The 144179-nt window shown below is 41.1% G+C and overlaps 2 protein-coding genes across 4 annotated transcripts; one reads left to right on the top strand and one right to left on the bottom strand.

Annotated features, from left to right (window-relative positions):
• Positions 1 to 30067: 30067 nt before the first annotated feature.
• Positions 30068 to 95954, top strand: WASF3 (WASP family member 3). Of its 3 annotated transcripts, none has more exons than XM_082057203.1 (11): positions 30068 to 30141; positions 49847 to 49939; positions 50649 to 50718; positions 68716 to 68858; positions 76100 to 76234; positions 79848 to 80001; positions 81439 to 81556; positions 89398 to 89564; positions 90420 to 90683; positions 92287 to 92654; positions 93374 to 95954. In XM_082057203.1, the coding sequence occupies exons 4-11, from the start codon at positions 68726 to 68728 to the stop codon at positions 93529 to 93531; spliced, it is 1497 nt and encodes a 498-aa protein (XP_081913329.1). In that variant the 5' UTR covers positions 30068 to 30141; positions 49847 to 49939; positions 50649 to 50718; positions 68716 to 68725; the 3' UTR covers positions 93532 to 95954. The 3 variants fall into 3 exon arrangements, with proteins under 3 accessions (XP_081913329.1, XP_081913331.1, XP_081913330.1); XM_082057205.1 differs by lacking the exon at positions 89398 to 89564 and adding an exon at positions 87374 to 87549; XM_082057204.1 differs by lacking the exon at positions 50649 to 50718.
• Positions 95955 to 128653: 32699 nt separating this feature from the next.
• On the bottom strand, positions 128654 to 129673 carry GPR12 (G protein-coupled receptor 12; the record flags this gene model as incomplete). The annotated part of the gene is made up of 1 exon (XM_082051907.1): positions 128654 to 129673. Exon 1 carries the CDS (start codon positions 129656 to 129658, stop codon positions 128654 to 128656), a length of 1005 nt encoding a protein of 334 aa, XP_081908033.1. The 5' UTR covers positions 129659 to 129673.
• Between the last annotated feature and the right edge of the window lie 14506 nt (positions 129674 to 144179).

Here is a 144179-nt window from a genome sequence, read left to right as displayed (position 1 = left end):
TATGTGGCAAGTGGCCTTTTGTCTGTGGGACACAAGTTGCGTTAAACACTGGTGTTTCACGGAGCAGGACTGGAAGCCTGGAGAATTCCTCACAAATGAGGATCGGCATGTACAGACACCCATCTCCTGTTTTCTGCCCTGGTTTCATAGTGATTAATGTGTCTCTGGGTCCAGGGATTTCATCTAGAGAGTGGCACGGCTGGTGCAGGAGGACTGACCGTGTGCTATTTCCCCTGGCAGCACTAGAGGGGAGGTACCTGAGCAGTTTGGAAGCAAATTTCTCCCAATCTGTTCCCCGTGTCCATGGGAAACCAGGAGCTAGGGTGTTTTTCCTAGCCCATACATTCATGCAGTTACAACAGAACTGCAGCTTTCACTTTTGCAAAAATGGAAATATTAAGGGAAAGCTTATAAATAGATGACCTTCCATATATTGAGATATCATTTAAAATTCATTAGCTTTATTGCTGATTTGTTGAGCAGGAGCTTTCACATTGTACGGATGTAACCCAAAAAAATGAACAGCATCAGAGCACTCGGCCACTCTTCAGGTTGGGATTGCGAAGGGATGAGTACAGCCAAAAGATAAACCCATCTTCAGCTGTGTTCAGTTCTTCCTCTTCACTGCTGCTGTGCATCAAGGTGATTTAATCTGGGAGCAAAATCTGCAGGCGAGGACTGGGCATGGGAGCAGCCCGTGAAGTCTGGCTCCAGCCAGCTGGGTAACTCCCAGGTCCATCTAAAAAGGATGGGCACCTGGCCATTAGTTTATTTATTTAGGTGAGTTTATTTATTTATTTATTTAGTTTATTTTATTAGCTGAGCTGCAGGTGGTGTGGAGGAGCAGAAGGAGCTCTGTGGAGGGGCAGAACCACTGCCACAAGCTGTGATGGGGATGTGCCTTGTGTGTGTGAGGCCCCAGCACCCATGTGCTTCTCAGGCTGCTGCTGAGCGCTGCTCTCCCACTGCCTTTTTGGATGCTGTGGGTACTAACGGGACACAAATAGTCTAGCTTAAAAGTGATCACTCAAGTGCTTGTGAGGTTTATGGAAGTCATGGAGTTTGAAGAGGAAACAAGGGTCATTTAAATTAATGTAGCCAGTTTTGCTGGGAATTCTTTTCAGTCTAGGTTGGCTTTTCTCTCTGAATATTTATAATGAAGTGAGTTCTCCCCAGTTGTCCTGAGCTCTGCGAACAATACAGTCACCTGAACACTGATAAGCTCTTTTAAGACTGATGCACAGATACAGCAGAAATTGCTCCATGAAGGTTTCCCATTTATCAGATTGATGATGAAATCCAGGATCAGCCTCTGTGCAAGACTGGTCTGGGACTGCCACGCTGGAGGGTCTGGCCATGCACCATCAGAGCATGTCAGCAGCCCTGTCTTTTGGGCAGGGGGCCCTGGGCAGGACCCTTGTCCATGCCATCTTCCCTCCTGCCTGGGAGGAGAGCTGCTTCTCTGGCCAGCTGGGAGCTGCAGTGCTTCCCAGTCGGCAGCTGCATCTCCAGGTGGTGACATGGGCATGGCCCAGCAGGCCAGCGCTGACCTGGCCTTCCGTACGCTTCCTGCAGCTCTAAGGATTGTTTTGGCAAGTTTGGTTGACAATTTCTTCCCTGAGCAAACATCAGACGGAGATCTACAAGCTCTATTCTGGTGATCACAAGGGGGGTCGAGCTGGGCTACAAGCTAGGACGGCGACACATCAGCCTGCCCAGCTCTTGCCTTCCCCGCTCCCCTTGCTGTAAGAGCAAGCTCTACCAGACACAGCACCTCTGCCGAGAAGAGGTGTATGGAATTTGTAAGAGTGTAAACAAAGTCGTGCAGGTGATGCCTCCAGCCTTAGCACTGAGTCCTGCCAGGTTAGTTCTCACCTGTCTGATGGGCAAAGAGACCTGTGTTGCTCTCACCCCCAACATCCTTCTCCCGGAGGAGGGACCACATGGTCCAGCACAGCCACAGCCAACACAGCATCAGAGCAAAGGAATATTTGGGAATTTGGCATGTAAAGGACCATATGAGAGCCCTGCCTCACTGGTTCCAGTCCTCAGCAGTCACAGGTGATCAGCTTCTCCAATTTCACTCCTAAACTGAACAACCTTGTCATCACCTTCCTGCCCTCATTTTCCTCCCCTAGCAGTTATACGCTCTTCTAATTTCCAGCCCATCCCCATTTTAGGCCCCCTCATCCTTGCAATTGTTTCTTTGTCGTGTTTTCTGCCTGCCCCCTGCCCGCTCCTGCAGGCAGGCAGCTGCCACCTCTTTGCTCAGCATTTCCAAGCACCCGTTGAGCAGCAAATTGCTGGAGAGCTGGGAGAGGAGCACCCAAGTGTAGTACGGGATCGCACCATAAGAGGGAGATGATTCCCTGTGGATTTTCTGGGGGACCTGTAGCCCTGTCCTCAGCAGTGGGTGCCAATGGAAAAGATGGGCCATGGTGGGTGCAGAGGTCTGGCAGAGAAAAGAAAGGGACATCTCAGGATCCCTCATCTCAGGAATGTGATGTCTTTTCCATGGCTTTATCCCAGGAGGTTGTCTGTGGGTCTAAGAAAGGCTGTTACATCAAAAGGAGAATTTAAGGTGTTGCGGTGTGTTGCAGTAAAAAAGGGGCTGCAATCACTTCCAACCAAACTGTTTTAAATATCATTCTCTGTAAAGCCAGTTTATAATAGCCCCACAGAAGAAAAAATTAATTCTGTTACAAAAACAGCCTTCCTCCTCCAAGGGAAGGAACATTTTTCTCAAGGTCTGAAATGCATACTTACACCTTTTGAACCATGTTTCTTGAACTTCAACAACAGAAGGGGAAAAACAGACCAACCAAAATATATGTACCATTGTGGCTATCTTGCATTATCACCCTAGCTGTCTCAAACAATGGCACCATGCTCCTTGGTGTTCGTTTCTGGAAGAGACTGGAATTAAAGGACAAGGTGTGAGACATTTTGAAAAGTCTTCATTAAGTGCTGAGCTATTTCCAACCTCCTCCTATTCCCCTCACACCTTTTTTTTTTTTTTTTATTCTCTCCAAGTCTTGTCGCAGGAGGTTAAGGAGCAGAATTACATCAACTGCCTTTTTATTCCAGTCCACATCAATCTCCAGAGCTGCAGGCATTGTTTTTGCCAAGACTGTTTGAGTCTGAACTTGGCCAAGTTCAGAAGATTCTGCAACAGCCTGAGAACAGATTGATGTTTCCAACATGGGGCAGCCACCTCTGCTGCCCTTATGCCCTGGTGCTTGTAGTAAATTCTTACAGTCACAACAAAGCTTGCTTGAGCTTGCTGTTGCCTGCTGGGCTCATTGCACTGTACGTGGCCACTCACGCCGTGAGGGAGAGGACAGAGGGAAGGAGAGCAGTCCGCTATGAGAGGCTACAGTGGAAACACTTCAGCATCTCTGCTGGGCAAGGGCTTGGGGATGCCAGGCCTTTGTGGGGAGGGAGAAGGGTATGAGGACTCAAGAGATGCTAGAGAAAGTCAATGGGCAGGTACCAAGCAAGAAAGTCTCTTGCCAGGGTAAAGCCTGTAGGCTGGTCTCCAGCGAGAGGGATGGGAGCAGAGAAGCACTCAAGAGTGGGACTGAGTGGAGAAAGTGGAGCAGGTCTCTGGTAAGTTTGGTCTCCCCCATGTTCCATGCTGCAGTGTGGACATTGGTGCACCATGGCAGGTAGCAACCTTGCTCAGGGTGGTGAAGACAAACTCAGAGATGACTTCCAGGGGCTTCACACGACCCTGCAGCTCCTACATGATGTAATGGAAGTGGCAGCAGGCCAGAGACAGCAGAACGTCACCCACAGCACTTCACAACTCATCTGTTACACCTTAAAAAAGAACAAAGAAGGAAAGCAGCAAACGAGGCTGACTGGGGCAGCAGAACAGATGGAAATAGCCAGCAGAGTGTGATCTCAGCTTTCTCTTTCCCTGATGTAAGAGTGAGACAAGTCTAATCTCTCCTGAGAACAAATCAAAAAAGGAAAGGCCTGGACGTGTCCTCCCTTCGTGGCCAGGAAGTCCGAGCTGTGAGCACTTGTTCTCTAGAGCTAAAAGACATCATCATGAAGGCAGCTCCATTTTTAGCATCTTGCTAGAGAAAGCGGCTGTGTGAGCAGCCTACTGGAAAGTTTCTCAAAAGGTAGCACCACTTGTTTCTCTAGCAAACACCTGCTTAGGTCAGGACTCCTTTCTGTTAGACACTTTACAAAAGCACAACTGCTTTTCCAAAGAGCTGGTGGTTCCTCTAGGTAAGACAAGGTGACAGAAGGAAAAATCCCTACATTGCAAACAGCGTTTCCAGACTTCCGCAGAGGCTCTCCAGTGCAGCTGCAGCCAGGGCACTGGTTTCCCTTGCCTCCTCCAGGGAGCTGCTGGGGCAGATCGTAAGTCCTGCCCCTCCCAGATTATCTCAGGAACCCGTGATGAAGTGGTCCCAAGTGGTTGCAATGAATTTCCTTCCTTTCTGGCAGGAAAAACTAACGACTGCCCCCTTATTAGACAGTAGAGACTTATGCAGAAGAAGGACACAAGACATCAGGATTTATGGGTCCCACAGCTCACACAATTCCTTGATTTAGGTGACTAGAAAAATCTTCTCGGCACTCCATGACCTGGCTGCATCACATTACAAATGTTTAGTTCATACTGACTTCACACTTGTATTCTATTTCTGTGACCAGCTGAGAAAATCCACTTTTTTATTTTAATTCAGCAAAACTTTCATCATGATGCAATGGAATAAGCACTTGTATCAGATGGCATGTGTTTTCTTCTTGTATTTCTTTCTAGCATCGCTTCTGAAAAAACAAAAACAAAAAACCCACACACAAAAATAAGAAAAAACAAAACCAAACCACCCTAAGCTTTGTCGTGTTAAGTCTTGTATGAATATCAAATAAGAGTTGCTCCCTGTGCTGAGGAGCTTGCACACAAGGCATGACACCGCACAGATGTGTCGATGGGACCCACTGAAGAGCCAGGAGGATGCAGGCCATGGCAGGGGCTGTCTCGAGCTGACAGCAGTGCCCTGTTTCTCTCTCAGAAACAGATCATTTTCCAAGGCACATGGCCAAGATGGAATTTGCTGGTCCAAACACCAGAGAGGACAGGCCCAGAGCAGCACGCTGCAGTGAGAGGCGGCAGAGCCCACTTCGGTCAGGCACTGCTTTGTCTTTCTGCAGAAGGTTGAATCATTTTGATGAAGGAAATGAGGGTGACTGACCCCTTGGTGCAGGCAGACAGAGCACTCATGTAGACACCCAGCACCATCTCCCCCTGGCAAAGAGGGAGAAGGACCTCCCCAATGGATAAATAAAAACCAAAACAAAACAACACCAAAATTCAACATCTGTTGCCTTTTGACATTGAACTTCTTATTAGTTGTAGATTAATTTCCAGTGATATTTTGAGCTCAAAGAAATTAATTTTCTTTTCATGAAAATATTTTCATTTTAACTTCCAGAGGAATATCCATTGAAACTACCTCTTTTCCAACAAAAAATAGGCTGGGGTGACAAATTTCTACCCAGAAATAAAATGGAAAGAGAAGTCAATACTTCCTCACCAAGCTGTAGTGTTCAAATCGAATTGTCCTTCCCAGGGGTGCCCTTGGCCCAGTTAAGGACTGATGGGAGCTGCTCAATAGTCTATCAGCTGGACTGGGGCTCTGGTGACCCTGGCTTTCATCTCATCTCCGTGATGTCAGTTCTGCACTTGCCCAAGAGCCATGGGGTGCACAGGGGCTTAAATTCATCCTCAGCTCACCCACCACTGCCACCCTGGTCCAGGTTCCCCTATTTTGTCACGGCTAAGCTTAATCCAGCAGACTTCAGAGCTGTTGCCCAGGAAGAACAAAGTGTGCCTTCTTCTGGGAGTGAAGCAGCTGCTTTGCAACTTGACAATTGTTTGATTGCCTGAAGCTCCCCCTAAAATAGGAAGGAGGATGCCGGCAGGACTATTTAGTCTGTTCTCATTATTCATGGAAAGCTCCACAGACCTGATGAGGAGAATAATTTCTAAAGCTCACTTGTGATCCAAACCAAAACAATAGTGGAGACACGTCCTTTGCAACTGCCAAACATCCAACTTAGCTAAGCTAATGTCTTCTTTAAGTGGAATAAAATTGTCATCAAGAGCTGGTGACTGCCCTAACTACAAAGTGACAGCGGGCATTGTGCTACTAGGCAGATCCTTGCAGGAGAAGACCCAGGTGCCACAGTCCTCCACTCTCCTGCATGCACCAGCACACGCTGTGTCCCTGCACACACCGGGGCTCAGCTGTGGCTCCACCTCATCCTTTTGTGCACCCACAGCCTTCACACAGCACTCACCGGAGCTGTGTGTCTGCAGGGGTGCAAGATCAGAGCCAAACACACTCTTTAACCCTCTGAAGACTCCATGCTGTGCCTGTGCAAGGCCACCAGAGTCCTTCCAAATGAGCTGAGCTCTCCAGGATGGTTTTCCTTGCCTCCATTCTCCTCATTTCCCATGGGAGAGGACATTCTGCTCAATTAAGCTGTTTGAGCCATTCGCAGCCCCAAACTGTGGCTGTGATCTGGACAATAGCCAGGTCCTTATCTCCTGTGGACAGTGTCTGCTTCTCTTGTTTTTGTCTCTTTGGAGACAGTCAGAATTCAAATTGCTGTATGTCCCCAGGCAAACATCAAGAGATGCTGTTCACCACCTCTGATGGCCATGTAGCCCAATAAGCAGAGCAGCCCAATGCTGAGGAGCAGGTCACAGGCTTTGTAGCAACTGAACAATGAGGAGCCATAATCTGCCTGGAGCTTGTGTTCGCTTGTTAAGCTGTAGCAGCAGTTGTCTAACAACCAAGTGACTGTTGCCATCATTGGCTGGCCTTTAGCTTCGCTTTGTGCAAATGTGTGTAACATGCAGTGTTGTCCAACGTGTCCTGTATTTCCACCACTAACAGACAGGAACATCAAGTTGTTACTCTGGTGCAGAGTGAATTCCCTATGACCCTGTTTTGGCACACAGCTGTGTCACTCTATGCATGTGCAGGGTGTTTGTCTCCATAGCAAACACAATGCCAAATTAGTCCCTAAAAGAGAGTTCAGGTCACTGACAGAAAAGTTTTCATTTAAATGGGTTTGTAGACAAACTAAGAAGACTCTCAAATTAAGAAGACTCTCTGGAATTCATTAATTAACAGCATTGTGTCATGTATAAGACTGCAGCAGATAGGTACTGTCCAAGTTCCTCAGCATTTCAGCCTCAGAGCACTGCATTTTTGCTTTGGTTAAGAAAAAGCCATCTTTCTAGGGCTGCTGTCTGTTAATCAGGCTCCTGCTACTGCACAAAACCGGGTGATATAATTATGCAAGCCTTTTGTTTGAAAGTTTATGTAACTAGCAAGTCAGAGGTTTTTTTCAGCGTGTTTGAATTGTATCGCTTCAAGTGGTCAAGGGAGGAAACTTGAGATAATAGAGCAAAAATCAAATCAGTGTCAGCTGCCTTCAAGTGCATCCAGGGGTTACAGTAGCTTGAGCATGATTTGGGAACTGAGGAATTTCTCAGTAGCCTGAAACTGATGTAATAAAAGAGGCAGAGATACGAGAGGGAGCTTATGAATTGAAACAATAGGTGCTGCAGTGGCTGCTGATAATATCTTTGCAGAATTAGGACTTCATTCTTCTTGGTACTCAAAGCTGTTTTTTTGCTGGAGAAGCTATTCTGTGTATTTATTCACTTAAGGTGACGGCTGAAGAACCTATTCTGTGGTTTCATTCACTTAATGTTATAGCCTTGCTGATGGACTGGGCCTTCTGGTACCCCTCCAGCTGCATCAAGGAGTACAACACACTACATAGCACATGTAGCCTCCTTCTTTATCTAACATAGGGTTAAACAAGCGAGTGCTTTTAAATCATGGATGCAGTGTTCAAACTAAGAGCTGGGAGGGAATTCAACAGCCGTTAGCCAGCCTATGAAAACCAAAGCTGAAAATCTTACCCAGGCACTAAGGGCCTGCAGTTCTCTGAGTGGCATGTTCTCCAAGGGAATTATATACGTCTACCAGGGAGGTGTCTGTCAGGAAATTTAGTGTCCTTTAAAACCAGCCATTTCAAAACACAATTATTCCTCTTTATTGACTGTGCAGAAGCTGAGGCACAGTCGGATGGTGCTGCAGGAATCACTGTAATGTTGTGCCCCCTTTCTGCCTCCTCTCCACGGCCCTGTCCTCCCTGAGGATGGTTGTCTCCATCCTTTTCTCCTGCAGGCTCCAGTGCTTCCCTGCCCTCCTAGAACCCATTAACCCCACTGGGTCAGCAGGAAAACATTCCCTGCTTGCTTTGCCTGCAAAGACTGACTTTAGAGCCTGGAAAACAGGAGGAGCCAAGGCCTGGATGTCTGACCCATTTCATACCATCGTTGTCAGCCAAAGTGACCTAGAGATTTCACCCTGAGGTGTTAGCCAAAGCTGATGCATGTTTATTCAACTGGGTTAATTCTCCTCCCTAGTGAAGCTTTCTCGCCACAGTCCATTGATATTATTTGGGCTGCTACATGCTATCAGAGGAAAACAAGACCTTCAGAATCTCTGCTGTGCTGATTGTGACATTTGCCAGAGGGAGAAGGACAGAAATAAGGCAATATTTAAACGGGCATCTGAGCTGCAAGTATGCAGCAAACGGTACGAGCTTCACAAATTTTTTTCTGTGATCAATTACAGGAAAAGTATGTAACAGCAGTGTGTTACGTTGTGTTGTCCAGAGACCAGAGGAAAGATGGTCTGTAGATATTTAAGGTGGTTCTCATTTCCAGTCTGCCTCCTAAATACTCTCCTCAGCATTTTCCTTTTTACCCTTGACCGTAGTCCTATTAAACCAGCTCCATGCTGGGGAAGAGGTCTCTGCTTCTGGACAGCAGAGGATGACATCCTGATGGTGGGATGATGCCTTCAGCCCTTTCTTCTGAGAGCAGAGACATGTCTAGGTAAAAGAACCTAAGCAAACAGACACATTGTGCAGCAGGGCTGAGATTAAAACTGTATTTATGTTTTGCTGGCAATTTAGTTTGCAATCTTCTAACAGAAACCTGACCTTATCTCTTGATGGGTAAATGGGGCTTTGTCTTACCAGCAGTGTCTGTGTTTACTCTTGAGGTGGCCTCAGCCCAGCCTGACAATGTGAAGGCGTGGTGCTAATCTGCAGGTATCACAAACACTCCACAAAGAGAGGAGAGATGTGAGGGAACCTTCACCCTGTGTGTCCCTAAAGACTCATAAAATATATGGAAAAGGCTCTCCTTAGTGCTGGTGCCTCTTAATGACGAGTTCTGGTGGAGACCTGCCCTCAGCAAGCAGAAGCAACATCTTCCCCAGCCTCTCTTCTTTAGGGACTGGTAGCTGAAATATCTCCCCTGTTAACAGCAAACCTGAAGTATCCCTCCATCTACTCACATCATGCCAGGTTCTCAGTCATGCTCCCGCAAGCCAGCAGCCCTGTGAAGCGAGGTCTTCCAAAAACTCTCCCGCAGGCAGCCTGATCTCAGAAATGTGCACGGTGCCATTCTGGGGGTCAGTCCTGGGGCTTTAATCTGCATTCACACAGAAGTCCCATCTTGCTGGTCACAGTCACGCCAGCGTGAAAGACAGTAATTAATTATTCTGCAACCAGTGTTTAGAGCGTTGTTCATCCAGGTTCCATGATGTCTGGGGTTTCCTGCTGCTACGGAGCTCCTTACTAACTGCGGAAAGCTGGGCAACAGCTAGAACCAAAGGGAGTGGAGCCTCTCTCTTATGAGGAAAGGCTGAGGGAACTGGATCACTTTAGCTTGGAGAAGAGGAGACTGAGGGGTGACCTCATTAATGTTTACAGATATATAAAGGGTGAGTGTCACAAGGATGGAGCCAGGCTCTTCTCAGTGACAACCTCTATATTTAACGTCATTAGGGTCACATTAGCTTTACAAAACCTTACCACAATTGTTCTTGAAAAATCAATCCAAATTCACAATTGCCATATCAACTTGACTGCCCAGTCTAAGTTAATTCCACTTGAAGAAATTATCATATCACAAGCCTTTATTGCCCATTGTTCAAGTAAATAAAGCTAAATAAATAATTCGTATTCCTGTTTCTGTTTTACTGACTGAAACAGAGTTTGCCATGGTGGCCTCCCAGGACCCCTGTTCCTTTTGAGAGATACATATATATATAACCAGAGTTAGCAAAACTTTTATCATCTGCTGAACAGAGGCCATGTTTAAGAGTGCAACCCGTTAGCTACCTGTTTGGGTCAGTTCTTCATGAAGCATGGTTCCTTCTTTCTCATCATACTACGGTGAGAAGAAAGACATGGGATGTAAGGCTATGGAGTTTGGGCCATAGTATAAAGTGGGTTTATAAATCCAGAGGGTAAAATAATATTTTAGGGTAAAACAGAGACTCTTCATAAAGGAAGCAGTGTATTTCCACAGCGCAAGACATTTTTGGGGTACCAAATATTATTTCTCTAGAGGAAAGGTGTATCCCAGTTGGGGAAAAGAAACAAGCATACTGGAGCAGGTAAGAGGAAAAGTTTAACCATTTAAATATAACACTCCAGAGGACACATTGGGTACTGATACAATCCAGAACTACAGGAATAATCTGGGAGCCAAGCACGGTATCCTGGATCCTGAGCAATTGCACGTGGTCTGGGAACACCCGCTCTGCAGCAGAGCTGAGTGCTCCCCGTCCTCAGGAGCCCCTTGGGGACACTAAGTCGTGTTTCTGGAAGGAGTCATTGATGGGAAAACTCAACAAGACTAATATTGCACATCCAAATAAATAAAAGTCAAACCAAACCTCTGGATTTCACAAATCTGAATCCTATGTGGATTTGTCCAGTATCATAATTAGAAGCAGACCTCAGCCTTTAGCCTAAAGAAACAGCAAATCCGTCTGCTTTGAATCCTACTTGTGTGATTCTGCGCAGTGGTTCTCTGTGCACACCCCCATCCCTCCTTAGAGGTAAGAGAAGATGCATATCTTGCCTGGGAAAGCAGTAAAATGCAGATCTTTAGCAGAGAAAGGTACATGTCGCCAGTCCATTCAGGGCTGACACACATTATACACTCTGAGCTGAGCCTCAGGCTGCTTTGGGTAAAGCCCATCCATTTAGTCCAAATCACCTTCAGACAGTTTTACCAGGAAAAAGATCAGAGATCTGGAACAGAAAAGTGCATTCTGAAACAATAAATTGCAGGTCTCTGATTTGCTGGCTAAAGCTATTTATATTGTTACTTGAAAGATAGCATACAACAGGTTTGAGTCATTGCTGAACAACCAAATTATAAAATTACTAATCCAAGAGCTAATTACACTGAGGGTTTATGATGTCGAATTGTATTAGACACGTGGGGTTTATTTGTTGCCTGATACAAACAAGAATGATTTTTTCTGGCACTACCCACTCATACCTTGTACTAACCACCACTAGGGACTTAAAAAAATAGCTGCAGTAATAAAATTTTAAATATTCTTACTGTAATCTCTTGCTTGAGGGGCTAATGCTGCTAAACACAGAAGGCTTTGTAAAGCCTTGTGTGTAATGAAGGATGAGCTACAAGAACAGAATTGAAGGAACAATACCATTATCACAAATTGCAAACTCCTTCAGAGTGATGTTTGGCAGTAAATTACAGGCTGTCTGTGGCTTCCTTTCTGCAGCTGTGAGATGTTTACTATCCGAACATGCAACCTTAAATTAGAGGCCAAAGAGAAAGTTGGGCAATGCAGAGAAAATGCATGCATATCACAAGGGCATACACTGCCCAGGGCTGCTCTCCTGTCCCCAACAACTGTCCCTTCTTCCCTCCAACTCCTCTTTAATTAATTTTAATTAATTTATTCTGCAAATGGTATTTTTTTTACATATTCATAGTTACACTTTCTTTCAAAAGCAACCTAAAAATCTATAGAGCAGCCAGACTGGGCCTCCTCTTCTCCAGGGGGTACCACATCTCTCAGAGAGTTATTCTTCCATTTCATTTACCAATATCCTCTCCCATGTGTCTGTAGCCTCTGGTTTTGGTTGTTTTTTTTTTTCCTTCCTGGACTTTCAGAGGCACTGGAGCTCCTGATATTGAGTGAGACTTGCAGGTGGCAGCTTTGGAAATTCAGTGGATTATCTCAATGATTATAGAAGGAAATGCTGGCATTTTGTCTCCTAAACTGAACTAGTCCATCAGAGATATGGAAATTCTTGAGCAAGTGTTGAAAGTGCTGAAATAACCAGAGGAAAAGCAACTCCAAACAGTCAGTAGTAGAGAGAAGAGTATTCCAAGGAGTGTGGGGTAGTTTCAGCAAGGCTTTACTTCCATTGAGATGCTCAAATCCCTTTGAAACTCCAGGTCACTGGGCTCATTTCTTGGTGATGCTGCACCTGCTTTAAATTGGTCTCCTCAGGCAAAATGACCATAAAACCAGCATAGTTAAGAGCTGACTCTGTGTCTGTGGGCAGGAATTCATATTAATGGATCCTACATGTCCAATATCAGCTGTGGCTTTCTTCTCTCTGCGATGCTTGGCTGAAGACGGTCTCAACAGAGTGCTACAGCCCCTTCAGCACAGTGCAGAAACAAAGATGCTGGGGATGATCTTGTGTTTTTCAAGACCTCATTCTATCATACTCAGAAAAGCAGGGAGAGCACATTAAAACACATAGTGTAGAGCTGCTAGGAGTTGGTGGGAATTACCTGCATGCACTGCAGAGTTATGTGAAAGAGTAATGTTTCTTACAGGAATTAGAAATCCTTTATACCAGGGCGGTTATGTAGGGCCTCAATGAAGCTTCTGCTCCGGCTGAGTGGCTGTAATGGATGCTCTGTGATTGCTGAGCGACTCATTCCAGCTCTTACTCACATTACTCTGGGATAATGGTGAGAATGTTAGTGCCTTCAGATGTCTGGTGTGCGTAGCTGTTAAAAGAGAGAAATCAGCAATTGCCTCAGTCCCCAAAGCATTGGGGATTTATTGAATGTGTTAAGCTCAAAATCGTGTTATGGACAAAAAGGAAACACTTCATATGTAGAGGTAAGAATCTGTTGTTGGCATAATTGAAGTCTAAATGATCTAATCAAAGAATTCTTATTAACCCAGATCTAATTTTTATAGGAAAAGAAAGAAAAAAGAAAAAAAAAAACAACAAACCAAAGAATACGACTATAGGAAAAGTTTCAAGAATAACAACACAACTAAAATCGTTATATCCAGCCCTAGGGTCTGGTTCTTTTTCCAGTGTTTTGCAACCCCTTCCACTGCCCTTCTGGGTGCTCAGATTGATGGCTTCAGACCGGGGGGTGTCAGGGGCATCAGCACTCCTGAATCCCTTGCCAGGCTGATGGTTTCTCCTCCTCCCCGAAGGAGCCAGTTGGGATAATTTCTATAAATTTGCTGATTTGGTTCACACCTTGATTTGTTACCCTGCATTGCAAACAAATTTACATATGTGGTACCTTCTACTTATGTTAGATACTTGTTCTTTGCTCTGTTTGCTACCCTGGAACATGCTTTGTCCAGCTCTCAGATCTTAATTTATTTAATTGACCACTGATGAGTTGTTTACAGCCCTGGGCTCTGCCGTGCCAGCCTCTGCCCTTTCTCTTATCACCCCACCCCTGCACGCCGTGTCCTGTGTCCCGACGTTCAAGGCCTCTGCTATCATGCCCAGTCTGCCTCCTCCCCAGCACCCCGCTGTGTGAGGCATGAAAGTTTTGTTCCGCATGGAAGAGTTATTTGTTCCTACTGTCAATGCAAACATTCTGGTCATAGCATGCAAAAATAAGCAAAAAGAAAGCAAATCAAGCATAACCGCTGGTCATTAGAAAAAAATGCAAATACAGCTAACCAGGCTTAAAACAAAGCTCTAGGAAGGTTCAGACAAAAAAAAAAGCCTGATGAACCTCAGTCCCAAGACCTTGCAAACTCAGCACCACATGTAATGGCCTGTTGCGAGCAGCAGCAGCGCTGTAGTTACAGGGCTACAGGGCTATGGTTGCTGGTACTTGAAATATTTAAGCCTCTCAGGAAAGCTTAGTGCTGGTGTCTCATTCTTCATCCTCAACTTCATCATGCTTTGTGACAAATAGGCAAGGTCTTAACTCCTCAGCACGTGGACGCTCGCTTTCTGCCACGATCTGCGGCCTCCAACCTTACTGGAAAGGTGATTTTTCCTTTAGTAATATCAGGCTCGCTTCCTTGGCTCTTCCCCTTGCCACCCAGCTGGGCTCCACACCGCCGCTCACCCGTGTCTCCTTGCTGAGATCAGCCTCTGCTCCCTGTTTTGGCCCTGGATTCCCCAGATGTGTGCTGTGATGACTGCAGATATTACCATGAGCATGAGGAGCAGCTAAAGTTACTGGGTTTGTTCAGCCTGGAGGAGACTCAGGGGAGACCTCATGAGGCTACAGCTTCCTCACAAGGGGAGGAGGAGGGGCAGGTGCTGATCTCTTCTCTCTGGTGACCAATGACAGAACGCGAGGGAATGGCAGAAAGATGTGCCAGGGGAGGTTTAGGTCGGACATTAGGAAAAGGTTCTTCCCCCAGAGGGTGGTGGAGCACTGGAACAGGCTCCCCAGGGAGGTGTCACAGCCCCAAGCCTGACAGTGTTCAAGAAGAGACTGGACAACACCCTCAGACACATGGTGTGAACTGTGGGGTTGTCATGTGCAGGGACAGGAGTTGGACTTGATGATCCTTGTGGGTCCCTTCCAACTCAGGACATTCTTTGAAATTCAGTTACATGACATTCTGTGTGAACTGCATCCACAGCCATCTGAAATCCAGGCTCCTTGTAGGGGCAAGCAAATAAAAGAGCTCACATCACATGTGGAGTTAAGCCACCCCCCTCAGTCCTTGCAGATCTATGGGATGGTGACTGTGTTGGGGGCTACAACTTTAGAGTATAAAGGCCCTTGTAGATTTTGGCTATGAAAAGCCAGAGAAGAAAATAAAAATGGGTCTTGAACTACTTTGACAACATCACTCTCACACTGTGTTGGCCTCTCCAGCAAGAGCTGGCCATCAGGACCAGTCAGGTGCACAAACAGCTGTATCCCACATAGATACAGATAATAACAGCCAGCTAACAATAACATATTAATAAAGGAGAATCTTGTGGTTAGACAGTGAAGATAAAAATTTGTTAGTGATATATAAGAAATAAGAAGTAGACTAATCATTCAAGTGCTGAAGGTGTAGAAAAAACAAGGAAAAAAAACAGTTTTTTTACTAACAAAAAGGACTTAAGGAACACAAATGAGAAAAGGTTATTATTCTCAGTGCTTGGATGCAGGAGTGAGGACAGCACCACTGGAGGTCTCAAAGTGGAATACAAGCTCCCAGGAGGTCTAGACACCAGCAGAACAGTTAATAAAGAAGTAAAGGTCTCTAGGACAGTCTCAGAGATCCCAGGTCAGACTAGCGCTTCTGCAACATGTACAGAAATGGCAACAAAAGAGCTTAGAAAAATTCTGATCCAAATACAGCATTCAAAAAATCGTGGGATCTTCAGCACATGCTGAGAACAGACATGGAGGTGAAAAAAGGCTTCTGGGAAACTCTGGGAGGTTGTGTTAGAGCTCGGAGTGTCACCTTTTATTTAAGTTACTTGTGGAAACCTGTCTCAGTAAAACCCAACACTCAGAGGGGTTGGCTGAAACACAAATGTTTCCTCTTCTCAGCTGGTCATGCAATTCTTGATGACAGAATAGGTTAAGCTTTGCAAGAGTTGTGTTGGCAGAGCAGAAATTGCCAAACTCTGTGGGATCGCTCCAGGTGTCAGAAGATGTCAGTCAGCCAAGCTGCACCCGAGAACTGAACTTTCTCCCTAATACTTTGTGCTGGGAATGTTGGAAATATTTTTGGGCACAGCTGGGTAAGCACACCTTGTGCTTCTGGCCACGGTGACCTGTGGCGCAGCCAGGTCACATCTGCGGGGAGGGAAGGGAAGCTCTATTCAGCCCTTTCTGAAGGATGCTGGCAGTGAGAGGGGACTTGGGCAGCGGGGAGTGAGACACTCGGCTGGAGACAAAAATAAGTATTGAAAGGGAAGGCAATTATGAAGCTAAACTGGTAGGAGTCATCTGGGCCTGTGTTGTGCTGTCTTGGAAAACTTTCAAAGCCTTTTTAAGCAACTGGCATGAAGCTTTCTGCTGGCTATAAAAATGCCTTTTGAGAATCATCTCCCATTTGTGCTTTTACAATTCATGCTTTTAATAGGAACACTATACCCGTTGAAAATGCAGGCTTGCTTGACAGCCTGAGAGAATGGAGTTCAGACCAGGCAGCATCAGTAGGTACTTCGGCATTATTCCTGCCTTACGTGAGTTAACCTTGCCTTGAAGAGAACTGTCTTGGGGTGAAAATGCAGGTCCGTTCGTAAGGCTTTGCCTTTGCCTTGCTGCTGACTAGGTATGGAATGAATCTTGGTTGTCACAGTGGCTCTGGTCCTGAAGTCTGTTCAGAAGGAGCTGCCCACGGCCAATAAGTGAAATTCACACTGATGCAGTAAGGTGCGGTCCTGACTGGGTTGAAGCCAGCAGCCGTGATCACAAGGCGAGAAGCATTCTCACTGGGAAAGCGCTTGTGTGTATGGTACAGTACACTTCACACAAGTTTCTGCTCCACACAGCGTGTAAATGAGAGCTCCTCTGAATAAAGAGGGATTTCAGTGCATAGCTCAGTACTTCTGAAAATGGAGTTCTAGCTGTGGAAGACTAAAGGCTTCACCCTCTATTTCTTTCTGGATGCTCTGCACTGCTTTGAATTGGGAAAGTTGTCTTCATGAGTCACCACTAGAACTATCTACATCTCGGAGCTGAGGAACGAAGTCACGTGCCAGCACACTCCAGGCTGGCACTGCAGCATGACCACGGGGATCCCCCACATTGCAGCAGTCCCAGGTTGTCAATCTGACTCCTGAAACAGCTGAAAATACCTCAGAGTAGGCCTGAGGCTGCTCTGCTCAACTTCAGTGATCTTTTTAGCTCCTTCTGTACTCAACAGAGAAAGAGTAGAACAGTAAGTTAGACCCCTGCTCTGGCTCAGTTACAGGAGATGCTGCTGTTTCTCCATTCACAATAGCAGGACAACGAATCTGGTGAGGTTTCTGGAGCACAAGTCTGATGAGGAGCAGCTGAGCGAACTGGGGCTGTTCAGCCTGGAGAAAAGGAGGCTGAGGGGAGACCTTATCGCTGTCTACAACTACCTGAAAGGAGGTTGTAGCATGGAGGGTGTTGGTCTCTTCTCCCAAGTAACAAGTGATAGGACAAGAGGAAATGGCCCCAAGTTGCTCCAGGGGAGGTTTAGATTGGATATTAGGCAAAATTCATTCACAGAAAGGGTTGTCAGGCTTTGGAACAGGCTACCCAGGGAAGTGGTAGAGTCACTATCCCTGGAAGTGTTTAAAAGACGCATAGATGAGGTTCTTAGGGACATGGTTTAGAGGTGGACTTGACAGTGTTAGGTTAATGGCTCGACTCGATGATCTTAAAGGTCTTTCCTAAACAAAACGATCTATAATTCTATGACTCTAATCAGACACGCTAACTAAACAAGTTGCCTCAAATGGTGGTGTGAACATCTCTCCTGTGCTCCCAGATGTGCTCTTGTGCCAAGCCCAGCTTGAATAATCTGGACCTCTGTATTCCATTAGTAGTCCTTTAAGCTCTTCAATCATCTCTTTTGAATATAATGTATTTTTTATATTGCAAACATGAGTGTGTAATTCAATGCATATGTTTTGAGAGTGGGGAGTCTATAAGAATGCCAAGCAAATCAATAAAGGCTTGGCACATCATTATTAATTTTTGGGATGCAATGAGGCATTTATGTATGCCCTTCAGTAGGGAGAACGAGGGAAGGAAGGAAGGAAGGAAGGAAGGAAGGAAGGAAGGAAGGAAGGAAGGAAGGAAGGAAGGAAGGAAGGAAGGAAGGAAGGAAGGAAGGAAGGAAGGAAGGAAGGAGAAAGAGAGAGAAGGAAAGAAGGAAAGAAATAAAAAAAAGAAAGAAGAGAAAGAAGAGAAAGAAGAGAAAGAAGAGAAAGAAGAGAAAGAAGAGAAAGAAGAGAAAGAAGAGAAAGAAGAGAAAGAAAGAAAGAAAGAAAGAAAGAAAGAAAGAAAGAAAGAAAGAAAGAAAGAAAGAAAGAAAGAAAGAAAGAAAGAAAGAAAGAAAGAAAGAAAGAAAGAAAAAAAGAAAGAAAGAAAGAAAGAAAGAAAGAAAGAAAGAAAGAAAGAAAGAAAGAAAGAAAGGAGAAAAAAAGGTTATATATGTGTAGTAAAATTTGATTCAAGGAGAGTTTGCATCTGAATTGCATGAAGTCTATTAAAATGTTCGTTTTCCTTAGACTAATAGGATTATGCCATTCCCAAACTGATTGTTTCCAAGCAACGATGCAGATCCTAGTATGTGTTTGCTTATCTCTTTAGTTTCCTGCGAAACCAGAGAAGCTTCCAAAGATAACTGCAAAACTGATGATATCAGGTGTTACACATAATTTCAATACATTGTTTTGAAAAGATGGTCCATTTATCCTCTCTTTGGAAGCTGATTTAAAGAGTGCATTGGGGCTTACGTAAGACAACCGACAAGTGTTGTTTTTTTTTTTTTTAATAAAGGAAATGACCTGCACTACCACCAGCACGGCATACTCCAATATGTCATTTTCATTTGGACACAAACACTTTACTGTGGTCAGGGGGGATTGCTCTCTCTGAGCAAAAAATCCTGAGTGATAGCTATGAATAGCAGCGCAAACCTTCAGAAACTGCGGTTCAGCAAGGCTTTTCAAATGTCCTCAAGTGTGGCTGTCTAAAGGGTCACATCTTCCCTGCTTTACTAACTGAAAACTCCCTTCATGTATTATAGAGGAATGCACAGCTATATAGCCCTGTATACTAAATAATAAATAGCCAGCTGCAAATGACTTTGCTATTTTATATTCAGGACTGTCCAAATTGTGTGAGGTTTTGAAAGGTGTATTAAGAGGAGATTAGAGTATTTTCTCTCTTGCCTGGCTGCTTTTGGATGTGATGACACCATGGGATAAATATGATTTAGGAGCCAGCGTTTGCTATTTTGGCATTCAAAAAGGTTGCCTAAAGAGCTCTGTTAAGAGCTCTGCTAAACATCATTAATGCATTTTCCTCAGAGTAAGAAAACTGTGCATTTATACATAATTTAATATGAACTGCTTTATAGAGTTCTCTGATGGCTACATAAAGAATAAAGTGCAGCTCTGTGCACATCTGAATTTCCTTAGAAGGCAATTGATCACCTCAGAAGATAAATACATCAGCTATTTAGTGGTGTAAAGTAACAAAGCACAAAGTTTAGGACTGGAATTGAAAAATACTATTATTGGTAGAAATTTTAGAAGGAATTTATTGTGGCAGAATGTAAACACCCAACTGGATGGAGTGCTGTCGTTTATATTTGTGCTTGTGTAAAATGCTTTGAGATGATTAATAACTGGCTCAATCCTTTATACTCACAACAACACTTCTCGCACAATGGCACTGTAACGATCTGTCACTCTGGCTATTGTGTTATTGGAAATATAAGATCCCCTGCATTAGGCAAGCATGGAGTCTTGGGGCCAGTGAGTGGGCAGATGCAGTTCCTTTATATTTGCATTGCAGCACTACCAGGGATCTAGTAAGGGCTCAGAGCCCTGGTGGGCTATACACTGATCAGTACTTGAAATGAAGGATGACTTTCCCTTTCAGAGTTTACAGTTTAATTATGCGATGGGAATCAATAGATAGAGAGGGAGGGATTCATCGTAAGAGTTGTTGCACTTCATATAATAAACACCATCCAGAGTGCATCATCTGTCTGCATCTCTTACAAGACCACTATTTGATGGAAAGCGAAATTGTCCTGTGTACAAGTTGAAGACAGGGAATTCATTCTCATTTGTTCTTCAGCAGCACCCAGAGATCCACTGAGAGTGTCCTGGTCAGAGTTTGATTGCCCAGTGAGTTGCAGTCAAGGTAAGTAAAATGTAAGAGACATACTCCTGAAGCCATCGTGTAGAACATGTTGGTATCCCCCTTAGTTTGGCTCCCTGGCTTTTTGAGGGAAGCGCGGCAGTGGGGAAAAAGCAGTGAAGCTTGGACATATTCTGTTCCTTGGCTGGTTTAGTGACTAAAGAGAAAAAGTGAGAAATGGTGCACACAAGTGAGGACAGGGTGAAGAAGAAGGAAGCAGAGGTTGATGTAAGGAGAGTGAGGCTAAGATGAAGAATTTGGAGGGGTTTGTGAGAAGCCTATGAGCAGAGATGGAGTTTGTCCTAAGGGAAATCAGCTGTGTAATGACACCCAGTGTCTGGTAATCTTTGGAGACTCTTTCTCGCACTTGTTCAAGCGAGCCCCGCTGCCTCGGTCCTGAGGCTGGCACTTCCCATGCTGAACAATGGGACTTGCCATTTACAAGCAAAATTAAATGGTTTCTGAGAGAAGTGATATTGTGTTCAGTATTTCCACCAAGACAGTGAAAGAAACTAATATTTGTCAGATAAGGGAACAATTTTACTGCAAAAAAATAGATTATTTAGTTATTCATTTATTTCACAAAATAACCACAGTCAAATTTGACCTCTCTGGCACTGGAAAGAGAAACCAATGATATTGAAAGAAGCACTTGGATTTACACCAGTGTCACTGAGAAAAATTTGATTGATGTTCGCCCCTGCAGAAAGACTGTAGTATTGAGTAACTGAATGGTTAGAACAGCCCAGAAGCTGTTTTATTTTGTTCATGACTTTGGCCAATGCTTGCTTGCCTGGCTGGGCGCACACTGCTCTATTACTCTTCCTTATTTTTGTGCTTTGCTTGTGTTGAGGTCTCCTGTCTCCTTTGCAATACAGCCAGGCTCCACAATATGCCGCATTAAAAAAAAAAAAAAAAAAAAAGGAAAGCAAAGGAACAGAAAGAAAACTCACAACCAATTTCACATTGCCCTTTTCAAAGGCCATGACAAGTTGTGGAGAATGAAGCGGAGCCTGGCTATAAAACGCAGGCAGTAAATACCGACACGTGTCGCCAAGCCTGTTGTCTCTCCCGGCCGGCTGCCAGGCGGGCCTGCGCCAGCGGGGCTGGGAGCGGGCGGCCGGGCCCGGAGGGCCCTGCAGGGCAGGGGAGGCGGCTCCGAGGGGTCGCAGCCTCCGAGGGGCCGCGGTTCTGGCCGCCCGTCCCTCCCTCCCTCCCCGCCCCCGGCTGCCGGGGCCGCTGTGCCGGGCGGAGGGCGGAGGGCGCGGGGCGCGGGCGGCGGGGCGCGCCCTGTCCATGGTGCTGAGCGGAGCCGCCCCGCGCCCGGGCCGGGCCGGGCCGGCAGCTGGGGAAGCCTTTTCCTTCAGGTTCCGCAGGCCTTTACCTTGGATTACTGCTGCGTTCGCTGAGCAACAGATGTTTGCCAGCCTGGATTTTCCTCTTTTAGCCACCCTAAGAAGGCAGGGAGATTAATTAAAGCCAGAGTTCCTATAGGTGAAGGGCTCTCCATGCGTTCGGGGGTCTCTCTCACTTTTCCTGTCTGCATCTTCATCAGTTGTTTGCACAGAAGAGAGGATTAGACCAACACTGCAAATGGCTTCTGTTTCAATTTGTTTATGTGTTTACTTTTAATTTTTAGGATAACTGCGGAAATAATGAGAAACAGCAGGGAATGGGAAACTGATTGAGATGGATCGTTTCGTGTATTTGGCCTGTGGTGACCTTTGGGGAAAGTGGGTATTTAATTTTTACTGATGTTGTAAAAGCACAGACAAAGTCCTGACCTTTCTGATCCGAGGTGACCACTATGAGCATCCCACTGAGAATTAATTACAATTGCCTGGAGCAGCTCCAAGAAGCATTTATTAGAGTGCTGTAAATGTGGCAAAAGCGATCAGTGTGCCTCAGAGAAGCCATTCCATGTGCCTGCTGTGATATCTAAGAGAAGCTCAGACTTGTCGGCTTGTTGTTTTGTTTTGCTGTTCATTAACAAGACTGAAATAGGAGAGACAGCATTAGAACTCCAGGGCAAGCATTTCCCATCATTCTGCTCTCTACACAGATACTTCTGTATTAGATTAAGGCACAATAGATAGAACTCGGCAGCACAAGAATCAAACGTCTCCCTAAGAGACAGGACACGCTGCAATGCTCTGACTGTAGAAAGCACAATACAGCATCTTCTTCTAGTAGCCTCCTAGAAATGTAAAGTGGAAGTGAACAGAAAGCTCCACACAAGAAATCTGTACAAGGAAGTATTTAACATTTGAGGTATGCTATGACGCCATTGTACTTCAGCACCCAGCACAAAGCTGGGGCAATCAGTCACATGAGAGCTTGCAGTCCTTTTCCCCAGAGACCAGTATAAAAATGGAAAACGAGTTGTGTGTACAAAGTTTAGGCAGAAATATTTGATATAAGATATGATGATCTTGTCAGGTACCGTGCCAAAAGGACTGGAATTGAATAAGGAGGTTTAAATAAAAATTGTAAAACAATCTAAATTTGTTTTGGAGAAGGATTTAATTAGGAATGATGATGAAAAAGACAGAAACGTGGATTAACCTAAAATGGAAAGGGCAGCCAAGTTACAGCAGATGGCTTTTTCTTGTTCTTTAAGTGCCTTATAATGAGGAAAATATGCTATGTAATGACAGTTTTTTCTAAACTGACTTTTTTTTTTTTTTTCTTGCAGAGAGGTGGAGGAGGTTTCCCCTGAGGCATTGGCTGAAAAAGGAGAATCAAAAAGACATAGCTGCAGACAATCTGTATTGAACTGTTTTTGTTCCCGAGTTCCGGAGCTCAGTTTGATGTATGGTAGGAAAGACAGCCACCTCCGATTCCAGCTAAAACTGAATGAGCAAATAGCCTCTATTTCTCCCTTCTGCCTTGCCTCCCTGAGCACCTACATCGCATATGGGCTCTGTCGCTCTCTTTCTCTCATAGAATCTTCCAATCACCCTTTCTGTGGGTTAACTGAGATGTTTTTATTCTGACAGGTTTTTGTTCTGTTTCCCTGAGGTTGCTTTTCTTTCTCTCCTGTACCAATAAGAATTCCTCATCTAACACTGTTATCCAAACCACAGATTTTCCTACAACTGACAAGCTGCTGTTAAGATTTATTTAAAACATCCCCCCCATTTTGATTCCTTTTTACTCCAAATGAGGCTGAGGGGGGCACGGAGCAAAGGAAAACAGAAGAGACAGCCTATTCTATATGACATATGCTTGATTTCCCAGCTAGGCTTAATTACTGTTGGGACTCTGCACTCCTGTTCCTTTTGACACATGGAGCTTTCAGAGTGCAGCGCAATGCCTCTTGCCTCTTCCAGTTTGCGTGCACACTGATAAGATTTGCTTGTGCATTGGGGCACTTGTGTATGAATTGTAGATGAGAATGGAGACTGTAGGCATCCATGCAGCTTTCAGACAGAGTTAAGACCCCCACAAAATGATATTTTTCATGCTCTTTCAATATAAGGTTTCATCCTGCAAATAAAGGAGTGAACTGACCCAGAAAGTAGAGGTGGAATTATTCAAACCCCACGTAGCTCAGTCAAAAGGACCCACGATAACGCAAGGGCAAGGGAGCTTTGCAGTCAGCTGGACTGAACTCATGACTGATATCTGAAGAGACTCATCTTTCATGCTTTGTGGGTACACAAGTGTAATTGGAGACAACGGGAGGCTTAGGATATAATGTGCAAGATGGAAACCTAACACAGCGATTGCTCTTCAACTTTGTACAATGGAATGTGTATTGTGTTCTGAGGAAGAGCATGATTTGCCTTGCTTTCCAATGTAAAATAGCTAAATTGTATTAGCTTCAGCCAAAAAGAAGAATAAAAGCTAGAGAATTCACAGGCTGAAGCTCTCTTGTTAAGTACAATTAAAGAATATGCTTCACAAAAGAAATCCAATCAAGATAGCACTTCTAAACTTCATTACAATGAAAGATTTTAGTTTTTAAGATTGAAAGTGTGTCTATGAAAATTAGTCTTTCTCTCCCCACATTTTCAAGCTTCACATTTTAAACTATATCAGTTGGATCTCAGTTTTAGATAATTTCAGTAACATTCTAGACTACTGTGGAAGTCTGTCCTACCAGAAGATGCAGTAATAAGTTGCTGAAATTATCTTGATAATTAAACAGTTTAGCTTTGTATTTATTTGCTGAAAAATCCCCCAATGACATATTAATTATGCATAAAGCATTGCCTTGTAAAAAAGTTGGTTGGTTTTCAAATACCCATCTCATTTCTATTTATTTTTAGAAAGCTAGTCTTTCACACTGACAGCATTTCAACTATTTTAAGACTTTGATGAGGATCTAACCTTTGCTCTGATTATTTTTCAAAATTTATATCTAGTGGCTTTTTTGATCAAGCCACAATCACTATTACTTCTGAAGCAGGAAATAAATTTGCTTTTAATTTTGGTCTTCATTCAGCTCTATCTTATTCAGGGCATCTTCTTTCACTGGAGAGCTGCTCAAAAGAGGAGCTCAGTCTATAGTGGCTGGAGCTGCCGAAGAAGGAAATTTTTGGAGGGATTATGGTGGAAGAATATATTTAGAGCAATACAGTTGTTTGGGGGGGTAGGATGGGCATTGAAGCCCCTTGAAGACAGACAAAGTCTCTCTCTCACACTGGGTATCCCTGGACAGTCTTTACAGTGATAATATCATACTCTTGACAAAGTCTAGGCAAAATTTTGTAATATCATCCAACTCATTGCTCAGCTTCAGGCTGTTATTTTCAATGAATGCCATACTGCCAGATACCTTACTGAGGGATACTGGGGAAGCATAGGGAAGTGATAATTTGAAGCATTAGAGAGGGAAGGGGGCCTTCCAATTTGTGTAAAAGTAATGTTGACCTTCACTCATGTGAGCAAATGCTCAGATACAACTTACTTACCAATGCTCAAAAATCTAAGGACCTGATATGAGTGAAAATCCAGCTTTTGCCTGCCTGGTGTCCAAAATGCCTGGCTTTCACCGACAATTCTGAAATACCATTTCGCATCTCTTGTGCAAACATAAATGTTTTATACTAGATACAGGATATAAGTAATCAACTTTAGTATAAACATGAATTTAGAGGAAATGTTTAACCTCATGTCCCTTGAAAATGTTGGTATAGACAGATTTATTTTCTTACATTGTTATGTGATGTGCCTGAATTACACTCTTGTATGAAGTTGGAGAAGACTGTTTGAAAAGCAGTAATCAGAGAATAGTTGTCAAAGTTTCATTGCTACAAAGGAAAATTATTGGCTGAGATCCTCCAGGAATGTGTCCTGAGTTTGGTAATGTTTCGTATTTATTTCAGTGACACGGATGATGAAGTAGAAGGTATGGTTAGCACATTTGCGGATGTCACGAACCTGGTGGAGTAGCAATCAAAACGATGCTGACACACGGGACAGCTGGTCAAAAATCCCAGGATGAACTTCAAAAAGGAGAATGCAAAGTCTGCACTTAATCTGGAAAAATCAAGTACATTAACACAGAATGGGAAACAGCTGACTAGGCAGAAGTTTTGCTGAAAAAGACTTTGAGGTTACAGTGACTCAGAAGTGGAATATGTGTCAACAATGTCATACTATTACAGTAAAAGCAAACATGTGGCTTTGTTATTGAGTGCTGTGTGTCTAGTTCTGTGCAGTGAAACTTCAGCAAATGTGAAGGCAATCCAAAAGAAAGAAAGGAAAATGACCAGAGAATTAGAAAACATGTCCTCTGAGGCAAGAATGGAAGAGCTAGGGGTTTAATTTATTGAATGAATGACTGGAGAGACATGAGAAGCTTTCAAATAATCACAGGTTGTCATCAGGCCTTCATGTCCATTGTGGATAGCACGAGGAAATAATGTATTAGACACTAGTAAAAACTTTCTGACAATAAACACCAGGCAAGAATGCAAGAGAAAATGACAGAATTCTCTGTTTTAGATTAAATACCTTAAAATAATCAAACATACATCAATCCATATTTGTATATCTCCCATTTATCCAGCCTTGGCACAGGACAGTGGATTAAGGGATCTCTCTTTATTTAATTTTGCCGTGAACTTTTCTATTTGCAGTTAATTTACATATTTTTTTAAGATTTATCTCCATAAAAATCTGTCTCACCTCACCCAAATGATATGATATTCATGCATTTAACTATCTTCTGGTGCTCTCCTACTTTTATCTCCTTAATGTGGTCATAATACAAGGCACGGAAGTTTAGGAAAGGACTGCTAGGTCTGTAAAAAGCATGTGTCTATAGTGAATCCAAACAGGAGAAATAAAATTTAGCTTATCCTTAGTTGATGGAACAGTGCTACAGCACATTTGGAAACATTTTACACAGTCCACTTTGTAGAACCCCAACTATTCTCGTGAGCTGACCCCCTCTTCTTTCAGGTTAGAAATTCGCCCCACGGTTCTTGTTTCTGAGCTTCATCCCATTAGTCCTAGCTGCCCCGTGAATTGTTCTGCTGCTAAATCAACAGTCTATTACTAATTACAGCTTTCTGTAATATGATTTTTTAATCTCCCCAGGAGCTTGGAATCATGTCTTTCATGTGTTTATTTTTAAAACAGGAGCTTGTTCAACTGATGATGCCATAAAACCATTAAGAGACACGGACTGCAGATCACCAGTCCCTGCTTTGTAGGACATCCTGCTACACCGCCCAGCCAAAGTGTCAGAGCCTGCAAAGAAAAATGGGTGCTTTGCACAGCAAATAGTTCTTATGACTTACAGTTAATGGACCTTACTATTAATTGGCAGAATTACAACTCTTGGTGACTTGATGAAAGTAGCTGTCTTGAAAAGTTATTAGGCTTCCTTTTGTTCTTGTTTGCCCGCATTTTTTTCTCAAGATTGATTACACAGTGCCTCTTTGAACTCGTATTGCATGTTTCCTTTGAGGATCTACTTGCATCTTGGTTTCATATACTTTGCTAGTCTGTCAGTATTCCAGTGATCCAGGGATATTAAAAATAAAACAACAACAAAAAGCAAAACAGTTATAGTCTCAGGAAGATATTTCTGAAAAATATTAATAGTATGGAAATACAAATAATATTGAAAATAAGAAGAATATGAGAAATACACACTCAGACTTATCAAGGCTAATACTTTTGTGTTAATGGAAAATAAACTCCATTAACAGAGACATAGTAATTCATAAAGCATCTTACGCTGTGCATTGCATATATCTGCTAGCTGTCCTAAATCAATTACCTCCACCAAGACATGGTTCCCCTTTCTCTGGGGTGCGGCTGTGGCTGGAGGGAAAGCAATTTATTTCAAAAGCTGATTCAGCAAGACACTCTTCAGGGGCCCATCAATGTCCCATTAATAATGAGAGATGCTGTAATGATTACTGGTGAAGATGTAAATCATTTGTGTTACACTATTTATTTTAACATTATTCAGCAATTTTGTGTTTCCTGAAAGACAAAAAGATTTCCAGCTCATGAAATATGCTCTTCAGCAGGAAGCAACAAGCAGTATAACAGACTTTTAAAATACTGTTTCTCCTTATGCTGTACCTTTTTCGTGAAATCAGCTATTCAAGAAAAGGAGGTCCTTATAAATTTGACCTAAGTAGGTGATTTTATAAGCAGATATTAAAAAAATGTCATGCTCATTTCCAGTAACTCACCTTGGCTTCAGTCTCCAATAACCCTCCCTTTTCATTATTTTCATATATTCAATTCATTTTCATGATTCTGTCTTCAAGTGAAATTAATAGAAGAAAGATCAATCCTGGACATCTCATGGTGTGTCAGTCCAAACCTGAATCTACTGCCTTAAGAGGATTTTTCTGAAGCATGATTTCACTTAAAAATAATAATAGATAGGACAAAAGCTCATTGAATTATTCCCTGCTGATAATTTAACCTTTTTTTTTTTTTTTTTTGTCTCTTACTGAAAACTCAGTACAGCTTAAACGAAAACTCTTTGGCAGATTTGCCTTATTTGCAAATTCTAAGGCAAGGTCAAAACAGCAGTAATAAAGCTCTGCCTGAGTTCCTCTTCTACAAGATGTAGATATTATTAAAAATAGCATTAAAAACGTCATGAATGCAGAGGAGAAAAATGAAAGCTGAGAAGGAATCCAAGTGCCCGGAACGCAGCTGGAATGAAATAAATGTTCATTAATACCTTGCATCACACAGACTACTTACTTGTATTGATGGACCAGAAAAAAATGACTGGTAGTGCCTGGTCTGTTTGAAATTGATATTTTTCAAAACTCAAGATGTCATTTTCAGAATGAAAAAGCATCACTGAATGAGCATGAATTAAGGCATGTTTTAACAATACCAGGTTATTTTCCTGTTTTATTTTAGAGAGTTTAATCTTTCTTGCTGCATACATATTTTAGGGAAAATACTCTTCTTTTGAATAGAATGACTTTTTCTCAAAAACTGGAGTCTATTTTCCTCTTAGGATTTTTGTCCTAGTGAGCCCTCATGCTGAGGAAAAAGACTGCTGCTTCCTTCTTTTAGGGTTATACTACTTAAAGACTTCTTTTCTGTTTGCTTTGTTAGTGATCATAAAACTGTCACCATCTGCACTTCAAAGCGTAGGGAAGCCGCACGGCTGGCTTGCTGCTGTTTGCCGTGTAACCTTGAGTGATTACAGCAATCGTTCTCAGCTGCTGCTTCTTACCATGACCGACATTGATATCTTAAGTACAAATATTTTTTCTCAAACTACAGGCAATACTATGTAGTAATTTTTTTTTTTGAGGAGGTGCTTGTGAGCCCACACCTTTGCTTTATCTCCCTGGAAATGTGAAGTGTGGGTAACTGAGGCCAGTGGTACAACTGGGTTTGAGTTCAGTGAACTTTCATTTGCTGAAGATGATTGACTCGAGATGGCGTTCAATAACCTCTGCTCTCGGCTGTGATTATTTATTGAAGTGCCCTGGGCCATTGAAGTTCATTTGGCGATTGTTCTATCCCCTCACCCCCCCTAAAATCTCATTCACATGATAAAGTCCTGCTTATTTTTTCCTAAAGGCTTTGCAGTGAGCAACAAAAGCCTCGGTTCCAGGGATAACCACAAAGGATGAATCTGAAGCAGGAAAGGGCACATTGCTGGGGCTGGGTCAGCAGCTGCAGCCCTCACAAGGCACAGGCCCTGCGGCCACGCCAGAACCCCCGAACCCCGTCAGGGTGTGGGTGCGTGCCTGTGTGGACGGGAATCTCTTGGGGGCTCGATGACCTGAAGTTGGGCTCAGTGGGAACTGGGTCTTGAGCACCGGCGATGCTGTGGCTGCTGGGAATGAGGACACAGGGGTCTGGCAGACGGAAAAGTGGCCACGCCAGTGGGCAGATGAGAGCACAGGCCCCATGAGCAACGAGGAAAAAGGGGGAGGCCCAGGATGGCCGCGATGGCGGTGAGGGACCGGGCACGGGTGGCCCGAAGCCAGGGGCTGGGTGGGGAAGGGGCGGCCAGAGAGGTGCGGGGAAGGGAGAGGTGTGGCCGGGACACAGCAGCCCGCACCCCGCCCTGCGTGCGGGGGAGGCGCAGCCCCGAGGGAAAGGGGACCCTGCTCGGTGCGGGCACCGGGGTCAGGCGGAGCGGGGCGAGAACGGCCCCGCGGCGGGGCTGGGAGCGGGGCCGGGGCCGGGGTCGGCGTGGCGCTGGGGCCGGGATAAGAGGCGGCTGCTCCTGAGGGGCACGTAGATCTTGGGGACTGCCAGCCCCACAGCGGGAGCCTCAGGGCAGCCTCCACCTCCCGGACCCTTCTATGGCCACATCGCGGCGGGAGCGCGGCGGGGAGGGAGAAGAACGAACAGCCGCGCTGGTCAGCGAGAAACACCCCCCTCCCCTGCGCCCGGCCTCTTGCGAACCCCAGGTAGTGCCCACTGATTGACAACCCTCCCCGTCCTCCTGGCATTGTCATTGGGTGTTTTTCACGCCGATCAGCAATGTGTGTGGTGAAGCACTGGCTCTCATTGGCGGGCCTTTCCCCGCCCCTCCTGGCACGAAGAAAAAGGGAGGCGAGGGGGCGGGGCTAGAGGCTGAAGGGGCGGGGCGGCGGCGGGGGCGCGGAGGCTTAGCCCGCGAAGGCGGTCGGCGGCGGCTGGAGCGGTCGAGCGGCGGCGGTGCGGGATGGGACGGCGCGCGGTGCCAGGTGGGTGCGGGGCAGCGAGGGGTCGGCGGCGACGACGCTCAGGGGGTCCGTTCTCTCCCCTGAGAGCCGGGCGGCCGCCGGGAGGGGCGCTGAGGGGGACCAGCCGCTTTTTAGCGGTCTCTCGCCGCCTACTCGCGGGGATAATCTCCCTGTGGGAGCCCCCTCAGCACGGCCGCGGCGCCTTTCTCCCCACAGCCGCGCTGAGGGCAGCGGAGGGTCACTCGGGGCTTCTCCGGATCGGGCTGCGCTGCCCGTCCCGGGGTCCTCCCGCCTCAGCCGGGAAGGGGACGCTTTGTTTCGAGCCCTTCTGCCGGCCTCGGCCCCTCGCCGGTCCCCAGAGCCGCAGGGCGCGTTCCCCGTCCCCCTTTCGGTCTCGGGTTGCGGAGCTCCCGTGGTGTGGGGTCGGGAAACAGGCCCTGGAACTTGCGGTTCCCGCAGCGACCGCGCCGACCGGGTGCGGGGAACACGGTGCCTAGCCCCGAGAACCGCACGTTCGGAGGCCTCTGCCCCACTCGTGTTTCCCCACGAGTGACCTCGCACCTGCACCGCGGCGTGACACCGGCAAGTCTCTTCTGATGCCCAGCGGTCTTTAAGTACTTAAACATAATCGTCTTTGGCTTTGAAGGGTGCTGTGAGTACTTGACAGCTCAGGAACTTTTAAACTTCCCCCCCCTTTTTTTTTTTTCTACTCGTGGTTTTTGCAGATTAATTGTTTTTTTCTCCACATATTTCTGAAGTGAATGTGTTGCCGAGAAGAAGCGGGGAATCTGAGTGAGTGTAGGCATCTGGAGACAGGGATTTACTGCAACTGCGGCATGTCTAACACTATCTGAAAAGCAGTTAAGAAATACTTATTCTTTTTCGTCTTGTTTCTCATACAGTTCAGTGATCCCTGCAGGTAACTTAACAAGTGAAGGACTGATAATTTTAGGCTGAGCAACAGTCTGTGAAGTGGGGCCAGTACTTGAGTGACAGGTTATTGGATGCAGTTGTGAGATTCCTTGATAGAAAATACTTCAAAGCACAAATGGTTTAGTTTGTACCCTTTTTGTGTAGGAATAGGAAAAAGCTGTCTAGCTGTGGTTCTTTGTGCTGCTTTTGTGAACTACAGGGAATGAGGGGTAAGTATTCCTATTGGAAAAAGATGGGGGCAAATTATTAAAGCAGTCAGGAACTTCAAGAGACTTGAAATCTGAGAGTGAAAAAGGAGGTTGTTTTGCCTTGTGTATCGTACAAGACTGGCCTCTTTTTTTTTTTTTTTTCTTTCAAAGCTTTAATTAGGGAATAAAAAAGTATTCATTTATATGAGACAGACTGTTGTTTTGAAATTGCCCGGTACAGTATTTTCGTAGTAGCTAATAGCGTGTGCTTGAGGAAGGGAATGAAGTCATTGAATAAGGCTGCAGTTCTTACCTCCAGCACACTCTCCCAAGCTACAGCCATCTGTGGCTCAGATGCTAAGTTGTGTGGTCTTTAATATAGGGAGGGTGATATGATATGGAATAATTATGTAGACTAATACCCAAGTTAGAAACCTGTTAAAATTACAATGCTTGCAAACTTAAAAGATTCAAGAGTAAATCCCATATTCGAGCTGTGGAACTGCGCTTTGTTGAGTGTTGAGTTACAGCTTACTTTTGCCTTCAAGTTCTCATCAGAAGAAGATGCACTAAGATGCAAGGGCAGTTATCTACCTGCACTGAAATAAAGGCCCTGGGTCATTCTTACTCAGAAGGAAGGTGGCTTTCAGTAAGTCCTGTAAGAAGGATGTCTTATCTGCAGCTCTTCAGTTGAGACCAGGACCAGACCATGTTCCCCTTGAGCACTGTGGAAGCTCCATTTATTTCCAGCTGAATTTTGGGGATGAGTTGTGCAAAGCAAACTTTTCTTATTGTTTGCTGGAGGATTAGTTTTGTGTTTGTGTTGCTAATGGCAGTGTGAACACCAACGTTGTGTTGTGCTGAAATAATATATAATTGAACTTTTGTCTTTTCTATGGCTATTTTCTTCAAATAAAGAAAAAAACCCACCCAGATACTGAACTAGTCTTGATTATACACGATGTTACTGAAATTGTACCATCTTTCCTAATCTTCCTGTTTGTCCATGGAAGTAATAAAATATGACTTTATATGTCAGAAATAGGATTGTTTGTGCTTTAAATAAAGGGTCTTTCATAGCGGGGTAAGTTATTGAGGCTTTATCTTTGATTTATATGGTACAACACACATGATGTTTCGTAGTTAATAGCAGCATAGATCTGCTTTATTTTTCAGTATATGCTTTGTCTGCACAACATGTTGCAAAGGGTTACAATTTTAGGAGTAGTAATATAAACTTCTTGGAGACCAGCTGCTCCTTGGTGTGACTCCTTTAGGTCAGGTTTATTTACTTTATTCTTCAGTGAGAAGCTACGTGCCATATATCTCTCTGAAACAAGAATAATAGTGTCTGCAGGCAATAGTCCTCTATGGAAGAAAGAGGAAGAAAAGCCATATAGTGACAGATGAGAGGAATATTATTTTGAAGTTTCTTATATGCAGTGATTAGCAGGAGCAGATTTCTAAAAACCAAACCAAACTAGAGCAGATACTTTGAAGAATTCCAGAAGAGCTGATGGTAGCTGAATGTTTGAATGACTGCGTCAATGTCACCTGGACAGTGAATTAGCTTTCATGCCTTTGCATGTCTTCCCTTTTTGATTAAACTTCCTGCATGAACAGTTACATCTTGGTGTAATTTGTAGTAATTGGAGTGGGAAAGAGCCTTGAGAGAACTTCATGGTGGACTCGTGATGTAAAAAGATAAATATATGCAGTTAAGTCTTCGTTCTTTCGAGCCCTCCCATAGCATGGTCTTCCAGTGCTCTCTTGCCTGCTTTTAGTGAGGAATGAGCAAGAAATGTTGTTGCAGTTATAATAATTGCAGCCCGCTCTTGCGAGTCTGTCTTTAGTTGGTGTGTACTTGATATGGTCTTGTAACTATGCTTGAATCTGATATGGGTTGTATAATACAGCACTTTTTGGCCTTTTAAATTAAAATATGATGTAGTGTTCCTCATTCATGTGGGACTCAATTAAAGTTTTTGGACTTCTTGTGGTTGTTACTGTGACTTCTTTTTATTTTGTGTTTGCTTGCATGGGATATTGAGCTACAGGTTGTGCCTTGGGTGAATTGCACTGCTAGCATCAGTTACTAACCAGGCTATGTGTGTTCTGTGTGTTGTGATACTAAGTTTTGTGAACGACCTCAATAGCAGAAAGATATTAATTTACAGTACTGATGGGGACAAGTTGTTCTTATCAGGCTAATTTCTTAGTTCTCTAATCTTAAAGCTGTTTGGTATATGAAGATCATTAATAGGATCAGATTATAAATGCAGGTCTTCCAGTGTTATATAGAACTGTACGTTGCCTTCAGAAGCTTCCTTGTACGAGGAATTCTGTGGGTCACAGATTGTAACTGCTTATTCTCTTAAAAGAGCAGGTAAAAAGGTAGAGGGTGAGTATTAACTTCTCCATATGGAAGACTCACATACCGAATACCTGTAATGTAAGAACAACAGTGACTCTACTAAGAATCAAATGGAGGAATCTTGAGCCTTAGCTCTGTAGCAGAACTGCTACTTGTGTTCCTGAGAACTTAGCCTGCCTTTAGGTATAATAATGAAATAACCTGAAGTTCCAACAGATTTATTTGTTCAACTTTAACCTGTGAGTGCTCTCCTTCACACCTACCGTCCTTTAGATCTAACTGTTCAGAAGCCAACCTGTTGTAAAAGCTGATGCACTAGGCTGTTTTCTTAACTGGAAAAGCACTGTTGTTTTTCACCCCTCTTTTGAAAACTTGGATAACTGAAATACTTCCAGCTGCTGATAGATGCAATTTATTTTTCATCTGCCAAAAGGGGAAACAAAACATTGGGGAAAAAAATCAAGACATTTGTGTGTAGAAACATCTGGAGATCAAAATGAAAGTCTTTGTGCTCATTTAGGCTGTGAACTAGGAGCTTAGCTTGTTTGATTCCTTTATTTTTGGCAGGTGAGATAGCTGGAGAATTTTTGTTGAATGCTTGTTAATATTGTAAGCATTTGTTGGATTTGCTTGTTTGTGATGTTTTTTAATTAAACAAATCCAGATTTATTGGTGTTAGGGATTTCTAGGAGTTCTGAATTTCAACACATTGCAAATGAGTTTTTTCACATACTGAAATGTTCTGCCATTAAACTAATGATGTTTTCTGGGTCTAGAATTGATCACTGGATGTGTTTGGGATTTTTTTTTGTGGTGGATCTCTCTGTTTAGCTTTTCAAGATTCTTGGAGTTCCTTCCCTGTTAGTTACAAATATCGTCTCTGTATTCTTAGAGTGATTGGTAGCCAAATACAGTGATAAGGGACGTTTGTTTCTATTAAGCATAAAACATCTTTATGCCCAATTTATTTACTATTATATTTTTAATACTCATTATACTCATGCCACGTGGGAAGGCATGCTTCAACTCAGAGTTAATAATACTTTGTATTTTAAAAATACATCTTATAAGGAAAAAAATTGAGCATTATTCAGCTTGAACTTGATTGATGTTTGTGTTTTTTAAATCCAGATGTCAGTCTAAGCCAAAAACAATACAGGAAAATATTTCCCTGTTATTTGTGTACTTTCAAAGGGATTATACCTAATGTGTATGTTTTCTTCTAAACATTAATAACTGCAAACCTCCTTGCAGGAGTGTTTTGGTAAGAAGGACTGGGAAGAACTGACACACACTATTGAGTGCTGAGTTAGGGAATTGGCTAAGCATTAGTGAACATAACATAACTAAAACACGTGGCTTGGACATGGCTGGCATGCAGATATTTTTGCTTTAGTTTTTGAATTAATCTTGCATTCTGTAGATACTTAGGTTTTATAATAGTCTTCCGAATATAATGCAACTTTAAACTGCTGGTGACATAGATAAAGTATGTATAGATATCAGTGGTAATTTGAATCTGTTTGGAGTTCATATTTTACAGTCATCATAATTGATATAAATAGCAGTAGCCTATGCTAAGATAGTCGTAACTTCCATTAATCTGTCAAAACCAGAATTTTAGGTTGACTTAAATGTATTTTTCTTCAGGACAAGAAAAAAATGAGACTTTTAAATGTTGTGCACAGAATTACAGCCTGGCTTGTTTTCTCTCTAGTTCCATAAATCAAAACTTTATTTCACTGTTGCTTTGGCATGAGCTTTTATTGTGCATCCCTGTTGTGGAAATCTGCCCAATACAGAAACTATAGAATAGTTTATTGCGGTAAGACTCTATCAAGCATTGTTTGTTTACACAGCAGTATGTACAGATAAGTTTACATTGATGAAAAATACACATCACCATTAAGATTAAGTGAAACAAACTTTTTGGAGGCTTATGCAGAGGTTATATTTCCTCCTGTGCTGGTGTAAAAGCATAGTTAAGGTTTATTTGGCTGTTCCAACTCTGCATTAATGTGTTTTGGGGCAGGTTTTTGGTATCTGAATAGGCACTTGCACTAGAATAGATACATATGGTGATTCTCAAGTCCTCTGTCAGCCTTGTGTTTGCTGGTAGATTATGAAGGCAGAAGTCATTGGAATAAAATATACCAACAGTTTTGGGCTCCAGAGCATAAGGATACCAGAATATTAGAGTGTGTCCAAAGGAGAGGAACAAAGATGAGGGCATGACTCAGGAGGAGCAGCTGAAGGTACTGGGGTTGTTCAGCTTGGAGGAGACTGAGGGTGACCTCATCGCTGTCTGCAGCTCTCATGAGAGCGAAACAGAGGTGCTGGTCTTGCCTCCCTGGTGTCTGTTGATGAGGCACGAGGGAACAACTTAAAGCTGCATCAGGGTAGTTCAGATTGGATACAAGGAAAAAGCTCCTCACTGAGAGGGTGGTCAAGCCGTGGAACAAGCTTCCCAGGGAAGTGGTTGTGGCCCCAAGCCAGTCAGAGTTCAAGAAGTGTTTAGACAATGCTCTTGGGTATCTGATTTAACTTTTAGATTGCCCTGTGTGGAGTCAGGAGTTGGACTGCATGATCCTCATGGGTATAATTTAGTAGTATTTGAGAGTCCCTAGAGGACCTGAGTTTCACCGGCTGTTGAAAAGATAGCGCGTGCAAAAATATTTCCTTTTATTGTTGTTATATTCATAGAAAGTGAAAGTGAACAAAGCACCTCATCAGTGAAGACTGAGGAGCATGAATAATTGCATTAAAATGCTTAATTCAAGTCTAGCTGCTGGCACGAAGAGAACATGATGTTAAGGTTGTATATAAAGGACAATAAGTTGCGAGTTACTGGAGATCTGCTGTATTTATAGGTGGAGAACATTATATAAAGTGTATATAAAAAGAGTTCCCTGGACTGGTTAACCAGTTATCTGCCTATCACTTGCTGCAGAGCATGATACCATTGACAGGGCTGTTAAAAGGGCCTGGGGTTCAGATTGAATTTGAGGATGAATTTATTCCAGTGCTGATGGCTGTAATGGCCACCTGAGTGTGAGTATTCCCTTATTTGAGGGTTTATAGTGAATGTGTGCAGTCATAGCTGATATATGCAGCTGTTGCCCACTCTTCCCTTTCCAGTGGCTTTTTCTTGCAGCCCAGCACTGCTGTTCTTGTTGCAATGCCTGCCTTTGAAGGTTGGAAAGGGCTAAACTGTCTCTTCTGTTTTTTTACTTCTTTAAGGTAAGGACAGTAGGGTTTGGGTTGCTGTTGTGTATGTGAGCAGAGAGGCCTGTTAGAGCAAGTCAGCAGTGTATAACCTTTGGATTCATAACTGACTTAATAAAATAAGGTTGATAAAGGTGTGAAGTCTCTCTTTGCATTCCTGTGACTTGGAAGATTAAATGGCATTGAGGCACATACTTGCCTCATAGCTGGAGACTTTAATTCTTCAGCTAATGGATCCCAGGTTTCTTGTGCATCTTCATAGTAGCAACTGTTTTGCTTGTAATGAGTAATACTTGGACAGCTTGTGTATGTAATGGGTGACAGGCATAATATATCAAAACATGTTAACAGTATTCCAGCAAATGTTGGAATTGATTTCTTGGTTTGTTTTGAAATCCTGTAGTAGGAAAGGTCAGTGTTCCATGATGCCGAGGAAAACCATTCATGTGCTGTGTGCTTGATTGTGTCCTAACAGAGCAATGGGCAGCTGTGGGGAGCAGTGTGCTACAAGAGAAGGCCTGGGAAGCTTTTTGAAACTTCAGACAGCCTTTCGACACACTTCTTTGAGAAGTTCTTCTGCCTCATTACATGTGGATGAAAAATGAAGAGTTTGAACTTCTGAATTAGAAAGGAGACTTTAGTGAAAATGTGGCTTTTTAGTTCTTCTACAGCAGAGTTTGCTGCTAAGTTTTGTATGGAATGTTGAAATTCTCTGGAACTTGTATCAGCATGGGTTTATTGTAGAGTTATTTCCTGGGAAAGTACTGTTTTTAAAGCTTGGCCACTGTTACTTTGAGTGCTTAAACAGCTGCAAACATGGAGGAGATAACACATCGCTTCAAATGAAGCCTATGCTTGGTTATTTTATGCTGAATTTGAAGACTTATACATGTATTGCTGGGGTTTTTTTGCACATGGCTGAATGTTGAAGTTCCTTCTAACCTCTGTGCCAGCTCTGGAGTGGGGCTGCAGTTAACTCTGTTGTATTTAAATATGATGTCTTGGTACAGTTATAAAAGTGGTTTGGTTACAGTTTTAGGTTATTGAACTGTGTAGTAGGAAAAGGATATTTGCCAGCCTACACCAGATAAACAGATGTGCAAACCACGTGCTATCCACCCTTCTTTTTGTAGAAAGAACCAGGAACTATCATCTCAGCAGCTTCTTTTTTTTTTTTTTTTTTTCTAGATGGAGGGGATCCTCTCTCATTCAGCTCAGTCAGCTTGCTTCTCTTGAAGCTCTCCATTCTTCAAATCTTACAGGTCTTATACATCTTTGCTGTAGCAATCACTTTATTTACAGCAAATAAAGAGTTATAGAGCTTGTGCATGGCCAGCATGGAATACCCGAATGTTGGAGGTACAAATGCCTTCAGGAGGTGTGTCTGAAAATGCACTTAGGTGTATAGTCTTTCAGCCCTCAAATGAAATGTAACTCTTATAACGTTTACTTCTGTCATCAAACATTGCTCATACTCTTGTAGATTATCTTGAAATTTCAAGCATCCTTTGATTCAGGGTGGGTGATTCTACCCAAGCACATAGATAAGGTTAGGAACAACACTTAGTTATACCTCAGGCTAATAATGCTGCAAAGACTTAATATCTAGTTGCTGAATTTCTTTGCTGGATTTGCACTGCTAATGTCAGGAAAAGTGTCCATGTTGACGGACTAATGAGCTATTGGGTTTTTAACCGTAAGGCTATTCATTAGCCTGAAACAGCTGCATCTGAAATAATCTAAGATCATTTGGTTTCTGACCTTATTTTTCTAAAATATTTGTTATTCTACTGGAGAAGGTATCTGTTTTGCAATAATATTATTCTGGTTGACATACTAACAATTCTGAGGGCCTCCAAGCTTGCATGGAGCTGCAGCTTGATGTTGTGTGGGAGATTATATTCTTGGTCACTTGGCTGTCTGAAGTGGCGTCTGACTAGTTGGCTTGATGTTGAAGCAGGTTTAGCAGCAGTCAGGAATTTCTGTATCTTGGAGGGTGGTGACAAAGTTCTGTTCAACGGGAGTTATAACTCTGCGAAAACTGCTGGGAATCAGTGAATACAGTTCCACAAATGGGGAAAATTCCAGAACTTCTGTTGTTTCGGTTGCTTCAAGTTGATGAGTATTTTACGTCACTTAGTAAATTGGTCCAGTTACTAATTCTGTGCGTTATTAATTGATGTCTAGTAAAATGAATGAAGACAAATATTGGAGCAGATTTAACCTTGTCTTAAAATTGTGGCTTTTTGACATGCACAGAAATAATAAGTAGTCTTATGCAGTATGTAGTCCAATCTGCCTGTTTCTGTTACTATCTCTTAATCTGAGACTATTGAAAAAGCAGTGGAATAACCACTTTTAGCAGGCAGGTTTTATTTTTTGCCTGTGACAACAGCAGCTGAAGCCCCAAGTCCATTTCCTCCTCTCCCTGTCCTACTTTTTAAGATGAAGCTGTTGATGTTCTCTGTTCTGTGCTACTTCCCCATTTGGATTTTCTGTTCCGCTTCCTCCTGCTGCAAACTCCCTCCTGTGCATTTCTTCTGAAGTCTTCTACTTCACTTTCAAACTATCCTTTATATCCTAGTATTCTCCGTAAGAAAGAAATGCATAGTGATGAAATTCTTTGTGTCATTTCTGGTAAAAGCCACAGATGGCTTTTTTTTTTTTTTTTAAAAAAAAAAAGTGAAATGCTTGGAGATGTGGAAAAAAAACAACCCCAAACAAACACCCACCCCAAACTCCAGCAAACCACAACAAAAACCCTCTCCACTGCTGCATTCATCTCCAAAGAAACTTCAGATGGAAGGAAGTAGATGCAAGACATTAAATGTAAACCCTTGCCAAATGTAAACCCTTCTTCCCTCAACTAAGTGAACTGCCTGCTATCAGATTTCTTTAAACCACAGAATGTTATTTTTGGCAGGAACATCAGAAGGAGTATTCTTTCTTTTTAACAGTTGTTGTTTGGAAAACAAGCATATGTCTGGCATCATCATGGATCTCTAAAAGAGGAAGAAGTGATTTTTCTTTTCAAAACATTTAGTAAAACTGTATTTTCAGCAGAATCAAATGTCAAATGGTTTTGTAAGCTTAATGGTGTCTCCTTAGAGTTGGTTGTCGAGGTTGAAACAACAAGCACCATTAGCCCTTAAGCTGCTAAATGCTAGTCATAGCTTGGCAAGAGTTTTCCTCAACCAAGTTGCTGGGCTCCAGAGAAGAACAGGCAGCCTGTAATTTTTTTTAAGTTTTTCAAAGCTAAACTTAAATGTTGGTGTTCAGATATAAATAAATAAGGCTTCATTTTATGCCTATGGTAACTGTGATGTTAACTGTAAGACCCATGGCTGTAAATCTGTAACTTGAGTATCCCCACTCTTGTTCATGTTGGTAGAATTATGGTTGTTAGTGCCTTTGAATATGAAGCATTAGAAAATACACTGGAGTTTGTGAACCTAAGGGATGACAGTCTAAACAGTGAAGAGCTTTGATTTGCTGGTCAAAGATAACTTTCTTTCTGCCTCATTACAGAACAATAAATACAGCATAGAACAGTCCCAGATACCCAAAGAAGTTTGTCCAGGTTCATTTAATTATAGGGATAGCAAAAGAATGGAGAGAAATCGCATTCTGTAGCGCTCACTGGAAAACATTAGGGAGATGTAACTGTGAGGGTAGGAAGTGTGTGGGTTGAATCCAGAGGTGTAAAACCAGTGAATTTGATTGAGGGTTATTGAAAGTTACTATATTCTCTTTAAGATTATCCACCTTATATTTTAGAACTAAAATATATGGAGGAAACTTTGAAACAAAAGCTTGTCTGAAATACAAAGCTTGAAGGACAAGTGTGCTTTTGTCAGAAGTATATTTTTGAGTGTTTTTCAATTCACTTTGAACAAAATACTGAATAAATGTAACTTTAGAAAAGATAAGACTGTAGAAATAATTTAATTTCACTGTGGAGTAGTTAATTTGCATGATATTGCTAGGGTTCTAGAAAATATGCCTTCTGTGCCCCCCCCCCCCCTTTTTTCTGCAGGTGTATAATGAAGTGTTGATCCTCTTTGCTGGTTGAGAGCATGCAGGACTTGCTGATTTAAATAAGATTCTGATTGGGTGTTAAAAGAATAAACTGGACCAAAGCGGGAAGCTTGAGTAACATTTTTTTCTTTAGGCTTGAAACAACTTTTGGTTATTCTGAATAGAAAAGAATGTGATCTGTGGAACAGCTGGCCTTTTAATATGTAATACTCGCAGGTATCCTGTCCTCCCCTTCCTGCTCAAACAAAGAATGTTAGTTAACTGTTTTGTGTAAGATTGGGATTTACAGCAGTTGTACCCAGGAACAGATACTGCTATTCTAACAGCTTTGGAGAAAGCAAAGTTATCTTCCTCACTGATGAGTAGTCTCTGCCAGGTAGCTTCCTGGTAGTCAAGAGGAAACTTTATAAATCACTCAACTAATCTAATAATAGTTTTCACCTACTCTTTATTTATTTTTAATACCTTTTGTTCCTAATGCAGAGATAAATTGCTTTAGAATTGCTTGTGCTTTGGGATGAAAGTTATTTATTGTTGATAGCCATTAAGTCAGTGTTCCCCTGTCCTGCAGAAAGAGATGTCAAAGAATGTTAAGTTGCAAAGGGATGTGAAATCTGAAAACATGCCTCTCATGTATTCTCCTCTACTTTTGTGTGAATTTTGGATAATCACTTTTATTTTGCTTCTCATTTCTTCAGAACTGCATCTGGTACAAGATCTAATGTTAAATTTTTTTCTCATGTCTGTTTACTATTTAATAAAAAGGTAGAATGTAGTAGAGAAATATTTATCAGCCAGATTGTAACTGTACAAGAACTGGGAAAGTTTAGTCATACTTTAGGCGTAGTTAGCTGTATCTTAGTTTACTGGGCTTGATTAAAAAAAAAAAGTGCCATAATCCCTCTAGAGGGAATGGAGCATTGCGCCAAGGAGGAGAAATCTTGTATTTGTGGGAATAGGGGTTGTGTGTATTCGCATTGCCATTGCAGTGTCACTCTGTGTAAAGGTCTGGTTTGGGTTCCAGTTTCCCAAGAATAAATCCTAACTCTCCTTTGGGCAAGTTTATCTTTCAAAGAGCAAGAAGCGGGTAGGGGAAAAGAGAGTTCTGCTGATAGCCAAAATCCCATTGACCTGTTGTCCAAAATTTTATGTGATATTGTACTTTTTTTTATTAAAAGCAGAAAAAGGCTGACCTGAAGTGATCAAATACAGGGAGTCTGACGGGGAAGAAGGTGTTGTGAGATTTATTCCATGTAACTGTACAATTCCAGCTATCTTTTTTGCATCTGACATGATGTAAAGCTCTGTTTAATTCTTGAAAACAATCTACATTATTTGTAGTTTTTAGAATGTTCAACAGAGGAAGGCAAAAGGAGCAGGACCTGCAGATGTAGTTGAAATGGATATTTTTCAAAATATCTTCATGGTAAGATACTGCATTTGTGGCAGCTGACTGCTTTCCACCTCCTCCCTGTTGGAAAATAAGAAACATGGCTGTGAAAATTATATTGGAGTTGTCTGAAGAAGAGAATTTATTAAAATATTTAGTGTGAACAGGTGAATCTGATCCCTTGAGTTAGTATCAACTGCTTGCTGTTGTCTCATGGTAAAGCAGTAGGATAACCTGGACAGGTTATGCAATTAGGATAATGAAGTTCATACTTTTATCTTCATTACCTGTATTAAACAGCATGAAGCAGAAGGAGTTTTAAAATTCCCTTTTATGAAAACAGACTTTAATTAAAACCAGAAAAATCTCATGGTAACAGGCATGATGGCTTTAAGCCACTGCAGCTTTCTTTTTTGAAAGAAAAAGTGGACTTTATTTCAAATACTTCTGGATTTCTGTGATTTGTTTGATCTTCCTAAACTGCTAAGCTCCTCTGCATTGAACAAGATTTGAGGTCACAGATCCATGCAAAACTGTTTTAGTTTAACTGGCTTATAAGCAAAAATGTTAATAACAAAAAAGACCCAAAAGAAATAAGCAAAACTGCCTGTCTCATCTGGCCCTTTAAAAACAGGAGTGGGGGGGGGGGAACCCCTTGAGAAATCAGGATAAACTTGAACCATGTAGTTAATACTAGAGTATGCTAATCTCTTTCAAGAATAGCTCTTGAGCTAGGGTGTAAAATGGAATAATTAAATACATAAGTTTCACCTGTTAAAAATGCTTTAATTTCTCTCCCTCCCTTCTCACCCTGTTTATTTCTTTATGTAGTAATGTCCTTAACTGAACCTCATAGATCAACTGTAAGGAGTCACTAACCATTTAATTCCTTTGAGTTCTAATTTTATAAATGATAGCTCTTTAATGTTTAATCTGTGTGATACCTATGTCTGTCTAAAAGCAATTTAAATGCTTTTTGAGACTTTCAAGCTGGGGAAAAAAACCCATGCTTTTCACAAATATCTTCCAGTCTGTGTCCTACTGAACCTTCATAAAGGTTTTGTATATATAGAGACATATGCATCTATAGCTATAGCTAGAGATAGATTTATAGATATGAAAGGCTTTATAAATAGTGAAAACTAAACAGCCATACATGTATACCTAACCATGTACATGTGAGAGAGAACTGTTTATAAGACCAAAATATTTCAGCTGGAAGGGGCCTGTAATGATCATCTAATGCAACTGCCTGACCACATCAGGACTGACCAAAATTTAAAGCATATTATTAAGGGAATTGTCCAAATGCCTCTTAAACACTGACAAGCTTGGGGGATTGACCACCTCTCTAGGTAGCCTGTTCCAGTGTTTGACCACCCTCTTGCTTAATAAATGCTTCCTAATGTCCCATCTAAACTCTCCTGGTGCAGCCTTGAACCATTCCCATGTGTCCTGTCACTGGGTGGCAGAGAGAAGAGCTCAGCACCTCCCTCTCCTTCTCCTCTCAGGACACTGTAGAGAGCAATGAGGTGGCTCCTCAGCCTCCTGTTCTCCAGACTAGACAAGCCCAAAGTCCTCAGCTGTTCCGCACAGGGTATTCCTTCCAGCCCTGTCACCAGCTTTGTTGTCCTCCTCTGGATGCACTGAAGGACCTTCACAGCCTTCTTGAATTGTGGAACTGCACCCAGTGCTCAAGGCGAGGCCGCACCAACACTGAATACAGCAGGGCAATCACCTCTTTTGATGTCTGCTCATGCTGGGTTTGATGCACCCCAGGATGGGGTTTGCCCTCGGCTGCCAGGGCACACGCTGCTGACTCCTGTTGAGCTGCTGTTGACCAGCACCCCAGGTCCCCTCCTGCAGGGCTGCTCTCCAGCCACTTCTCTACCAATTTATACTTGTGCCCGGTGTTACTTTGTCCTAGGTGCAGAATCCAGCATTTTGACTTGTTAAATTTCATCCCATTAATCATTGCCCAATGCTCCAATCTGTCTAGATCCTGCTGCAAGGCCTCCTGTCCCTCAAAAGAGTCAACAGCACCTCTCACTTTGGTATCATCACCAAACTTACTAATGGTGCATTCAACTCCTGCATCCAGATCCTTGATAAATGTATTGAGCAGACTGGCCCTAAAATTGAACCCTGAGGAACACCCAGATGTAGATCCATTCACTACAATCTTTTGAGCTGTGCCCTTCTGCCAGTTCTTCACCCAGCACACCGTGAACCTGCTCATCCCACAACCAGACAACTTGTCCAGAAGGATGCTGTGAGGGACAATAACAAAAGCTTTACTAAAATCCAGAGAAAGGACATCTACCACCATCCTCTTGTCCACTGAGCAGGTGACCTTACCATAGAAGGATATAAAGTTAGTTAAACAGGACTTTCTCTTTGTGAACCCATGTTGACTGTGCCCGATAATTGCATTATTCTCAGAGTCCGTTTCAGTAGTACGCAGTAAATCTTCTCCATGTTTTTTCAGGAACTGAGGTTAGATTAACAGGTCTGTAGTCCTCTGGGTCTTCTCTCTCACCCTTTTTGTAGATTGGAATAACCTTGCCCTGCTTCCAGTTAGCAGGGACCTCCCAGACTCCCAAGACCTTTGGTAGATAGTAGAGAGGGGTCTCACCATAACATCCACTAGCTCCTTCAGAACTCTTGTGGTCCTCTGACTCAGGGAACTGAGCAGCTCAAGGTCTATCGGTATTACTAAAGACTGAAGGAAAAAAAAAACCACGTTGAATGCCTCAGCTTTTTCTTCCTCCCTATTGGTCAGGTGGCCATCTTCAACAAATATTGGTCCAATGTTTTCTTGAGGCTCCATTGCTACTATTGTACTTTAAAACGCCTTTTAAGGAATCACAGAGCAGTTTGCAAAGGAAACAAGCTTCATATCTGTGATGGGTTTTCAAATAAAGGATCTGGCTTCTGAAGACAATGTAATTACAGGCAAGGTGAGGTTTCCATGAGCCCAGGTCTATACCAGAAAGCATCCTTCTGTCTGCTAGGGTGAAGGATGTGCCGTCTGGTCTCCAAGCATTGAATCTGAGTGCTCTTCTGTTTTTCCATTTTGCTCTCACATACATTCTATAGGGGAATTAGCCATGGAGTGATGCAAGTGGTTACATTCAGCTAGCTCCAGATGAAAAAATGTCTTGCCCTGGGATGGGGTGTGGTAGGGAGAGCAGCTGCTTTCCTGATCCAGCCCGTGACCATCTGCATAATTATGATTCCATGGGGTTGAAGCTGGCTGTCAGCTATGGCAGTGCTGGGTAAGAGACCGTTAAGTACGACCTTGTTGCCTCCTTCCCTGTTGCACTTCTTTATAGATGTGATATTTTTCCCTTTAAAAAAAAATAGCATCATGTGTTTGTTGTGTGTTTTTTTTGTTTTAGGCATTCTGAAGCCCACTAAATTTCATTTATCAATCTTAGTAATTAGGTTCTCATTTTAGTGGTATTAGGCGTACATGTGATATTTTTGACTAACAGTTTTTCAGTGGGCTTTTGTCTTGTGTTGCTTCATGTTTCCCTTACATATTTCTCTCTACTGTTATGAAACAGTAGGACACAAGCTGCATGACCCTCTGCTACTTATGGAGAAGTTTGAGCGAAAGAAAATCTTAGGTTTTGTTCAAGCCGGGGTGAAGTCCACTATTTGCTTTGGATGTTGACTGTTAGCTGTCTGGCAATGTTTTTGTGTTGCTCATGTTACCATATCCACTTTTTTTAGTGAAGCATTTAACTTGAAAGCCTGTACCTCTGTCTTTTCCATCTAGCCTTAGACTAATCTCTTTAACAAGCCCACAGGCTTGCTTTCTGTCTGGGGTACTTATTTATACAAAGCATCTGTCTAGATGTTTGTGCTTTGTAGTACTATCTACTAACTGCACGAAATGAGGTTGAATGCTCCAGAAAGTAGAATTTAAGATACCTCTTTATTTCAAGCAGCATGTTCTGAAATGTCATCAAGTGTCAAACTATGCTATATAATGTGTGGGTGAGCAACAACTGAAATGGCAGCGGCTGCAGTCTGCTCAGGAAGGTACATTTGAAGTGTTGTTACTCAAGTGGGTCTCCACTTTGCAAAGCTAGCAGCATTCCTTTAAGCAGAGCACTTAGGGGACATCTCTGGGTGCTGGGAGTGAAGCGAGGAGGAAGCTCTTTGCCTTTCTGTAAAGACTTATTCACCCAACTTCTGGAGAAGAGTGCTGGGCTATACTGGGAGAAGGGGCAGGCTTATAGTACCCAATACTTGTACTGTGAGATTAGGATTGTTATCTGTGAAGATCTGAGGATGGTAAATGCTGCCAGCAAGCATTTTCAGGTGTTTGAAAATATTTCAGTATTGACATCCTGTTTAAATTCGTTCCTTCTCAGAGATATTAGGTTTCTTTGTCAGTGGTTGGAGAATCTTTCCTTTTGAGATTGAAGATGAGCAAGTGAAAGAAAGAGCTAATTTCCTGTCTGTTGTGGTTGGTACAAGTAATTTGTGGTATAGCCTTATCTTTACATTGGGCTTCATTTGCAGTAAAGAAGCAGTGCTGACCATTGAGAAAGAAAATGTTGTCCTGGGCAAGCCTCTTACTGTTGATGTACTGAAGAGGTGAGATATGTGGGCGCTGATGGATGCTAGTATGCTGCTTATCAGCCAGGAATGTCTGACAAAACAGCGCTGTTACTGACTGGCTCGCAGGCTTGACAGACTGTGTTTTGTAGATTGCAAAATCTCTGAAGATCAAGTGTTTCACCTCAGATAAATTCCACAAGATGTTTAGGATTTTGGCAGCCTCCAGTTTAGATAGATCTCCTCTGGCCAACATTAAAGGACTGCTACAGTCAGTCACGCAGTGAATATTTCTACCGTAATCCAATGAGTGAAAGAGGGATAAGAGAGATACCAGGTGCTCCACAACAGGTTGGCTATTTTTACTTTGTTATCTCCCTGTGCTTTAAAGAGAAACTGCAAGTGCTTGAACTTGTTTGGAAGGAATTGGTGGCAGAGGACACACTGGGGGCTGTGACCAAGTCTGACCATCAAAGTGGTTTTTGGAAAGCTACAGAATAGGAAATTGTCCCTCAAGGGCTTGGCAGAGGGCAGATTGCTCTCTACGTTCCAAGGACAGTGTGTGTCCTAACTAAGTCTGTGTTTCTGGATGTCTGTGGAGGCTCAGAGTTTGGGCTAGATAACAGTTTAATCTAAAGTTAAAGACTGCTTGGAAAACATGAGCTGCTGTGTTGTTCTTTATGCTGCTTCTCTTATGTGCCCAAGTTGAAGGCTGGGATCTGGATCAAGCCTAATTTAAACTTTCTGGTTGTCTTCATCAATCTCGTGAAAGCTGCTTAGGATGGGCCACCCAGAGGCCCCTTGGCTCTGTGTAATTGATTGTGTGGCTCTTGCAGAAAAGTCGCCCATCCTACTGTGGAAGTACTTGAGACCAAGTGGGACCTACCCACTAATTCATGTGTGGTTCTGCTCTTTGAAGGCTCCAGAAACTGTCTGGGTTTTCCAAATGTCTGCTGTAGTGTTGGTTTCCAAATATTTTAGCTTTGTGCTTTTAAGATGGAATACATGAAGGAAGCTAACAAGCCAAATCAGTATTGAAGATTTTAACTGCTTCCTTTTTTGTGTGTGCACACTGACAAAACAATTACGTTGTAATTCAAACTACAGTAGTAAGCTTTGGATCTCCATATATGAAACCATGTTTTAAAACCCCTACCCAGAAAGCAGACTTCAGAATAAAATCCTTTATTCACCATTTTGATGATGACCTGCCATTTGGATACTTTTAATCCTCAATCTGTATAAAAGTTATGTCGTGCATGAAATCCTTTATGGTGTGTATTGTGGTTTTATTTTTTTTTTTCCTGTGGATTTCTGAAGTAATCCTCTGTGTGCCATATAGCTTGTTCTCCAAATTGCTTGCATGCAATCTCCTCATTTCTAGGAGTCTTGTTTAGAAAGTTATAAAGCATTGATTTTAAATAAAATTCAGGTGGAGATACACTTCTAACCAAAAGTCAGCATTATGCATTCTGTATCTCTAAAATCTTGTCCTGTTGAAACTGTTCATACTTTCTGTAATTTACTCAGTGAACATAAGTCAAATGGGGCATTTGGTAGAGGAGTCAGTGATGTACTTGAAAATTAGTAAGAATTGGAATTTCTTTGCTCTTGGAAGATTTTACAGGAAAGAATCTGTTCGAAAGGGAGTGTGTATATTCAGTTATGCCAGTAGACAGATATTGCTGGACAGATAATGGTGAACTGAAATATATTTGCCTTTCTGTATCTCATGTCGCATGCATCTACAATTTTTTTTTTTGGTCATAACTGTGCATCTTAAATGTAGAACATGTCGTGTGAGTGTCTAGTGTTTATTCTCTGGTTTATCCTTGGTCTTCTAAAAGATATTTTACTTTTTTAAAAAAATCAGAAAATGCTGATTTTTAAAAAGATAGAAAATTGCTTGACACTGACCATGTCTTAATATCTTTATTTACCCATGTAATGGTTTATACTAACCCCTGGAATATATGTCAGGATAGTTGATTTCATTGCATTGTGCAAACTATGTAGGAGTCTCATCCTCATGGTTCACACAATGATTCTCACAGCTTATTCAATGCCTGCATAGGCTGCACACATTGCTGGCCTGAGTGGAGAGTTTTTCCACCGTAGGATGGGATGCAGTGATCCTGTGTATGTAGTGCGGCACCACGGACACTGTGGTGATCACAGAGTTACAGAATGGTTGGCGTTGGAAGTGACCTCTGGAGATCATCTAGTCAAACCCACTTGCTAAAGCACGTTCACCAGAGCAGATCGCACAGGAATGTGTCCAGGCGGGTTTTGAATGTCTCCAGAGAAGGAGACTCCACAACCTCTCTGGGCAGCCTGTTCCAGTGCTGGCACCCTCAAAGTGAAGAAGTTTCTCATCATATGTAGACTGTTATATTGTTCTGTTATGATCAAATGATCTAGGTTAGAGATCATGTTTGTACAGTTCTTGCAGAAAGGCCAGCTATGTCTTAACCACAAAAAATGTATTTTATAAAAATTTAGTGTATGGCTAAATGTTCATCTGTAAGTCAGAATATTCTCTTGATGCTAGGATCTGTAATATTTCCGTGGAAACATCTTGATACTTTTTTCAAGAGATTTTCATTGCTATTTTAATGTGTTTGTTTTATTTTAGCGGGTTTGTGTTTAGTAGTATTTAATTTACTGTGCAGTGTCCCAGAAGGACTCAAACCTGGTGTTTTATTATGCTTTACTGTAGGCCATTATCTTAGATATCTTTCATCCCCACAGTTTTTATGTGGGTAAGAGTTACCCCCTCTGCAGATATTTGCAGTTAAAAAGCTATTTTTTTTTACCTTGAAAAAAAAATCTAAGTTGTAACATGAAGTAATGTTTAGCTCAAAACAGTTGAAAGTATGTCTAGATTCTGCTTATGCATGTTTTAGTAAGCTTTTTTAACCGATCGCAGAACCTGATTTTTTTAATGTGTATCTTTTAATTATTCTGTTACTGAAAAGCTAAGTTGAAATTTGTCTTTGGTTGCAGGTAAAGCCACCTGAGTGTGCCAGCAAGTTACAGAACAGCTGTCTTCTCAAACGTATAAACAGAAAGGATATTCGCTACTCCCTTTTTTAAATGGTAAGCTGTTCAAGGAAGCTCTTCCTGAACATACCTTGTGATTTACTTTGTATTTGTGTGAATTTAGTACGAATAGTTTTGAAAACTCTGGTAAGTCCTTAAACTGAAGACCAATGATGGTGAGTGAAACTGTCTGGAAGGTTTTGAGTTAGCACTGGGAAGAAGGTTTATGTTGTTGTGATGTTAAAGATAGGCTGTATTAGGCCCTGAAACAAATGTGAAAAGCACTGTTAGCCCAGGAGACTAGTATAATTTAAACACTAATCTTATTGTGTAAAAACCAAATTTACTTTATTCATGGATGTTCATGAGATATTGGATTTATACATTTGCATCTGTTAATTACTTTTACCATGTATAATCTGTACTTTGCTTATGTCTTAGAGATTTAAACTAAATCTGCTGAGGTTAAATGTTTGACCAATTCAAAGTGCAAAGGATAATAAAATATTTATATTTATTGATATTAAACTAGCTTTGTGGGGGAGAATCCCCCTGCTCCCCAATTTGTCTCAGCTGTGACATGAACACCCCACTTTTAGATAAGGATTATCCGTTGTGTTGGTGAAGTATGAAAACTGTGGTGTACTTCACTATGTGACTTAAGATGTGGGACACACTGGGCAGTGTTAATGAAGGACACTGCAAAAGTAAACAATTTTGTTAGAATCTAAGTGCAGGTTTGTTTGTTTTTTTTTTTTTTTTTTAGGGGACTACAGCTTGTCTGCTTCTGCAGTGGGAAAGAGAAACCTTTTGAGCAGGAAGAAGCTGGAGAGCAGGTTTGTTCTTCCTTCTGAGAGGATGAGGATGTTAAAGTAGTATTAGGTACTCATATGAGAAATGTCTCTCTTCCTGCATTGCACACCACAGTGCTGCCTTTGGCAGAAACTATAGCCAGCCTTGCTTCACGGTCTCTGAAATAAGGAAAGTGTGCAGTGGGGCTTCAGGATGCTGTTAACTTTGTCTGTGTCCTAAAGCTGACCCTAGCTATAACCCTGGCTATCATCCTTTGGCACACTTTGTCCCCTCTACTGAAATTCACATATGCTTATTTTAATTTTGAGTTCTGATTATATGTGTGATGATATTCAGTGTGCTTATCAGCATATATTTTGTGGAAGAAATTGCACTCTAAATTAGGAAAAAACTCAAAGAAAGGAGTTCTGGAAAACTCCACTGTGTATGCGTGCATTCTCAGTGTCAAGTAAGAAACTATTGCAAGGGATGAAGGGATGAGGAAGTAATATAATGCGCACAGAAATGTGGAAGGTATGGCAACGACCTTGGAAGGAGAAGGATGAAAGAAACCTCATTCTTTCCCCCTTCTGCCCCTCCTGCTGTTCCTGTTAAAAGGCAAAGGGACTTGATTGCAATATACTGAAATTTTTTGGAAAAAAGATAACTGGCTGTAAATTTCAAAGGTGAAAGAAGCTTGTGAAGGAAAGTAAACAGTCTGCAAGAAATTTGGTAGACCAAATGGACATATCAAAGACTGAAAATATGCTTCACTACTAGATTATTGGACTAGCATATTGCTTAATGAATGAAATTTATTCTTTTTAATAGATATTATATTTAGTGTTCTTAGGTGTTCAGTCATCACACTGGTGTGCACATACATGAGCGTGTGTGCAAAGGTGTTTTCAGTAGCTAATCCATACCTGTGGTGACTGCAGCAGCTGACTTTAAAACCCCTGATCTCTCTAGTGTGTGGCTCTCAGAAAAAGGTGGAAGTGATGCAGGCATACAGTAGTTATGTGGCTAACAAGGTAAACAGAATTGGCAATGCATATGTGAGATGTCATGTAATACAGTCCTTGTGATGACAGATGCCTCTGCAAGCCTGAGGAATAAATAGATAAGAAATGTTTACTTTCTTCTATTCAATAAGATTTTTGTTGGCCTTCTCAGCTGGCTGGGATTTCTATGTGATTTTTGAGAAGTGTGGCAGAAGAGGGTGAGAGAAAATTGCAACAGTGCTGAGCTCTCTAGTGTCATAGGCCTGTATTGCTACCACTAGGATGGACTAGGACTAGAGGGCATGATTTAGGAGGAGCAGCTGAAGATACTGGTGTTATTCAGCTTGGAGGAGACTGAGGATGACCTCATCGCTGCCTGCGACTTCCTTATCACGGGGAGCGGAAAGGGAGCTGCTGATCTTGTCTCTCTGGTGTCTGGTGACAGGACATGAGGGAATGGCTTGAAGTTGCATCAGAACTTCAGATTGGATATGAGGAAAAAGCTCCTCACTGAGAGGGTGGTCAAGCCCTGGAACAAGCTTCCCAGGGAAGTGGTTGTGGCCCCAAGCCAGTCAGAGTTCAAGAAGTGTTTAGACAATGCTCTTGGGTATCTGATTTAACTTTTAGATTGCCCTGTGTGGAGTCAGGAGTTGAACTGCATGATCCTCATGAGGTCTCTTCAACTCAGGATATTCCATGATTCTATGATGAGATTTAAATCCTCCTCCTAGGATAATATTGACACCATTTCTTGTAGAAAGAAGTTATTGATCTGTCAGGTCTAGTTACCACATTTTAGGTAATAATTTGTGCTTAGCTTGCTACTCACCTTTACAACTAATTGTACTAACTGGTCTTTTGGAATGTTTCAGTATAAAATGGGAGGTTAGAATAAGTCACTGTTTCTTGTGTTTGTTTTGTTTTTCATTCTTTGTACTAAAGCAGTTTGAGTGCTATCACTATCACTTACGTAGTCTCAGCCATAAGGGTAATAATTCCATAAACTGCTTTGTCTTCTTTCCTCTGGATTATGTTTCTGCACACATCCAATCCAATTCCAGCCCTGAAAACAGCTCAGCCAGGAGCAGCAGCTATACAACAGAAATGTTGAAACAGGGAGTGAGGAAAATAATCCATTTAATTAAATCAAGGAGTGGCTGGCTTACAGCTGTCTTAAAAAACTGTAAGTGGAGTGGATCCCAAGGTGATAACTGGGTTTTGCTTCTGAGAAGAAAACATACCTCATCTTGTGGTTGAAGCATTTGTTGTTAAGTTTTGGTGTGATCTAGGTCCAATTTCTGATCCTTCGATGGGCCTCGTGTGCTGCCCAGCATCATCAAGTAGCTTTGTGCCTCTCAACTGTATAATTGCAATGCTGCTTCTTGCCTTTCTCAAATTTGGAGGCTAAATTTAACGTCTAGGTGTACAGATATTCTAATAATGCAGGTATTGTGCAACCTTCCTGTAATAGGCTTTCTGATACTGTTTTGCAGTTGCTAGATTTAGGCAGTCCATTCCCTCTTCAGTGGGCTTTAGTTGGCTGTATTGCCAGGAATTTGGTATAAGGTTGGCTGCCAGCTAGTGGGAAAGATGAGGTCCTTCCCCAAGTGTGGGGGAACCTGAGTGTATTATAGGGCAAGAGAAGATAGGTGGACCTCTGACTTTTGTGCATAGAGTGTCTTTACACCCTCCTTTCTCAGGGGGCCCTAATTCATAAATATTAGATGGAGCTACAATCAGAAAATACTATCTCAGGTTTTCAGCCTTAAGATGATTGCTTTTCTTCAAGCAGTGTTTGCCTCTTTTTCTCCACCCTGTTGTCATAAAACTAAAACAAAATAAAACTGTTGATTTTGAACCTCTATAAGCTGCTGATGGTGTTCAGCATCTGATGGGCTATGAGACTGGGTGAGAGCTTGTTTGGAACAAATACTCCTGCTTCCCTACCAAAAAAAACATAAATAAGATGGATGCATCAGCACCAACTATTCTGGTCTGCAGGTCTCTCTGCTCCTATTGTACCACACAACTTGCTAATGTAGTCTTTAACCTTAGTTACTGTTTTCCTAATTCCTTTTGAAGTCTTTGAACATCCCCAGAGGTCTGCAAGTGGAAAACCACTGATGGATGGTGCTGCTTTCTTGTGGGTTCCATGTATTTTGTTCAGTACTACTTTTATTATACTATGTAATACTATTATACTATATTTTTCCTCCCAACTCACCCACACTTGGCATTCACCCACACTTGGCATTGACTAAAAGAGGAGAATTGCAGAGATAGTTGTAAGTCAGTATGATACTTCCAAATGTTCAGTGCTAGATCCCGAAATTTCATGGACTCTAAAAAAGCTGCATTTACATTTTGAAGGCATATATACATATATGTCTTGAAGAAAGACAGAAAGACGTGTGTTAGCAAGAGGTTCTGCAAACGATATTTAAATGAGCTGATTTGAAATGCTGTGAGAAAGCAGACTTAAAAAATATTTAGTATTGTCATTGGTAACCTCTTCATCCCCAGTAATCCAAGCTAAGATTCAATGATTTTAGGTGGGAAAAAAGTTGCTTAAGCCTCTTATTAGTGATTGATTATACACGGTAAGAATGCTTTCTCCCCTCCCCCCCCACCTCTTCCCCCTTGAAGCTGGTTTCTGGAGCACTTCTACCCAGCCAGCTCCATGGAGATCTGTTGATGCAATGCCAGATTTCACGGAACACAGCTTTTCAACCTTCAAGTGTTGAAAGGGGATTTTTAGAGAAGAGTAACTGCTGTATTTAGTCTGAGGCTCACTATGGTTTTATAGTAGCTTATTTGTCTCATAATGGGAGTTACTGTATGGTATAACAAGGAAATCTCTTTAGTGTTGCAAATAAGGTTTTGTAAGCCAACATCACTGTATCAAAACATGTTACTTTTACTAATGCCTGACAGTCATTTTAGGCTTTATTTAAAAAACAAACAAAAACCCAGCAATCCTCCCAAAACAAACAAAAACCCTACCCCAAAACAGCAACAAAAATGAAAAAAAAACCCCAAAACTACAACAACAAAAACACAACCAAAAAACCCCCAAACCCAAGAAAGACAACACACAAAAAACCCCAACCCAAAACAAAACGTAGCAAAACCCCCGCCAAACCAAATGAAAAATCTGAAACAAGGATTATGCATTGAGTTATTAGGAAGTTAATGGTAGGTAGAACTTCGCTATCTGAATTTGAGATGCTAGTAAAAGGGGAAGACTTCTCACGAGAGGCAGAAACACCAAGGGAAAGTAATGTTTTGTATTTGGGGAGATGTAGCTGCTTTCAGTCTTGATGTGCTTCATATATTAATGTTAGATATAGTAAGTGTATTCAGCGTATTCATCTTTTTTGTTTGTTTGTTTGTTTTAACTGCAGTTTTATTTCTCTTAGTATTCTGTTCCTGCTGAAAGGTGTAGATGGAGATCTGCCCATGCACCTTAATTTTAAAAAATGTCATCAGTATCAGTATGGCCAGGAAAAGGAGTGTGATCTATCCTTGTTTCTGCTGGGCCCTGTGTTTCTTGCTTGTGATTCAGTTGCAGGGCTATAATATGGAGCTCCTGTACTTGTGATAACTGGATGTTCTGCAGTGCCATCTGTAACTATTACTACTTTATTTTATGAACTGAGAAATTATGAATTGCTAATTTCTTGTGCATCATACATGAGTGGATTCTGTGATTAACTTGAAGATGGTAACCATGTGGAAGAGAGGGAGGAAGGTTACCTGCTAGAGAGAAATTGCAACATTAGTCTTCAGGCTACCAAACTCTGACAGTGGGAAAGACATGAAAAGCATCCCCACTCTGGGAAAACCTCTAATCAGAGCTCAGCCCTGCTGGAGCTCCAGAGTGAAATAACCACAACACACAAAGCTGCAGAATTCCTGGCTGTGTTAATGCTGGCCCTTAGTGAGGCCATTTGTGCCTTGTGGTGTGGTTTTTGGGTGGTAAGGTTTGGTCTGGTTGTGGAATTTTTGTGTTGGTTTTTTTTTTTTTTTTGGCTACTGGCTTGAATGTTGTACTGTATCACTCGTAGTCTCTTTCGTGATTTATGCACCAGTCCATGATCACCTGGCACTTTGTGATATGGTGTAGTGCGGTAGCCACCAGAAGACGGACTTCATAGGAACAGATGGCGTGCTTGGCTCAGGATGAAAGTGGTTGGGAATTTTTATGTTGATTCACTTCGACTCAGCTGTTGGATTCAAACACAACATATTTTCTTCAGTTTTTCCTTAAGATGCTCCTAAAATAAATCTGTTTTTTCCTTACGTAGGCTGGCATCCACTTCCAGGTTTCTGATATACAGGGCAAGTGAAGTGTTGGTTGTAGCTTCATAATCAGAACAATTAGGGAAATCCTGAGTTTCCTGCTGAAACTCCATAGCAGGGCTGGGAATCTCCACCTTGAGGGATTTCAGGGATGTTGATTTGTTTTGTATTAATTTAAATCTTCATGGGCTGTCTGTGTGTTTCCTGAAACATGCCAGGAAATCATTGCTGCTGTCTCCAAGAACCTTATTGTTCAGGTGGATGCTGAAGTTGCTTGGCTGCAAGGTATTAAGGGTCATGGTAGCCTGATAAAGCATAATTTCAGTTGTTTCTCAGCAGGAAAGTCTCTCCTGCCTGGTAGGAATGGGAGTGGAGGAGGCACATTAGGAGTAGAGGCAGACAAAGATTAATGCTGAATTGTCATGGTACAAAGTGTTTTTTCTTTTGCAGTTTGACCTATGTTATTGCTCTCTTCAATCATCGCAGAGTGTCATAGGTGTAAAAAAATGTGTATATTTGTGTGTATGTGTATATAACAAATATATACATATGCAAACTGTGTACTCGTGTATATATGCATATATGATTTTTATAGGTTTTTTGGTGTGGAAAAGAACTATAAGAAAACACTTCCCTATGACATTTTAGATTTTTGAATTAACTGAACTATAAGAACTTAACACTTCCCTGTGACATTTCATATTTTAGATCAACTGCTGTGGGGAAAAAAAGAGTTTAAGAACAACTTTTTTTCTTCTGAAAAATGCTGTTCTGAAAGGATTTTAATGGTAAATAGTAGTTAAAGGAAGCAGGGAGCACTGTGTATTGCTATAAAATGGATGTTGTTGCACATGAACTGGATCCTCCATCCCTTTTTGTACTTTTTCCTCCAGCTGGTGTTCTGAGAAGCGAATTATGGAGTTTACTCCTGGTTTAGCTGGAGGTCATTTGAGGACCCGAGCAGCAGGTTCTCCTGGCAGGCGGCTCCTGAGGCCTCCCCAGGCAGCCGCTGTCGCACGGGCTGAGTCTGTGACCCAGACGGTTATTTCTAGCACTTCAAATCCAGTAAGGCTCTGTTAAATGGGATCAGTGCGAGCCAGCGAGGCCTCACTGTAACTTATGTTTTCTTTAAATAATCAAGGCATTTGCTGCTGCTAACACTTAGTGTTTGTAAAGGAGGAAGGCTGGAACAAATGTGCTGGAAATGGTCTCCAAGAGCATTATTGTAGCTTAAATGTTAAGAAAAAGCTTGACTATGGTTGCAGACTTGTAATATTCTGTTGCAAATTGTTCCAGCATTAAATTGTCTTTAGTGTAACACGTCACATGGTAATGGTTCTTTTATTACAGTATTATTCCATTTTTGTATATGTAGATAAAACGTGACTTTTCATAACTCTGAACTATTAGAAGAATGTGTATTAGATATCACAAATGGATTTAAGGTAAGCACTCTAAGGCCATCATTTAAGAGACCACACTAAAAGAATCGCACTTGAAATAGTCTCTCAGTAGTTTATAGTAAATTGGGAAATGAGAAGCCACTCTGTACTTTCTTTAATTGTCAGATGGATGAAGAAGGAATTTGTGTTTGTAATGATGCTTTTTGGACTGTAGTCCAAAAAGAGCCTGGAATAGGCAGGTGGTGATCAAGAAAGAAATAGGTGGGAAATGTCCTGGTGCAGTTGGTTAAGTAATACTGTTTATTAAGTAGCTGTTCTCTTGCTTTTGCCTTTTTTTAATTTCATTGCCCTCTGGTATTATTATGCTGGAAAAATTAAGAGTTACTAAATAGGTGGGAATCACTAGTCTTGAAGTGCACAGCAAGATGTTTGAACCATGATTTATGGTAAGGCTAGATTAATCTGTTTCACAGGGGTACATTTGCTTGTTCAAAGAGTGGCCTGTAGACATTTCTCAGAAACCTGAGCTGCAGAGTTTGGCTATGGAGGGTTAGAACTGCATGGCTCTGCTTACACAACCAACTCTGTGCTCAAATCTGGTAAGATCCAAGCTTAAAGACACCTGGAAACATTTTGACTTGCTAGTGGAGGACTGTTCTGAGCTAATTAGCTTGGTGTTATAACCATCTCTCTGCTGCTTCGCGATTTTGTTCCTCCTGACCTTATCCAGTTTATAATCCTCGCTCAGTGTTACCATTTAGGTCCTAAAGGCTAAAACAAAATTAGATTCTATAAGATGCCACTTTTTCAATTAGTGTTGCAGTACTTCTAAATTTTTATACACGTAAGCATTGGTTATTCAAAGTAGAAAGAGCTGAATAATTCAGCAGCTATATGGTTCGCTCATGTCAGGATGATACAAAAGGGGAGATGATCAATCTAAGTCTTTTTCCTGTGCTGTGGGACAAAGCGCTGCTTCTTCCTTTGAACTCCCTGCCGAGTTCCTTCTCCCTGTTCTGGATGAGTGCTTCTTTTCAAGAGATGGTATTTTTAAAAGGTAAATCTTATTTGAGGGGTAGACTGTATACTGTACTAAGATACGAATCTTTCTTTCTACTCTGCTTAAAAACCAAAAAGCTACCACTATTTCTGTACATGCACAAGTCAAATATTTTTGAGGTGCTGTGCAAAACAGTTCCAATAGAATTAAAACAAGCTTCAACAAATTGTGTAGTGTCTATCTTTTCAGTAAACTTTCAGTAAACAAGCAAAGCTAAAGGGAAACAAATGGTGGCTCAGTTCAGTTCTGTTTGCTTGAATAGGAGAAGGTATGATAATAAATTCTGGGAGTATAATGCAGCTTTTGAGAAAGGTCATACGAAAGAAAAATGTGTTCTGAATGCAGCTTAAGTACTTCCTTATTGAAACAAGTCCATTCTTAAGATAGCAAAAACCGAACAAATGCTCTTATGTGGCTTGAAAATACATTTTTCCTTTCTCCTCTACACATATAACACGCTACATTTGGTGTTAGCCTAGTAGTATTAGGTTGAAACAGTAGAATTAATAGTGTCAGTAAGGTTTTTGTTGTTTTATTATAATGTATAAACGCGGTGGAGCAGATGTTCAGAACAGTGTGGAATATTCCTTCTTCCCCGTCCCACCATCCCTTTCACACCGCGCCATCTGGAAGGGCCGGGGAGCTGGATGAGCAGCCATCGCGCTAAGAACAAGATTAACGTGTCGGCATCTTTTGTTGATACTTTAAACTGGTCACTGTTCATTCAGCAGAAAGCAACAATGCGAGTTGTCATTGCGTGTGTGGTTACATTATCCCCACGGATATGGAAAGAAGACAGAAAAGACAATGATTTATGTAGAACAGTTCATTTAATGGTGGCCAGTGTGGACTTGGACCCCTACAGGCATAAATCGACTTTTATTTTTCCTGTTTAGCATGCTATGTTGATGTGACTAGCCACCTTTTACCCTTAAACACAGTGTTGGGTAATATTGTTGTGTTAAATCAGATTTAAATTTACACATTTGGATAAAATCTTCTGTATATGTTTTTCAGCCCATTTTAAACCTTTTTATTTTTTAGCCCTTATTATTATTATTTTTTTTTTTTTAACAGCAACAAGTATACCACATGTGAATATCTTCCAGTTTAAAGAGTTGGATTTCTTTAGTACCCTTTAGCCTTATTTCTTTTGAAAGTGTGATTAGTGTTTTTGTTTAGTGAACAGAGCTCTGGCTAGAGAAAGGACAGCTTACCCAGAAACGAGGGACTCCAGTCAAGTGTGAAGGTGTCCTGGATCATCTGTATTCTGGTACAGGATGCGCAGAAACGGGTGGGTGGATCCGATGCTGGCAGAGTGGTTGGATTCAGTACAGTGAGCTATTGTATTGTGCAATCTGTGAACCTGTATTAGATTTCCGGTAGGTAAATCTGTTCTCAAATAGATACCTTAGTAACAATAAGTGTGTTAGTGCAGGAGAAATCTTATTTAAAGGCTTAGCAAATGGCTTCAGTGGGGCCACAGTGCTTTTCTTCTATTATTTTGTGTTTCTTTCAATGAAAAGAATTTTAAGGAATGGGAATCTGACATTAGATTCAAGAAGGCTATTTGAGAATGAGATCCCTGAAACTACTATTACCGTAGTGCAGGCAGCTAGTCTAAGTGAGAAGCTGAATTAGAATAAAGTAACAGAACCAAACAAAGATCTTGGCTTTCAGAGGGAAGATAAGCATAAAAAAAAAGAGAGAGATTAAAACTAGCTGAGAGATATTCACAGATGTTCAGGGGAAGGTATATGCTGTGAAGAAACAGTGTGATGAAATTAAGTAAATATTAGTGTTTTTTTTCAAGTACTTGAATATGAAAAATATAGTATGTCTATGTTTTCCTGTGTTTTTATAAAACAGGAAGGAGCGATTAAAAAAAAAAATCCAAGCTAATTTACTGGCAAAGTTTTTTGCATATTGGGCAGTGTGACAAAATGCTCTGAGTATAAATTGCAAAATCCATTAATTTGGATTATGAGAACTTAATACAGGGAAATATAATATTCCTATAGATATGCTCTGTATTCCATGGATATGTTTTAGTTGAGCCTGAAAATATCTGTAGTTAGATACCCAGAAATGGAGATAAAACAATGCAGTAGCTTCAGGCTACAGATTGTACACTTGCTTCGTTAGCAGAGAGCAAGAAGTATCCATGTTTCTTCCTTTAACAATGGTGAAACCATTTAATTGGATGACATGTAAATGATCCTGTATTTTGGAGCAGAAGATGAAACATTATAATGATCTGGCTGTACTTCATAATAAGATTTTTATTTTCTTAAAAACTGCAGGGGAAAATATTGTGATGGAGAAAAGTTAGTGCTGGGATTGTAGTTTTGGAGTATTTAATTTCTATTGGGAAGAAAAAAATGAAAGCAAAAACTTAGAGGTCCCTCAGTCGTGTTCATTGTAGCACATTTACCAGGTGGTGAACTTAGACACAATGCTTAAGTGGAAAGCGATGAGACCTTTGGCACTGTTACAGCATCGCGGATGCACAAATACTTTCTTGAACCACAGTAATGCAAACAGGTAACGCAAAGATGGAGTTACAGAACAAAGGCAAAAAAAAAAAAAAAATCATCTAGCAAGCTTTAGAGAAAATAAGACAAATTTCTAACATGTCTCCACAGTTGTTGATAGTATTTTAAAATATTTTCTCTATTACAGTCTAGACTTCCATGGAAAGAATGGCTACTTAATTTCAGGTTAAATTGTTCTCAGGACTTGTTTTCCCCCGTGTTAGTGAATGTCATCTTGTGTATGCTTGTTTATAGTTAATGTTAGTGTGAAATTCTGATAAATAAATTCAGTGTAATTGTAAATGTAAATGATCAGTGCTGTGGAGAACAGTTCATTTTTTTCTCTCCCAACCTTTTAATTAGAGGAGATTTTTGAATTAATATGTTCACCTTTCCATGGTCCTGTAAACTTTTTGTGTTGCAGGACCACAGTGTTAGCAGAGGTAACCACCAACTCATAATTTTTGTTCTACTTCTTATGGAGTTTCTGGAGATGCGGAGGGTTGTCTAGGGAAACTCAAGTACATAAAATGTATTTGGGCTGTAAATAAACAAAACCAAACACCATCCCCTCCCCTGTTGTCCTTTCTCTTGTCATTGATTCATGTCTTGATTTCCTTCATAATATTACTGGACCATAAAATCTGCCCTGAAGAACTCAGCATAGACAAAACCCCAGCCAAATAATAATAAAAATAAAAACCAACCAAACAAAAAAAGCAGTCCTTTTGAAGGTGAAACTTCAAAAATAGCTCATTGCAACAGACATTAGAGTAAGAGCTGTATTAAAGAAACAAAATTGCTTTAGGGATTTCTGTGCCCGTTTCATCATCACTAATACTTATTGGTGTGACGTGAGAGGAAGATCAGAAATGGTGATCTGGTGCTAAAAAGAAGAAACCTGTTTTCATTCCTACCCTGTCTGTCGTGGCTTTCATGTGGGTCTGGCAGTCAGGAGGAAAATCTGTGGAAATTACTTTGGTAGAGTTGACTATATCCTAAACTTTAGCTATTCTTTTGAGCTGAGCTTTTTCTAGGCATTTCACTTTACATGTATTGTCTTGTTGAAAGATGTGGTTTGCAGATAAAGAAAATTATTATAGATTTTTAGTTATCGTTAAGGAACGGAATTCTATTAGACTTTGTGCATACTTCTAACAAAAGGCTGCCCTTACTTCAGCAAACTTATTATCAACATCAAGAGAGTTGCGTTAAAAATCTGGGGAAATATGTAACAACTGTGTATTAACTAATAAATACCTTGTTTGTCCCTCAGATTGGGATAGCTCTGATAAGAGTACTTAGAAAGTATAATTGTGATGTTTAGTAGAGGTTTATTTTGTTTTGGTATTTATTCTGTAGTTATGTGGCTGAAAGGAATTGCATACTTGATAGAACTAGAATAACTAGAAGACAGTATTGAAAAGAAGTCTTGTTAGATGCTCTTTTATAAATATAAAATAATTCTGGGGCATTGGAGCAGTGTAATACAGTAACTGCTGGCTGAGTATTGTATATTCTTTTGCAGTATGCAAAATGTTGATTCAAACTCTGGTTAAAATTAAGCCAGTTTAAAAACAAACTAACTTTGAAAAGTATACCTAAATGGCAAACAAATCATGAACTTAAAATAATGTTTTCCAGATGATATGCTAGTTGCAGTTTGTTTGTTTTTAACTTGTCATTACTGATAGAGAGGTAAATGACGTTCACAATGATAAATAGGAAAGCTTCACAAACATTGGGTTCCCAGTCACTTAGGACAAAGAAAAGACAGAAAGGGATGTGCACAAAAGGCACCTGTATTCCATTCCTTTCCTTCTCTGCAGGTAAGAGGATAGTGCTGTCTGCCATCCACGGAGTCCTTTCTTTGTGTCTGGTAGTGAAGGATGAGTGGCCTTTGGAGGACCAGGGAAGTCTGTGATGTCTTCTATCCTCCCTTCTCTTCCGATTTAGTACATACATACATTTTGAAGTTGGGGCAGTTGCAGGCTACCTAGAGATACAACCTCAAATAGAAAAATGGACAATGTCGCCACATTGTGTGCTATTCAGAAGTGGAAATTCAGCTGTTCAATTGAGTGTTAGGGCATTATGTACTGAAAACTTAACTGTATGCAAAGACTTTAAATATTGAAATGCCCTAGGCAGAGAGACAGCGTGATCAGGAGGCAGGGTAACCTTGTCGCAGAAAATTGGCAATATTTCTCTGGTTTTGGCCAGGTGAATTTCAGGTCTAGATTCAGACATTGAAATAGAGGTGGTTGTATACACAGTTTACACATGAGGTATTTGAGCTTACCATATCATTCTTAGGTCTGTCTATCAATAAGTGAAGTGATTTACTAGCTTGCTGGGCTCTCAAGAGGGACACAGACATTGAGCTCATGTACATGTAGTCATACAAATTCAGGTGCTTAATTTTGAATGGAATCCCATCTGGTACATCACTTACGACAAGCTGTATATTCAATCCATCTCTTGTTTTTCTTCTCCATAGAAGGAGAATTATGGTAGTTGCCTCTTTTTATAGAAGTCTGTGAGATTTGTCAATGAAAAGCTCTAAAGCTCTCTGAAAATAATAGGATATATTCAGGGAGAATTTAGGATGTATGTGTGGAAAGCTCTTTTTCATGGTAAAAATCTTGCACTTTGTTTTATTTTACTAGAGGATATAAGAAGAAACCTCTTAAGAGTTTAAAAATAAGCATTGAACAATGTCTTTGAGAAAATGTAATAAGCATTGACAAGTAAGAGAGGCTGTATTGGCATTCATTTTGTGGTATCAGTGAATATATAAAGAACTTCAATATTGTAAGAACCATGAAATTCAGCTACATATTTTTAGCGCTGGTGTAATTACAGTGCCTTTTTGGGGATGTGAAAGGGCAAAAGGCAGGTTTGGGGAACAGCTGTTGCTTTGAGGTTTTGCCAGTTGCTCAAATACTTGAAAACTCAGCTTGCCACTTATAATAGCCATGTTCTGATGTTGTTTGGAAAGATTGTACATTGTGTTTGTCATCTTTCATGTTTGTTACTGTACATCTGCTTTCTACTTGTTTTTTTTTTTTTTCCTTAAATCTGGCTTGCCAAGGCAATGTCCAACTTCTTACATGCAGTTGAACGGCTGTTATCCAGAGGAAGGTGCTCTGAGCTGACCTGGAGCAAAACTGCCACAACCGCAGGAAAAGTGTGAAAAGAAAAGCAGAAATGCTCCTGCTGTCGGTTTCTGTGCCCCACTTACCTCTACAGTGATAACTGCTAGATAAGTGCCTTCTAATTTTAAAACGTAAGGTGGTCATGCAAGTTGTTATGAGAGCAAAAAAAAGAAGAAAAAGGGCAGCAAAAGCACAGAGAGAGCACACCTAATGTGAATTTTTAATGGACTGATCTAAGCTAATTTACGCTTCTGATGTCCTGTCCCTTCAGAATATGTGTGGAAATCGAGTTAAGGGTACTGTTGTTGATGCCTGTTGGGTTTGGAGAGCAGGGTCTGTGCTCTGGTCAGAGCTCAGTCCAGCCAGGGGTTGTGTCTGGTCTGTGTCCAGCGCATGTGTAGATTCAATAAGATGTTGAGCCACATCTCACCCTCTTCATTTTCTGTGTCTCCCTTTGATGCCTACTTCCATTTTTCTGGTCTGATACTAATGTTTTGTGCATTTCTGGTGCAGTCAGTTATACACAGGCAGTGTAGCATTGTTCTGGATCCTTCATCTCCTGTCAGATGCAGCTGGTGTTTTCGAGCCAGCTGTGCCAGGCGTAGGTGGCTCCATGCAGGGAGCGGGGTTGGACCTACTTGTCCTAGTTGTGTGTCTATGGCTGTATTGCTTACTGAACTGGGGTGAAATGTAGAATCATAGAGTCATTTCTGTTGGAAGAGACCCTCAGGATCATTGAGTCCAACCATAACCTAACCTAACTCTAGCACTAAACCATGTCCCTAAGAACCTCGTCTACACACCTTTTAAACACTTCCAGGGATGGCTATTGCACCACTTCCCTGGGCAGCCTGTTCCAATGCCTGACAACTCTTTCTGTGAAGAAATTTTTCCTCATATCCAGTCTAAACCTCCCCTGGCACAACTTGAGGCCATTTCCTCTTGCCTATCACTTGTTACTTGGGAGAAGAGACCAACACCCTCCATGCTACAACCTCCTTTCAGGTAGTTGTAGACAGCGATAAGGTCTCCCCTCAGCCTCCTTTTCTCCAGGCTGAACAGCCCCAGTTCCCTCAGCTGCTCCTCATCAGACTTGTGCTCCAGGCCCCTCACCAGCTTTGTCTCCTCCTCTGCACTCTCTCTAGTGTTTCAACATCCTCCTTATGATGAGGGACCCAAAACTGAACACGGGATTCAAGGTGGTGCCCCACCAGTGCGGAGTGGAGTGGAATATATGTGAGAAGATGATCAACTATGATTGGTCCCAATATTCTGAACTGATGCAACTTTTGAAAATAGTAACAACTTATTTGCCTTATGTTTTCCGTTTATTTGGGAATAGGAGCAATAAGTAGTTGTTACTCAATTTTACAACACAGAGGTTAAATATGGTTTACCAAATGCTGATGCATTTAACACAGTGGCAGAATATCACAATTAATATCTTGTCAGGTAATAAGCTGGGACTGAAGCGTGGAAGATGACAGTGGAAGGCAGTGGAATGGCCATGGCAAACTATTTTTCTGCAGCTGGTAACACACTAACCCCCAGCCTGGCTGAGCCTGATGAAGTCATTGTAATTCAGAGGCTTATTTTGTCTTGCTTTCTTGTTTAACCTCCTGCTACATTTATTTTGAAAAGATTTTAGCCTCACTTCTCATGAATTTTCTTTATGAAAGGTTCAGTTTGTCTAACTGTTGAGTTGTGTGTGGTGAAGAAAAGGGTGGTAGTGCTTCAGTGGCAAGGATACATAGTAAGAGCTTTTTTAGTTACTAATGGGCTAGTAGCTGAATAGTCTGTAAGTGTTTGATTCAGATAGTTGAAGGTTTTAAATTATAATAAACCTATAATTGCAGTTGCAGGCCTTTTATTTCGCTGATCAGGAACAGTTAATGCATTGCTTAATCTGTTGCATATTTATTCATCAGTGTTCAGTTTACCTTTTGAAATTAAACTTCACAGCGTAATGATGTGGATAAATAATTTAAACAATGCATTAAAAAATTAAACTTGTTTTTTCCCCCTCACCCTCAGTGCTGCTGTGTGTTTTAGCCTGCTCGCTAAAGAAATGGGATGTCTTGGGTCGGTCTGTCTCTCCCCTGCTAGCTCTTGAGTACATTGGACCATTTCATGAAGAATTGATGAGAAGATGAAAAACTCAAACTGCAGTTGTGTGTTTTCTTCAAATTAGCTTTTATAGGCAAGGAAGAACATGATGTGGAGAAGGGACTTAAATTAGTGCTCCTGGTGAAAGGCATTTTGCTAACTCTCGATGTGGTAGGTGTTTGAAGGGGTAGCGGGCAGTGTGCAGGCACCTTCCGACTGGCCCCAGCACGTTGTGTGGGGAAAAGTTGGGTGAACTGCAAAAAGTGGGAGAGGAGCCACCTCTGAGAATGCTAGACAGAAAGCCTTGGGAAACCAGGCTTCATTCTGCTGCTATTCTGGACTTTTTATGTAAGAATTTAAGTAAGATGGGTTAAAAAACAAAAAAAAAAAGAGATTGAGAGTATAAACATGTGTTGTAGTAAAATATATTCTCAGTAATGCTATCAAAAAAGCAAACCAACCCCAAACCCAGTAGAATGATTGCTTGGTTCACCAGAGTGTATTACTGATGAATTGCTCGTAAAAAATTAGTTGCAATGAAAGGTGATTTTCTGAGATGTCTAATCACCCACCAATATCTCAGGAATTCTGTTGTCACGTTTATAGGGAGTCCTTATGCCTTTAGTTTGTAGGACAGTGTTGTTAATGTTACAGAGAAACACAAAAATTGTAGAGTGGGTATTGGAATTCTACTAAGATTTGGAGTTGGCTGCCTTAGCACTGATTTAGGCTTCTATTAATTTACTTATTATTAATTATGTTAATGAACATTTTACTACACAGTGAAATAATTCCTCATAATGACTTTTCTTTCATAGTTGCAGTGTGTTAGCTTGTTTACGATGTGATGTTGCTAGAATGCTCTTAATAATGACTCATTTCCAGTTTTTACCTATTTTGGATCAAGTTCAGAAATCTGACTGCACTGAATATTAAGTAATATTTTGAAATGCATCTGTTGAGGAATACAGAAGCCTAGAACAGAAACAAAAAGCTTTTTGGTCTAATATAAAATAAAAATTGTTCCTTTCTTATCTCTGAATTGTTTAAAATTTAGCAAAATCGACTGGCCTGAAATTCTGATATATTCAAATAAACTGCCTCATATTAAGATAGATCTAAAATGTGGTTCAAGACTGCTACTTACAATTCTGTCATGAGCCTCTTTCTTCCTGGCCTGTTCTGAAATCCCTTCACAGTTAAATAACTTGCTTTTTGCTAATTACTGAAGTTGTTAATTTTTTAGAAATGTTCTTGAGATGGAAATATTTTAAACCTTGAGGGGAAGTCATTACAAAAATTACTATGCAACATTTAAAAAGGAAAAAGATCTTTTTAATTTACTAATGTGATTTTCATTAGAGAAATGGGAAGGTTACTTAAATTGCTTTAGTACAATAAAAAAAGAAGTTTTCCTTTTAAGTCTTTTCCAAATGAACCTATGCCCTTGATAACACTAACTTCACATTCCAGAAAATTTTGCTGCCACATTTTCTTTAAATGCAATATTCATAAGTAATGCATGGACGTTGAATTGTCAGTGTTCAAAAAAGCTGATCAAATTGACTCAGAATTGTATTAATGACATTTTAAAGAAAACTGTGTATGAACTTTTGATGTTATGTGCTCTCATTTCCTTTTTGGGGGAACTCTGTCCCACTTGGGCATCCTCGCTTTCAAAGCTGTTCCCCGCACGACAGTGTTTTCTGTGCCATTGGGCCTTTTTGTGATGCTTTGAGACCTCTTTTTGTATTTGTTTTCCCCATCCTAGTTTCTTCTATGTTTCCAAGATAAGCAGTTCTGACAGCCTTTGTTTTCTCGGATAAATGTCTTCCCGCATCTGGCATGCTCCCAAAAGCTGTTCAATACCTGCTCTTAACCTCTTTCAGATTGTCATTCAGCACCATCTGTGGAAGAATGCCTTCTTCCTCACATTGCAGCTTCTTCTTCATTCTCACCAGCCCGTTTCTGTGGGGCCCTTGCCCTCATTTGTCCCATGAGTTTATAATTTCAGCTGCAAACCCATGGAAGCTGGGATAGGTCAGTGTCCGACGTAATTCACGGGCAGTGCATTGGCGGGCAGTTCGCCCCAGACAGTGATTGCTGCTGCCTTTCCCGTGGGGACTGCCAAGTTTTTTATAAGGGCACACGTGCACTAAAGTCCAGTGATTCTGATGCTGGAGCATGGGTCTGGGTAGACAGGAAATACTACACTTTTTGCCTGGATTTGATGCACGTTATTTACCTGGTCTGTATCCTCTGTGCTTATCTGCAGTGCTCTTGTCGTGTTGTGGCTTGAGAGCATGGCTCCTGTGCATTGGTAGGAGTTGTACAGTATCTTATGGCAGGAAGGCTGAAGCAAGTGTTTTAAAAGAAGAAAGGTGATGTGTATTTTTGTAGGAGAAACTGAATATGTGCTGCACAGTGTTATTTTCACTGTAGATATAACACACATTTTTTTCTGTAAATTCCAGGTTGTGAGCCATGCCTTTGGTGAAGAGGAACATTGAACCACGGCATCTCTGCCGAGGAGCCCTGCCAGAGGGAATTACGAGCGAACTGGAATGTGTAACGAATAGTACCCTTGCTGCCATCATACGCCAGCTAAGCAGCTTAAGTATGTATCTGTAACTTTGTGCAAGTATTTGATTCCCAATGAAAAACTGAATAAATTAAAAGCTTTAAGATGGTTCGTTCTAAATAGCAAAATTACGATACAGAATGTTGCCACTTACCTACTATAAGAATGTAATCATAGAATGCCCTGAGTTGGAAGGGACCCACGAGACTGAGTTCACCTTGTGTCCCTGCATAGGACAACCTCCAAATTCATGGTGTGCAGAGTGGAGCGGGACAGTGACTTCTCTTGACCGGCTGGCAATACAGTGCTTGATGCAGCCCACGGTTAGCCCTCTTGGCTGCCAGGGTGTGCTAGTTTATTGCTTTTATGCTCTTCTGTATTTTGAAGTTTATACAAGCAGAGCCTCTCTAAGACTTACAAGTGTAAAACAAACACCCTCCTCCCCTCCCCAAACCAAAGCAACAGCAACCACCACCCAAACCCCAATCAAAACAACAACAAGCAAACCCCAAACAACAACTAACAAAAAATTATGGCATAGATAACCAGGAGTTTTTGTAAGGAGGTTTTGTAAGGAAACTGGTGTAAGAAACAAGGCTAGTGCTTGAGCTATTGTTGGCCTTCAGTTGTGTAAGATTGAAGCCAGCAAACTCTTCTGCTTTGTGGAATCACATGATACATTTAACTGAAACTGCAATTTGTCTTGAAGTGCTAATGTTTCTTAAGCCTTTTCCTTGTATATGTGTGTCATCAATTCATATGAATGAAATTAAGCACATACATCCAAAAAAAGGCATTCACTAACAAACCTGTGGGCTACTGTTGAGGCCTACGCAGGACACCTGTCAGTTGACACCACAACTAGCAATTCTACAAGTGTGCCTGGAGTACTTCCAAGGAGAATAATATTTCTTAATGAGTAAGAAAATAAATTTTTTTCAGAGAGTGAATAAAAAATAAATTTCTTCAGAGAGTGTTTAACAATCAGCAGCTGTTGTTTGTGCTGATAACTCTGGTCTGAGAAAAGAAATCATCGCTTCATCAGTTTCTTCACTTTGTAAATGGAAATGGTTTAAGAATGTAAGAAAGTCTGTATGGAGTTCAGATGACGGGTCCCACTAAGTCCGATGTTCAATTTGTGATGACAGGAAATAGCCTATGATTAGGGAAAGAATGCAAGAAACACAGCATGTTCCCCTTTCAAGTAGTCGGTGATTTAGGGATTTTCCAAGCTGGAGGTCCACTGAATCATCCTATGTAATGAGTATTTATAAACCTGTCACCTGTGGAATTGCTTAGATGTATTCAAATAGGGATTGCACTGTTTTCTTGCCTAATGACCTGTGGCAGAATGGCAGACCTGCAATGGAAGTTGATCTGTTTCTTCCTTTTGATACCTTCTGGTTCTTAAGCTACGGTAAAAAAATGAAAGGCGATTCCATCTCATGTGTTTCCATAATCATCTGTGATGTTATTAGATCTTTATTATGTTCTTCTAGTGATAGCTTTTCCAGGTTGCAGTTTGCTGATCTGTTATACTCTTTTTTGATAGAAACAATTTTGCATTTCTGATCATTGTTATTTCTGCTTTGGATATGTAACTTAGAGTATCATGGCATCTTCTTGAAGCATTGAGGACTTCAGACCGTAGTCAAAACAGACTACTTCTGTTTTATCATTAAATCCCCAAAGAATTTTGTAAAATTTTGATTGCTACTAGTATTTTCAAAGAAGTTTCCAAGTGATTCTCTGATCTTTCTTGAGCAATGGCTGCCAATTTAGTATCTAATGTTATTTATACTGCATTTATATTTGCATTGTCATTGACTTTCATTTACTGTTTTATCAGGCAGTTGCTCAGTATTGACATCCTTAAGTTTCAGAAAATTGAGAAGAATGGCTAATGTCTCCTAATTACATTCAAGGATATCTGATAAGACCTCATTTTGCTATTGTACAATGATTGCCAAAGTGTGGATAATACACTTTTCATTTGTCTGACTTGCTAGGAATGTCCAGCTTTCATTTCTCTGGATTTGATCTTGGGGCTAATCGGCCTGTTACACTGTGTATTCAGATCCTCTTATGATTGTTGCTGACGAACTGGCTACTTACACAATACGTATCGTGCAGTTTTCCCTTTGAGGATTTCTCGGGTCATCAGATGTCTCTGTAGATGTCCCTAAAGTACTTTATTAGTGTCAAGTTAAAGATTATGCAAATAAATGATGTGTCCTTTGTTTTAACAGATGAACACATAGTATTTAATGAGTAAATTCTGCCACCACACTTGTCCACAGTCTAAAATCCATCATGTTTGCAGAGGGCTTTTTCCTCAAACAGCATTTGTTTTGCCTGTGTTTCAAGCCAACTGGGAGCAAGGAATTGATCACAGAGAAATGCTGTGCTGGAGCTAATGCAGCATGTCCTGCTGACAGTGTCAGAGCTGCTTGGTGTTCCCACAGCTTGAGGCATGGAGAGAGCAGGTACAGGTCTGGTTTTTAATGTTGCACTGCAAGTTCAGTGTGGGTTTTAAAAACTGGCAGATTTGTGCTGTTGAGTACAAATTTGGCTTCCTTCTGCCTCTGCTCTTTTCGGGAGACATGAATAAGTTCCTATCCAAAAGGAATGTGCTCTGACTGGAGCTTTTTTCTATTATGTCTTCAGATGTGGGTTTGCAGCCAGCTGGCTTGGAGCACAGGCAGAGTGAGCAGCGTTCTGTATGAAACTGTGCACTTTTATATTAGGCTTGACTAGGGGATTTGCCTCCTCTTGGAAGGAGAGAATCTACCAGGGGAGGACTGGGAGCATTTACAGCCTGTACCTGTAAGTACAGTGCTGCTTTAGCTAGTAAACACAGTTGTGGAGCAAAGGCTTTGAAGAAAGCTTCCACAAAAGATTCCCTTACTTTTGGCAGTGGAGTTTGGTGTGATGGCTGCAGAATTCCAGCCAGAGAAAAAAGCTGCTCTCTGCAGCAGGATCTGTTGTACCATGGTTTTGTTCCTGAGTTTTGCATGTGTTTATCTATGGGGAAGAAATAATGAATTACAGAGAATTGTTGTTGAAGACTATTTTATTAAACTGTATATATACTCCTTTATTTAGTTTTTCTTAACTAAATTTCAGTCTGCAGCCTATGATACTTAGTGTTTCAAGTTGCATTACTGCTTTTCAACTTTCCCTTTCTGTGAGTCTTTAAATATTTTTTTATTTTTTTTATCTTTGGCTTTTCTGTTCATTCAGATACTGCCTGTCAGGCTGAAATCTTATTTCTACATGTGTATAAACCATCTGTACATGACTACAGATCTAGTTTCTTTGATCCATGTGCAAGTGATACTGGATGTTCTTTGTTGTGCAACATAAAATAGAGGAAGTGTTCCCACTTGGGAAGGGACCTGGAAAGAGTAGGACTTGGAAGACCTTTTCTTTCCCTCAGAGAGCAATGTCCACCCACTTGTCTCCTAGTATTTTCTTGGGTGAATTGCCTCGGAGGTTCCCTGGTTTGCACACAGGCACACGGCATCCAGCTTTGTGTGGCTCTGCTCTTAGCACTGCTAAATCAGGTTGAGTTAGGAAGTTAACTTTTTTTGGCATTGAGTATAGTGTGGAAGTGCTATGAGGAGGCAGATGAGAATCAAGAGCTGGTCAGTAACAGCCTACTGCTTCTGCTTATTAAAAAAAAAAGGTTTGGGGAGGAGGGAAGCATGATTATAATGTTAATTAATCCAATTACAAATGGGTGGATGGAATCACTGTTTTCTGCTCCATGCTGTGATAAAATGATCATGTCCTGGGTGAATTCCAACTTACAAAACACCGGCTCGTTCTGTGGGATGTTTCATTCTTTCCCCAGGACCCCGAGGTGCAGCGCTGGCTCCCTTTGGGGTGGCCATAGTGTCTTTCGGTGTCTTTTTAGAACTAACAGCCAAATGCTGGGTTATGTCATTCTTTACCTTTTCTCCTTGGTAATGCACGTTCAAGGTGTGGAAAATTCTTACCCTTTTAATGCACTGTACATCTTTCTATTAACTTGAACGTGTTTTTCCGTGAACTTGTGCTGTGGAACAAGGAATGCAAAGGGAAGTTGTACTTTTTAGGCTCAAATATGTGAAAGGAAACTAGCCAAAGCAATGAACACTGCTGGGTTTCTGGTCCTCAGACAAGCTAGTGTCATTGTTGGATTCCTCTTCTGTTACAGCACTGAGCGTTTTGACTGCTGACAAAGGATACCTTTGGGACAACATATTTAATGTGTTAATGCACACTTTTTTGTGTGGTATGTGAAAATCAATTAATTGAGGTGGTGTCTGCTCTCTGCTAGAGATGTTATAAGCTGATGTAGCAAGATGGTGTTTCATGTAATTGCTTGCAGAACTTGGGCAGAGGTATTATGATTTCAATGATTTGTGAACTACCAGTCTCCAGAAGTGTCTTGCAATGCTTGGAACTTTATTTTGTGAGCAAATAATCTGCTCTGTGAAGATGACTTGGGGAAATGCTAGAAAGAGGCACTTCTGTTAATTGACATCAAAACCTGTGGGGAGTGGGGATTTGGTGAAGCAGCCTCATGAGTGAATTTCCCATCAACTACTTCTGTGGTTGGAGGGAGCCTTAGAATGACAGACTTGCAGAATTCCTTTGTGTTTGTTGTTGTTTTTGTTTGTTTTCAAGACGACTATTTCGGTTTGCTTGTATGTTGGGAAGCACCTTGTGTTTTTAAATGGCTGTCTTAAAGTACTGAAATCAGCTCTTAAGTTGAAAGCTACGTGCTTGTAACTTCAGAGATTTTTTTTTTCTGCTTCTTTCTCTGTTATTGTTAAAAATCTAATTAAAAATGGTAATATAGAAAACACTACGGAAGTATTACTTTATTTTTACAACCTAGTGCATCACATTAATCAGAGTAACGTGTTCCAATATTGCTTTACCATGTCACTGTATTTGCTGACAGGAGATTTACAACCTGTCTTTCACTTGTTTTAAAGTAGCAAGTGTTTAAAAAAAAAAAAAAATTGAGTTCAATATTAAAATAAATATGTTCCCATAAATCAACTTTGACTTATTTTGCCTCCTGAAAGATAACTGGCAAGCACTTGTCTGCTTGACTTCTCTAGGAGTGTTGTTTGATCCTAGAATGTGGCAGTTCTCCCTCAGCAGGCTGAGCTCCTTACATTGACTAATGTCCATTAAACTTTATTGATGTTTTGAGCTCTGAGTACTGGTGGCTGAAGAATGTAATAACCTGCTTTATTTAGCTGCAGAGTTGAAAAGCTTATTTGTTCTATAGCTTGGAATAACCTCTTCATTTGCAGCAACTAAATCAAATGGGGATTATAATTGAATCTCACCTGGCTGCTGGGAAGCGCTTAGGAACACTTTTAGTGTGCAGGTGGTTGGACACTGGCACGGGTTGCCTGGAGAAGTTGTGGAGCCTCCATCCTTGCATGTATTCAAAACCCAACTGGATGGAGTCCTGGGGAACCTGCTCCACCTGGCTATGCCTTGAGCAGATGGAATAGGTGATTTTCACCCTCACCTGTTGTGTGGTTGTGCGAGTTCTGCTTTGGAGGGCTGGGGATTAGGAGCGGGTAGGCAGCTCACCTTGCATTTCTACCTTCCACATATGGATGAGGCAGAGCTTGGATACACCAAAATACCCAGCATTTTGGGTTAGTTATTGGCTGATCTTATGTTTAGTGAAGAAATCTGTTACTGGTAAAGTCTTCCACTCAAAGCGAGACAATCAATATTTTTTTTTTTTTTTAATTTGTAATTCACCAACAGTACTTTCAGATACTGTTTTAGTGGTGGTGTTCTCCCAGGTGAATGATCCAAGAAAGGGGCAGATGCTGTTGACTTCCCAAGGGTGGCTATTTTTTGCTTTGAATTATGGTCTCCAGATGTTCACAGGATGAGATCTTGTCCGAATTTTTGTCAGGTCTGTTATTTATTTTTTTTTGTAAAATATTAAGGTTGGTTATAGGACCCAACTTAAAATGTCAACAATTGCTGTTCTTTTGGAAGTGACTCTCATTTAGGTGGTTAATGCATATTCCATATTGTTCCAGCTACTAGATGAAGTTTCACTTTACCCCCTCCCCTCCATTTCAGCTCTTCAGACTTGTCTTTATACAGGTCATAACAAGATGAGTTTAACTTAGAAGTAGGGTTTAAAAATCTATTTTTGTTTAAGAACCATGGAAAACTGATGGTTTGTGGGTGTCTTGAGGGGGGTGCTGGCTGCAGAAGTTGTGGAGAGGAAGATCTTCAATGAAGCAGCAGTAGCTGGGTAGGAGGCACTGAGACACAAGAAGGTGCAGTACTGTCAGCTGAGTGAGCAGGAGCAGTGAATTTGGGAATATGACATTTCTAGGGGAAGTTCTTGGGCAGGAAAAGTGTTAAATTTGGGATTCTGATCTGGAGTGGTTGAGAGGTTCAGGCTGGGGCAAAAAGAGTCAGACTGTGGGTGAGGGTGCATAGTACTTTGAGGAAGGGAAGGGAATGGGCACGCACAGGGATCTGTGGGCCAAGAGGGTGTTGGGTTTATCATGTGGCACTCCTGTCCATGGCAGCACTTCTAGGGTGGGGCCTGAGCTGCTGATCTGACCTGGACATATCCACACATAGTGACTGAGAAAAACAGAACAGCTGAAAGGGAGGCTGGGAAGGTTGTAGGCTCCTCTTCTGTGCCGTATCGAGTTCAGACCGGCCGTGGGTAAACAGGGTCAGTGCCTGCCCTCTCAGATAACTCCAGTCACAGAACGTGTATCCAGAGAGGATTTGCAGAGGTAAATGGGCAAGCTTGCATGAGGATCCTGGTTTTTGTCCGTTTCATTTTGATGTTGGCTTGTACTTGTACTTATAATTAAATCTTAATGACTATGGACTGCAAGATTTTAGATGTAAAAATTTACTTCAGAAGCTTTTATGGGTAGTGATAACTTTGGGCCTTTGTTTTCATCACAGAGGAAGGTTTTAATGATCAGTTATGTGTCAGCTGGCAGTAGTTCAGCTCCACAAGGATTAAAATTTGAAAGTCTCCCTGTTTAAGTAGAAGACTAACCAGGATGTCCAGAACAGACTTAAGGCAGCATTTATGGTATTTTGAGATTTTCCTACAAATCTGTTGCCCAGAATTTTGCTCTATGACAAATTGTGCTGCTGTAATCCTGTAGCTAATATGTTTTATTAATAACTTCATGATATTTAAGCCATTTGTCTTGTGTTTTGTAAGCCTTTAGCAAAGGTATTTCCCTGTCTATTTTCTTACACAGGCAAACATGCTGAAGACATATTTGGTGAATTGTTTAATGAGGCCAACAGCTTCTACATCAGAGCAAATTCTCTTCAAGACAGAATTGATCGCCTTGCTGTCAAAGTTACCCAGCTGGATTCAACAGTAGAGGAGGGTAGGTAATTGCATGAAAGTATTGAGCCAGAAGTGATGTTGACAAGACCACAGTATTTAATTACACAACAATCTCTGTCTTTTCAAAGTAATCCTGAACCAATATTTCATCTTGTTTTCACAGTAAAGCAAGCCGGGAAAAAATCATGTTAGGAGAGTGAGAAAAAATATTCTGGAGTTGTATAACTGTCTTCATTTTTGAGTTAGTGTTACCTCAAGAAGCCCCTGTAGTAATGGAGCCATTAAGCTACATTTTTCACTGGGAAAAATTCTAGTTTGTGAGTGTAATAAATCAGAAGTGAATAAATCTAGACCTTATATAAATCAGAATACTGGAAGAAGTTTGAGGCAGTAGATCTACTTATTTCAGGGTAGGATAGTCACAAACTATGTTAGTAGTGTCTGTTGTTCAGTCTTCTAAGATCTTATAATACTTTTCACCTAAATGAGGCACTGCATGTTTGCATCAACTAGGTGAAATTCCCTAGAAGGTTCTAGTCACTAGAAACAGTATTTCCTTTAAAATGATGTTATACCCTCGCTTGCTTATGTTTGGTCATTAACTTCATAAATACACAGTGAAAACAAAGGATTTAAGTAACATCAGTATGTTCTTTGAAAGCACTAGTTTGGGTAAGTAAAACATGTTCCTCTGTCTCGCTCTGAAAGCTTTAACATGGGTGTTTGCTTATGGATGCAGTTACGTGTCTGAGCCAACTACTGCATGTACTCCCTATTTAGATAATTCCTGACATTTAGTAAAATAGAAAAGCTTATTACATCAGGACAATAGTGCAATACTTAGTGGTAATGCTACTTGTGATATATTTAATAGTACTGTTTATATGGTTTATATATTACATTGAATATTTACATTTTTATAGTTTGTGTTATTTAATACTACTGTTAATACCAATATTAAATGTTACTGTTGATATTTAATAGTGTGATATTTGGCCATCCATTTTTAGTGTGTTACTGTCTGAAAATTATTAGATGTCTTCTTTTTTTTTCCTGGTGTTGGAACATATCAACTGGTAGGGTATCACAATTGATACCAGCACCTTTCTTTAGCTGTCTTTGGAGGTCAAGAGCTATATGGGAACATAAATGAAGCTTTTAGGGGGTCACTGTTCAGCCTAGTTTTTGAGGCATGTTACGGTGCTAATATGAGCAAACTAGGTGATATTTGTACACTGGACTTGCTCCATGCTGAGGTGGATGATGTCAGTCTTCATGACTTTCAAGTCCAACATTTTTGGAAATGCAGTCCAGTTGCTTTTTTTTAAAGTCTCATTGGTATTATGCAATACCTCCTGGCTGCTTTTCAGAGTTTGGAGAGTAATTAAAAGCATCTTCTTGGAAGGGGAAACTAGTGTACAGACTGAGAATTTAATCAGTTTTTATTTAAAATTGATAGCAGTTATTACTCTTGCATTGCTAATAGTCTTTCAAGTATTTATATATATTTATATATATATATTTATATATATTTATATATATTTATTTTTATTTCTATATTTTTATTTACATTTATATATATATAAACTGCTGTTGCTATAGTGCTACTAGGAAATTTTATTAGCTATTTCAATGTAGAAGTTAAAGTCCCTCTAGCAGGGGTGTCAAACTCATTTTCACGGGGGGCCACATCAGCCTCGCGGTTGCCGTCAAAGTGCCGAATGTAATTTTAGAACTGTAGGAGTAGTTACATTTATACAGTCCTAAAATTACATTCAACCCTTTGAAGGCAACCGCGAGGCTGATGTGGCCCCCTGTGAAAATGAGTTTGACACCCCTGCTTTATAGTATTTCATTGTACTGTCACTAATAGTAGATATATTTCTGGGTACCTTAGGCATTTAAATGTCAGTTGCTAGGTTGATTTTTAAAAAGCACCCTATAGATTTAATTGCATCAGTGATTTCTTACATTCTTAAGTATAACCAATATTTTGTGTACATATAAAAATATTGTATATATAACTAATACTACAGTTGGAAAAACAATACAAAACCAAACCAAACATTTTAAAATAATTGTGGTTGTTTTCAAAAGCATATAAATAACTTACACTAAAAAGCCCCAGAAAAATGAGATTTGTGCTCTTTTGAATGTCTTCCTTCAAACAAGAATGTAATAATTCATATTTATACATATGAAAAAAAACAGCCTGAAATACCTTACTGCCTTACTTACTTTCTATTCAAGCCTGCCTGTATTTTCTCAAAGACACGTTTTGATACTTCAGAGTATGTGAATGGGAGAACAACAATTTGGAATGAAATATTCCATTTCTAATTTTTTGCTCTTTTGAAAGCTGTGGAAGAATCTAAGTCATTTTGGAATAAGAGGCGAAACCTCAGCACAATTACCAAAAATACTTGGGTAGAGAAGTCTGAGTGGGATGTGGTTTCTATCATGCCAAAGGGTAACAATGTACTTCACAGGGTCTCTGTCAAACTTCATGCCTTTTTGGTTTTGCAGGTCACCATTATATTAAATTTTTGCCCAGTCCTGTTCAGTTACCATGTGAAATTCTCTCAGTTTGTTCTCAAGACTTGATAAATTAGATGAATGGGCAAGAAATATTAGATGGAATGGCAATAAAAAGAAAACAAGCCAGTGCATTTGTTTGCTCTACTCCTGCAGCTCACACAGTTGTAAAACAGTGGTATGAATTTAAGAAATGGTGAGTGTCACTGTAGACAAGCCAGTGAAGACTTCAGTGCTCTGTTCACCTGCAGTCAAAAACCTGTATTTCAGGTTACCTGAGAGGGGAAGAAGATGTGGAGACCTGACTGCCACTTTTAAATTGTGGTTGGAATTATCTGGATCCTTTTAGCAATGTTCACTCCATTTCAAGAAAATTTATATTAAGAATGAAAGTCTTGTGAAAAGTGACAAGAACAATAAAAAACAGCTTAAATCTTTCATTTGAAAAGAAAGAATGAAAAGGCTAGTATTTTTTCCCCAGAATTGTGTACGTGAAAAGATAAAATGCAAGTATGCTACTGGACTGTATAAAGCAGGTAAGTATTTCTCTCTATAGAGAGATGATGAAAACTTAAGATCAAGGGATGTTCAGTTACATGGAAAGCTTTTTGACTTGAAACATGGTAAAAGATGTGGAAATCTCTCTCACAGGAGGTTGTGGAGGCTGTACTTCAGTTACACATTCAGCTGCATTCTAAGTTTATGGATACCACATGTAGTTATAAAACATGCTGTGTCAGAGGAATACCAGACCTTGCATTTCAGGCTTGAAGCCAGTCTTTCTGCTGTTATAAGTCCAGGTTAAACCTCATAAAAAGAAGAGATCATGGGACATCTGCATGGGGCAAGACTCTTGCATCATCTTCCAAGACACAGTCCATGGTTTCATTATTTTAAGTGAGGCTCTGGACAAAATGGGACTTAAATCTGATTTATTATGGTAACTCCTATATGCCTTTGTGCTTAAATGTCTTGATTATCCACTGAAGAAAAATCTTTCTGTTTTCATTCTGTTATACATTTTGTTGAAAATATTGTAAGTAGCTAGCATAAAACAGACTTTGTTTATCCACTTATATTTATTTCACCTCTGATAAATGTATTTCTGTTTCTAACAGTATCATTACAGGATATCAACATGAAAAAAGCATTCAAGAGCTCAACAATTCAAGATCAGCAGGTAGTTTCAAAGAACAGCATTCCTAACCCAGTGGCTGATATTTATAATCAGAGTGATAAACCACCACCTCTGAATATTCTTTCACCTTATAGGTATGGAAATATTCATTGTTTATGTTCTTGTACTTTGCCCTTTATTGCTTAGTTGTATGCAGAGAATAATTACAGCAGAAGGGACAAGCTGTGTTGATTACTGAGATTTGTGTTTTTGGGGACTTCTCTGTTCATGGAAACAAAAATTGCTATTACCACGCTTAAAATCGTAAGATGTGCCTAACAAAAATCAGCATATTTCAGCATGTTGCATAGCAGCACAGGATCAGAGAGCAAGGGCTGTTGATTATGTAAAAAATAAAAAGGAAACTAATATACTAAACTGCTTTCTTTGGTTCACTTATCCAGAAAGTTGGATTGATTGCTTTTGCTGTTCCTCTATTGCCCCTCTTCCCCTCAACATATACATACACGTGCACATGGCAGGATCTTTACCTTTTCCTGGTTACTTACTAGTGAATAAAAGAGCAGCAAGCGGGACTTTGTTTCCTGTTTTCCTTTAGGCTTGTTGTTCATGAAATGAGTATAATTTGTCTGTTTGAAGGCTTGTGGACAACATGTTTGTACTGCATCCTTCAGCTTTTGAGAGGACCTAGATTGTGAGGTATCTGTGCAAAGCAGGCACTCAGTCTGCAGTAAATTATTTAATTTTTTTTAGGAATGACATAGCAGAGCATTTGCAGCTTATTTTATTTTTAAGAGGTTTTACTTGAAAAGTAAAAGTGTTAGATTTATAGCTGGGGGACACGTTTTTGTGCCACTGCTCAAAGTGAAGGCAGTGTGTGATTGTCCATAGGTGTCCAGTTAGCAAGAGTTATCAGTCAGCAGTTCTGCACACTTACGTCCTACATTGTATGTGGATGGCTGTGTCAGTGACCTTTATTGTTACACCTGTTTTATTAAGGATGCTTTACTGAAATTTACTTACATTTTTTTCCTTGGTAAGTCTTTTACATCTGCTGAATCGGAATTATTTGTATTTGCCTTGGACAAAGCTTAAACGAACTTCAGCTTGAAGTCTGACCAAAGCTGTAGGGATGGAAGAGTTACCCCAGTAGCCCCTTCAGTGGGTTAGGTGTTCGTAGCAAGGAGATGAGGCACACATAAAATAAGGGTTTGGTAATTGTATGACCAGGCAGTGTGCAAGAACTGCTCTCTGTACCCTGCTCCAGCAGTTTTAAGGATTCTATGTGCTGGATCTTCATTGCTTTTGATCTTCCTGGTAGAAATCAGTATTTGGCTGCCATCAAAATTTACCCAGGAAGAAATTGGGACTACCCCTTCCCTTTGAAATTCTTGGAAAGAGTCAAGTCAGTTGTGAGCTGTAACTACCAAGAGTGGCATTTAATGCACTTGGCACACCGTCATCCTGTAATGCTGAAGATATAAAACTTGAATGATGTCAAAGGTGAGTTTTGTTGCTTTAAAAAAATAAAAGTTCACATTTTCTTAGCTTTCCTTCTACTGTATTTCCAGGGATGATAAGAAAGATGGATTGAAGTTCTATACTGATCCTTCCTATTTTTTTGATCTTTGGAAAGAAAAAATGTTACAAGATACTGAAGATAAGCGAAAAGAAAAGAGGAGACAAAAGGTAAAAGCAGAAACGTAACAGCAAATGTATGTATTACAATTTTGTGTATGGTTGTTCAGGCATAAATTGCTAGGTCATAGTTAGTGTGCATGGAAAGACTATTCCTCTTTATACATGGCTGTAGGTTCAGTTGGTTCAGTTTCTGTAGCTCTGTACTCTCTATTTTAAGAAGTTGTAAATTGAATTTTAAAAATTAATTTTAGGAGTACTGTAGTTATCTTCCAAGAGTCTTGCTTTAATCCTTTGCCAGTATCTGCTTATTAGTACACAGCAAACTGGCCCTGTTGTGCTTCAGAAAAACACACTGATTAAGTGGCCAAAAAAGGAGTTTGAATTATGTTTTCCTTATTTTCACAGAGTTTTGTTTCGTTTTTTTCTTAATACAGCAACATCAACTCCTGTAGCAAAACATGAACTTATCCAGAAAAAAATATTTTGTTGGGTTTTCTAGTTCCTTGATAGTAAGTCTTCACTTTTCTATACCTGCTACAAGTTGGTAAGGTGTTAATACACAGAAAAGTTGTTCTGTGGTTTGGCAACAGGAGAAGATTAATTGTAGGAGTCATATTCTTTGTTTCATTTAAGTTTAAAACAAACAGAAGGCTTCAGGATCAGGCTCTGGAGTATCCTCAGCAGTTTGATCCAAGATGTGTATTGCGATGCAATCAAGATTTTTTTTTTTTTTTTTTTAATGGACTTCAGTTTTGAATGAAGAAATCAGTAGCTACTTCTGCAGCTTTTTTGTTGTCAATTTTTTAATCAAAACTGAGGCCTTTCAGATTTGTGAAGGTAATGCTGAAGAAAACCCAGAGCGTTGAAGCAATGACTGCCTGTCTTGTCTAACAGAAGGTGCCCTTTCGGATAGGATCAGTGAGAGATAAGGGATTTAAAATAAAAGGAATCCAAACAAGATGCACAAACTGCTCAGAGGAAATAGAAGGAAATGGCTTAGTTTTCAGTGCACATACACACATATATACACATACATGTGTTTCTACACCTATACATATATATTAGCATACCTATAGATGTGTAATATGAGCATGTCTCATAATATCAGCATATGTATACAGGTATTATACATGTGTATATACATTATGTCAAATAAGTGAATATACATGCTAATGTATATTTGTGTATGTACATAATGTGTATAATACATGTGTGTATATATATGCTAATATGTATGGTACTTGCTTAGAAATCAAATTGTAGGGCGTGACTGGGAAGCTTTATTACTCTGTTTTTATCAAATTCTGATTCTGTGTTCCTGTTGGTAAACAAAGCTTTCTGACTACAGCATTTTTAAACAAAACATGAAGACTACTTGGTTTAACTAAAATGTTTTGTGAGTTCATGGTTTTAAGAGTTTTGGAAGAAGTGAATCAGATCTTCTGTTAGGAGTAGGAGTCGGTGTTTTCAGTTTTGACAGGCATCTCAGTATTGAAATATTAAATAGAGTAAAAAAAGCTGAGTAAATAATTCCAGTAGAAATTACAGTCTGAAGCAAAGTAGTCACTTAATTATTTGTATAGTTGTATACAGATGTATATGCAAGGCTATTAATCCCACTATATTCTCACTATGATGAGTCACAGAGCTGGTTAAAAGACTGGAAATAATTAAAGCAGCTTTCATTCTCTATTTTTTTAAAAAATTTCATTCAATATTTCTTTATGAAAAAATATTAGGGTTAATTACACCCTTTGAGTTTTTTTTCCTCCCACGTTTTTTGATTCAAATTTAGATCTTTTCACTAGAGAGAAGGATAAAAAGAAACTACCAACTGTTAAGTTTTTCATTCTGATTTAATATTAAAAACAAAAAGAAGGAAAAAATGCAGAAACTTTTTAAAAACATTGTAACAGAATATTGCTTGAAAAATCTTCGATAGCTTAGAGATTTTTACAAAGCCACTTTACATGTAAACTTGCTTTTAGACTGTATTTTAAGCATCACTTCTCATTTGCATCCCCATTTTTTTGGTAGATTTTAATTTTCTTACTACAGTCTACAAAGCAGATATAAAGTATGCTCAATTCCAATCATGTAGGATTATGGTCATACATCTACAGTAATACATCTTAATAAATTCTACCTGAAGTGCTATTTGATTTGATAAAATATATAACAAGACCAACTGAGAAGAAAGCAACATAGATTTGAGATTGCATGGATAGGTGTCATTTCAAGCTGGTGTGCAAATGAGTTTTCTGTCATCTGGAGGGTTTGGGTGGGATGTCTCACAGGCACCATTTGTTCCACGAGGTGCTTGACACCCCGTTTTCTTTTGTTCTTGTCCTTATGGTGGCGGTGACCAGGAATGAATCCGGAACATCTATTAGCCACTTTGTGGCTGAAGTTGTATTTTGCATTTACTAAGTGAGAATTCCTTCAGCAGTTTGTACTCTACAGAAGCACAAAATTGAGAAGCTGTGCAGGTGAAATAGATGTATATTGTTCAGCAAATTATAAACTAGGCATCCAAATGCAGCCCTACTCAGCTGACCAAATATAGCTGGTTTTTAACCTCAATTTTTCAAGTGGTCGGTGAAGCCTGCGGGTACTCCTTGCACCAGAGAATAGGTTTTTCCAGTATTATTTTGATGATTTCCCTTAAATGCTTGAGCTGTTGCAGCAGCTCAAGGAGTTTCATTTTCCTCCTTTGAAATATCACACTTACTGTTTCTGTATTCAGTTTAACTGAAGAAATCTAATGCAGGCTTTCTCTGATTTGACTCTTTCAAGTGAACTTTTTCTCTGAAGAAAACTCATCTTAATTATCTGATTTTAAAATCTGTTGTTTAGTCTCTGTTTGTTTTCTAGTGGTTTTTTTATAATTTTTTTTACTGTCAGGCTTTCAATAGATCATTGCCTAGGAGTTCAATGGTGTTAGTTTTGACTTTTGCATATATCAGTAATTTTTTGAATTGAATGACCATAGTAAACCAGTTGTTAACCATTGGTTAACCAAAGGGAAGTTGTTCTGCTTTGATTTTTCTTTTTTTTATTGTTCCCCATTTCTTCTGAGCAATGCTTAGTTATTTAAATAAGTAGGAATCTTGAAATTTGGAGGGCTTGTGTTTTCAAAAATAATTCTTGATGACTTGTGATTGATAGAATCTTGTAAATTGATGAAGTCAGGAAAATACTCTATGCTCATACTTCCATTTTTTTGAAAGTATTGCAAATAGTTGCTGAAGCTACTTTCTGTTACTGGCTCTAATTCTTCATTAAGATGCTTGAAATATCATCTGCTAACTTTTGATGCAAGTGTCCAACTTAAAATTAACCCTGTTTGAGGGCTGTAATATGTTGTGTTTGCTGAAGTCCCTTCCTGCCCGCAGCTGACCGATGCATAATAATGTATATAATAACCTGTTTCCTGGCTTAACCTACAGCACCCACTTGTCTGCCACAGCTTCTGTTAAAGGAGGTGACTCTTCTTAATGGTGCTTAACTTTCCAAAGGATTATTTCTAACTGTAGTTACTTCGAAAGGCTTCAGCTCCCCTAGAACTCTGTCATTGCTCTGGGTACTGAAACTAGAGCTGCCTCTGTTTGTTGAAGTAGCGAAAGTCTTACTGGAACAACTTAAATCTGCTCTATTAGAGGTGTATGTACTTTTGGCAGCTGCTAGTAATTGGCCTGCCCCACCATTTTGGAGGAAATAGATGTATTGATATAATATTTAATGCAAAAATCAATACCAGTAGGGCTTACTGTTTGAGTAAAAAGGGGTTCCAGCATCTTTATTCATTAGGACACTTACAGATGCTGGTCTGGAACAGCCTACCCAACTGAAATCTGATCCAACAAAACCAAACTAATTTAGTGTTTATTTTATGTTGTTTATTTATACATGCTTATGTATTTACCTTTTTCAGAAAAAACATAGTGATCTCTTTAAAACCAAATTTTTAAATAGGTGATTATATATAAGCAGTTATGTAAGCACTCCAGATTGTCCAAGATTTGTTTCAGAATGATTGTCTTCAGAGCAGCATCATACATTGATAAAAAGTTGGATATTTACCTTATCTAGAAACTTGCAAGAAATACGTAGTTGTGACCTATAGAGGATGGAGTTACTCTTTGGTGAGAAGAGAAAAATAAAGTGTATTTTCAGTGAACCAAAAGGCTAACTTGTACTTTCCTCTCAAATCTAGCCCGATTCTGCTCCAGTTCCTGTAGTGGGGAATTTTGATGTGAAGGAGAAAGTAAAGCCTTGCATAACCTGGATGAAAAAGGGTGCGATTCTAAAAAGTTCTGGGAGGAAACAGATTTTTAGAGGAAGTAATTAAGAACCAAGGTGATAATCTTGACCTAACATGAGTCAGATTAAAAATATACTCACCGCAGGGGCCAGGATTGTGTGAATGTTGTCAGAACATTGTGATGTTGAACTTCAAAAATACTTTTCTTTGTCATTCTCAATGTTAGCAGATGTGGATCATCAGGTCCCTCATAGCAACAAGCATGAAGATCCAAAACAAGGACAAGCAAGGCATTTAATAGATTTTTAGTTGTATGCTGCCAAGTACATTATTTCAGAATTATTTACTCGGTGCTGTTTGACAGTTGGCATAAAATACCTGTGTTCCTCTGTGATGTGCCTTTTTTCTTTTTGGTGAGACTGGCTTTCCAGCTATTATCCCTTACTTCGAAGGGAGAGATTGCACAATAAAATGCTTGCGTATCAGCATTTTACCAAACTCTTCTCTAAACACAGTTGAATCTGACTCCATTCGCAGAATATCAATAGAATTTGTTACTGAGAAACTATTTTTCTTGCAGCCAGAAGCCTAATACCAACATGTTTAACCTGTGTATGAATTAGTAATGTAAGGTGTGGGGTCTAGAGATGGTTAAAAAAAACAATCTAACTACTTCATAAATGTTGAGAAAAGGAGAAAATACCCTCTTCAGTTTTTATTGAGTAAACTTGTTTCTCTACTGAAGCACCACTATGGTTTTTATGGTCACACTGAGGAGTCAGAGGTAGGCGAGGATGACATTCCAGAGGTGTGAAAGCGTCGAGTCCCGCTGTTAGGAGACCTTAGTGATAGATTAACACTGACATTGATTTGGCCTGAAATTGTATAGAAAGAGGGTTTTTTTAAAAGTTAAACAGACTGATTTGTCGTGAAGCTACCAAGCTGTAATACACAACTGGCCTGAATATTACTGACGCATTGCAGAGAGATGAATTGTCATTCATTTTTATATGAGATAATGGGAAACAATTATGAGGAAAAACTAGGAGGAAGTTCAGTAATTAATCAGATCTAAGAAGGGAGAGGAAGTTAAAACAAAAAAATCATTTTACATAGACTGTGAAATAGCAAAGTGTTTCTTCTAATTCTTCCATACTTCCCCACGGCCTCAGGCAATTTTGACCCTAACAAATAACCAAAATAACCCTGAACATTTTTAACATGTTCTCATAAGACTGATTTATGGGAGGAGGAAATGAGAGGTTCTTCAGGATGGTCTAAATATGTGAAAAACTAGGTCAGAAGAAGTTAAACTTTAAAAATCAGCCACATTTCTGTCTGTATTGGGAAGGCCAGTAGGTCGCTATCACATTGGCCTGTCCATCCTGCAGAAGGGCAAAGCAGAGTCATACTCCTCATGAGGTTCGTAGCTTAAGGAGATATTCTCATTTTCAGTGCAGAGAAATTTTATGAACACTTGTCTTCATCTGTAAATCTGGTCTTATTTTCATGCGCTCTAACTGCATTTTAACCAGCTTTTTTCCTTTGCTTTTTTTTTTTTTCTCTCTTTGCATGCTTTATTTCTTTTGTTTGAACATTAGGAGCAAAAGCGTATAGATGGCACCACCCGTGAGGTGAAAAAGGTTAGAAAAGCCAGGAACAGACGCCAGGAGTGGAATATGATGGCATATGACAAAGAGCTTAGACCTGACAACAGGTTGTCTCAAAGTGTGTACCATGGAGCATCTTCCGAGGGATCACTGTCCCCAGATACTAGGTCTGTTTACAGCAAAGCTGTTTGTTATACCACAGTTGTATGTTCAGAAATACTGAGTAGAATTAGGTGTTTTCACAGCCTGGGAATAGTTAGAATGGACCAAACCTACGATGCATGTTTTCACGTTCTTCTCAAAATTACTTTAAAGCACGAATAACATTACAAATTCTGCAATTAATGATTTTTTCTTCCTCAGCTTCAGATGAGCGTTTTGTCATCATAATGTTATGCACTGTAGTGAAATAAGTGTTTGCTGTCTACTTTATAGTTGATCTTGTAGTTGTAGCTGTGAAAGCATTTTAATCTGTTTCCACTAGATAACATCAGTACCTCTTCCTTCATGTCTAGTTATGCTGCTGATAGCTTAATAAATATTGTTTTGTGATCAGCTCAGGCATACTTTTGCCTCTAACAGAATGCTTTAATGGGGGAACCGGTCAGCTTTATTAATGTTACATTTGTCTAAAAACCAAGCTACAAAACCAAATGCAACATTATTGCTTAAAACAGCAGAAATCTCTGTTTACGGAGTCAAGCAGCAGAATTCACCTTCGTTGTCTGAGATTCCCTTTGAGCTCAGTGGGAGTTACCTTCTTCTGGCATGCGTGAAGTCTGAGTTGGTTCACTAGGCTGGTCTCACCAGAGGGTTTTTCCCTCTTACTTTGTCTGTCATGGTTAATTGCTAGCAGTAATGTTAGGAATATCTACTGGAAAAAGTGCATATCAATTTAGTGTTTAAATTGTTGAACGGCTGGGTTGAGGAAGCAGCCAGCACTGCAGAAGGGTGGACGGACACCTGCAGTCTGCTGTCCAGTGGAGATTAATTTAAAAGAAACAACAATCTACTGAGAGCTTCATAATGTTTGCGTCTTTGTGAACAGTGATCATCTTGCAATTGAAACAAAAAGTTTGAAGAAAATTGCTACTGCTGTTTCAATAATGTATTCAGACCCCTTCTCTCTAAAATCCTTTAAACACCAACATTTTTTTTACAGTTTCTAATGCAAAACCTTGTCTCGGGTTTGTCAGTCTGTACTGTTTGACTATGCTTTCCATAGGTTGATCTGGTAAAATGACATTGGTGTTCAGCTGTCAAGTGCAAGATGTGGATTTTTTCATCATCTCAGAGTTCTGCCTTTTGCATATTTTGAGTCTTTTTCTGGCCTCAACATGTTGCTTTCCAGGATGCCTGAGTTTAGTCATACTGAAGTGGTTTGTTTCTTGTCTCCCAACAATGTCAACATGTATTTGCCTATTTGCAGATATCCATAATACATGAATTTAGTAGGATTTTTTTAAGCAGAAATTGTAGGATGCATCATTATGTTTCTGTAGATGTGGTATGACAGATACCTTGTACTTATGTAAGCCTGTCAAATTTTATGATGTATGGCGAACTTTAAATTTCAGTGAATCAAATATCAGTGATTGAATCCTGAAATGTGTGTTCTACATGCATGAAGGGTTAACTTGGTGGGTAGTAGTGAGGTGGAGAGAAAGTTTGCTATTTTTTTTTATCCTGGGGTAGTCTCAGCTGTAGGAACTAAGCTATTAAAAACCTCATACATATAGAAATAAGTACTGGTTTCAGAGATACATTTATGCTGACAGCTACGTGCAGGGGTTTATCAGTCATGTCCCAAAGCAGTGTATTTGGCTATAGTGCGATTCTTTTTTAATGCTAAAGTGGGAAAAAAAACCCAACCAAACAAAAAGACCACAAAAAAACCCAAACAGCTCATGTTTCTTCTTGTTTGCCAATTGTAAGACTTATGCATTAAACATTGACATCCAAGTGTCCAGACTGTGGCAATTTACAATGTATTTGTTATACTTATTGTACTTCAGAGGGAGAAACACAAGCTGAATCCAAACAGAAACCAGCAAATTAATGTGAGAAAAGTAAGAACAAGAAAAGAAGAGTGGGAGAGAAGGAAAATGGGCATTGAGTTCATGAGTGACGCAAAGAAAATGGAACAGGCAGGAAGCATGAAAGAGGACAAAATGCCCAAAGGGTTTGTTGTTTTGTTTTCCTCAAAGCCCTGGCTTTTTGTTGCTTACCTTGCTTCCCGTCTTGCAGATAAGTGCATCAGTTTACTGTGTTCACTAAAAGCCAGGCTGCACGATTGTTCATTACTAAAACAACTATTTGTGGTAATGGGATGAAAAGATCCTTTTGCTCCCTCTCTTGGGCTTATTTGACAGAGCATCCTAGACTTTGTATCTTTATGAACTCTCTGCTCAACTAATATTTGCACTTCCCAGTTTCTCTAAGCCTTTCCAGTGAAATTAATTGTGCAAACAAAATAAAAAGTGTTTTCTAACTTTTGAAATTGGTTTTCTCTGCCTTGGTGAAATATATTCCTCTGCATAATCGTAACTGCTTGCAGTATTGCTTTCCTTTTTCTGCTGCCATTGTTAACTTAAAGCAGACCTGATAAATGTTATTGTTTCAAACAATGGGCTGTCAAAAACGTTGATGAAAACAATGTGCCTCCTTACAGCTACTAAAGAACTGCAAAACCTGGAGAAAGCTCTAAATTTTTTTGCCTTTTTTAAAGTCTGCCTGTAGGAGGACATTCTGCATGCAGCTAGTATGCTGAAATATTGAAAACATTCAATTTCAGTCCTTTTATTCTGCCTTGTTAGACTGATTTATTTTCAAGTCATGTTAAGCTGAATTATGATTTTGTGTTGCATTTGTTCTCGTGCTTTCTGTGAACTTAAAAGGGAGCAGTGCTTGATAATCAGGGGGTCCTGTTGCAAGAAAAGTAATTCTGATTGCATTCTATTTAGCTTTTCTTGTGAGCTCTTTAGATAATACCTTGTTAGCACATGTAATCTGTTCTTCTGCATCCATTTACTTTTAGGTCCCATGCATCTGATGTTACAGATTATTCTTATCCTGCCACTCCGAATCATTCCCTCCATCAGCAGATAGCAATGCCTTCCTATGGAGCAGGAGATGGTGCACAGTACATGGCAGCGTCCCAAAGCCACGAGCATGAATACAGACCACCTTCCACCACTGTACGTCACGCTACCTTAAACAGACCTCAGCAACCACCTCCACCGCCACCCCAGCCTTCAGATGGCCAGCATAGCTCAGTACCTGTGGTACCAGCAGAATATGGGTAAAACTCCTCATTTATTCCCATGGATTCTTGACAAAGCTAGAGGGATGCATGTTTTCCATAACCATCATAACACATAATGCACACACACAAAAAGATCCCAAAATACATTACTTATCTCCCTGGGGAGGACAGGAAAAAAAAATGGTGTAATTTCTCTGTATGAACTGAATTTAAGTCAAGAAATAGTGAAAGCAGAAATAATGAATTGTGTATCGACTGTGGTGTGATCAATATGCTGGTAAAATATCAAGGGTTCCTATAATAATATTAAAAAGGAGATAATTTTCCTGTAAAGTGGAAAATAGTTGCAGTTTGAGGAACGGTGCAGAAAAAAGTATCACTGAATGTGATTAACGTGGCAGTCTGTGGTGCAGCCTTGAAATTACTTCTTTAAAGGAACTTAGAACAGCGTTGGAAGGGATCTCCTCAGACACAGAATCAAGTTCCCTGCTGCCACAGACAACTTCATAATTCAGTATAGGACCATATCAAACTCCTGTGTAGATATTGCCCCTGAGTGCCTTCTGAAGGCAGGCTTGCTCCAGGGTACTGGCTCTCCAATAGCAAGAAAACATGTGTTTTCTAACCAGTCTGTGCCTGTTTGTTCTTTAGTGTAAATAGCTTAAACTTTCAAGTTGTAACCCCAGAAAAGTTGTAATTGTTCTTGCTTCTGTTGTTTTAAATGAAGCAAGCCAAGGTTTTTCAGCCTCACTTCTTGTATCCTGGGATGGCATTTGCCTGATTCAGCACTGTCATGCTGTAGATGACTGAGTTACGTGATTGATTGCTCCAATGTACATTTTCCTTTATTTCCAGTTTATAACAAATACTTGCACTTAATCTCCAAGTGCATGATGGGTGTCAGTGTATTGGAGTTGTCATACACTGTGTATCACTGAACGCCATCAGTAACTTTCCTTCAACTCTTGTCCCCTATATCTAGTTGTTTACTTACTTCATGACTCCTATTAATTCCCATTTTTTTCTGCTTAAGAATTCTTTGTGACAGTTTAACAAAGAAATTAGCTCTTCCCTCTTCCTTGCCTCTAAAGTATCACTCAAATGTATCAATTTAACTAAATAATACTTAAATTGATAAACTTGACTAAAGAAGCACATGAGATGCATGATATACCTTTGGGTAAATCTTTCCCTTCATACTTTCCATTGTCTTCCAAGCCCATCTCTTGTAATCTCTTAGTATTTGTTCTAACACTTGGTCTTCTTTAGAAGTGATATGTGTGGTCTGCAGTTTTCTTGGTCCCTTCTTCATCATAGGCATTGTACTTTGTATTCTCACAGAGTAGATGCTTAGTAACAAATATAGCTTTATATTTAACTAAGTAGGAGTATTAAGCTAAAATCTTACTCTGTGGAGACGAGAAGGACACTGCCTTTAACTTCATCATCTGCCTTAAATCTCAATGCATTGTCAATATTTGAAAATTAATGTTTATAATCACTTGTCTATTTAACTCATCAGTTTAAATGCTCTTTGCTTTTTGTTTTAGCTGAGGTTGGATGAGAGCAGTTTAAGGGGTGATGATTCTTTAAGTCCTAACTTTGATTGCATTAACCACTTTTGTTCTGTTTTACTTAGGATGCTTCCGGCTCAGATGGTGGATTATTACAATCCTGCAGGTCCTCCCCCTCCTCCTCCTCCCCCTATGATTCCTTCAGCACAAACTGCATTTGTCAGTCCCCTTCAGCTTCCTGTGCCACCTTCCCATTCCGGACTGGTGACCGGTTCTCCATACACCGCCACTCATCCCCCTCCTTCTAGTGGGCTTGTTGTCACTGCTCCCCCTCCGCCCGGCCCCCCTCCGCCCCCGCCAGGCCCCCCAGCCGCGGGTCCCTCCCTCTCCCCCTCCCCAATGCACGCTCCTCCAGCCGAGGCCAAGCGCCATGAGCCTGCGCAGCCGCCCGTGAGCGATGCTCGGAGCGACCTGCTTGCTGCCATTCGCATGGGTAAGAGGAGGCTGCGTCTTAGCTTTATTTATTTATTTCAATTTTTTATATTTTAAATGAAAGCTCCGTGTTTCCAAGTGATCCAAGCCCATGGCTTCTGTTCCCAGCTGGGCAGAATATCATTTTAGAGCCTAGTTAACCACAGGTGCCATTCTAACATTCGTCAACCCTGACTTTGGATTTTTTTGTTTCTAGTGCCTAGAGATGTACAGCTTTATCTAATCTGTTCTAGTGTTTGATTGGACATAATCAAATGAAAAAAACGGCACTTGTGTGTTATTATGTAAAATAGCCAATAGATGTACATGGATTTTTGCTTCTGTTCAGAACCGAGTTATCCAACATCAGGCTTCAGCCCACTGGGTTTTAACCAGTGACTAATGGCTGTTCCTGGCTTCGCTTACAATATGGAGCTGAAGGTCTAATGATATTTCCAAATACACTTATGAAAACTTTCATCTTCAGATCAAAAGGACCTCTATGGTCATAAACACTTAGTTTTGCCATACTGTTGGCAATTCTAGAAATATTTCATCTCTGGCAGTGGATTCCAATCTGCCTTTTTTGTCTTTCTCCCTTGCTCAAGGAGGCTCTAACAAAATGTTTTGTTTTGCTTTCTGTTTTCTGGATATATTGTTAGAATACAAAAAACTTGCCAATAACAATATGAAAATTAAAATCTCTTGTGCAGAGAACTTTGAGAGTAATTGTCTCTACAGGAATTCAGCTGAAAAAGGTTCAGGAGCAGCGTGAGCAAGAAGCAAAGCGAGAGCCTGTTGGAAATGATGTGGCAACCATCCTTTCAAGACGCATTGCCGTGGAATACAGCGATTCTGATGATGATTCAGAGTTTGATGAGAACGATTGGTCAGATTGAACCTGGTCCAAGCCCAGTAGCAAGTTCATAAAATACTTGGCTTCAGTGATTGCTTTCTTAGCAAGACATAAAGCAGGGCATTAACATGTGTTAAGGCTAGTGATCGAAGTGCTGAAATTGAATCGGTATTATTCAGAATGCTGTAGCTTAGCAACTCTGGTAATAATGATGTGATTACGCTTATGCAGATCAGAAACTTGTCTTACTTTCAGTATTTACAGCATAATACTTAAGTGCCACTAAATGTAGCAAATCATGTGCTGCGTGCAAAACATGCTGCAGTTGTTGCACTGTTACGGAACCAGCATTTTATTTTACATTCCAATCTTGAAGGGATAAAATATATTTTTTTGACTTTACATCTTTTAATTATGTAAGCAACTTAGATACTTGTGAATTGGTCTGGTTGTTAGTCTTTGAGGGCAGTTTAACTACCTGACTGAGTGAAGAGTTGACTTCCATAAATAAGACTTCTAGCTTTTTTTTTTTAGTTACTAATTATGCCCACTGTAGTCTGTTCTTCATAATTCCTGGGCTTAGGGATTTTTTTTGCCTACAGAATTGATTTCATATAATAGTTCTTTTTATCTCAACAATGTAGCAGAAGATGAAATGTATGCTTTGAAGTGTGAATCCACATGATCCAAAATGACCATTTTGTGAGCAGAGCAGATATGTAGGAGTCCAGCAGTAGGTTGCTGGCTGCTTGTTGGGAAGTGTGCTGGGGCTCTTTGGGTGGGTAGTGGACACATGTCCATGTTACAAATGAAAGTTAAAATACCTGTAGACCATTTTAGTTTTATGATACAGATCAATGGGATGCAAAGACTTCAGGGTAGACCTGATAGAAGCCGTATGGTTATTGCAGTGTGTAAATGTTCCTCTGTTATTACTGAAGATTGGAACTTTTATCAGTCCAAATCTAGCAATTGGACACATTTCACAAGTATTAAACTTGGTCTTTATGCCTGTAGGTATAAACATTTGTAAATAAGTTTTGTTGTTGTTGATTTGTACACCTATAGTCATGACAGATTTTCTGTTCCCTGTAGCACGTTTACTCAAAACTACTATTACTTCGAATGTATTTCTTTTCCAGTCCATCTGTTGATAAAACATGGGCAGTTAAAACAGTTTTAATGGCTGTTTAGGTACTATGCCATATATATACATCTGTTTTCTCCTTCCCTAGGAACAATTTCTGCCATGCTCTCAGTTTTCTTTTCACAGTACAGTATTAAAATGTTTGAGTTTGGTTTATTTTATTTTTTTTTTTCCCTTCCTTCTTCTGGACGTAGAGTTGGGCTGCTGCTTTGCCTAATGAGGTTTTAAAAAAATACATTCATAGTATGGGAGAATTCTTTCCTTACCATATTACAGTTTTAATCTTTGTAACTGAAGTCTCAGTAATTCCAGGTGTAACACTGGGTAAAGCTCCTTTGTTCTGTGAGGCCCTGTCTGTTCTTAAAAAAAAAAAAAAAAGCATGTAAAATAAAAAGAGAAACGGGAGACTATTATCTAACTTGTGTTTACACAATTAAGTTTTAGTCCTGAGAATGTAACAGTCTAACATGATGTTTGCATGCAGACTATTGGCTACTTCGCTGCTGTTTAATCTGCGTATGATCTTCCAGTCTGTGGTGGGTGTCTTTGGTAGGGTGGTAACACGCTGCCTCAATGTTGGTGTTAAAATTTACCATGTAAAGTAAGACCGATCTCTGCATAATAGTGAACAACTACGGCTCCCATTAGTTGGTGCCAGCGGAAGGTGCTCCCCTCCCTTTCAGCTGGAGCTGGTTTTGTCTTTGCCTTAAAACACAGAGCTGGAGGCTGCTTTGTTTGGTGTCCTGCAGTCCGAGTGTCCACCGCAGAGCACAGCGTTTAGCCCACGGCCCCATTGTGGTTTTCATCCATCTATGAGAGACGGTTTGTTCAGATCATCAGGGTGCGCTTGCAAAATGATTCTTTGGATGGGGAGGCTGAAAGCGCAAGCGGGACACAGCGTTACATCCCCGTGTCGGTGGGGAGGGAACTGGTGGTGTTCTTTTAATGCATGCTGACGTGGAATATCTCAGCAGAAAATTCTTTCCAAGCTACTGAAATTTCATATGAGAGAAGATATATTTTGTGAGCACAGAAGTTGGGTGTGTCTGGAATTTTGTAATTAAATGTTAATTTTAAATAATAAACGTTAAACAAGCAGTTGTGACCAGTTAAGATAGTGTAGATTTTTCAGTCATAGTAGCCAACCCGTTTTTCTGAACCTGCAATGTTGTCATTTTCCTTTCAGTATTTTATTAATAAAATGTGAGTTGAATTTAGTGATGTAAACTAACATAATTCCAGGATGTTTTTATCAGTTTTATCATACTTTGGATTGTGAATAAGTAACAAATATGAATAAAATCTCACTTTCGAGCCTGTCTTTCTTTCCTGAGATTAGTAAGATTAATCTTTATCCCTTATCAGTGAATAATGGAAGTGGAAATGTGAGTCTTCCAAATGCCGGCTGTGATCCCAGGAGCAATGGTTTTACTGGGATGGAGACCGAGCTCCACAAAACCAGACCCCTTTAAGGTACTGTTGCTTCTCTTGACCTACATACTTATTTGTTCTTTTGCACCTTGATGCAAGCTCCACATTGAAGTTCTTGGCTAATGTAAATAGACATTAATTTCCCTACAGGTAGCTTTAATTTTCTTCTCAGGGAAATGCATGAACACTTTGCTCGCAGAAAGAACAGTGCAGAACGTGTGAGTTCATTAGCAAGGCCCCTCTCCCACTTTTTTAATACGGGAGAGTCTTTGTAGGTTAATGACACCAAGCGCTATGTTGTAAAATGCAAACCCATGTCTGCCTAATGCAAACAGATCTGTTTAATTTACTACTATATTACACAATTGGTTTACGTAGTTCTTCCCAGTATGACATGATAAATAAACAGACTTGTTTATGTATCTTAGACTTGGTTGTTCCCTGGGAAAAAGAATTAATCTTTAATCTGCTCAGCTGAAAATTCCAGTCTCTGTGGCACTTGGTTCATATTTCACTGAAATTTTTCATCTATGACTTGAACTTAATTCAGCTAATTTAGAACAAAGACACCAATTCTACATAGAAACTGAATATATGAGCTTGCAATTTTGGTTCAAAGGCTGTCTCATTAAAGCATTTATAGCTGCTCATTTATCAGTTGGAGCTGGAGTTAGGACTGGTGATCACGTGGTGTATTTCACTGACAGCTCTTCCAGTTGTCTTTTGAATGATAAAACATATTTCCGAGTGACTAAACTGACATCAGTTGGGTTTTTAGGTACTTCAGATTTCTCTGTACTAAGATGAACTGCATGAAGAAAAAGAGCTTCGTTTTTATTGTAAGAGGTGCATGCTGTGCAGAACAAGCTCAAAATGGAGTTTGTTTGCAGAATGCAAATAGGGTTGGGAGGAAGAGAAATGACTCCCTGGGAAATCAATTCTTGTGATTGTGTTTTGCAGGTATGTTATCTCATGTGCCAGGCATTGTTTTAATCATAGAAAGGTGTTCCCTTCTGTTTGAAACAACACACCTAAGGATATAGCAAATGTGTAACTTCTGAAAATCTTTAAAATCTCACTATAAACTGATCTGAGTATAAACCTGGTGATGAAAATTTCATTAGAATCTTGTGGCTGGAAGCTGAGGTTGCGCAAGTCAATCTTGAGCTACTATTTCCTAGCAGCAGGGTAAAAGACATACTGGAACAGCTTATCCAAAGATGGCTTTGACAGTGATATTTTTTAATTTAATTTTTTTTTTCTTCTTTTTTTTTCTTCCAAGTGTCAATACCCCTTTTCCTTTACCAAAATTAACCTGCTGTAGTTCACTTTGGGTAAAGTTTCTTGCCCCGTTAATTCTGAGTTCGAGGTGTTCCTGATACCAGGACGTACATACGTGCACACACACACAGAAATCTGAGGATTTTCAGCATCTTGAGGCAGCTTTGTATTCATGCATTTAAACATTGTCAGTGTGCTCAGTGCTGTGTGGGGAATGAAAGTGAATGATGAACCCTGCTAGGATCCCTCAGGGCCCGGCATCTGTCACAAAGCATTTGGGAGTGACTCGAGCTTGTCACTGAACAACCTTCCCAGTTCCCTTGCATGTGGGAACTCCTGGAAGGGCTGTGGGTTTCCAATCAACCATTGTCTGTCATTAGAGGTGAATAGAAATAATAGGAACACTGGGAAAACGTTTCGTTACAAGACGGGAAGAAGGGATTTAATATTTTGCTTTCTGTAGTAATAGATGGAGGAGAAGTGTTTCTTGTGTGCAGTCAAGTATCTGTAGGTTTCTCTGGAGAAATGTGTTCTGATCTGTGGCTGACCAAGGTAGGCATTCTTACACCTGGAAAGCAGTCTCATAAGTTTGTGCTGGACTGGGCCTTTTTTCAGCTGGATAAGAAGATAAGTAGCCCTTGAGAGATTCTTAGCTAAACATAGTAGTCTCTTTAGAGATTAGCTCTTACTGCTGCCGACAGAGAAGTTCTGATCTAATTAGCTGGAGCAGGGAGGACCTCAGCGCTTTTCTCATGGTGGGGTCACATGCAGAGCGCTTTGGAGATGAGAGCTGAGGGCAGCTCTTTCTGAGGTGTCTCAACAGCTTGTCTTCGATATGTTGCCTTTCCAAGTCACTCAGCGTTTTCAATCACTAACGCGCTGTAATATCATGTGAAAACTCTCTGCCCTGCTGAGCAATCACCCATTGCCAAAGCAGTGTGGGTTAGAGGAAGGAAAAAAGGGCTGGGAATCTGACAAAGTTACCCTAATGCCAGTTAATACGGGGCAGTATGTCCCATCTGCCTGTCAGAGGAGCCCAAAACAGGAGTTCTACCAACTGTACCGAAGGAGATGGCAGAACTCATCTGTTTTCTCTGTTTTTCTTTAAAATCAGGCTGATGCATTCCTGTTCAGTTTTCTGAGTAATCCTGTTGTTAATGTTTTATTTCTCTAGCAAATTTAATTTTCTAGTCCCTTATCAGTTACCTGTCTCTGACTTGCTGAATGGCAAGTGGTTCCACTTAAATTTGAGAAGAAACTTCTTCTCAGTGAGGGTGACAGACACTGGAACAGGCTGCCCAGGGAGGTTGTGGAGTCTCCTTCTCTGGAGACAAAAACCCGCCTGGACACATTCCTGTGTAACCTCATCTGGGTGTTCCTGCTCTGGCGGGGGGATTGGACTGGATGATCTTTTGAGGTCCCTTCCAATCCCTGACATTCTGTGATTCTATAACTCTTGTATAGGGTCATAAAAATGTTTCATCCGACTGTGACAAGAGAACAGTAAGGTATGTAATGTGTGCAGCGCTGTTGCAATATATACATTGAAATACTGACATACACTTGGATCTTGATTATAAATGTCAATGACTCCCAGGAGCACATGGAGTTTACTTAAACTGGTGGATCCTGCTGGCTCATTGCTCTTCCTAGTGACCAGTCACTGATTTGCCATAACTGCTGAAAACCACCATTGTGACATTTCACAAATCTTTACAAAAAATATGCAAGATAGAAATCAGTTGGGTACAAGGCAACTATCAGACAGATTCTTACCTGGAAAAAAGTTCTCATTTTTCTTCATCCTCTGTATTCTCTTCAAAACCCCCAGTGACTGTCAAGCCATCCTTTGCTTTTTAAATTATTTAAGAGCCATCTTCATTCTTCAAGTTGTTCTGTCTAGGAAACTGAATCAGGTCTACCACATGCTTTAAGTAAAGGATGCTCCATCCCTCTCCTCTGGTGCTCCTCCTGACCTATATTTCTTGCTACGTTTCTAGAATTTATATGAATGATTTATATGGCATGATAGACTTTATACTTTGCCAAAAGAGATAATAAATCCTTACTTTAGGGATTTTCAGACCTAGTTAAAGTATATCAAATTGTGAAGCAGCTGGCAAAAACTAGAATGACTTGACATAAGAGATTACAGGGGTTGTCTGGCTGTAATGTTGCTTCTTACTTACTGTGTTACCAGAGAAAAACCATTTAAGTACAGGATGCCTCGCTTAGGGAGAATAACACCACAGATCTGTGGCTTTCTTCTGTCTCTTAAATGTGAGGTTGGAAAATAAGGTATTTTTTAGGACAGATGGGGAAGAGGAGAAAGGCCAGGATTTCTCCTGTGCTAAACAATAGGAGAAGATACTTTGGTGAGTAACTTATGATACTTCTCTTTGTTTTTGTTTTATCTCTATACAGAAACACCCTCTGAATGCTGAGGCTAAATTTTAACCTTCTCCCTGAAGATGACCTTATCTGTTTTATCCTCTTCACCTTATCTGTTGCAGTGTGTAATGACCTTTCTCTTCGATCCAGCCATCTGCCTGCCTCAGCTTTTATTTCCTTCTCTGATCAGAGGGGACACGAGAGTACAAACGGCACTGGCAGTGCTGCCGGCCTGGATACCTGATTAGGATAAATAGACTTGACATTTAAATAGTAAAATAAGTCTTATTTAAAATTCATGAATACAAGAATTATTAAAGGAGTCTAGTGAACTGGGAATGTTTTCTGCAAAGAAAGCAGAGCACAGATGTTCGGTGGGTAGGGTATTTAAGGAATATGTGGGTAAAGCATAATTCTAAGCCACAGCTCTATTTTAAGGCTTCCAGGTGTGAGCTTTGCACAATTGCTGTAATTACCAGCCTGCTGCAGGTATTGCTTCTCTCTGGGTTTCAGGCAGCAACGATTTATTCTCAGCCATCTGTTTGAATGCTAGCAGGGATCCCACTGCTGTAGAAAATATGTAGAAAAACTTGTTGGCTCAAGAAGTGTAGGTGGAATGGAAATGGAGGTAGTGGGATGGCAAGAGCAAAGTTTACGCTTGAAAACATCATCGTCATGGCAGGACAGAAGTGAAGTTATTGAAGGCACCATTAATTTGTTGGCACAGAAGCGAAAGAAAGTAATGTAGAATTTGAAAGTTCCAGGTCTTTGGAGACCTGGCATGGGGACTGTCTCCCCTCATCAGACTTCATGCCTCAGTTTTTCCATTTGGTGCCCAAACTGGAGAGATGAAGGCAAGGAGAGTCCCCGATGACGTGATTTCCCTTCCACTGGAATCGCCTTGAGATTTACAGATGACAAGTTATCTACTGGATACAGGTGAAGCTGCAGGCTAAACAGCCATGATGTCGGCTCGCTGGTCAGACCATGTCTGTGCTAGTCAGAAGCAGACCCTGAAGGGTTTGAGTCTAAGCCAGGGTCAGCTTGGAGGTGAGACCAAACTGTGCAGGGCTTCATCCAGTCTCTGGTGCCTCTGGTAAGAGTTATTTTTTCCACAGTGTGTGACAAGGATCTTCGAGATGGGGTTAAGCTTTCACCCCAAAGGGCTGCTCAGCGTTTCAGGGGTTCTGCTTCACGCGAGCGAGGCGCCCGCTGCTGCAGCGAGAGCTGCTCTGACACTTGGTGTGTCTGGAAGCAATCAAATCCACGTGCTGCTCCATGGTGGGGATCAAGCGTGGCAAGTGTGAACATGCAGATCTGCCTCCTAAGAGCTTCTGATCCAAACTAAAATACCCTAATGGACAATGCCTAAAGGGTGGCTGTGACCTAGGTGTGACAGCTAAACAGCTCTGTTTTCACAGCTCTTCACCCTTCCCTGCTGTGCTCACTCCCTCATGTCCACAGCTGCTGTCATCCTTCAGCATCACGTATTGCTCGGCTTGGGAGAGGCAAACACCTGTATCTTTGATGTGCTGAACATCTGGCGAAGCGTTTGCAGCTGCTGGAGCAGCATTGCTGATGAAGGAGCAGTTCTGGGGGCAGCGGTTCTGGGGGCAGCGTGGAGCAGCACATCTCCTGCACCACCCGTGCGGCAGCTCATCCTGGCAAGCAAGCCAGCTGGGCTCGTCAGATAGACAGTAAAAATCTATCAGCTGGCAACTACACTTCAGTATCAGATCAAAATACAAGGCCAGATAATGCAGGAAGCATGAAGGTGTTTGAAAATGTTTATTCAGCTAGGAATTCCTGCTGTTTTACCCAGAGGGGAGCTTGGCCTTGACTCCTACAAGGCCGGCAGGAGAGCTGCAGGGGAGCCCTGGCAGCTTTTGCCCTGCTCAGACCTGCTTAGTAGCTGGGAAAACAATACATTTGAGGTTCCTTTAATTCTTTGTGTGACATTATTAGAAGCTTAGCTTGATTAAGAAGGGATGTGTGAGCAGAGGTGTTCCTTTGTCAGGGACGGACCTGTACTAGGCCTCTGTCTTCTGGTACATGAAGCCTTAAAATCCCATGGCAGGAGAACAAGGTGCTGCTGCGGGGTTTGTGTCCCCCGCAAACACACCGGGTTAGAGGGACTGCCTTTCTGTAGAAAGATGCTGACCTCCAGTGGACAAATGGGGCAATCATAAGAGTTTATTCTAGTTAAGATTTACCTGCATGAGAACGTAGAAAGATGCAGAAGTTGAACATATGGAGATTCCCCCACTTCACTGTTCCTCAAACTCTTAAAGCCTTTATATTTCTATACAACCACAGAGCAAATATTCCTACGTACCTTTGTGAAATTTCAGTGTCTTTAACATCGCTGATTGTCTCTTCAACTTCTTTCCCCCAATGAACGTGTTCTCTGTGGAGGCGCTGCCCTGCACAGGCAAGCCTTCTGAAATAAGAGAAACTCATCTGCTGTGTGATGATCTAATGTGAGCTCTGCTCTGCGAGTGCGATAGCTGCAGGAGAATGGAGACTCTGGAACGGTCCTCTGTGGATATTTCAACTGGTTGCTCCTCTCTGGGCAACTGAGTGGTGCTGTGGCACAAGCAAGTGTATAGAAAAACCTCAGTGCACTGGAGGCCAAGTCCACCAGCCCTTAACAAAGTTGGAACAAGGCAGAGCTGCCGTGAAGCTACGAGCACTGAAGTGATGAGATGTGACAGCTGAGGGAGTTGCTGCACCTCTGCTGAGCTCCTGCCCATGAGTGTCCCCACGGGTCCCCTGAGGCTGCCCTGGCTGTGAGGTGACTTTGCACAAACCAAGCGGAGGCCTCCAGGGGAGCTGGGAGAGGTGGGTGAATTGCAGCAGCTGGGTGTTGGATGTTCTAAGGTTTTCATTCACAGGCTCACGGAGGGGTTGAGGTGGGAAGGCACCTCTGGAGCTTGTCTGCTCCAGCCCCTCTGCTTCAAGCAGGGCCACCTACAGCTGGTTACACAGGACCATGTCCAGACAGCTTTTGAGTATCTCCATGAATGGAGACTCCGCCAACTCTCTGTGCAACCTGTGCCAGCGCTCAGTCACCCTCACTGTGAAAAGGCATTTTCTGGTGTTCAGAGGGAACCTCCTGTGTGTCAGTTTGTGCCCATTGCATGTCCCTTGCCTTCTGTTGTGTGCTTGAAGCCCCAGGGAAGCTGAGCATCTCTGCTCACCAGCTGTGGTGTTGTAAACACAATGCTTGAGTTAAACATGGTAAGAGTCCTTCTTTCTACACCGGGGAGTATGTATGGTTGGCAATGGATGTGCCGTTCTGCTGCTTAGTTACACAGTAGTAAAAATCACTAAATAATAATAACAAAAAAAAGGTTGTAAAGGTGAGTTTGCACAGCAGGTTTCATCATTGGATTTCTGATGGCTGTAGCTGACTAAGAAGAGATTGGAAAAGCTTGGTTGTTCCTGCCCAGGCTTGCCTGGGAGATGTGCTTCGAGTTTCACCATGCTGAGAGATTTTCTAATGCCCAGCAGCAGCCTAATGAGAAATAACCTGAGGGCTTTGTTGGGCTTGACAAGGATGTTTTTGTGAGGAGGAGAGAGTGTGTTGGTTGCTGTTTAGAAAAGGGCGGGAGGGGCAGAGCGAGGTGTTGGCAAGCCTCAGGTTTTCCCCTTCTGTGATAAAGCATAGATTTGGATGGTGAGGTGATGTGGAACACAGAGCTCGTGCTGTTTCCTTGGACTCCCATTACTCCTCTGTGTGGTGGGAGTAAGTCTTAGCAGAGAGCCTTTCCTCTGCTCTTTCACACAGGACCACAGGACAATCCTGCCCTGCTCGCAGCAGGGTCAGCTTGGAGGTGAGACCAAACTGTGCAGGGCTTCATCCAGTCCCTGGTGCCTCTGGTAAGAGTTATTTTTTCCACAGTGTGTGACAAGGATCATCCAGATGGGGTTAAGCTTTCACCCCAAAGGGCAGTGACTGCCGATGCCGGTCCCACTGCTGCTTCCACCATCGCTCTGAAGAGGAAAAACCAAACGATTCCTGGTCCCCAAGGAAGAGGTTGCAGTGCTGATGTTCCCTGCTCCCCCAGGCGTGCTGCTGGAGGAGAAGCTGCTTGGGGTGTTCAGGTCTCAGCTGCTTTGCTTTGTCACTTTTCTGGAACCTCTCCAGATATTTGAACAGTTGGTAGACAGAAGAGAGACAGAAGAGATGGGTGTCTTCTGCTGTCCCGCTCTGGTAAAAAGAAAGGGAATGATTCTTCCCTTGGGACAACGAAGGTGAGTGATGCTTTTTGCGGTGTCGCTGTGTACGCCACTCCTTCTCTCAGAAGAGATCCATCCCAGATTTTCCTTAGGATGTTTAATGGTGGGTCTGTTGATGCAGGTGTCAATACGCAAAGGTCTAACCAGTTTTCATTAGGTGCGTTATTGTCTGGAACTTCCCAATAAGTCAGCCTGCTGGTATGAGAATAGATCAACGCTCGAATGACAACTAATCTATATTGTGAAATATATTAGAGAATCTTTAATTTACATAGAGATGAAGCCTGCTTACAGGGAGTGGAAATCAATAGTGGCTTTTATATCATCCTTTGGGCAGAATATTAAATCTGAAACTCCGTAATATCTAAACTGCATCAAGAGATTACAAGCCAATAGTATTAATAGCATAGAAAGGATCAGTTTTTCCTTTCTTAATAAATTTGATATATCTGCAGTTTCCAGATGGGGTTTTTGTTCTTTCAGAACAAGAAACGTGTTGCAGGCGTTGCCATTTTATTAGCAATTGGGGTTAGGGTGGGAAGCTTGCAATGCCAGATGGTGTGTAAACATAGAAAGAAAAGGTAAAAGGTGATCCCTGCAGTCTCACCTGAATGTGAGGGGTAGCTGGTGGACACCTACATTGCCTGAACAGGAGCTTTGACTGTTTCTTAGTTCAAAGCCCACCCATGAGCAGGGAGATTTGCCACAGACCAAAGTATACTCAGAGCTGTAATGATGCCCAGCAGGGAGTGGATGCAGGGCAAAACCAGCCATCTCAGCCAAGGCCACGTTGCCAGTGGGTTCCTGTAGCACACACCATGATTCCATCTCACTTCTGTCCGGAGAGTAACCGCAGTGTCCGTCTGCACCGTGTTGTGGGAAGGCATCGCTGCTGTTTGCTTTTGTTGTTCTTTCCTTTGAGCTGACAGGAGCTGTGTAACGATCTGCTTCAACCGCTCTGTTCTACAGGCTCCATTTTTCTACAATTTGCTTTGATCTTGAATAGATGGGAAAGGTGACAATGAAAGAAAACATTTCCATCAGAACAATGTCTCTTTCCGAAGGCTTGTCACAACATGAAGTACAATTAAAATCGACTGCACGCCCACGGTTGGTACATAAAACCTTATGCCGTGCAGTTTATGGTGATTCACAGTAGCAGAGCACAGTGAACGTGATGTGCCAGAGTACTGACGCTCCCTGGCTGGATCTCTGCAGCTTCTGCAAGTCCAAATACAGTGCTCTTTCTCCTGCCCCCAATGATCTCTCTTCTTCCACATGATGAATCCACTCATTAGTCCAAGATTAAATTTATTCAGACTCTCTACATCACTTTTTCCTCCTCTGGTTTTAATGAGCTTTGCACAACCAAGTTAGGTCTGTCTTAAATCTGCTATACTTTAACTTACAGGGGTGCAAGAAGAACCAGCAGGTGCAAGAGGATGGAAGGATGGGGAGGAGAATAGGTGCACGATATGATAGGGAAAGTAGGGTTGGGTGCAGGAGAAGTGATGGGGAACAGCTGTTGCAGCTGGGGATGGAGGGCTCTGGGGAGTCTGAAAGGGTGCAACGGGGATTTCTGCTACCGAAAACTGAGAAACCTGGTACCTGGTCAAAAAAAACTGGTCAACCAAAGAACAAGAGGTGCGTGGGGCAAGCGTAGTTTGGAGATGGTAGGCAAAGTGTGTGAGGGAAATGGGCAGGGGTGTCTGAGCCGCCTAGACAAACCATCACTGTGCCTTGAAGTGGGACCTGGAGCGCTTCTAATGCTGGGAAAGGCCTTGGGAACCAGAGCAGAGCCCGTTTCTCTGTGTCTCGCTTAAACTGAAGGTGGCCACAGGTTGCGGCGCGTTGGCCATCAGCTCACGTAAAGAATGTTGAGATTGCAGCTGGGCTCACCCTTGTAGTAGTGCTGGGTGCACAGTGAGATTTTTGGAAGGCTTTTCAGGCAGACTGTTTCAACAGCTTGAAAAATTACCTTTTTCTGAGTACATATGGTGGTTTCCAAGTGAATTACTCAAAATCATGACTTTTCTAGATTAAGGTTTTTTAAGAATTTTTTGAGAATAGAAATTGAAGTGTTGAGCCAGCTTGGTTAATAATCTTCTGTAATGCAGCTTCCGTGTGTACAGCAGATGCACGTATAGACGTGCTTTTCCTTCTGTAAAACTGTGTCTCTACTGCAGCATTTAAACCCTATATCTACTTTACATTCCTTAATTCTCATGCTGTCATCGGAAAGTCATTTGATTTCTTTGGTTGTGCCCCATCTAGGCAAATAAAATGCAGAAGAAAGCTTTAGATAATTGCAAATTCCACTAAACACACTGAAGTTTTATAGAAAACAGAGCAGATTCTGATACTACTTAAAAAAAAAATGCAGCCCATTTAATTAATTATATCAATAAATTATTCCTTTCAAGGCAATTTACTTAATTTTATCCACAGATAAATCTACTGAAGTGCCTAGAGTCTGCGAACCGAACAATTATCGTACCTTCCTATCTCTGTAGATCTCTGGCCAAAACAAATTCCAGGGCTGACATTTTAATTTGCTTTTCAGCTCTGCCAGATGACTGCAGTTGCTTGAAGTGAACTAGACCAAAAAACCCTCATGTGAATAAGTGGTGAAAAATACAGCAGACAGGCTTCTTTTCATCATTCTGTTCCTCAATTACGTTCCCAACAATGAATCATTTTTAAGATTTCATGAGTACGTACTTTGTTGCATTTTATTTCACTTCTAGTGAGGATCCACTGTCCCCAAGGAGAGGCTGCCCTGTGCTGGCACTGGGTGAACAGGGTGCCCCACCACAATTTGACACCTCTATAGGGATGTACTAATTGTTCCTGGCCCACTAATTTTAATAATTCAGGATCAGTTTAAGGCTGGATGCATGTGAAAACTTCTTTCTCATTGCTCTACACTGGAGAGAGGTTCAGGGTTTTGGTTTACTCTCTGTGTGCGACCTTGTCATGATGCTCTGTGTCTGCAGTGACCTTTGACAGCCCAGGCCTACCACATGTTCAGTATTTTTCCTTTTTATTGTTAATTTTTAGCTACCCTGTAGACTTCCCAGGTGTTCCTTCAGCTGTCGGCTCTGGCTGTGCCACAGCTGCTGCTGCCAAGCGGGTCGGCGTGATTCTCTGTGTTGCTCACTTCAGGTAGAAGACGTTCAACAAGGCCAGAGAATTGCCTGTGAAATGCAAATTACTCTGCCAGGCAGCAGAGTGAAAGCAAAGTAAACGAGAGTGTCTTCTAATTAAATGTAATGACAAAGAGGCCAAAAAGCATCCCCTGCTAATTCTTGAACTATGCTGGCAGGAGGCAGAGGGGAAGGGAAGAGACCTGCCAGAATGGGGAAAGAAGAGCAAACCAGGACAAAAAGGGAGGTGGCAGCGCTGCTTGTCCTGCACAGCCCCCCAGCTCGGCAGGGGCACCTCTGTCTGGAGCTCCCCCAAACACGGGCTGGCAGCCCCTGGGGTCCTGCAGCCCCGGGAGCTCGGCTGCTCCAGAGGGGCACATGGACAGTACCTGTCTCTCATCAGCAGGCAAATCGTTCTGATGAAATGGCACTGACAGTAGCTGCTCTGGTTTTAATATTTTCCTAATTCTTGCAGGAATATGCATACACCTAAGATAACGGAGTTTCTGTAATTCCTTTTTTATTGCTGCTGTAGAGCTGAGGAAAAGCCCTACTGCCCTGGGAGCTGTACTCATAAAGACAAATCTTCAGTTTATTTCAGTTTCCTTGTCTACTGAGTGAGGATATGCTCTGGTCCATCCTAAGGTCAGCTTCCTGGCAGGATGAATTAGCTCCACAGGGATTTCATGCTGTATCAGAGGTAGGGGACAGGTACACCCCACCCAGCCCGTGTGCATACAGCTCTGCTAGACCTATATGAGCTATATGGCATTTTGTTGCATAGACAGCACTTGTGGAAGCAGTGATGCTAAGCGGGTTCCCCCAGGAGCTTCTCCTCAGCGGCTGCTCCTTGCTTGTTTGTCCACTCCATGTCCTGTCAGGGATTGGAGTGATGACAGATGGGCTTCACTGTATGGGTGGGTGTAAATGTGTGTGTGCTGTAGTCCTGGTGTACCTGGATCTTCGCATTGTCTCTGCTGTTAGTCTCCACTGTGGAAATACACTCTACACGGATGGGACTCTCCACACACCTTTGTTTCCACAAGTATTCAGGGGGTGATGTGAGGACCTCCCCTCCAAATCTCACTTTCCGCATCCTCCCAGGGATTTCCCTCCTACCCAAAGCAAAAGGGGCTTGGTGGCCTGCAAAGCAGGCCAGGTCAGAGACCCAGGTTTCAATGGCTGGGAGGGATATTTTTTACATTTTTGTCTGTGTGTGCTTTTTCTTTTTCTACATGAAAAGTTAGGAAAGGAAGTTTTTAAGGTAAAACTTGGTACAGTTTAACACCTTAGGACAAGCCTTCCCACGTTCACCCTCATCCTCAGGCTCAGTGATGAGCCCCACCAGCAGCCTCACACCTCTCCATGGGCAAGTTGCTGAGAGTTTGCTGTAGGGACACTTGCGTTTCAGGGTGGGCCGGCACAACACTCAGGAATCAGTACTCAGGGTTTCCAGTGGCCAACTGCAAATGAACTGGGAAAACGTTTTTCTCCCAGTCTGGTGGAGACAGAAGCTGCCAGGCCAGCAGGTTTCGGCTGGGCAGGATGGTGGTGGGCCTGTTGTCGTCAGTCCAGGCAGCTCGTGTGGGGATTTCCATCAGATATTTCTAAGCATCAAAGTTTTTAAAAATCTGTGTCACGAATCCACAAGGAATTGTTCCTGACTTACAAGGCTTTCAAAGAAACTTTTCAACAGGACAAAAGCACTTTGACCAGGACCCCTAGAGTGGTTTATACAACCACCTGGGACAGTGATGAACAAGCTGTTACTGCACTTTCTCAGGCAGTTTGAGTTATTGTCAAGCTAGGGTAGGGAAAAGGAATTTCTATAAACTGTGTATGTGTACTATTTTATTATTGCAACAAAATTATATTACATTTAGAGTGACAGTGCCAGCGATAACATGGAAAACACTATTAAGGAAATGTATATAAGTTTAGCAAAACACCAGCTGCCATAGAAAATTTTCATTTCATAAACATTAGTACTTGATTAGTAATGCTGGCAGTGACAAGATTTTTTTTTCCTCCTTTATTTTTTCTGGGACTTCAGTATTTTTAGCATAGTCCTGGAGCCTGGAAGGCTCACTCCATCCAGGAATCACGCAATCTTCTCTGTGTGCCTCAGTCCCAGGGAGGACAGGATGTCTTTACATGCTCTTTTTTTTCCTTCTGGTCTGGCACTGTGAATAAAGAGCCAAATGTCAGAACAATTATGGATCAGTCGCTACCAACTAGACTGATAGCCTTAAATTATTTCAAGTACAGAAATAAATCATGGTGAACTGATAATTGTGATTGTTCTTTATATGTTTTTATTTGTATTAAGCATAGGTTATCTACAATTCACAGCAGAAGACCAGGGTATGTTGTGTCAGCTGCCTCTGCAGACACAAAGTCCTGATTTTACTCTTACGGATGAACTGGCCTTGAGGACTTGAAATGTGCCCACAGCTTGGGCTGGAGCTGAGTGACTGTGAGCTGGTGGGTTTCACAAAGGATCCACTTTTAATGGTGTTGGGTGATTTTTCCCACTCAGAATCCAAGTGTCAATGGTGCATCATGCCATAATTCTGCTCTTTCTGCTGTTCCGACCTATCTATGGAGGAGACCGACACACAAGTGTGAACTTTTTGTTTTAAATACCATTTCTGCCTCTGATATGACACAAACACATTGTGGGCCAAAGAAGACCTTGGTCTAACTTTAATTAATTTTATTTCCAAAGCTCATGGATGGCACAAAACTGGGTGGAGGGCAAACTGGAGGTCAGGGCTGTCGTTCACAGGGATGCTGGTAAGCTGGAGGAATGGGATGACAGAAACCTCACAAAGTTCACTGAAGATAAGTGCAAATTCTTATACCTGTGGTGAAATAAGCCATCAGTCCAGGCTGGAAAGGTCCAGGTGAGCAGCAGGTTGAAGGTGAGGCAGCAGAGCCCCATTGGAGTGGTACGACACAGAAGGTGGCGTCAGCAAGAGCACAGCCAGCAGTAGTTGTTCTCCATCAATTAGCAGGTCTGAAAATGCACCTGGAGCTCAGTGTGAGGTGCTGCACACAATCCCAGTTACGTTGTGCTGCTGTAAGCAGTGTTTTTTGAGGTTAGCACTTGGATACAGTTTGATCTCTGCCCTTTTATGAACCACTGCTCTGCCAAGGTCTAAGCATTCTGGACCAAGGTATGGGGCTCTGACTCATAGCTAGGGCACTGTAGAACATCTTTGACCAAACCTGGGAAAAAACAAAACAAAACCCCCTCTTGTTTGATACCTCAGCCTGCCTTTCATGGACTGAGAGGTGAGATGGTTGGACACCCACTAGGGTGTTACATTCTCAATGAGGATCACAAGATAATTCAGGTTGAAATGGACCTCAGGAGGTCTCTAAGTCCAATTTCTGGCTTAAAGCAGGGCCAGCCCAGGTTGCTCAGGCTTTATCCAGTGAGGTCTGGAAAACCTCCAAGGAGAGACTGCACAACCCTGCTGGCCAAGCTGTGCCTCTGCCTGACTGTCCTGATGGGAAGTAGTTTCTCCTCATACCCAGTCTCAACCTCACCTGTTTCGCTTATGCCTGTTGTCTCTCCTCCTCTCACCGTGCACCACTGTGAAGATCTTGGATCTGTTGTCCTGACAACATCCCTGTACGCACTGTTAGGTCCCCATGAAGCCATCTCTTCTCCAGGCTGAATGAGCCAAGCTCCTTCAGTTTTTCCTCACAAGCCGTCATGGAACCACCTATGACTTATCTGCACTGCTACTTTCCCACGCGGGTGTGTGTTTACAAAACTAATCCCTTAACATCAAAATACAGTACAAAGTGATGTTGAGGAGTTGTTGATCAGTCTGATCTCGGTTATCTCAATGACAATTTGGGTATTGAAAAGCCTTTGTAGAATAAAGCATGTATGCTGATACATGTTATGTAAGTGTCAAAGTTTCCCATCAACTCCTCTCTATTAATCTAATTTGCTAAATTTGACTTTATACACTGATGGGATGTTGTGTTGGGCTACCAGCACCTCCAGGACTGTGTCCGCTCTCACCAGCTGTCTGCCCTCCCTCCAGCTCAAAGCTCAGGCATCAAGGTTAAAACCCTTTTCTCCAGGCTGGGCTAAGCAGGGTCCCTCTCACCTGCCTGCCTGGCCTCCCAGCTTGTCACCTCACAGTCATTTCCATACCTCTCCAGCAACCCAGACCTCTGTTTGTGCTGATGTGAACCAGAGGGGAAGCAGGGCTATCGAGAGGTTTCCGTGTTGCCTCCTGAATTCTTACACAATGTTCAGTGTAGAGAGGATGGGCTCTCATGTAATGCACACATCAGCTCGTTACCCCATTTATTTCTGAAACACCATATCCTAGCCGTCATGCTGTGCACACAAAGTACAGTCCTGCTCTTCTACTTACATATTTGCTCTGATTTTACTATCAGCAACAAAAACCTGTATTCTCTCCTGGGCAGGATTTTGTTTCTAGTTCTGGTTCTTGTAGTCAGTTGCTGCAATCTGGGGGCAATTACAGTGCTCTATACAGCTGCTATGTGGTTTTCAGCTGGAGTTTTAAGCTTTGTTTTTGACTCAGAAAGTTGCAAACAGCCTCTGACCTTTCTGCAGGAAATGGTAGCTCTGCTGCTGGTGAACTAATTGATGCTGGTTGCAAAGAATGTTTTGGGCTCTATCTTCACTGGGAAAAATTAAGCCATTCTTCATCTGCATTAGCAAGCACCTGGCAAAACCTTATTAGAGATGAGGCTTTCTGTAACTTTTAATAAGCCAAGTAAACCTTAGGCTTCTTATGGCCTTTAACCTGACCCACTGACCATAAACTCTCAGTTGCTGCATCTCCACTTAGATTTTCGCAGGAGACATTTTCACTGGAGACAGTGTGCAAGGGGAGGTGGCACACAGTGCCAAAAATCTCCACAGAATCTGTACCTTTCCTCTACCCCGTTACTGGAGGCCTTTCAAGTCACTGGCTCTTTTTTAACACTGCTGTTTGCTTCTGCATCACCAGAAGGCTGATGCCAGCCTGTATTACACTGTAAGCTTGACAATGTGGTAGTTTTATGTTAAACTTTCATATGGATATGTGGGGGTGTGCTCTTCCAGACACTGTGAGCTACTGACAGAGAGCCACACAGGTAATGTGATGGACTCTGGCTTTTTTCAGGAGTGGAAATTGTTCAGAACTTTTAAGTAGATAATTTCTTTTAGTGCTCCCTGCACAGTGGCAGGGAGCACTAGTCTCATTTGCCACATTCTCATAGGGAGCACTTAAGGAAGCAAGAAGGAAAAACAGCAGACACTTGTGCTTGCTGCATGCTTGATGTGACCTCTTTCTGCTCACATTGCCATCTGCTGTGAAGCACTTTACATGTGTTGTTTGCCACGGCTTCTGTATCTTTGAAAACAATACTGCTACTTTATCATAAACGGCCGGAGTTATTCTAGATACGGCACTACCTTTCCATGTATACCAACATCTTTACAGGCACTTAGCTGCAGTTCAGGATTTTTCTGTTGATTTCCACTGTGGGGGTCAGAGCCCTGCTGACTTCTGTCTCAGAACGGTTTTCCAAAGGGAAATGCTCTCTACAGTGATATATTATGCAGGCTGTTCACACGGGAAACTTCACCTACGACTGCAGTGCAGTTGTGTCTGATGTTAAATAGGGAATCCACTGATATTTTGACACATGGGAAAGACCTGTGCTTGGGAAAGTCTTTTATCATACGATTAAGCTGCATTTAAATGGTGTAAAAATAACTTCTAAGCAGAGGAAAAAGCAACAGTGTTTTTGCAAATGACTGCTGAAGGTGAGATGATTGAGAGGGACACAGAGCAGCATTTTGTTCTGTTTTTAACCAAACTAAAACAAAGCACTGCATCATTTTGTAGGAGATTCCACTGCTTAGATCTCTGGAGAGAGAGAGAGAGACGCATGTATGTAATGAGTGCTCATTAAATCAGCCTCTAATAGAATCAAGTATAATAGAAGCAAGAAAGCTAAAGAGAATAGGGGTACCTACTGGGCTCTGATGAATGCTTTATCTCATCTCTGAAGAAAAATACAACAGTCCCTGGTAAGACAAATTAAATGTAAATGCAAAGAAAACACTGAACTGATCCGAGCTGCAAACTGAAAAGTGGCTGTGGGTCTGCTACGTACATACTCGTACCAGTACAGCCCAGCTGCACAGCCATGGGACAAGACTGGCTCACACCACACACCCATCTAGCCTGGTGGCTCTTCCCTCAAGGAGATGCACCATGGATGTCTGAGCAGCAAACACATTCTGGACAGATAAACGTCTATTCCTGCATCTGTTCATAACTTGGTATCACAAGGGAAGGAGAATCAGCCTCCCTGACCGGTGCTTGTTGCTGTCTGCCTCTCGCATCCCGCTCCGCCCAGGCCCCAGGGATGTGGTGACCTCAGCAGCAGCAACGAGCACCCTGGGGACGCTCTCTTGGCCACCCCTTCTGCCTGCAGAACTGGCCAGTTTTAGCAAATGCTCTGGAGGGTGCAGAGGCAGGTCACTGCCACCATCTGAGAAGGGCTGCTGCCTTTCCTGAGGAAGCGGGCAGTTTGAGGCAGCAGTCCCAAGCTGACATGCAGCTGCTGAAATGGGGCCAGCGTAAAGTACCGTGTGAAGGCAGACACAGAGTCTGCAGATCTAAGACCAGACACATCTATTGGCAAGGCTGACTGTGTTTCTGTAAAGGCTGTGCACAAGCTGTGCCTGGACTGAAGGCAAACAAACACTGCTCAGAAGTGGTATGATGAATGAAATGGACCAAGCATTAAGGAGTCATAATACTTTCCCATGACTTCCTCCTGGAAGGTTTAAAAAAAAAAAAAAAACCCAACAAAATACAACAACCAAACCCAAAAATCCCCACCCCAAACCAACCACAGCACAGAGAATCCCAGAGACTGAAAACAGGCTGCTCATTATAATTAAAAAAACAGCAATAAGAAAACCCCAGATCCGCTTTATTAGTTCTCACAAAAAGAAGTCTGAAGGGATTGTGAATCGAGCACTGACAATAAATCCTGGAGCTCATTTCAATAAGAAACTAGGCTGCAGGAGCCAAAGCATCAAGGGAGAGATGAGCTGCTGCTGCATGGCCCTGGCTCAGTGCAGTGTATGCTACAGGCAGTGAACTCGACCGTATCTGCAGAGTAATAGAGCCAAGGGAGGCCTGCAGCCCGTGCAGTGACCAGCCCCTCCTCTGTCTTCCCTGCCTCTTGTTTGGTGGGAGCAAAGCCAACGCTTACCCTTGCTTTCCTCTCAACAGCAGTGGGTCTGTCCCACTGCTTGCTTGGATGTCAGGAAGGAAATATTTTTGTTGGGTTGAACTAGCAAATAGCAAAAGCTTCCCTCTGTCTGATGCCCTTGGCAATGCACGGTTTGGCTAGTGGTGGTTTCCATGGATGTCTTTACAGGGCACTGTCAGCAGCACCACCAAGAAAGCCCAGCTCTTGGAGAAAACTGAACAGGCACTGGAGGCTGCAGTGATGGATGGATGGATGGATGGATGGCATTTAAGAGAGAAGGGGGGAACCTGAAGACTTTCTGAATTCACACCAGCCCCCTCTCTGTCACCCCTCTCTTGCAAAGGTGAAAGAGTAAGAATATCCAGGGGGTGAAGGGAATCCTTAGGTTAGCTTGAAATTTTGAAATCCTCTCATGCCCAAGACTGGGGTTGCAAGGGCTCTCTCCCATCACAGCTTGCCACATCCTCTGCATTCCCCATGTGAGCTGAATGATCCTTGTCTTGGAAATTGTGAGAGGATGCTTTTGAGCCTGACAGCTCAAAATGATGATGATGGCAAACTCAATGCATCTTAAAACCAAATTTATATAGGCTCACTGTCAAGCATCATTTAAACTCCATACATCATGATAAAAAATGAAGGTGAAACTAGCTCTTCTAGGCCACTGATGGGAAGACAGTGTCCTGGTACATTAAAATACCTTTTGTTGTCAGAAAAAGAATGCCCTGCATTGAAAGGCCACCATCTTTAAAATTAGCACAAAATAAGGGGATGAAGCACTTTGGCAGATATGAAAGAACAAAAAAAATTGAATAAAATCCACAAGCAGAAGATGCTCAAGTGAGGGCTGATTTGCATGTAGTAACCAAGTGTTAGTTGTTACATGCTGTACAGTGCTGGGTTTACTCAGCTCGCACTCAAGTCAGAGGAATGCCAAGAGTAACAACCCCAGAGAGCATTTCTGTTATAAGGATGCCATTTCAATAAAATAAAATAATTTTTAAAAATAAAAAAAGACAAATAATAAGGTTTGAGTTGCTAGCTTTAAAAGCAATTCTAGAAAAAAAATATTTAGATCCATATGATCCTAGACAATTTAAAATAACTTTAAAAGATATATATGATTTGGAATTTTTTAAAAGCTTGAGTACCGGCAAATGGAATTGTCTTTGTCCTATATACCAGATTGATGTATTTCCTACACAGTTTTCAGTGATGAGTGTAAAATATCCATTAACTGCATGGGCCTTGCACTTTGTGTAGACATCAAAGATTCATGCTACAGGACAGTGGTGAGGTTGTAGACAATCTTTGATATCCTACTATAAATAAGATGATCCATAAGAATTTACTAAGAAGGTAAAATAAGGTGCACTTTGTCCAAACGGCCACCTAACCCAGCAGCTCATCTCTGACGTGACCCACAGACTCTTCAGAGAATGTAAAAACAGGCATGTGCACCTGGAATGCTGCAGCTGAGCCTCCTTGAGCCAAAGGATAGCACTGGACAACAGTCTTTAGATTTCCACTTGTATAAAAAAACTTCACTTTGCTTACTGTAGCATGGAAATTATTTGACGTCCTGACAGCTTTAAATTATTTTATCCTTGTAAATACACTGACCACTTATTAATGCCCACAGAAGTTTTCTGTTGCATATCCATTATTAAAAATTCTGCTCTTTCCTTCTGCTTAGTTCCAGACATAGTTGACAAAAGTATCTGAAACCCAAACATAGCACATAAAGCACTGTATGTTTGGCAGAAGGCACAAAGTAGTTGTTACTGGGTGGTCTAAGCATTGCCAGTGCCTGAAGTTCCCAGTTAATCCAAAACACTCCCTTAGTGCTGTTTTGCTTTGTGAGCAGAAGGATGCTATCTGCACTAAACAAAACCACAACCAAGATACCTACCAGTCCTGTAATGCCATTAATCCTCCACAATATTAACAGGAATTCCTTTACAGTTCTGGCTGAGTACCATTAAGTTTTGGCAGTTTTTACTATTCTATTTATTGATTTTGTCAGCCATTTTGCCCTCCTAATCATATTTCCATCAGTGACTTCCAGGATGCTGTTACACCAACGCTGTTAGGTGTGGAAGGGGCACCAACACAGCAATGCCAACAAGCTCGAGTCATCTGCCCCCACTGCTCCCTGCTCGTTCCTGCTTCTCCTGACTACAGATGCAGGTTAAACATCCACTGTAGCGTCAGAACAGGTTCAGTTTATTGTCCTACTTTAGGTTCCAGTGATTAAGCTCAAAAAGATGCCCGAACAGCCCTGGCCACATGACTTCAATACTGGCTTCTCTGTTAGGTGAAACACTTATTTCCCCTCCCACTATCTTTTTTTTTTTCTTTTTTTCCCCTTTATTTTTTATTAATTATCTAGTTTAGTAGACTGGACGGCTGATAGATCTAAAGGATCTATATTGTGTAACTGCAGTTCATGTTTAGTTAAACAAAAAACATTTAACAAATACACCCTGATCACCATTCTGCGGTAGTTCTTTTGGCTGTAGTTTAACTGCAGAGACACAAACTGGGAGTCTATGCCTGCACGATGACACCAATTTCTCTTTCTCTAGATAAAGTAGCTGGTGCCTGAATGTCTGGTGTGAAAGGTGAGAGGACAGGTGTGTCCAGTTCAAGTAAACATTACTGAGATCTCCTCCAGGATACACCTGAGCTGCAGGACTGCAGTTCTGCGTAGTAGGAAGGAAGCAGCCTCACTCTCCATTACTTACCTGGATATCTGTCAGTCACTGGCCAATTTATTTCAGAAGTTACATGTTCACCAGCTATGGTACACAATAGTCAGTTTTACAGTTAGAGATGTAGCTCGTTCCATCAATTTATATGCCTGGAAAATAAGCTGGGTATTCAAGAAAACCATATAGAAGAATTAAAATATACATTTTTTTTAAAAATGGAAAATGAGACAGTCCACTATTTTCTTTTAGCCTGTTTGTAACAGTCAAATTGGAGAAACAGAACTCTGATCATGCATCTGATTTTACAGTTACTTAACTGGAGGATCAGGGCAAAACTTTGGAAAACAACAACAAGAACAAAAAAACAACAAAAAACCCACCCACAACAACCAAAACCCAAATAACTAAGTTAACATAGTTTCTTTCAAGTTGTAGCTCTCCCCATTAATGACAACTAACTCAACTATTAAGTATTTACATCTATTTAGCAAGATCCAGCACAGACTCTCTTGTACATCCATACTGAATTTTGTTCCCCAAAACTAAGTGTACACAAAGATAATAAACAGCGGTATGTCAGAAGTGCATAAGAAGTAAATTAACTTGGATAAGAAAGGTAGACCTGGAAGGGCACTCTGGCTTTCATTTACAACTCTACATTCAAGAATTCCTGTTAGCTCTTCTTTCAGACTGTCTGTACAAAACTGTAGTGCCTGATATTTCCTTTTGCAGCATTCGTGGATACAGAGGATCTACCAAAGTTCAACTGAAGTTTGCACATCTGAATTTAACGCCCAAGTTTAGTTAGTGTCATCTGCCATCTCTTTGCACTGGATCACATTTTATTTTATATTTTTAGAAATAATAGTGTTTTGTTATTTGAAATGGAATGTGAAATTCAATGAAATGAAATGGACAATTTTTTTTTTTTTTTTAGAAACGAAAATTTATTTGTACTTACATATACCACATATAAAATTAACATTTAACTGAAACATGTAATTGTTTCAATCATTTATGACTAAACACAATGTTGACTACAAAACTGTACAGTCTATATTTAGTAACTGATTCTTACAGCATAGTGCAATTGTAACATTTTATAAACAAAATAATTTGTGCCTTTTTCAAATAAAGTGCATTAAATTACTATCTTGTATACAACAAGAAGCTCTGTAGTTGCAATCCAAAGCTTTAATCTTAAGGGAAACTGAGGCAAAGATGTTTCACTTCCTTTTAAAATGACTTCATATACTGGCAAGCTATGGTTCAAACTTCAACCACGGTTAAATGAAAAAAACAACCCTAAGTTAGTATAAGAAATAACCACAGGCCTTTATGTACTAAACCAGAAATTGGTTCTCATATGAAAGCACAACATGCAGAATTTAAATTACTGGTTTACAGTAATTTGGCTCCTAATGAGATGTGTAGTGTGAGAACTACCCCCATGCAGCTGCTTTTGCTAAAGCTTTTAGAATTTAGCATGGAACCACACTGCAGCCAGTAGTATCAGGAGTTTACATGAATTATACTATGTTTCCTAGGAAAAGTTCTCTCTGAGAATTTCATGAGATGAGCGTGGTAAACCACAGGTTATTTTTAGTTGCATTTGGCAATAAAAAGAAAGTAGGGGTTTGGTTAGTAAGTCTAGAAAATTACAAGTGGTTCTACTAGTCCAGGGTATTCCAAATTTCATGGCCTGGGACCAAAGTTAAATACAGAATTTTACAGCTTTATTTCAGAGGCACAGTTACAACATTTTACCCTATGAAATTTCTTTTTATTTGTAAACACATTTACAATCAACTTCTGTAGGCTTGGCTGTGACAGTAAAGCTGAGACCAAACAAAACACAACACGACTGTAGATTTTGGCCCCAAAGAGTAAAAAGGTGTAGACATATAAAATGGATAGAGGTCTAATGTGGCTCTTTCTAGAAATAATGATAAAAATAAGAATGTCCATTTCCTTGGGCTCTGGCTGAGGCCCAACAGAAAATTTGGGCACAGGCAAGTAACCCTAGAGATTGCCTGAATATTTTGCTGTATATGTAATCTAGGCAATTTACCTGCCTCTCCAGCTGCAACACCCATTCTGGCACAAATCACAGATGCTGTTTCCACATTCTGGAAAACTTCATTTTGCCCTTATACATTTTAAGCTGTGGGACCAGCCTGAGTTCAGAAGCAGAGTACTGTGCATTCAGCTGCTCTGCTCTGGAAGAGCTACCGTGTAAAAAGCTGCATGCTGGAGCATGCTAACTCCCAGTTATGCCATGTTCCCCTCCTGCCAGACTAATGGATGCCTCTACTTACAGTTAAAGGGAAATACAAAAGAAAGGAGCTGAAATTTGGTTGGAATGTGAAGGCTCCCTATTTTCTACCCTATCCTCAGAAAGCTCTCTGCTGGAAGCAGAGCTCCCTTCTGAACCCAGCATGCTTTGACCCTGCAATCAACGCTGCAGAAAAGCCTCACCTCCCTGCTCTTTCCTCATGAGCCCTCTGGGGCAGAGGCACTACAAGGTGGACGGTGTGTTGCTCCTGTATTGAGGGAGCACGTTGTCAGAGGGCAAGCAAAGAGCAGCAGAACAAAAACCCATGGGTGGGGCACAGCTCCCTGAGCTCCACGAGGATGCAACAGTAGGTCCCTTTCAGGACAGAAACATAGAATCATTTAGGTTGAAAAAGACCTTTAAGATCATCCAGTCCAACCGTGAACAAAACACTGCCAGACCCACCACCTATGTGTATGTGGGTATCTCAGTTTTCAAAGGGCCAAGTCATGCTGCTTTCATTTGCATACTACAAAATACTTTTCCCTGAAACCAGTGGAAGCTGAATTCCTGGTGATTTTGGTGAGTTACATCTTAGCAAACACTGAAGTAAGAGGAAAATTCTATGAGTCACATAAGTAAGCAATGCATTAAGAGCTCCATGCCTTGGCCCCAAATCTTATAGGTCCTAGTCCCTTTTCCTAGGATGCCCCAGAAGCATATGCATATTTCATGTCCCCTTTAAAAATAAATGTATACAATGTTTTGTAATATTGGCTGGGTTAGCATCAGGCAGTGCAAAAAGTGCAGTGTCAGATGACTGTGTGGACTGCTCTTTGATCTGTGCAGTCCTGTTACCAAAGCACCTACAAGAGACAAAGAGAGAACAGGGAACAGTATGCACAGGAACATAAAACTGCTATGCAGGCTCATGTTGGTGATAAATATCCTCTTTGTATTCTGTCCTGCATGTGTCCCATTCCTGTATTCCCAAAGCCAGCAGCGGGATTTGTCCAAATTAAAGACATGAGAACTCACCTCCCTTCCAAAATTTCTGGACTGTCTCTGTTGAAACATTGATCACTTACCACTGAATCTTTCAGTTTGCAACATTCATACAAGTTTGGCAATGTTTTTCTTTAATCATATGAAACTGCTTCAGTGAACAGGTTACACCTGGACCATTACAACACTGAAGGTATAGAGCGCAATATCTAGCATATCGTACATATAAAAAGTAAAATAAATATTATAACAATTAGGTATATACATTTAAGTATGTAATTAGGCTATTTAAGTGTTTAAGTATGATAGCTCATAATATTTAAGTTAACAGCATACCAAAATACTCCAAGAAACTGTTTCTCTCTCCAGTCTGCATGTAATATAGCTAGTACTTAAGTTCCTTAAGTTAAATCTGGAGATGGGTGTTTCCTTTTAAGAATTAATGTATACATTTTTAAAAACCAAATCTATTTTTAAAAACCAAATTTCCAGTTTGGGCAAATGCCCACCGAAGTTGTTCAATGAAAAAGTGCTGCTGATGCATTTGAAAGGGTTTTAACAAACTATTAAAACCTCTGTAAATAAGCTTTTTTCCTAAGAATGCAGCACTGTACTTATGAGAGGCAGGCTCTTAGAATCATGGAATCATTTAGGTTGGAAAAGACCTTTGTGTCCAACCATAAACCAGCATTTGTCTTTAAATAGAAAAGACTGTATCAGAGATCTTACTACAGGGGTTAAAAAAAACCCCAAACAACAAAAAAACCCCACAAAACAAACAACAACAACAAAAACCAAAAACAACAACAAAAACAAAAAACAACAACAAAAACCAAAAAAGGACATGACCGACCACCCACCCCTCCTCCTCCAGGTAATTCTATGGTCATCAGCTGAAATAGTAATTCAGTAATTTAATGAAGCCCCTAAATGTGGAGTGAATGTCTGTAAGTACTCCATGCTTTTTAGAAATGTCTGGTTTATTTAGAGATGCCAGCTAAATAAATCAGTTCACTAGTTCTGAGACATAAAAAGTCTTCCCTCCACCTGGTAGGGGGAAACCCATAATACTATTTTGTTTGGTTAAATATTTAGCATGTCAGCAAGAGTTTGTAAAAATTACCTTGGTGTATGTAGAGTGCAAAACAAATTTTTTGGGGAGGAGAGAACAATTTTCTCAAAAGGCAATTCAAGGGGTTTTTGATTCAAGTTTGACTGACCTTGCTTTAAAATGAGTTTTACTCTCTCAACCCATTTGCAAAAAACCTCCACTGGAAAACGTCCCTTTATCCTTTCAATGACACTGAATTAATCATAGAATTATGTGGGTTGGAAGGGACCTTAACCCCTGTTACAAACCCCCTGTCATGGACAGGGACACCTTTCCTTCCACTAGACCAGGCTGCTCAAAGCCCCATCCAGCCTGGCCTTGAGCACTTCCAGGGCTGGAGCATCCATAACTCCTCCAAGCAGCCTGTTCCAGTGCCTCACCACCCTCATGGGGGAGAATTTCTTCCTTGTATCTAACCCAAATCTACCCTCTTTTAGTCTGAAGCCATTATCCCTTGTCCTGTCACTACATACCCTTATAAAAGTCCCTCTCCAGCTTTCCCGTAGATACCCTGGAATGCTGCTATAAGGTCTCCCTGGAGCCTTCTCTTCTCCAGGCTGAACCACCCCAACTCTCTTTAGCCTATCCTCATAGGAGACCTGCTCCAGCCCTCTGATCATCCTCATGGCCCTCCTCTGCACTCACTCCAACAGGTTCATGAATTAGTTTGCATCACAGCAGTGATGCACTAGTTAATTGAGATATGGTTTAATTTAAACTATATTCACTTTTTAGTGCAAGGGCATATTGTTTTCAAGGAAATGGTTACTACAAAGTTACAGACTCTGCTGCTGCTCAGAAGAAACAGAAATACATAATGACTTATTGTAATCTGCTGTTGGTTCTACTTTCATATTTTCAATATTTTTCCACAAAAAAACCTCTTCTGATTTCAAGCAGAGCCATGTAAGACTCTGCTAGCAAGACAAGTAATAACCTGAATAAAACATGTGAGGTCACATTTTCAAGGGAGGATGTTCACATTTCCTCCTTCCTGTTTTCTGGGCACCATTCAAGCGGAACGGCAATACTGCCAGCTACAAGGACAGGGGCTGCTTCACTACACCCCAGAACAACCGCAGCCCCAGAGCCCTTCTCAGGTACTCTGTGTACATTGGGTAAAGTTCAAAACAACCTGCTCATCAGGGATGCATTTCTTCAAGCATTCTTCCTATCCAAGCTCAAGCATTGACTACCTGGTTGATTCACCAAGCCATAAAGACTTCCATCCTCTCATCTTTCATCATTCACCTAATATGAAAGCAAATATCCTCGCAGTTCATCCAGATTTCTGATCCATTAAAACGAATTAATTGCAGGGGGGTTGGACTAGACGACCTTTAAAGGTTCCTTCCAACCCAAGCCTTCTATGATTCTATGAACTGCAAATTCTTGGCTTGAAGAAGCCATTAGCACCTAGTTTCACGGGGTCATCTCCTTTTGTACCAAAAAAGTATTTCCAGATATGCTACCTTTCAAATTTACTGCAAGTCCCATCATTCTTTTACTGACAGGGGAGATAAGCATACCTAATTTATCTTTTGCTTTATCTTTATCTATTGCTTATTTGTGACATATAAAGCACACCCTTTCCTTTTAGACACCTCTCTATAAACAGAGATTGAGAGATCTTTCGTTTTCTCCATTGCACATCTCTAGACTACCACTAAGCTAAATTAAATGTGGCACTGTAAGGGAGGGTAAACTACCACTTTATATAATGGCATTCAAAAATTGGAAAAAAAAAAATCAGGAAATCAAAATATTATATAAAATTGTATTTCCCAAGTACAGTGATGCACTGTTACCTGCACTGGCCTTTTGTTGATTAAGCAGCAAATTTGAGTAGCCCTGCTGCCTAATACCAATTTCTTGCTATCATGCAACATGCCAAGTGTGCAATACACTAAGCATCTGAAAACTTTGTTTTTCCAAGTTTAAAACTGAAGTTATCAAACTGTTTTTGTAAAGTGGCTTCCTGTGGTATTATTTAAAACGATGTCTAGTTGGCAAACAATTCTGACTCCAAAGAACTATTTGTTCCTTTTGATAAATACATAAAAGAGGACATATTAATTGCATTTAATGTATGTACAGGAGCAGCCTCTTGTTCTAGAATTAGATTCTCCAAAAGGTAGCCAAGTAACACCTTAAAGTGATTCTCAGACCTTCTCTCAAAGAGATGTGATGAGTCTACATGTAGATATTTAACACCATCCTTAATTACTTCCTTCATAGATCTAGCTGGGTACTTGATCCCCTTCAAAAGAATACAACTCCATGATATCTTTCCCTGAATAGTTGGTCAGTAGCACTTTAAAATATCCTTTATTTCTTACAATGTAGGATCTATATCCAGTGAGAGGTGAACTGATATTGTCTTCTTGAAGCAGCATGATTTAAAGTAACGCTGTTCACCTTTTTCTGGTGCTATTTTTATACACTCAGGACTTGATCTGTCTACAGCTGGTGTGCAGGTATATTGTTTTTATTCTCATAACACAGCTGCTACATCAAATTATTTAGTGCTGGCAACCATGCTAATCCTCCTACTTCTACAAAGCTCTTACACTGACTTATTGGTATTGAGGATTTTCTAGAAAGTTGCCAGAGTTGGTTTCTGTTTCAAGGACTAAGAACCATTCAGGATCTCAGATAAAGTGACAGAACAGCTGGTGGTTTTTTTTTTTTTTACATAGTGACTCTCTGTCCAATTCTTATCTACCTTTCTTTCTTTGCTGTACATACAAAACCAGACCATACATACTTTTTCTCCATAAAAGTCAGGGTCAACATTTTGAAAATATGGTTCTGAATGTTAGAGAAGCCTTTTTTTGTGTGCAGTTGTGTTTCAGGAGCCTGGTTTGTAGAAATGCTATTTTATTCCAGCTTCCAGTCACACTGGTAAGTTGCTCATCACTTTTGAGAAATGAATCCACAGCTCCTGCCCTAAGCCCAACTCTCTCATGGAAGGTTTTTAGTGACTGCGAGATGGCTCAAGGCTGGCCCTCAAACATGAAGGATAGGTGCAGCTGCTTATGTCACTGCATGCCCTGTTAGGAAGACACAGCAGCAATACCCTGGGTATTGGTAGGGGTTTTCTTCCATGATACCATAATCATGTTCTTTTAAAAGCCTAAGTGTCTTCTGGATGGGCTAGCACCATTTATGATATCCATGTTGATGGGCATGACAAATTCAGTTATTCTCAGTTTGTGTTTGGTGAAGAGTATTCTTAGTATCAAGTTAAAATTGGAAATCCTGAAAGAAATTAATTTCTCCATGGAATGCTGTACAACTAAATGCCAAACAATGAAAAGAATAAAAATCCCCACTGTAGTACAGAATTCTCTCTTGCAAATACTATGAATTCAGGATCCAAGAACTAAGGTAAAAGGTTATTGCTGAACAATTCTATTCAGGAACTCAATAACTGTGACAAATCAAGCAGAAATAATGTCCCACACCAGTCTGGTAGAAACTGGTTAACAAAGGAAGACTTCTGCTTATTTAAAAGTCCTTATGCAAGTTATTATTTTTTGTCTAAAGAATATATTGCTTCCTCTCTATTGCTCTGAGCTTACTCAGTAGTTTATAGTACCCACAACATGGAGGATTTTATTGCTCTTGTGGTAACAACGCATTTCCCCATATTGCTGAAATCTTACTGTTAGGAGAAACGGTTAAAAAAATCCCCGAACTATTAAAAAAAAATCCTCTCCCAAGCGTTAGGGATGAATATATGAAAAAAACGAGTACATTAAATTTTGCACATTAAGATGCAACATGTTAATAACTTTGGGTCAAGCATGTTAATAAATAAAATGAATTTTAATTCTTTAAATTAAATTACAGATTAAGAAAAAATACTTTAGACATTATAATGGAGATATGAAAGATACTTCACTGTACATAGAATGGTGACTCTAACACTACTGGTCTTACATGTAGGTGTTGTTTAACGGGATGCCAAAATGACAGAACCCTCCAAGCTGGCTGTATTTTTGCCAGTGTCAGAGGGATCGTGGATGGATACTGGCACTTCACCATACAGACCAGAGCCTACACTATAACTTTGAGGTCACAGCAGAGAATTGCTTAATTTTGCAGAGCCTGAAAAGAGGCTGTCTGTCAAGCATTTATTTTGGGCAAGTGAGGTAGGCAGCTTTGTAGCCACAGCTCTGCCGATCCTCCCAGAGTTCATTCACAGGTGTGTTATTCAGCATCTATCTAGTACTGGAAACCATGCTAAAGTTTGGCCTGACAGCTGCGAGCAAACCTATGTCAATGACTTCCAGAAGGATTTTCTGGCCTAGGCTGCAAAGTCTCAATTTAAGAATATATTTCTGGAAGAGGCAACATCCTCACTGGAGGTCACATCAGTGGGTTGGAGGCATAATCACATTTCTCATCTGTTTTTGGTGAAAGGTAATCATGTACTACTCAAACCAGGGCAAATCACATCCCTGCGAGCTAGCTTTGTGGAACTTCTATAATTAATCCTTCTTTGCTCCATTTGACTCACACTGCTCCTTGGGAGAGGAGCTTCCAGTTACAAATCTCTCTGCTCTGGCACAAGGAAAAGGTCGGCACACTGCAGAGCCTCTGTGGATTTGAGCAGCCTGTGGAGCAAGGAAGATGACAAGGACGTTAGGTGAACCAGAACGAGAAGAGCAGACGACATTATCTCCCTCTGTGCTTTTTCTGGCCTCCCTACCACCCAGGTGTTGTGGAGAGAAAAGCACTAGTGCCTGTGACATTATCCAAGAGGATGAGAACAGGTCTGCATAAGCAAAACAACAGTTGCCCTCAGGACTGAATTCTGGTCACAGTTGTAGCTGCTCATCCTTATCATACTTTTTTAGCTATTTGATACAGAAGAACAATTGGAGGAAAAAAATGTGTGAGGGGGCAAACTTTGCCTGACTTTAACTATCTCATTTGTTGTTTTAAAAAGGTGCCATTCTACATTAGTCAGTCTTTCTTCATTATACAGCTCATTATTTTTACTGCCTTTTATTCCCAATACTTTGCATACTTGCAAAACTGCACGCATACATAGCATAGATATTTATGAAGTGATTATTTCTTATACAAAAATTCTTAACAAAATGCAATGACTAGAGTTTCATCAGCATTCAGAAGTAGATAAATAACACCAATATCCTACACGGAGCAGGGGCCATAGTGTAACTGTGCTCAGCACCTGTAAACCACAGTGAAGCCAAGGGAGCTGCAAGTTCACAGCTCTGCTGGACTATGCCATGCAATTATTTAACCAGATCACAAAGAGCCTAATATTGTGAAGGCCGAATCAAGTAAATCATAGAATTTGAATCCAGCATCGCAGCTAAAATTAATTACTGCTTATTAAAAAATAAAAGAAATCTCTACAGAGCCTTGTTTACAGACAACTCATTCACATTTGAGATTCAGCTTTGTGTATAGCGTATGACTCTTAACGTCACAGAAACTTTGCCACAAAAAGCTATAGTCACCCAGACATCCATGTGAAAAGGACAGATTCCATTTGGAAAAATCCAGACCAGCAACACAGTTGTCTCTACTATCTATACTATACAGGTATATTTTTTTCATTGAACTGTAAATATTGCTATTTTTACACTTGAGTTTGTTGGGGTTTTTTGAACTGTAATGGAAGATACTGAAGCAACAATACAGTATGCTAACTTTGATGTTCAAAGGAATATAACCTCCTACTGGTGACAGGGCACTAACACATTGAGCTCTCATCAGCATTAACAGAAGCAGTACTATAAACTCCCATGCATGGACATTGAGGTACACCTTAAGTTTCACCAAAGACACCTGCCAGGAGGATTTTAACTCTGACAGTCAAGTCTCAACTTAAAAGATAATGTTTTATTTCTAGTGCATTCTAATGTGTCTTCAGTAAAAGGTTAGAAGCAGTTTGGAATGTAACCATCCATGAGAGGAAGCTCTGCTTTTTAGACCAGAACTGTCATTCTATAATGAAGTGAACTGACAGGTGTACAGTGTGGAGAATCACAATCTCTGAAGGATAAAACTGCTAAAAAAGCAGAAAATATTGTTTCATGTTGCAGTTCTGGTTGCATACAATTATGAACCAGATATGTTCTGAGAATTTATGAACTTCAGTATTTTAAATTATACGGCAGAACAATAAAAACAAGTGGTAATACTTTTGATTTGATAACAAACTGAAGGGAGCCATTTCATGTAAACACTAAATATGTGTTGCAAGTAATCTGTAGGTTAATTTATTTGGTATTTTCTTATACACTTATGAAAAGATAAACTTGTCTGAGAAACATAGTGTTGCATCTATTATAAATGCATAGCCAAAAGAAGCCATATTGTTTCATCAACTCCAAAACTCCCCACTGATTTTTTTTAAATTAATAGTATAATAAGCTCTGGTGTTCCATATCTAAGTGAAAACATATGGCTGACCTCTGAAAAGCAAAGCAAAGTATATTTTCTGTTTTAACATTATGCCAGAACTCAGGAGAGAACAGGTAACCCTTTAAAACAATTATCAAGCTAATTCATTCTGAGATGTAAAATAAAAAGCTAAAAAAGTACTTCCTCTCTTAGAGCAAATTTGTTGCACTGGGATTATGACAATAAATACCATAAAGATCAGTACAATTGGCCATTATTTTGAAGAATATTCTGATGATATACAAATGGGCTAACAGGACATGAGGTGTTTTTTTTTTTTTTCCTGTTTTAAAAAATAATTATAGAGGGGAAAAGATATCCATCCTGACAACAGACTATAACATGCAGCATGACTGAACTCAATCACATAAACAATTTCAAAGGGGCTGTGGTGTTTCAATCTAATTTTAATGAGCAAAGTTGATGTAAAATCATGGCAAAGTCTGGGTAATATAACAAAAAGACCCTGAGCAACATTATTAATCTGTAACAGCGATTAGTTTGGTTCTGGAAATCTCCCTTAAACCACTCGATTCATTTTGGTCACTGGGGTTTTCCGTTTACAACAAGGTCAGTGCATCCTGTGGTTTTTATATGAAGCCATCACACACCATTTAATGAATGCATCTAAACCAAAGACAGTGTCGCAAGAATGTCTGGAAAGTAACATGTTAAGGAATGTCCTCCTAGCTGCCAATCAAACATCACTGGGTGATCTTGCTCTCTGAGACAGGTTAGAAGGAATACAGCCACAACATATGAGCCAAAGTGCTTTCTGTATCTCCTGGTTTCTAAAAGCATATATTACAGGATTGATGATGGAATTGTAGGTAGCTGGCAGGAGAGTGGCATAGGTGTATATAGAAGGATAGGTGTAATCTGCTATTAATGAATAGAGCGTAAAAGGCATCCAGCAAGCAGCAAAAGTCCCCAAAATAATGGCCAAAGTAGACACTCCTTTTCGGGTAGTCACATAGTGGGAAGTGGCCAGGAAATGGTGTTGCAAGGCAATCTGATGGGCATGGCGCATCACGATTTTACAGATTTGAATGTAGAGCTGCAGCATGAGGGCGAACATAAGCAAGAAAGAGACTGAAAGGACAGCTGCATTATTTTTAGTGAGTGGTCTGATAACACTGCAGGTGGATTCATCTCTGAGGCAGTTCCAGCCCATTACAGGTAGCAGTCCAATACAGATAGATGCTCCCCAGAGCAATATAAGCATGACATAGGTAAAAGTGACAGTCCTCTCTGAATTATAAGTCAAAGCATAATACAGGGAGAGGTAACGATCAACAGTAATAGCCAGCAAGCTGCCGACAGATGCTGAGAAAGAGGCAACAATCAGTCCAATCGTAACCAGTTTCGTAGCTTCTGATTGCAGAAGGTATGCAAAAACAAAATTGATGATCAATCCAATGCCCGCTAATAGATCTGCCAGTGCCAGGCTGCCTATCAGGAGAAACATGGGGGCACGAAGACTGGGATTATGGAAAATGATAAGAACCACAACGGCATTTTCGCAGGAGATAAGGGTCCCTGAAGTACACAAGACAATGTCCCAGGGGTTTACCAAAAGCTGTGGCTCTGGGTCTACGACAGGAACCAGGGAGGAGCCTGTGGCTGAGGCATTCTCGGTAGAGCTGGCTTCTACATGATCCTGAGGCAGCCAGCTCAAATTAACCTTCAGATCTTCATTCATTTTAACCCCTGTCTTCTTCAACAAAAAGACATTTTTTTTAATTTTCAGACACAGCACTGGATACAGCACCCCCAGAGCATGCAACGCCCTAGACGGCAACACCAATTTAATGTGCAGGCAAGCGCTTGTTACATAAATGTGACAATAAAACAAACAAACAAACAAAAAAACAGAGGGGGGAAAAATTAAAACTGCCTGAGGTTACCTGCCAAGGGACAGGCACACGGAGGCTGAGTGATCCTAAGGCAATTCCCTCCACCTGTACAGGGGAGAGGGCACAGGCAGGGGAGGGAGCCCTTAGAACAGCGAACACGACCCCCCGCCCCCGCCCCAAGCACTGCAATTTGGGGTGGGGGCCGGCGGTGGGGTGGTGCAAACCCCGCTATCCAGCAGCCACGATTTCAAAGGGGGATTGTTTTGGTCACAGAGGGAGCAGCCAGGATGGGGGCAGGGGGGAACCCCCACCGACCCCCTGTGAGGAAACCCCGCCCGGGGTGTGTGTGTGTGTGTGTGTGTGTGTCGGGGGCGGGGGGGGGGCGAGATCCTCTGAGAACTTACAAACTCAACGCGGACACCACACACGCACCACCACGCACCCCCACGCACCCCCGGCGGCGGTCACCTGGGCTTTTCCCCCGGCGGGTCGGAGGAAGGCGGAGGAGGAGGAATAGAGGGTTCGCCGCGCTCCTTTCAAGGCGGCAGCGGGACCGGCCGCCCTCACGGCGCGGCGCGCGGCCGAGGGCGCGAGGCAGGTGCGCGCGCGCGCGCGCGCGGGGTGTGCGCGTGCGGACGCGGGGAAACGGCTCGCCTCGTGCGCGCGCGCCTGCGCAGGTGCCTCCCGCCGCGAGCTCGCGCGCGCGGGGGAGGGGAGGGGGCGGGGAGCAGCAGGGGGCGGCCGACCCTCTACCCACGGAGGCGCTTTCGGGGTGGACGTGCCCTGGGTTTGGGGCTCTGAGAGGGGGCGATGGGGGGTTGGGGACAGCACCGGCCAAAGTGGGTGCTGGTGAGAAAACAGTGAATTAAGAGCTCGGCTCGGACTAGCGCTCCTGAATCTTGGTTATGATAGGACAAGGGATAATGGATTAAACTAAAGGAGGGGAGATTCAGGCTAGAAATCATGAAGAATTTTTTACAATGAGGATGGTGAAACACTGGCCCAGGTTGCCCAGAGAGGTGGGAGATGCCTCATCCCTGGGGACATTCAAGGCCAGTCTGGACAGGGCTCCGAGCAACCTGATCTAGTTGAAGATGTCCCTGCTCATTGCGGGGGGTTGGACCAGATGACCTTTGAAGGTCCCTTCCAACCCAAATTTTACAGTGGTCAACTGGCCTGTCAATCGCAGCAGAACTTCCTATAAATGAGTTAAGTCAAAATTGTTTTACTGTGAGGGTGCTCGAGTGCTGGTGTGGGATGCCCAAAGTGATTGTGGGGTCTCCATCCCTGGAGATACTCAAAACATGGTGAACATGGTCCTGAGGGACCTATTCTAACTGACCCTACTTTGGGCAGTGGGGCTGGACCAGGCTGTCTACAGAGGCACCACAAGGCCTCAGCCGTTTTGTGATTCCGTGGTGTATAACTGTGTGGAAATAAAAATATGGTATAAAAGAACAAAGGAGCGATGCACAGTATCAGGTCTGGAGCAGGTAGCACCTGACAGCATGCAGAGAGCCTCCTGGGGAAGCCTGGTCATAGGGCTGCCTGCCATCTTCAGAGGGTGACGTTAGGGACACGTGGCCAGACGTGCAAAGCTGTGACGTGTGGGACAGTGCAGGCAGGCCAGTGAGTTAAAAACTGAACTTGCACAGAAGCCACTGGTTGGAGGAACAACACCAAACAGCTTTCAACACCAGATGTAGATGTTTGTTTCCCAAGGTCCCCTGTGTTGTCAGTGGAGAGAAGTGTGTCCTTCAGGGCATGTCAAAATAGTGGGTTGAGTTGGTCTTTAGAAGACCTGGGCCATTTTAAGAAAACATGCTTTGTCATCATTTGCACCACTATATACCTAAAGTACTTTGGAAAATGTGGCCCTAAGGGGACAGCTGGAATCTGGAGAGAAGAATTCCTCCTCCCTTGTTGAGTAATGCGCTCAGCAAGCACACGTAGTGCCATCCCTCATTCAGTTTTACCTTAGTCATTGTGCTAAGCCTTGTGAAACTTTGCTGGCTGATTCAAGATGATTTAGATTTCTGGTGACCATCCTGCTTTATAACAAGGATTAAAAACTGGTATCACCTTGCTACTGATCCATCGCTATCCACTGATTTCTTGTGTGACAATGTAACAAATACTTTCCTGTGATCTGGACTGAGTATGTTTGGCATGTTCGAGCATCTGTCACTCCTACATTTAAAACAGTTGCATTAAAAAATACACAAGTTTTTCTTCATCCTGTTTTAACATTTGTTTCACAAATGGGGAAGACCAGCCTTTCAATTAAATATTTTAATTTAGGACTTTGGAGAGCTGTGTTTATTCACTTAGTTAATTTGTGAGATTTCCATTCCAATTACAACACGTTATGAACAAGCTAATGTTTGTATCCTGTATCGCCGGTTTGTCACATTTTAGTGAGATGGTGGACTGTCGTGGTCATTAGGGCAGATGGCATTGGCATGGATTTCATGCTGTAGCACTGCGGAACCGTTGTAATTTAGAGGAAAATCTCTTTTTAGGCATTGTGAAAATTAACATGCAAAAATTAGTGATGGGTTATAGTTAAAGAGCTCTTCTACCACTGTGCTACTGCAGATTTCTGTCTCTTTCTCCTGAGCATGCTGATACAGGTGATGTCTGCTGGCCCTCGGGCTGGCACAGAACAGCCTAGTGCTGGAGCAGCAGGCAGAGGTCAGGCTGTGCTGGCTTTGGACCTGAGCTAGGATCCCCGTCTGATGCTGTGACTGCCATGGTGATGTACCAAGATACTCTGGCACATATCAGGTAACACAAAATAACTTTGCATAATATTGGCATATCCTGAGGCATCAGGATGACGTTTGAAGTCTGGTGCTGTTACCTACCTCAGGGCATGGTTTGGAGGTTACTCTTCAGGCAGTCTCTGCCCTGCCATGCCCAGGAGGTCTGGATGGGTTCAGGCACAGGTACTTCTTTCCTTCAAGTAGCTGTGACTGGCAATACATGGCTACTGCTCCTCCAGGTCCGTGCCTCAGCCATGTCCTGACTGTCACATCTGCTTCCACAAAGATCAGTAAAGCAGCAAAGTAACATATAGATAGAATTCTGTATGCAGATGTATAAAAATTATTATAATATTTTATTTTATCACAGTGAGACAGTTATAGTGTTACAGTACTTACAGCCCGGTTGCCTTGTTCCTGAACTTTTCTCTATAATTTCTCTATCTCTGAGGATTAAATATTTCAGATAGCAATAAAAATATGGGTAGGTTTTCCTTTCACATGTGCATCTGTATTCTCTATGAATTCTATCTGCCTAGCTTGGGCCTGTCTTTAATTACTTCAAGGATTCTTTCCTGCAAAGTGAGAAGTAACTTGAGGTTCTGTAAATGTGTTTGTCACTTCTTTTTAATTCCTTCTCCTTTGCCAGTATTTTTTAATTTTAATAGGGAGCTGGCTTTACATTGATTTAATCTTCAGTGATATATGAGTGTCATTTAGACACTCGGACCACGTAATGAGCCAGACTCTGCCCATGCACAGAACTGTGCATTTATTACTGACCTTTCAGAATCTTGGAGCTCAATACCCTGGGCACTGCACAGCCCATTTTACCTTTTTTTTTTTTTTTCCTCTCCTATTGGTGAACCAAGTGTTGAAATCTTCATTCATTTTTTCTCAATTTCTAGGTAAGCTGAAAGCAATTAGGAGCATAGCTAATGTAAAAGTTATCTAGAGAATGCTTTGGGGTTGGTTATTCCCTTATCCCAAATCAGTCCTTTGTCTATTTCTGAAGTAAAGGAAGAAAACAGAGGATAAAAGAATACTTGCCAATCTATATCAATTTAATAGAAAGTAATTCTTGTCACACAGACATGATGTTATTACAATGGAAAGATACATTTTGTTCCTCTAGAGATGCAACAGATTTTTGAAAGGCACTTGTCTTATCATGTGTCATTCTCACTCAGGTACCAGTTTTCATTAAAATACATGTAAAGGGGATTCATACCTGGTTTGCTACAACTTCTTAAAATACTGGCTTTCAACAGCACCTCTACCAGACTTGCAGCATTCAACAGCCCATAGGACCACTGTCGAAAAATGGGTGTGTTACAGAGATGGATGTGATGGTAAATGAAAAGGAAAGCAGGGCACTGCGAAGGGAGGCTTTTGGTCATACAGCTTGTTCAGACAACTTAGGGTTTAATACATGCAGCTAAATGTGTAACTATTTCTAAGAAGAGATGATGTAGTTGTACCTGTCATGGGGCACTGAGTACTGGCAAGCACTGACTGTGCAGCAGAAGTAGTTGGTTGTATGGGTTCCCTGTGCAGAGCTGTAACAAACAGGGCTGCTGTGATACAAGGAGAATCATGAACAGAAAAAGGAAATAATATTGCTTCTGGATAGGGGACTGATGATGATGGTCCCCTGCTTCAGCAAGGGGATTGGACTAGATGACCTTTGAGGTCCCTTCCAATCCCAAACATACTGTGATACTGTGATACTGTGATATCAATATTTGAAAGCTGGATGCACTTCAGGCCAACTTGTTTTAAGAAGGTACTGAGAAACGAGAGAGAATGCAGGAAAGATTCTCAGAAATTATATTGAAGACCTGAGAAAATGTCTTGTAGTGAGGAACAGCGTACTTTCACCATGGTTTTGTACAGCTCTTGAATCTAACAGAAAAGAGTGTAATGTCTGGAAGCTGAAATTCAGATTAAAATTAAGCTCAAACATTTAATAGCAACATAATTAAGCACTGGAACAACACATCCAGGGCAAGTAATGGTTCCATTTCCTTTTAATACCTTTTTTTTGAAAGATGCCCTTATCAAATACAAGTTCGACATAGGCATAAGCTAGAATAAAAACCTTACCTGAAAGTAGTAGCAATTGCATTTTTTCCTTTTCAGAGGTTATTATAGCAAGGAAAATAATCGCAGTTCATTCTCTTTGGGTAAAAGAACATGATACTCTGATGGTCTTAGATGTTTGAAACAAACCCTTTTCCCTTGGCTGCCAAACATTCTCAGTAGCCGAGGCTGTTCTGAGGAGTTGTCCTCTGCCAGTGGGCTCCTTTCTTTCCTGTCTGATAAATGCCTCAGTATTCAGGGTCCTGGAGAGGTGTTTCCTGCATACACTTCTCATGCTTTGTATTGGTAGCTACTGTATCTTTTTCCTGCTTCCTTTAACAAAACATAATCATCTTCTTTTACTTCTGTATATGTAGTTTAGATAACTCTTTTTCTCTTCTTTTTTTTTTTTTTTTTTTTTTTTTTTGGATGATTTACCATGGCTGGATTATTCTGGAACTGAGGACAGTGCACTTTGTTTTTACTTTTGTGCAGCTTTTGACTATTTTTTATAACATTTACAAAAAGTGCTTTCATACCAGTCTTCATTTACTGATTGGGAATAAAGCATGAGACGAATATGAGAGGCACTGAGCTTCTTGTGGCCACCACAAAGTACCTGAAGTTCTTCAAAAGACCACAGAGGACATCAGCAGTGCACTCACTTCTCAGGGATCTTAGAAGAGAAAACAAGACAACCGTAATAAACATACTAAAAGGTGTATGATATCCTGGGAAAAGTTTGTACTATAAAATATTGTATTGACCATCCTTAAGTGGAGAGGCTGGCTCACAGCTATATTTGGTTTCTCTGTTTGCTGGCAAAGTAATATCCCACAGTTGAAAATGATTTGAGGCACATTGATAATTCTAGTTGTTTTGAATGAGATAATGGGCATCATGGCTCTTAAAAGCATGGGGAGTATTTCTGAGAACATTTCTGAAAAGTGTGTTCTGTTATAATAGATGAGACAACCAGCTTTTCTGACAGAAGGGTGAGTGACTGTTTTGCTGTGACATATAAGTGATGATTTGAATGTTCACGCTTGCACCTTGGTGGAAATTGTGGTAACAATACCTAAAGATGTGTTACCACATTTAAATGTAGGAACTGGCAACTGTTGTAGGCAATGCTGTCATGGTGTCTTAGCAAACAGTGTAGCCCCTATCATGATCAGACTGCAAAAGAAAGAAATGGGAGCTACACATATTTATGATCTGAGCATGATACCCCTGAGACTTTGTAAATTTGCAAATGTAATTAAAAAAATATTGAAGTGAATTGTATTGCAGTGCATGTAATGGGAAATACTAGCTGTGTGAGGAGGTTGGATGGAGGGTTTGTCCAACAAGATGCACTCCTCATGCAGAAACATTAGCTTTATTGTCTGATGACTGCTTTGTGTTGCAGTTCATGTTCAGTGTAAAGGCATTATCTGTGAGCTTGGCTGGTGGCAGAATCTGTTGAATGGAAGAGTTTGGCTTCCTCTTTTGTAGCAAAGAGGAAACTATCTTAGAAATTCTTCATGGATCCAACAAGTCTTTCACAGGATTATCACTTGTATGAAAGTGATGATCTACTTTAATCTATGTAATCAAATGAAAGCTAGAATTTATTCCAGGACAAATCCACTAGAAAGGAAAAGTTTGCAGTTACTCTCTCAGATACACTCTGAATGTCAGCACCTTTCTGAATTACTTATTTACTAACACCCGTGTTGGAGATCTGGACACTCCACAAGCATAATAACCCAAGCAAAATTTAGGACAGGTCAGAGAGAAGCTTTATTAACTATGATTATAGTTAATGATGTGGGGAAGTGGGGAGCTGGAAACAATCACTATTGGCTTTTATTTGAAAGGAATATTTTTTTAATTAGGATAAACCTTTTAGCCAGACCTCTCAGATCTTAAATATTAATAATTTCACCACCATACCAGCAATGGGTGCCATATATAACCATGTTTATACAGCAGCAGTAGCAGAACTACTTTTAAGTTTTCTGTCAAGACATCACAACAAAGACAAGTTAAAATTTGTGCTTTATTTTGCCCAGTCATCTTGAAAAGAAGGAAATACATATATATGTGTATGTATTCATTAGGGACTGCATGAGTGAAGGAAATAATTCTGGACAGGAGCAGAAGCTTTTCAGCCCACTTCAAAGGGAGCACATTTAGAAATGATATAAAACTACCCTAGATTGATGCTGCTAGTCTCCCGTCCTTACATGACTTTCCCCATTCCTTCCTGTCTTGGTCACTACTCACCATCCTGTTTTTCAGAGATCATTCTCCAACTAAGACCTGTTGGTCTCCTTGCATTCAGACTCAATCTATTATGATATTGCCTTTCTTGGCCACGTGCATGGTGATAGCTCTTGCCTAGGCCCTCATCAGTAAAGCATGATTCTGTCCAAGCTCAACAAAAGCAGCCTTCTCCAGCTGGTATCCATCCACAATGCTGCTTGCAGAGGTCACTCTCCTAGAGTGGTGCTTTGACCATTTTAATCCTCTCTTAAAAACCTGCCACTGACTCTTGCTTCTCAAACTTCAGATATGAGAGGCTCATTTTCTCTTCCAAAATCCTTCAGGAAACATTACATTTAGTATTGAGAAGTGTTCATCAGCTCTGATGAACTTCTGGAGCCATATAGTCTCCTGTGATCCCCTTGGCACTTGGCAAATGCCTCCCATAAAATGTCTATGCCAACACCTCATTATCTCCTTTCAAATGAGTTGTTAATGCTGTTGACTGATTTATTCAAATGTAAGAATTATTGGATGAAGTCTTACAGAGGTCAGACTTGTTGATCCAAAGGTACCTTTTGGCCCTAAATGCTGTGAATCTCCAAGATTTCTGAGTTTTATTTGATGTTTATACTATGAGTGCTATTTTTTTCCATACCTGCTATGTAAGTAGCTGGATATACTTGTTATGTTTTATTTCACTGTATTATGCTTCTGAAAGTGTTCTAATTTTCTATAAAACAAAGGTATTTTATGAGGCTTTTCTGTATTTTTCACATAAGTAATGTGAATTCTCATGAAATAACCTCTTCAGAATCCTCCCTCTCCTCTGACTGCCTTTACTACCTGTCTAGGCAGCATCTTCCCATTTGGTTAGTACAGAGCAAATTAATACACAGACAAAGCTGTTATTGATGGTGCTATACATTAAACAGTGGAGTGTGATCCCAGTGATAAATAATCGAACATCATCACATGGTATTTTAACTTTTCAACTACATCCAGGATTCCCTTTCAGAGGCACAGGTGCTGTAATAAGGAAAAGCTACATTTCCTATTGACTGATCTTACATTTATTTCCACTCTGCTGTTAATAAAAAATGTGAAAGAATAAAGTTACTAATGTACTTTTCATTGATTCTCTGACCATAACTCCCTCCTGTTTGAATCCCTAACTTATTTTCTCTTTTAAACTACTACACATGAAATTGTTGTTTACTTTTTCACAACTGGTGTTTCTTTTGTGCTGTTGTCCTTGTTCTCAACAGCCCATGAGAGGAGAGAACCAGGTTTGACACATCCAGGACACAGTGACAGTAGTTTAGCAAGCTACTGTTTGCTAGCTGAGATGCACTAACTGCCCATATCCCTGTTTTCAGATGCAGTTGAGAAGTTATGTGACTTAAATTAGCCTACCATAAAAAATAATTAAATGGCATCATCTGGTATTTCTCATGGCCCAAGACATGGGCATTCGATGACTTGTTAATAGTAATAATTTCTCAGAGAACCTAAGAGGTTGGAAACCTTGGGATCAGTCACAGAATCAGATTGTCAAGAAGGGCCCTGTGGAGGTCTCTACACCAAACCCCATCTCAAAGCAGGTCCATTTATACTGCCTAGTCACCCTGGGCCATGTCTGATTTGAGTATCTGCAGAGATGGAGATTCCACTGGCTCTCTGGTCAACAAATGTATGAATCGGAATTTTATTGAAGTTAAATATTGGAAAAATGTTACAAAAATCAATGAGAATTTATAACGGGCAATATTATATTGCTTTTTAACATGGTAGAGAAACGAATGATGTTAAGTTTTTTTAGTGCTTGAAAATATTCTTTGTAATTGTTACAACTGGTAAAAAAGTGTAAGACGCTGCTAATAACTTTTTGCAGTTGAGAAGGAAGTAATTTATTTTTTGTTTAAAATAATGGAAAAGTCTTCACAGTAATACCTTTAACACTTGCTTAAGAATGCAATGATAAGGGATGTATTCATAATGAAGTTTGCTTAGTGTGTGTCATGTACATTAGAAGTAAAGACAGTAAAATTTTATCTGACTAGTCACATATTTTTTGTGTTAAACATGACTGAAATTTTAATTTATATGAGGAAATGGTTAGATATATTACTTGACATTAATTTTTCTTTTCATGTCTCTGGGAGCAAAACATTTACAGGCACATTTGTTAGCAGTCGTATGATTTGATTTTGGCTTACATGCTGATTTCAGCCCCCCTCTTTTAGACATTAACTTTGGCCTTCCTGCACTATCAAAACATCCACTGATGTTTGCTGAAGGACCCATGGAATACAGTGCTGGGCTCAAGTATTTTAGAATAATTGTACTGTTAGTTATGCTGATAATGATAATGCTGGATTTAACTGTGATTGCAGAAATACTGAAATTTTAAGAGCTAGATTTGTGAGGCATTTTCTTTTGAGATTCCCATCTCAAATACTAATAAACAATTTCTTCAAAAATTTTCTAATCTACAGACAAGCATTAATCAATTTATTGGACTTGGCATTTAAACTCTATGAGCTGCAGAGGTCTCTAGAGCAATTTCTGTTTCAGGAGGAGCAAAAAAGAGATTTATAATATTTGTAGGGCTAACTATAGCCTATGGTGAATCATAAACTAAATCACAGGCTTCTGATATTTTACTGTCTGGCCACTGACCCAGAACAACCTCTTTCTGTGGCCGTAAAAGTGATTAATTTTCATGGCTTATTCATCCATAGAAATATTTTCAGCTAAGATGACCAGTCTCTGTAAAGCGAATGATTTTGAGTTACAGGTTTCTGAAGTTCACAGAGAACACATCTAGTCACAAATCAATTATTTGTAACCAGTGTCAGTTTTTACTGTGCAATTTATGTGCACACATGCTAATTATATGCTCACTTATATTTTTGGTTCAGTAATCATGCTTATAATTCATTTTTTTAATACTAGCAGCAGTTCTCATTTAAATTTTAAAATGCTTTAAGTTGGTGATTTTAAATGATGTATATTAGGGTTGAAATTAAGGTTTGAAAATTACATGCTTATTAGAATGTGTTGTCTAAAAATTAGTGCATGGTGATAACTTGGGGGAGTTGTTATAATCCTGGTGTTTCCCTAAATGTCAAATGCTTTATACATCTGACATTTAGAAACTGTGAAGGAAAGAGGAATGGTAAAATATGTGACCATAGAGCTGATAATTGAAAGCTGGCCTTAAAAAATGGGGTCTGTAGGGCAGCTACCCTGGTCATAGACGTATGAGGTGTATGATTAAGTATCTGAACCTGTGAAGATTTATGAGAGCAGTCATTATTCACAACAGTCATATGAATATAAAACTAGCACTAGTAAGAAGGATTCAGGATCAGGAGGAAAAGTGTGATGAGCAGAGCTGGTGGTTCATCATGATTTCATTTACACAACTATAAATCTATAACTGCTTGATGCCACTTCTATGTATTTGTGTCCAGTGCCTGACTGCTATTTAATTATCACACAGTTCTGGTAGGGAACTTGGGGCTGATACAGCAACAGTGTAAGAAGCACAGCTGTACAGCTGCTGTATACATGTACAGCTGTGTATCATGGACATCTGTGCATCATGTAGCTGAGAACACTGGCCTGCCTTGGTTTATCCTAATGGAACAGTACATACGTGCCCAGTAAATACAGACAGTGTTTCTATTTGTCGTGGTTTAACCCCATCCAGCAACTAAGCCCCACACAGCCACTCACTCATTCTCCCTCTGGTGGGATGGGAGAGAGAACTGGAGAGTAAAAGAGAGAAAACTCATGGTTTGAGATAGAAACAGCTTAATAGTCAAAGCAGAAGCCATGCACACAAGCAAAGCAGAACAAGGGATTCATTCACTGCTTCCCATGGGCAGGCAGCTCTCCAGCCATCTCCAGGACAGCGGGGCTCCACCGTGCATAACGGTTACTTGGGAAGACAAACACCATCACTTTGAATGTCCCCCTTCCTTCTTTTTCCCCTGTCTATAGATGCTGAGCATAATGTCACATGATATGGAATATCTCTTCGGTCAGTTGGAGTCAGCTGTCCCAGCTGTGTCCCCTCTTAACTGCTTGTGCACCCCCAGCCCACTTGCTGGTGGGGTGGGGTGAGTAGAAAAAAGGCCTTGACTCTATGTAAGGCTGCTCAGCAGTAATTAAAACATCCCTGAATTATCAGGGGTGTTTTCAGCACAAATCCAAAACAAAGCCCCATAGGAGCTACTATGGAAAAAATTAACTCTAGCCCAGCCAAAATTGGCGCCCGATTACACTAGAGCATAGACAGAGTTCTTGCCTGTGATGTGTATTTAGGGCCCTTCAGAAATCTGTCGCTTGCCTTTAAGAGGAATGAATATTCAAGGAATTCCTGAGATGAAACAGTTGCGAGAATGATGCTTGATTGTGATGAAGACTCTATCCTTCAGTCTGATAGTTTGTGGTGTAATTTTATCTGCTCATTCTGTTAAAAATTGCTCACTGGGGAAATCACAACCACTAAAAGCATTTGGGGATTTCAAGCCTGGTAGAATGATTTTTCTCTCATTTTTCTCTCTCTGGCAGCAGTTGAAATACAGCACTGCTTCCCAGGGTTGAGAGGGAGGGGTGTGGGACAAAAGCATTCGGAAGTGGTTCTCCTGGGAGCCTTCCCTAGGGAAAGCACCACTTCTGAATCTAGAGTAATGCTGTTCCAGTGCTTTTGTGTAAAATTAGTCCATACCAATAGCTTAACACTCTGTAACAAACTCATTCACAGCACTGCAGAATCTAGCCTTGCTTTTGATATCTTTGTCACTTTGTTAGCTCTGTTTTTAACAATCCTGCTACAAAGGCTGCTATAACCCACTGGGTTTCAGCTGATCTCGTGACAAATGCTATACGTGCCAATAACCACCACAGAAATGGCCTGAACAGAAGCTATAATAATCCTCTGTCCTCATTTATGGGTGCAATGACTGATACATTTCTTCTTTCCATCTTTTCCTTTCTAAACCTCTCTGGCAGAGTGTTGGTTTCTAGCAGGTAAAACAGGACAGAAGATAGCCAAGTGGCCAGATGAATGAGTACAATGCTGACCAACTGCAACATGAGAAGTTTCTGAATTCCTGTGTGGTGTTTATTGTATGAAAAAGGTAAACGTGCCTTTACTTATGTCCTTGCAACTGTAACGTTCCTGTGGCAGAAATGTTCCAAGCTATGAACTGTAGGCTTTCTAGCTTAAATATTTTTCCCTCTTAGATGTTTTTGAGTAATTCTATGGATATTCATTGTCTGCTTGAAACCAGCCTGTTTTTCCATTATTACTTTGTGTGCTAAGCAGGACAAGTTGTGAATGCAGAAACTGGGAAAGCTCTGAGCTGCAGACATGGGTTAGATCTGCATCCATCCTGAGTGGTGAATCCAGTGGCAGGACCTTGAAGTTGTTATTGCCACTGCTTGGACTCATAGCACTCAGATAGGCATGTTGCAGAAGAATACATTTCTTGAGGGTTATGATCTTTGTAATGTTTTATCTGAAGTCTTTTGGTATCAGAGAAGCTTTTGGGGAAATTTGGGATAAAATAGGTTGATCAGAATTAGCTTCTCTTGATGTAGTCTAAGCCAGTTCTCATGACATACTGATACAATGTTGGTCTACAATGGGTTTCAAAAATGGTTAGATTGTGGTTTTATCTGTTTTCTGAGTACACACAAGACAGGGGGTTCTGGGTCCACCATCTGGCAAACATGAGGCATGTATGCTGGACCGAAAGGCAACCCAGTTATGACTGCAAATAGCTGCTTGAAGTGGGTGCTTGGAAATGTGACAAGTGTGGTGAGACGAGAAGGTAAGTGCAGTATTAAGCAACGCAGTGAGCTAGAGAGGACATGGTCATCCCTGATAGTAGGTGGATGATAAGGAATAGGAAAATAGGAAAATGTATGGTATGATGTAAAGAAGCAATAAATACATGTACAATAGGAGCTGGAATGTGGAGTAGTTGGACCCAGGCTGCTGTGCAGTTCCACCTCTCTGTCTGCATTTTGATTCCTAACATGCCATGCTTTCTGGGTATTCTTCTGTAGGTGGTGAATCTGTTCTTCAGTTTAGTCTTTGTTTCAGGATGAACTTGGATCTGTGGATAGTAAAAGAAGAAAATTTTGGACCACTCAGTAGATAGACAAGTGTTGGTAAGAGCACTGCTTACAAAAGAGAGACATATAACAAGCAGCAACTGACTCAGTATATTTTCATTTATGCCTGGAATGTGTTTTGTTGATTTTCATTTTTATTTTTCCAATGTTTTTGTTTGATTGGTTGTTTTGCTTTGCTAAGTGCATCCTTATGGGTATGTATTTGAAAGAACAGGAACATGATATAAACCATCGGTGCTCTTGATATAAAAAACAGTTGCATATAGTTGCATCCATTTTCAGGAAACAAATGTCCACCAAAGAGAAACCTCCAAGGATATACCCACTGACTTGTACTATTTATGAGATACATATCGTTTATTTGACCTAAATACTCTTGTATGGCTTCCCAACTTGCAAAAACAAGTGTAAGAGATTGTACAGCCAGTGTATTGACAAGCTGCCTGGAAATACTTGTCTAAACCATAGGAGCACTCCATTATTACTTTTTTTTTTTCTCTCTCTGTAGCTGCTGTGGTGTAATTGTGTATTGATTCCACACACTGGCTTCTTTGGTCTTTTTTTTTTTTTTTCCGTTCTTTGACATTTCATGGCCTGTGCAGTATGTAAACTATGGTTGCCAGAGTTAAACAATGTTTGGAATATAATTATTTTAAATCATTTCAGTTCCTCTTTAAATTAGTAGATATATGAGTGGGCTCATTAGAAGTGAATCAAACTGAATTGATTTCAAAATGAATGCAAATGTTGATAAACAGAGAGGTGAGGTGAGGCAAGGCGAGAAAGGAGAAAAGAGAAGAGAAGAGAAGAGAAGAGAAGAGAAGAGAAGAGAAGAGAAGAGAAGAGAAGAGAAGAGAAGAGAAGAGAAGAGAAGAGAAGAGAAGAGAAAGAGAGAAGAGAAGAAGAGAAGAGAAGAGAAGAGAAGAGAAGAGAAGAGAAGAGAAGAGAAGAGAAGAGAAGAGAAGAGAAGAGAAGAGAAGAGAAGAGAAGAGAAGAGAAAGAGAGGAGAGGGGAGGGGAGGAGAGGAGAAGAAGAGAAGAGAAGAGAAGAGAAGAGAAGAGAAGAGAATAATCTTTCTCATACATTTCTCAGCTGCACCACAGCATACAAAAAC

Source organism: Streptopelia decaocto (genome assembly GCF_964273445.1).
Source record: "Streptopelia decaocto genome assembly, chromosome: 1".
Taxonomy (NCBI): Eukaryota; Metazoa; Chordata; class Aves; order Columbiformes; family Columbidae; genus Streptopelia; species Streptopelia decaocto.
Note: the sequence above shows the minus strand (reverse complement) of the source record. Positions and strands in the feature narration are given on the sequence as shown.

Coding starts and splice junctions, on each gene's coding strand:
- WASF3 (XM_082057205.1), top strand. CDS start 68,726: ATGCCTTTGGTGAAGAGGAACATTGAACCACGGCATCTCTGCCGAGGA. Junction 76,235..79,847: donor GGATTCAACAGTAGAGGAGG/GTAGGTAATTGC, acceptor TGTTTCTAACAG/TATCATTACAGGATATCAAC. Junction 87,550..90,419: donor TCACTGTCCCCAGATACTAG/GTCTGTTTACAG, acceptor ATTTACTTTTAG/GTCCCATGCATCTGATGTTA.